Source organism: Eumetopias jubatus, unplaced genomic scaffold (assembly GCF_037043125.1).
Source record: "Eumetopias jubatus isolate StellerSeaLion01/CBP00866 unplaced genomic scaffold, mEumJub1_p1.0 scaffold_13, whole genome shotgun sequence".
NCBI classification, from domain to species: domain Eukaryota; kingdom Metazoa; phylum Chordata; class Mammalia; order Carnivora; family Otariidae; genus Eumetopias; species Eumetopias jubatus.
In genome coordinates, this window is record NW_028274819.1 from 15,469,446 (window position 1) to 15,611,736 (window position 142,291).

Sequence of the window (142,291 nt, forward strand, 5' to 3'; positions counted from 1 at the left end):
TCCTAAGGGTTGGCTCTCACCAGCTCGCTACTGGTTTTTCTCTCCGCATTCCGATTCCCTCCCAAAGTCCATGCTGTGTTGTCTCCTACATCTCCACTGAGCACTTAGGGGTAAAGAAAAACACAAGCTTAGGGGCGCCTGGGTGGCTCAGTCGTTAAGCATCTGCCTTCAGCTCAGGTCATGATCCCAGGGTCCTGGGATCGAGCCCCGCATCAGGCTCCCTGCTCGGCAGGAAGCCTGCTTCTCCCTCTCCAGCTCCTCCTGCTTATGTTCCCTCTCTCCCTGTGTCTCTCTCTGTCAAATAAAATCTTAAAAAAAAAACAAAAAACACAAGCTTAAAAACCGGATACAAGATCTGGAAGCTTATAGAAACCATAGACTGCCCATCCCCATAGATTCTACTCTTCAGCCACCTTTTAGTTGCCAGCCTGTTCTGGTGTGCCTGATACCAACATTTCTCTCACAGAGGGGAATGTAAATATAAATGGGATTTCTAGGGGCGCCTGGGTGGCTCAGTCATTAAGCATCTGCCTTCGGCTCAGGTCATGATCCCAGGGTCCTGGGATCGAGCCCCACATCGGGCTCCCTGCTCAGCGGGGAGCCTGCTTCTCCCTCTCCTACTCCCCCTGCTGTGTTCCTTCTCTCGCTGTGTCTCTCTCTGTCAAATAAATAAAATCTTTTTAAAATAGAAATAAATAAATGGGATTTCTATTTAGTTAGTCAACAAATGAAAAGTCTATCACATGCTAGGTAACAGAATTTACCCAATTTACCTCAACCTGGTACATTGTTTTCTACTAGAACACAGTATAACAGAAAGTTCTAAAGTGTCCTTTAATCTTCACAGTTCTTTCCAATTTTGTCTGTATCTAGAAACTGATAGTCCTGTATTACTGTTTTTTCACAAATTGAGACCTTAGTGTAATAAGTAACTCATTAACCCCAAGCCACAAGAACATACCTTTCCACATTTGCACGGAATTCCACCATCAAAAGACCAATTTATTGTTCAAATGACCCATGCCAGTCTGTATAAACCAAAAGTAGGTATTCCAGTAAATGAGGTTTTGTGGTTAAATGAAGTCACTTCTATAAAACATGCAAGATCAAATAATGTATAATAATATATCGGGGCCCCTGGCTGCTGGTTCAGTAGAGCATGCAACTTGACCTTGGTTGGGGTCATAAGTTTGAGCCCCATGCTGGATGAAGAGACATATGTATATGTATATGTAGACACACACACACACACACACACACACACACACACATGATCTTTGTCCCTGATTCCTAGCAGAGAGCTTCAAAAACCCTTGGAATTTCCTGGGTGATAGAATTCTGTCTCTGTTAGGCTAATCAGGTGACTAGTGGAGGACCATTCAGAATAGGGCCAGTTTCCAAGAGGACTAATCCTGTGACGGTGATTACAGGGTTGGAACTTTCGTCCAGCCCAACCTTCTGGGAGGACAGAGACTGGAGATTAAGTTCAATTACAGTCACACTGGGCAATGATTTAGTCAATCATACCTATATAATGAAGTCCCTGTAAAAACTACACCAAGGCTGAACAGAGGTTCCCAGTTGGAGAACACTTTGTTGTGCTGGAAGGGTGACATGCCCTAACTCCACAGAAGGGCAGGCAGGCAGCATGCATGCAAGCTCTGTGCTCCCTCCCAGACTTCAACCTATGTTTATAATAAAAGTGTAATCCTAAGTGTGGTGCTTTCCTGAGTCCTCTGAGTGGTTCTAAGAGAATTATCAAACTTGAGGTTGTGGGAACCCCCAATTTTATAGCCAGTCAAAAGCATGAGTGTCCTGGGGAACCTCACTCACTTAGAGCTGGCTTCTGAAGTAAGGGCAGTCCTGTGGGGGAAATGAGGCCTTAAACCCATAGAACCTGTGGCTCAGTTGTTAAGCGTCTGCCTTCGGCTCAGGTCATGATCCCAGGGTCCTGGGATGGAGCCCTACATCGGGCTCCCTGCTCCTCAGGAGGCCTGCTTCTCCCTCTCCCACTCCCCCTACTTGTGTTCCCTCTCTCGCTGTGTCTCTCTCTGTCAAATAAATAAAATCTTAAAAAAAAAAAATACCCAGGGCGCCTGGGTGGCTCAGTTGGTTAGGCGACTGCTTTTGGCTCAGGTCATGATCCTGGAGTCCCTGGATCGAGTTCCGCATCGGGCTCCCTGCTCAGCGGGGAGTCTGATTCTCCTTCTGACCCTCCCCACTCTCATGCTCTCTCTCTCTATCTCATTCTCTCTCTCAAATAAGTGAGTACATAAAATCTTTTAAAAAATTGTTACAAAACACAAAGGACATTGTATGTTAATAAAAGTTTTAAAAAAATAAAAAATAAAATTAAAAAAAATACCCATAGAATCTGATGCTAACTTGGGGGGGGTCATCAGAATTGATCAAAATGCACCTACTTGGGGGTGAGACTGAATATAAAATTTAGATAACGCACACAAAGCTTCAATCTACCCTACTAAAGCTGGGAATTCTGGAGACAGTTCACTTCTGTAGGTGGCCTCTTTAAGTTCCAAAACCTAGAGCTTTAAAATGAATTCAGGAATGGGGCCCCCGGGGTGGCTCACCCAGTCGGTTGAGCATCCGACTCTTGATTTCAGCTTGGGTCATGATCTCAGGGTCATGGGATTGTGCCCCGTGTCGGGCTCCCTGCTCAGTGCAAGTCTGAGGTTCTCTCTCCCTGTCCCTCTGCCCCTCCCCCTACTCATGCACATGTTCTCTCTCTAAATAAACAAATAAAATCCTTACAAAATAGTAAAATGCATTCAGGAAGGTCAACTTCTGAAGTTAACATCAAAATACCAAGTAAAGACATTGCCCACTGCACACCAGGTATAACTAAATATATTTGAAAATACGTGTTTATTTAAATGATTGTTCTTCCCAGCTTTCACTTGTCAAATGTCAGCCCTGATCATTTGGTTTTACTAAAACAACATTATCACCACAACCAAAAAATCTCAGTAAATCCAGAGGTGCTAAAGTCCCTGGCAAACAAGGATCAGGCCTGATTTTTCTTCAGAAGAAGTGACTGACCACTTTGAGTCTAGATATATGCAAACTTTCCTATAAAGAGCCAGATAATAGTTCAGGCTTTGTAGTCTACATATGGTCTCTCTTACATATTCTTTGAAATTTGTAGAATCCTTTAAAATGCCTGATTTAGCTATAATTTACCTACCCCTCGTCCAGATCCTTAACGCCTTCTCTGAGGCCAATCATAGAAAAATATGTCTCCTTCAAAAGCCAGTGGTTCTCAACCCTGGCTAAACATTAGAATAACCTAAAGAGCTTTTACTTTTTAATTTTTAAAAAAGATTTTATTTATTTATTTGAGAGAGAGAATGAGAGAGAGAGAGCTGGAGAGGCAGGAGGGTCAGAGGGAGAAGCCGACTCCCGGCTGAGCAGGGAGCCCGATGCGGGACTCGATCCTGGGACTCCAGGATCATGACCTGAGCCGAAGGCAGTCGCTTAACCGACTGCGCCACCCAGGCGCCCCAGAATAACCTAAAGAGCTTTTATTTGTTTTAAAGATTTTATTTAAGAGAAAGAGAGAGTAACAGAGAGAGCCCAAGCTGGGGGAGAGGCAGAGGTAGAGAATAGGCTCCCCACTAATCAGGGAGCCCGATGTGGGCTCAATTTGGGCCTTGATCCCAGGACCCTGGGGTCACCACCTGAGCCCAAGGCAAGACAGATGCTCAACCGACTGAGCCACCCAGGTGCCCCTAAAGAACTTTTAGAAAAATAATTGATAGGGGTGCCTGGCTGGCTTAGTCAGAGGAGAATGACTCTTGATCTCAGGATCCTGAGTTCCAGCCCCAGGATGGGTGTAGAGATTATTAAAAAAAATAATAATAAAATAGGGGCACCTGGCTGGTTCAGTCAGAAGAGCTTGCAACTCTTGATCTCAGAGTGGTGAGTTTTGGCCCCACTTTGGGTGTAGAGATTACTTAAATAAAATACTCAAAAATAATAAAAAATAATATAGAAGTTAAAAAAAAAAGGTTTTAGGGCACCTGGGTGGCTCAGTCGGTTAGGCGTCTGCCTCTGGCTCAGGTCATAACCCCAGGGTCCTGGGATCGAGCCCCACCTCGGGCTCCCTGCTCGGCGGGGAGTCCGCTTCTCCCTCTCCCTCTCCTCTTCCCCCTGCTCATGCTCTCTCTTGCTTACTCTCCCTCTCAAATAAATAAATAAAATCTTTTTTTTAAAGATTTTTTTAGGTTTACCTATTTATTTGAGAGAAGAGAGAGAGAGCACGAGCAGGGGTGGGGAGGGGAAGCAGAGGGAGAGGGAGAAGCTGGATCCCAGGACCCTGAGGTTTGGACCTAAGCTGAAGGCAGATGCTTAATCGACTAAGTCACCCAGGTGCCCTTAAATAAGTACACTTTTTAAAATAAATTTTTAAACAATAATAAATAAATAAAATTGATATTGGGATGCTTGGTTGGCTTGCAGCTCTTGATTTTGGGGTCCACAGTGGGCATAAAGCTTACTTTAAAATAAAAAAATTGATATGGGCTCTGTACTCCCACCCCTAATCCTGATTTAGATTTTTATACTGCTTTAGCACTTGCTCTCCAGATGGTTCTATGAACAGTCAGGGTTGAGAACCTTGGTTATAAATATTACAGTTATTTCTGTCACCTCCAGAAATGTAAGTTTCCCCCAAGGAAAAAAACCTTTCCCATTTCTGTGCACTCTGGTTTAGCTCATAATCTCAATTTAGTTCCAGCCAGTTATATAATAGCATCTAGATTTCTGTATAAACAAAAGACTCATTAAGAGTAATAATAGCTGGGCACCTGGGTGGCTCAGTCATTGAGCCTCTGCCTTCGGCTCAGGTCATGATCCCAGGGTCCTGGGATTGTGTCCCGCATTGGGCTCCCTGCTCAGCGGGTAGCCTGCTTCTCCCTCTCCAGCTCCCCCTGCTTGTGTTCCTTCTCTCGCTGTCTCTCTGTCAGCTGAATAAATAAAATCTTTAAGAAAATAAAAATAAATAAATAAATACCCATGGGAAAAAATAGTAATAATAGCTACCATATAATGATTGCTTATTTTGTTCCTGGTACAAGGCAAAGATCTTAAAACTATGATCTAATTTAAACTTCACAACAATCCTATGAATACTGTTCCTGGCACATTTTACAGTGCTGAAACAAGTTTACAGTTGTTAAGAAACTTGTACAAACCATCACATCTGGAAGGTGCTGAAGCTGAGTTTTGAACCCAGATATTTGGCTTCAGAACTCCTATGTACAACTACTATATTTCAATGCCTCTTCCCGTAAGAAATAAGTCAGAAAACTTCAAAACAGTAAATTCTCCCATGTCTAGCTGCTAATTTTTTAGAAATCTTGGGAGTCTAAACTCAGGACACTAATCCAGCTATTTCTCCCATAGACAAGAAAAGAACTCTTACTACTTATTTCAAGTCTGTATATATTCATGCACCATATTCATTCAAAAATTGAGTGCTTATGTTCCAGAAAGTGCATTTCATAAACAGGGAACAAAATGGGCAAGTCACTGTTTTCATGGCTTTTGCATCCCAAAACTGGCTGGTTCATTCATAAGAACATGCAACTTTTGATCTCGGGGTCATGAGTTTAAGCCCCACATTGAGTGTAGAGATTATTAAAAAAACATAAACTTAAGGGACCCCGAGGTGGCATAGTCAGTTAAGCGTCTGACTCTTGGTTTCTGCTTAGGTCCTGATCTCAGGGTGGAGATATTGAGCCCCAAGTCAGGACCTGCACTCAACACTGAGTCTCCTTGAGATCCTCCTTCCCTCTCTTCCCTTCCGTGTCCTCTCTCTATATAAAATAAATAAATAAATCTTTTTTTTTTTTTTTTTAAGATTCATTCATTTATTTGACAGAGAGATAGAGCCAGAGAGCACAAGTGAGGGGGTGAATGGCAGAGGGAGGAGAAGCAGGCTCCCCGCTGAACAGGGGGCCCGCTGCAGGACTAGATTCCAGGACTCTGGAATCATGACCAGAGCCTAAGGCAGACACTTAACCAACTGAGCCACCCAGGCGCCCCAAATAAATAAATCTTAAAACAACAACAACAATTTGGGGGCACCTGGTGGCTCAGTCCATAGAGGATACAACTTGTGATCTCTGGGTTGTAAGTTCTCTTGATCTCAGGGTTGTAAATTAAAGCCCCACTTGGGTGTAGAGATTACTTAAAAATAAAATCCTAATGGGGTGCCTGGGTGGCTCCTGTCATGATCCCGGGGTCCTCAAATCCCCGCCTCTGGCTCCCTGCTCATCAGGGAGTCTTTCTCCCTCTCCTTCCCACCGTGCTGTCTTCTCACTATCTTTGTCTCTCTCAAACAAATAAATAAAATCTTTAAAAAAAATAAAATCTTAAAAAACAATCTGAGGGATCATCGATACACTATGGATAATGATATACAAGGTTGTGGGGAGAATAAAATACACTTATGCTTGATTTTTTTTTAAGATTTTATTTATCTTGAGAGAAGAAAGTGAGCAGGAATGATGTGGGAAACAAAGGCAGAAGAAAAATTGTTAAATTTTCTTACTACCTACAGCCCATTGACAAGTCCTTGAAACAGGCAGAGTGACATTCCTCTAGGGACTCAACTGCCTCAAAGTTAATACTTTGCTAAGGGCAAAAGGCAATCCTAGCTTGACCGCCCCCCCATCCCCCCCATCCCCCCAGGATCCTGTAAGTCTACTTTAACGTATAAGAATTCCTTTGGAAACTCCTTTATCTCTAAACCCTCCAAGATACGTGTTGGCAATCATCCCCCAAGCATATGGCCCACCAATATATATCCGAGGGGTCTCATGACTACGGTTTTATTAGACGGTAATAAATGACCTTTTCCCAATAATAGCTAGCCCTCTCAAGGTCCTGGAAACCTTGCTTCCAAAATTCCTTAGAGACTTACACTATCCCTAACCCCCTCCCAACTTGAAAGAATATGATGGGCCACTCCTCATGACCCTATTGCAGCTCTTTCTGCCCACCGGTCCTGTCCCCGTCCTTTAATAAAATCACCTTTTTGCACCAAAGACATCTCAAGAATTCTCTCTTGGCTGTGGCTTCTAACCCTAATAACCTCTTTCCTACATCAGGAACAGGGGGAGGGGCAGACGGAGAGGGAGAAGCTGACTCCCTGCTGAGCAGGGAACCTGATGTGGGGCTGGATCCCCGGACTCTGGGATCATAACGTCAGTCCAAGGCAGACCCTTAATCAGGACTGAGCCACCCAGGCACCCCTACAACTGTAAAGCACTTAGTGCCTCACACATAGTAAGGGTTCAATAAATGTTAGGTTTTATTAGTATGTTCTAGTAAGAACTGAGCTGCTGGGGATATAAAAATAAATACCACTCAATTTCTTAACATCAGTTGAGAAGAGGGAAACATATAATGGATAGAACGGTAAGAATGTCAAGCACGGGGAAGGGGCTCAGCACTGAGATACAAGGTTGAGAGAGAATGCCTGCGCCGGGTCTTGAGGAATGGAGAGTTTTGTCATGTGATAACCGTATTCCAGCTAGTGTTCAACTGGTTGGCTCCAGAGGAGGGAAAAAGGGGACGGGGAGGGGAGAGAGCTAAAGGAAGATAAATCTTTATAAAGCAGGTTGAGGATATCAATGGGCTAGATTGGGTCAGCTCCTGTATCCCATCGCAGCAATTTAGGGCTTTTCCTCGTATGCAGTACAACGTCTAGTGATTTTTTGCAGCTGATAAGCAACCCAAAAGGGGACATAAGATTTGTGCTCTAAAACAAATTTACAAAGACATAAAAGACCTACTATTTTATTTAGTGTTCAACGTCATACCCAAAGCAAGCCACAATAATGAGGACAAAACTCTGGGAAAGGCCTGAAAAGCAGCACAGCTTCCCAAAGGCCAAAACAAAAACAAAGAAAATGAAAGAAAGAAAAACAACGAACTGCCACACGAGAATAGGGGCAAGATGGAGGACAAGGGGATAAAGAAAAGACTCCGCAAAAGACGCATGGGTGGAGTCCGACGTAATGTGAAGTCATACTAACTCAGGCCCTTCCGCGCTATTGGCCTGACTCTCACTCTTTTTCCTTTTCCATTGGCTACTGGCTCCTTCAGTGGATCAAAAGAGCCAATCGCCTACCACCATGGGTAAAGCCCGCCCTTCCTCCCTGTGGGGGAGTACCAGAATAGCGTAGAGGACACAAGGCGCTTGCGCGGGCGCGCGCTCCGCCGGTTAAAAGCAGATTCTCTCAGGAGGCGGTGTCGCGGTGCATGAATATTGATTACGCAGCGCCGCGCCGAGCGCCCGCCCCCCTCGGCTGGCCGACGCTCGCGGCTCGCGCTCGGGCTCGCGATGGGGAAGAAGTCCCGGGCGGTACCCGGCCGCAGGCCCATCCTGCAGCTCTCTCCGCCGGGGCCCCGAAGCAACACGCCGGGCAGGGATCCGGAGCCGGAACCCGACACGGAACCGGACTCGACGGTGGCGGCGCCCAACCAGCCAGCTCCGGCGGCGCCATCGACGACGACGACCACGGTGACTACTGCCGCCGCGGGCCCGGACGACTCGCCTTCAGAAGGTAAAGGTGCGCGAGGGGCCCCGACACTTAGGTGGGGGCGTCCGAAACTTGAGCTCGGGGCTTGCGGCCTACAGCAGGGCCGTGGGAGGAAGAGAAACCGGGGCGGGCGGGCTTCCTCCGCATCCGAGGCCTGCTGCGTGGGGCCCGAAGGGAGTACCGCTGTGGGCCCCAGGGCGGCGGAAGGGGCCGGCGGCGCCCTGCGCGCCCGCCCCACTGACCGAGGCGCCATCTCTGGTGCAGGGCTTGGCCTGGCATCCCGAGTTTCCTCGACGTGCACCTTCAGCTTTGCATAACTTACCGGATATTTGTGAAAGTAGGAGCTTCTCGTCCGAGGCCTCGTGACCGGGAACCTGGCCTTTAATACACGTCATGTGCTTTTCCCTTCGTTTTTGTTGAAACCGAGAGGGACCCTTTAGAAGTGAGCAACCCCATTTTATTATGCCAGCCAAAGCGAACGTAACCCCAAACTGGCAGATATCCCCAAAATTCCTGCAGAGGTGGAACTGGTGGGTTCCCAAGTACTTGTTTGTCCCCAGAATGGTACTTGGATTAAGAGTAACTGTTCAGCGTTGGTACGGGGGCCAGATGCCCGAGAAGCCGTGACCGTTTCAGGCGCTAAAAAATCACGTTGGGTAGTTCATGCGGGGGAAAAAAAAAATGCTGTAGCTGTGTTGTAAAGGCCCTACAGGAGCCCGGAGATTTAGAGTGAGAGTGTGTGTGTGTGTGTGTGTGTGTGTGTGTGTGTGTTTAAATTGTGTAATTATTTCAGATGTACTTTTACGTACCATAATCATATTCTTAATGTTAAAGCCACTAGTCACGTGTTTGTTTATTATCTCCCAATTTGGGTCAGTGATGGATTTACACACCCTGTTTTCAAATTGGTGAAATTTAGACTTGGAAGGTGAAATCGAAGATTGTTTTGTCACCTGTAGTGTTTTCTTTGGTCCACCGGCACATTAGTTTTCTTTGGTTCCTTTTTTAAATCCAGATGAACAGGAAGTGGTGGTGGAGGTTCCCAGAGTTCAGAATCCTCCCAAACCAGTCATGACCACCAGACCTACAGCCGTTAAAGCAACAGGTACAATTTTTTTTTCATGTTTTCTACAAGGCTTTTCTTTCATTAGGATCAAATTGGATTTGTATATAAAATATTTTGTTGAATGCTTCAATGTTGCTAACATATTTCTCCCATAAAAGGGAAATTTAAAATTTTTCAAAATAAAAATAAAATTTTTGTGTCTGAGGGCTTGCTGGTATATACACTTTAACCAAAGTAAAATTTGTTGTTGCTTTTTCTCTGTACCCAAGATACTTTGTACTACTTTTCTTTTAAAACTATTTTGTAGTTTTCTGGCTCCCTCACTAGCTTGGTGTTTTGTAGAGACATCAAGGATGTCTTTCTTTTTTTTTTTTTTTAAGATTTTATTTATTTATTTGAGAGAGAGAGAGAGAATGAGAGATAGAAAGCACGAGAGGGAAGAGGGTCAGAGGGAGAAGCAGACTCCCCGCTGAGCAGGAAGCCCGATGTGGGACTCGATCCCGGGACTCCAGGATCATGACCTGAGCCGAAGGCAGTTGCTTAACCAACTGAGCCACCCAGGCGCCCCAAGACATCAAGGATGTCTTTCATTCTGTGCATTTCTTTTCCAGCACAGTGCTTTGAATGGTATCTAGTGAATATTTGTGGAGCTGAAAATTGCTCTTATTAAATATTTTTTAAGCATTAAGGAATATTTGGATATGCAGTAAGTGCCAAGAATGTTAGTTTTTGGGTGCCTGGGTGGCTCAGATGGTTGGGCGTCTGCCTTCGGCTCAGCTCATGGTCCCCGGGGTCCTGGGATCGAGTCCCGCATCGGGCTCCCTGCTCCTTGGGAGCCTGCTTCTCCCTCTGCCTCTCTCTCTCTCTCTCTCTCTCTCTGTCTCTCATGAATAAATAAAAAAAAAATTTAAAAAAAATGTTAGTTTTCTTTATTCTTTATATAATCTTGAAATATCAAAATATGTTTTGTACTAAATATAACTAATATTAATTTTATTCTTTTCAGTTTGGAGTTCTCTCCATACTGAACAATACCCCTGAAATAATAGATGCTTGTTCTCTCCTCCCATTTGCCACTTCAAACAAAAGTTGTTAATGGGGCGCCTGGGTGGCTCAGTCGTTAAGGTCTGCCTTCGGCTCCAGTCATGATCCCAGGGTTCAGGGATCCAGCTCCGTTTCGGGCTCTCTGCTCTGCGGGAAGCCTGCTTCTCCCTCTCCCACTCCTCCGCTTGCGTTCCTGCTCTCGCTCTCTGTCAAATGAATAAAATCTTAAAAAAAAAAAAAAGTTGTTAAAATATGTTTTTATAATATAGTAGAGCAAATGTATCTATTTTTTTTTAAGAGTTTATTTATTTTGACAGAGAAAGACACAGCAAGAGAGGGAACACGAGCAGGGGGAGTGGGAGAGGGAGAAGCACGCTCTCCGCTGAGCAGGGAGCCCGATGCGGGGGCTTGATCCCAGGATCCTGGGATCATGACCTGAGCTGAAGGCAGATGCTTAACGACTGAGCCACCCAGGCGCCCCGCATATCTAATACTTTTATGCAGAAGAATATTATGGTAATCTGCATGTGAAATCTCTAAGGAAAAATTCAAGAGTAGCCTCTGAAATTAGATCAACAGACTACTATGATACTTTTTTTTTTTTAAGATTTTATTTATTTATTTGACAGAGTGAGAGAGGGAACACAAGCAGGGGCGAGTGGGAGAGGGAGAAGCAGGCTTCCCGTGGAGCAGGGAGCCTGATGCGGGGCTCGATCCCAGGACCCTGGGATCATGACCTGAGCTGAAGGCAGATGCTTAATGCTTAAGGACTGAGTCACCCAGGTGCCCCGACTACTATGATACTTCACCCTATTGATTGTCAATAGTTTCTATGACCAAAAGGATTAAAACTGTTCAAACGTTTCAGTTACTAGCAATAGGACACAGGTACTATTTGAAACTTACAAGTAAAGTATACACCCAAAAAATGATTTTCTACCTAATGTAGCTAGTTGATTTGCAAATGGTGCTTATTGAGGTTTGAACAGTCAGCATCTCTCAAAAAAAGACTGCTAAGGACTACGCCTCTGAAGAATGTCCTTGCTTCCTCTGGTTTATAAGTAGCAAAAACATATCAGGAGTGTTTAGGGTAGGTCCTATGAGGCTTTTGTTTATTTTTTTTAATTAAATAATTTTACATAATACGACTTTATTTTCAGGTTTTTTTTAACTTTTTTATTTTTATTTTTATTTTTTAAGATTTTATTTATTTATTTGGGAGGGAGAGAATGAGAGATAGAGAGCATGAGAGGGAAGAGGGTCAGAGGGAGAAGCAGACTCCCTGCCGAGCAGGGAGCCTGATGTATTTTCAGTTTCACTCTAAATTCATTCCTGTTCTTATCACTGATGATCTAAATTTTCATGTGAATAGAACTTATATGCATTTCATGACTTGCTTTTATCTTGCTTTTATTCCTTTAGCGTTGCTTTCTGTCGCCTTAGCATTATTCCATGCAATTCTGTAATCTGATTTATTTTTTTTAAGATTTTATTTATTTGACAGAGAGACACACAAGGAGAGAGGAAACACAAGCAGAGGGAGTGGGAGAGGGAGAGGGAGAAGCAGGCTTCCCATGGAGCAGGGAGCCCGATGTGGGGCTCGATCCCAGGTCCCTGGGATCATGACCTGAGCCGAAGGCAGACACTTAACGACTGAGCCACCCAGACGCCCCTATAATGATGTGATTAATCATAAATTAATATAGCATCAGGTACTGTGCTGTAACTTGCTTTATCAGTCCCTTGAGAGCATTTGAGTTGTTTACAGCTTTCATTTAAATAAAGCTGCCAGAAGCTTTGTGTGAAAAAAAAATTTTTTTTTTAAAGATCTTATTTGTCAGAAAGAGACAGAGCGCACAGTCAGGGAGAGCGACAGAGGCAGAGGGAGAAGAAGGCTTCCCGCTGAGCAGGGAGCGCGATGCGGGACTCGATCCCAGGACCCTGGGATCATGACCTGAGCTGAAGGCAGACACTTAACCGACTGAGCCACCCAGGCATCCCGAAAAAAAAATTTTTTTAAAAGATTTTATTTATTGGAAAGAGCAAGCATAAGCAAGGGGAGGGGCAAAGGGAGATGGAGAAGCTGACTCCCTGCTGAGCAGGGAGCCCGATGCGGGACTCAATCCCAGGACTCTGGGATCATGACCTGAGCTGAAGGCAGGTGCTTAATGACTGAGCCACCCAGGCGCACTGTGTGAAAAAAAATTTTTTGAATTCTTTTGAGGGGTATATTCTCAAAGATGGGATTATCTAGCTGAAAGAAACTTGGAAGAGTTCTGTGGGTCTTGGTATATGTAATCGATTATTCTTTTTTTTTTAAGATTTTTTAAATTTATTTGACAGAGACACAGTGAGAGAGGGAATACAAGCAGGGAGAGTGGGAGATGGAGAAGCAGGGAACCTGTTGTGGGGCCCAATCCCAGGACCCTGGGACCATGACCTGAGCTGAAGGCAGACGCTTAACGACTGAGCCAGCCAGGCGCCCCTAACCCGATTATTCTTAAATAATTTATGTTGTCTCTACAATTTTAAGTATTCCTGTTTCCCCAAAATACTGGGTTTAATCGTTTTCATTTATGTTGTTATTTAATAGTCATTATGTTATTAGCTTGTAAGAGGTTTGATGTGTGTACTGTGAAAAGCTCTGAAGTAAAAAAAAAAAAAAAAAAAGAATAGGTGGGCCTTGGCTAAACCTGTTGCCTGTGAGACTAACTTTGAGTCTAGGGAACTACCTACCCCTGCTTGGGGAATTTTGTAATCAAAATTCCGTGCAGCTCACCTGGTTGGAACCTTTTACCAAAGGATGTAGAATTAAGGCTAGTGATCTGGATGATTATATATATAATTGTCTGTAAGAAGTGTTTTTATTTAAAAATATAAATTTCCCATCCTCCCCACCACCACCCAAACACATCAGTGCTGAATACTAAAGTGCAGGTATTTTTCATGCAGAAAGGCCTCTTTTTGTATTACTACTCTTAGTAGGCTATTCACTCTTATTCAGAAAATCAGAAAAGTTAACTGCATGCCCCAAAACGATGAGAAATAAAATACTTGGTAACTGGAAAATGGAACACTGTCATATGTCCACTTAAAAATCTTCCTAATCAGAAAAGAATTAAAAACATTAGAAGTTAAAATCTTCCTAATCAGTTTTAAATATTTTAGAAATTGGTATTTAGTACAAGAACTTACCTATATAATGAAGATATCGAAGGCAAGATTTTTATGAGTAAAGCAGTGAGTGTGAACTCCTATAATAAATGAAGCAACTTATGTTCATTTTTAGGTGATCTCATGAATTCATTTATGGAATTAGGATAAACTATCATATTACTTGCTGATAAATCTGTTCATTTACCAAATATTTATTGAGAACATAGAATGTTGCCAGGTACTGGGAAATTTAGTCTTAGTGATAGCTGAAAAGTTTAGCTGGAATTTAACATTTATTGTATTTATTATAATGAAATGATCTATAAAAGTATATATGCTTGCTTAATTGTAACGTTAGAATGGTCACAGGTAGTACAAAAGGAAGTAGCATACATGGGAACTCACAGAGGCCATACCTGATGGCTTGAGTTTGAGGAAGACATTGATGATTAGTTGCTGGGTTTTTGTTGTTTTTTTTGATTCTAGCACTTTGAATTCCATTATGATTTGTTGCTTATTTGAGGGAAAAATTCAAAAAGATTTTTAGTTTAGTTTTTTTTTTTTTTTAAGACTTTATCTGACAGAGAGAGACACAGCGAGAGAGGGAACACAAGCAGGGGGAGCTGGAGAGGGAGAAGCAGGCTTCCTGTGGAGCAGGGAGCCTGATGCCGGGCTCGATCCCAGGACCCTGGGATCATGACCTGAGCCGAAGGCAGATGCTTAACAACTGAGCCACCCAGGTGCCCCAAAAAGATTTTTAGTTTTAAAAATCTTTGTTTCATCTCCTAAACCCTAATTGGCTTGCTTATTTGAGATGGACACAAAGCAACAAATTCTAAAATCAAGATTTACCATGTGCTCTTTTGACAGAGTATGAGATTGAATGTGTATTTTGAGAAGGCTATCAAGCAACTATGTGAATGATTTTATTAGCTCTAAGTGCATAATGTAATTTATACATCTCTGTGGTGGTTCAGTGATGATTTATTTTGAGGTGTTCTAATCTGTAAGTAAAGTAAATGTAAACTCTGAAGAACCGTGTCACATTTTTTCTTGAGTACTTCCTGGGGCATACTGGCGTTGTTGTTATTAACATTGTTTACCATTTTGTTTCTAGGAGGTCTGTGCTTGCTTGGTGCATATGCTGACAGTGATGATGATGAGAGTGATGTTTCAGAAAAACCAGCACAGTCTAAAGAAGCAAATGGAAACCAGTCAGCTGATATTGATAGTACATTGGCCAACTTCTTAGCGGTTAGTGGTGCTTTTGTTTGGGTTTTTAATTATTGGAGCCACTTTGGGACCTGGATCTCAAGTGGTTAGCCTACTTTTTTGTCAGTCTCAGTGTTTCCCCCTCTACCTTCTTTGCCCCTTCCATCTCTCTTCCTTAGTCCCTCCCCATCGCTCTCTTCTCTTTTTGTAAAGGTTGTAAGGAGGAGAAAAATGGAGAATTAAAGGGTTTGGGGAACTTTAATGTAATTGGAAGGTGAGAGTTTTGATTGGAGAAGCTGAGAACTGATTGTGTAGAATTTTTTTTCTTTTTAAGATTTTATTTGACAGAGCATGTGTGCACAAGCAGGGGGAAGGGCAGGCAGAGGGACCAGCAGGGAGCCTGATGTGGGGCTCGATGTGGGGCTCAATCCCAGGACCGTGGGATCATGACCTGAGCCAAATGCAGACACTTAACTTAGCCACCCCAGTGCCCCTAGAATTTTTTTATGGTTATTGTCATTTCTTCAGTTTTCTGGTTTTGAGATTATTAAAGCATTTGTTAATGTTTTCATTCTAAAGGAGATTGATGCTATAACAGCTCCTCAGCCTGCAGCTCCTGTAGGAGCTTCTGCTCCACCTCCAACTCCACCTCGACCAGAGCCAAAGGAATCAGCAACATCTGCCCTTTCTTCTGCTACTTCAAATGGAACAGACTCAACTCAGACCACAGGGTGGCAATATGATACTCAGTGTTCACTAGCAGGAGGTAAGTTTGATCCTTTGATTTTTAAAGAAATCTAAAGTGCAGTCTTTAAAGGTGTTCTAGGCATTGACATTCCCAAAGATGAAAACCCCTATCCTTTAGCCCCAGACTTGAGGATTCTGGCCTTTTAAGTACATGTTTAGAAGATGATAAGGAGGACTGTTTTCTCTGAGAATTAGTAGGATAATAGTTGTATCTTTTGAAAAATAATTGCAAAAAAAAATTGCCCTTTTAACTGGTTGCAGTTTATGCCAAGTGAATAACAAAAGCCATTATTTTAGAAATTCTTTTGGGCTTCAAGATACATTTTTGGACTATCAAACTGCTTTTTTAAGCCATGGTGCAAAGAGGAGTTGGACCCCCAGGAGACACTTGACAGTGTCTGAAGACGTTTTTTGGTTGTCACAGCAGGGGGTGGGAAATTGTTAGTGCATCTAGTGGGTAAAATCTGGGATGCTAAACACTACATAGGGCTGCCCCCAATATATCAAAGAATTATCTAGACCAAATGTTAACAGTGCTAAGGTTGAGGAACCTTGTTAGATTGTTATGGCTTTAGAGCTGACTTGGGATATGAGGTCAGAATTGTGGAGAAATTAGTGCTGCTTTTTTTCTTTTTTTTAAGTTTTTAATTCCAGTATAGCTAACATACAGTGTTCTGTTAGTTTCAGGTGTACAGTCTAGTGATTTAGCAGTTCTCTCCATTACTCTGTGCCCATCAGGATAAGTGCCCTCCTTCATCCCCATCACCTAGTTCACCCGTCCCCTACCCTCCTCCCCTCTGGTCACCAGCAGATTGTGCTCTGGAGTTAAAGAGTCTGTTTCTTGGTTTGTTTCTCTCCTTTTTCCCTTTGCTCATTTGTTTCTTAAATTCCACATGAGTAAAATCATACGGTATTTGTCTTTCTCTGACTTATTTGCTTAGCATTATACTCTCTAGCTCTGTCTATGTTGTTGGAAATGGCAAGATTTCATTCTTTTTTATGGCTGAATAATATTCCATAGTGTATGTATACCATCTTCTTTATCTTTTGATGGATACTTGGGCTGTTTCCGTAATTTGGCTATTATAAATAATGCTGCTATAAACATAGGGGTGCATATTATCCTTTCAAATTAGTGTTTTTGTATGCTTTGGATAATTACCCAGTAGTGTGATTACTAAATCATAGGGTAGTTCTATTTTTTAATTTTTTGAGGAGCCTCCATACTGTTTTCCACAGTGGCTACACCAGTTGCATTCCTACCAACAGTGTAAGAGGGTTCTTTTTTCTCCACATCCTCACCAGCACCTGTTTCTTGTGTTTTTTATTTTAGCCATTCTTACATGTGTGGGGTAATACCTTGTTGTAGTTTTGATTTGCATTTCCCTGATGATGAGTGATGTTGAGCATCTTTTTATGTGTTGGCCATCTGTATGTCATCTTTGGAGAAATGTCTGCTCATATGTCTTCTGCCCATCTTTTTTTTTTTTTAAGATTTTATTTATTAGAGAGAGAATGAGAGATAGCACGAGAGGGAAGAGGGTCAGAGGGAGAAGCAGACTCCCCGCCGAGCAGGGAGCCCGATGTGGGACTTGATCCCGGGACTCCAGGATCATGACCTGAGCCGAAGGCAGTCACTTAACCAACTGAGCCACCCAGGCGCCCTTTCTGCCCATTTTTAATTGGATTATTGGGGTTTTGGGTGTTGAGTTGTAGAAGTTTTTTTTAAATATATTTTGGGTACTAACCCTTTATCAAATATGTCATTTGCAAACATCTCCCCCCATTTAGTAGGTTGTTTTTAGTTCTGTTGATGAGAATTTTGTATTTTAAAATTTTATTTTCTTCTAGTTGGAATTGAGATGGGAGATTGGCAAGAAGTCTGGGATGAGAACACAGGATGCTATTATTATTGGAACACACAAACAAATGAAGTGACTTGGGAGTTACCCCAGTATCTTGCCACCCAGGTACAGGGATTGCAACATTATCAGCCCAGGTAAGAATAGACTTGAAAAAGAAACTACCTAAGAAGGAAGTTAGAATCTTATTTTTTGTTTTTAATATTTGCCTTCTGTTTTTTTTGCTAAGTATATATGTGAGTGTGTGTATATATATATATAGATTTTGTTTTGTTTTTAGTTCTGTAACAGGTGCTGAAGGTAATTTTGTGGTGAATACAGACGTGTATACTAAGGAGAAAAACATTTCTGTTTCCAGTAGTAAAAGTGGACCAGTCATAGCCAAGCGAGAAGTTAAAAAGGTCAGTTTTACAACTTCTCTCATTTGCTTATTTCAGATCTAAAGAACTTGACTGTTACTCTGGCACAGGTATAGATGCTTTCTGTTACTGTCTTTAACCAGATGTGAAATAGGATAAACGCTGATTGTGAAAGCTTTAATTTAATTTAATGTTTATGTTTAATATGTAGCATTTATAATAGTTATCCAGTTCGTTGGTTCTTTTGGATGCCACAGAGGCTCATTTGGGTCATTGTGAAGGATGGGGGAGCAGCAGGCAGGGCTTCAGATCTTCTTCTCCACTTCAGAATAGCTCTACTTTGGGACCCCCACGTAAGATTTTTTTTTTTTTTGGAAAAAAATAAGCTACCTTAAAAATTAAAAACTATTATTAGTAAAATGAGCATTTCTGTAGTCTCATTAGTAAGACAAAGTTGTATTCTATAGTGTGTGTGTGTTGAATTTTAATTTATCTTGAATTTTAAGTGATGGGTTTATTTTTTTTTAAGATTTATTTATTTATTTATTTGAGAGAGAGAGAATGAGAGATAGAGAGCACGAGAGGGAAGAGGGTCAGAGGGAGAAGCAGACTCCCCGCCGAGCAGGGAGCCCGATGTGGGACTCGATCCCGGGACTCCAGGATCATGACCTGAGCCAAAGGCAGTCGCTTAACCAACTGAGCCACCCAGGCGCCCCTAAGTGATGGGTTTAAATGGGGAGTATAGTAAAACGTACTTTCAGGAGGCGCTTGACTGACTCAAGTCAGTAGGTAGAGCATTCACCTCCTGATCCCAGGGTTGTGAGTTCAAGCTCCACGTTGGGTGTGGAGCCTACTTAAAAATACACACACATACACACATATAGAATTATTTGGTCTTTATAACTCTAGGAGGGAAGTAGAGCAACTATTACCCCAATTACTTTACAAAAGTATTTTGTAAAGAAGCACTTTAAGTTTAATCACACATTTCATTTTAGAATTATTTCACTTTCCTCTAAATCACCTTTTTAGCATACTACAGAAGAGTGGAGATTTATTCAGTCATATGTTGAGTTGACAAAATTCAGATCTTATTTAATTTTAATTCTAATTTTTTTTTTTTTTTTAAGATTTTATTTATTTGACAGAGAGAGAGAGACAGCCAGAGAGGGAACACAAGCAGGGGGAGTGGGAGAGGGAGAAGCAGGCTTCCCACTGAGCAGGGAGCCTGATGCGGGGCTTGATCCCAGGACCGTGGGATCATGGCCTGAGCCGAAGGCAGACGTTTAACGACTGAGCCACCCGGGTGCCCCGATCTTATTTAATTTTTAAATTCTGCTTCTGCTAACGTGCCTTTAGACTTTGAGAATAGGGGGGAGGATATGTGTGAATTCCACCCAGAACTAGGTTCTAGTTCAAATGCTGCTTTTCTAAAGTAACAATGTTTGCATTATGTTCACGTAAGAAAAATGATACAACCATTATGTACTAATCTGTTGGTAGTCAGTGATTAGGGGTGCCTGGGTGGCTCATTTGGTTAAGCGTCTGCCTTTGGCTCAGGTCACGATCCCAGGGTTCTGGGATTGAGTCCTGCATCAGGCTCCCTGCTGAGCAGGGAGTCCGCTTCTCCCTCTCCATCTACCCCTCCCCCCTGCTCATGCTCTGTCTTGCTCTCTCAAATAAATAAATAAAATCTTTTAAAAAAAGAATATCCAGTGATTGAAAAATATAGTCCTTTTTGGCATGAACAAATTGAATATATATTCAGGTGAGGGTTTTTTTTTTTTTAGTTAAAAGATTATTTTATTCTTTATAGGAAGTAAATGAAGGAATTCAGGCTCTCTCAAATAGTGAGGAGGAGAAGAAAGGGGTGGCAGCATCACTGCTTGCTCCTTTGTTGCCTGAAGGAATAAAAGAGGAAGAAGAGAGATGGAGAAGAAAAGTAATTTGTAAAGAAGCAGAGCCAGTTTCAGAAGTGAAAGAAACAAGTACAGCAGCAGAAGAAGCAGCAACTATAGTAAAACCACAGGAAATTACATTGGACAACATGGAAGACCCTTCTCAGGAGGATCTTTGCAGTGTTGTTCAATCTGGAGAAAGTGAAGAAGAAGAGGAACAAGATACCCTTGAGCTGGAACTTGTTTTGGAAAGAAAAAAAGTAAGGTCTTGAAGCTTTTGTTATATGCCTTTTCTCCCTTGCATACTATTAGACTCTGGGATCATTGTGCTCAGTTAACTGCCATTATTGGGATTTTGTTTTTCTTAATCTTTTGTCTAGATATGTTTAAGCTTATGCAATAAAAACTTGAACTGTGGAGTTACAGTTCTTTTGGTTTCTGATGGTGCTTTTGATAGTTGACAACTAATAAGGACTGATACTGCTCTGATTTAAAGATAGCTGAATACAGTGAATAACTTTTCTTTTATTTAGCTTCTTAACAAATGAGCATTGTAAATTCTTGGTGATAACTTGGTTTTTAACCCAACAGTTAAAGTACGGGTTGACTTCCACTGAGCACCTGTGGGATTGATCACATAGTTAAATGGGTCTTGTAAGATTAAGAGGAACTAATAATGTCATGTGCTTTCGTTTCAAAAAAGATGGTCCACAGGAAACTTTCCTGATTGAGAAATTGATGTTTACCTATTTTCTGCCCTGATTTTTCTTGGAACAGTTTCATCTACTGCTACTTTGAATATGAAACAAAATCTTAATGGGTGTTACAAATAACAGCAGTATCTTCTTGAAGGTTTCCCCATTTTGAAAAATTTGAAGCTATGGAGAGGGACAAGCTAATTTAGACTTTATCTGCTGTGTTCATATATTGGAAAATTTTTCTCTTGGTGGATCTCTAAGACTTATCCCCTTCAAATCAGTATTTGTTAACTACAATCATGAATAAGCATTTACTGGATACTGATAAAAAATACAAGCAAAATGCTTGGCTGTGATGGGGAAATGTATTAAGAAAAACTTCCTGTCCTCAAAGGTTTTTAATTCTCATAATATGTGGTTATCACTCTTGGTATTCACAAATGCTTAAATGTTGATAAACAGCTAAAGACACTCTAACTTTTTTGTCGTGTTCATCCTAGGCAGAGTTACGAGCCTTGGAGGAAGGAGATGGTAGTGTGTCAGGGTCTAGTCCATGTTCTGACATCAGCCAGCCAGCGTCTCAGGATGGAATGCGTAGACTTATGTCTAAAAGGGGGAAATGGAAGATGTTCGTTCGAGCTACAAGTCCAGAATCTACCAGTCGGAGTTCTAGCAAAACTGGACGGGAGACTCCAGAAAATGGAGAAACTGGTAATTCGTGTTTTACTTTAAACTTTCAGGGATGAAAGATAGAGAGTGGAACCTTTCCCTTTTTTGGTTCCCTCTTCAGCAAAAATGCTGGAAAGGAAGCTTCCTTTCATTTCTCTCCTTTTCCTACTTCACCTCTAATGGAGGAGTAAGAGTTAAGATTTGCCATCAATTGGGTTGTAGATTCACTACTGATTGGGGACTACCTCTCCCTCAAAAGCAGAAAAGCAAGATTGACTCCTCTTTTTTAAAAAATCCTGCTACAGTAGTCTTGATCTGTATTAAGCCCATGGGCTCTCCTTAGCTTATTGTTTACACTTGGTAAGCAAGGCAGGCAAGGACCACCTCTGTCAAGCCCAGCCTCATCTCTGCTCTCACTTTGTGTACAAGTTGCCCAGCCTCTGGTTAATTTAGATGGATAGGTCCTTTCATAAGGACCCAACTTATCTCTGTTCATGGTAACGTAGAAGAGACCCTGATGCATCTTTCCAGTCTATTAGAACTAATATCTTGGGATACCTGGGTGGCTCAGTTGGGTAGCATCTGCTTTCTGCTGAGATCATGATCCCAGGGTGCTGGGATCAAGCTCCAGATGGGGTTCCCTGCTCAGCGGGGAGTCTGCTTCTGCCTCTTCCTGGGTTGTACTTTCTCTCTCAAATAAATGAAATCTTTAAAAAAAAAAAAAAAAGGAACTAAGACCTTAATCTCTATTTGTCCCTAATTCTGTAGTGGAAAATTAGCAATAAGATTTGAGCACCAAACCTTAGTTGTGCATACCTAACAGAAGATATCTTTATAGCTATGGTTAAAAAAAAACAAATAAACAGAGAAATAAGTAAATGTAACATCCTTGTTTGAATTTTTTAATTTTTTTATTTATAGCTTTTATTTATTTTTAAAGATTTTATTTATTTATTCATGAGAGAGAGAGAGGCAGAGGGAGAAGCAGGCTCCCAAGGAGCAGGGGGGAGCCCGACATGGGACTCGATCCCAGGACTCTGGGATCATGACCTGAGCCGAAGGCAGATGCTTAACCATCTGAGCCACCCAGGCGCCCGAATTTTTTCTTTTCAATCAACAATATAGAAGAATATGAAGTAGAAATCTAGAAGTCCCCCTTCGTCTTTTCCCTATTCTCATTCCCTACCCCTGAAGTCTATTTTCTCTGTCCTTTATTTAACTATGTTTTTCTAGACCTTTTCCTCTATATTCATTTTCTAGTTGTGTATGTATGTGTAATGTATACATGTGCATATGTAATTTTTGCCATAGATGAGATTAACCATATGGTTGTTAGGTGACATGCTTTATTCACTTAAAGCGTTTAAAATTATTGTTTTAACTACTAAATGGTATATATATTTTCATTTAATTCTTCTCATCAGTGGGATTTAAGTTGTGTTCATGTTTAACTCTTTAAAATAATACTGCCTTGGGGCACCTGGGTGGCTCAGTCATTGAGCGTGTGCCTTCGGCTCAGGTCATGATCCCAGAGTCCTGAGATCGAGCCCCACATCGGGCTCCCTGCTCCGCGGGAAGCCTGCTTCTCCCTCTCCTGCTCCCCCTGCTTGTGTTCCCTCTCTCCCTGTGTCTCTCTCTGTCAAATAAATAAATAAAATCTTTAAAAAAGTAAAATAAAATAATACTGCCTTTCTGTTATCCAGTAATACCTATAAGCCATTCAAATGTGTATTCTTTTTTTTTTTAAGATTTTATTTATTTCAGAGAGAGCACAAGCAGAGAGTGGGTGGGCAGAGGGAGGGGGAGAAGCAGGCTCCCCACTGAGCAGGGAACCAGATGCAGGGCTTAATCCCAGGACCCTGGAGTCATGACCCGAGCCAAAGGCAGATGCCCAACCAATTGAGCCACCCAGGTGCCCCAATTCTAATGTATTCTTGCAATTGAACACTAAACATGATATGATCTACAGTTAATATGCATCAACATGATTTTAACAAACAGTAGTGTTGAATTTAAAAAGCTACAGAAATACTGTGCTTAGAAGATCTATCCATGATGAAACTAAAGGAAGGTACTTAAACCATTAGGGTAGAGATTATGTCTGGTGTAGATGTGAAAGCAGAGGCACTGTGAATTTCAGAAGTGCCAGCGATAGTCCTCCATAATGCTGGGTTGTAGTTACCTGAGTGCTTACTTCATTCTTTATATTTGTTATGATACTTAATAGTAAACACAAACATCCTGGTATATATATATCTTTTTGTAGATTTTAACGTCATTATAGTATAGATGCCTAGAGATACATTGCTAGGTCAAGGGGTATGTACATTTTATTTTATTATTTATTTATTTTGGGGGGGTATGTACAATTTAATTTGGTAGATCCTAATTGCCCTCTAAAATATTCTAGTCTTGGGGCGCTTGGGTGGCTCAGGTCATGATCCCAGAGTCCTGGGATCGAGCTCCGCATTGGGCTCCCTGCTAAATGGGAGGCCTGCTTCTCCCTCTCCCTCGCCCCCTGGTTGTGTTCCCTCTCTCGCTGTGTCTATCAAATAAATAAAAAATCCTTAAAAAAATAAAATAAAATATTTTAGTCTTAGGGGTGTCTGGGTGGTGGTTGGTTGGTCATCTGACTTCGGATCAGGTCATGATTTCAGGGCCCTGGGATCAAGCCCCGCATCGGGCTCCCTGCTCAATGGGGAGTCTGCTTCTCCTTCTACCTCTGCCCCTCCACCTGCTCATGCTCTCTCTTTCTCAAATAAATAAAAATTTTAAAAATATATATATATTCTAGTCTTAGAGCTCTAGTGGTGCTATAAATTGTTAAATTCTTGTACCTAGCACCAAATGTCAGATGTCTAATATACCAATTAATTACAAACTAATAAGTGAGAGAGAAGTTGGTTTCAATTTGAAAATGCAGAAGGAATATTAATGATTAAGAGCAAGGCCATTATATGATGAGATTAAGTATAAGATAAACTTTTAGGCTAATAAAAGCTATTGAAAGTGATATTAAAAAGTCACATTACTTCTTTAGATCAAGGCTTAACCAGAGTCAAGAAAAAACTTAAATTTGGTTATTTTTGTTAAAAAATGACTGATAACCTCATGACAGAATGATTTACATTGTATATGTGGATTAGTTTGGTAAGCAGGTGGTAAGCAGACATAACAGTTCATATCTGTACTCCATTTAAGTTGATGGTAAGCCTCTTCTCTTTTGAAGATTCCCACTAGCAGACATCACCAACCAGAAGAGTAGGTGGGTCCACTAAAGATTGTCCGCAGGTCTTAACCAGTTTAGAAATAAGGTTATCAGTTAGTTTAAAATTAATGTTCCTCTGATTTTGAAAGTCTTTTTTTTCAAAACCCAATTCATAAAGAACCCTTATATATTCTAGTTTGATATGTAGCCTTTTTTTTTTTTTAAGATTTTATTATTTGAGAAAGAGTGAGAGAGAGAGAGCATGAGAGGGGGAGAATGAGAGGGAGAAGTAGACTCCCCGCTGAACAGGGAGCCTGATGTGGGACTCAATCCTGGGACTCCAGGATCATGACCTGAGCCAAAGGTAGTCGCTCAACCAACTCAGCCACCCAGGCGCCCAATATATAGCCTTTATTATTATTTTTTTAAAGGTTTTATTTATTCATTTGAGACACAGAGCTGCAGGGAGAGAGACAGGGAGAGGAAGAAGCAGGCTCCCCGCTGAGCCAGGAGCCAGATGTGGGGCTCGATCCCAGGACCCTGGGATCAGGACCTGAGCAGAAGGCAGATGCTTAACCATGTGAGCCACCCAGGTGCCCCCCGATATGTAGCCTTTAAAAGTAATTCAGTTGGTTAAGCAACTGCTTTTGGCTCAGGTCATGATCCCGGAGTCCTGGGATCGAGTTCCGCATCGGGCTCCCGGCTCAGCGGGGAGCCTGCTTCTCCCTCTGACCTTCTCCCCTCTCATGCTGTTTCTCTCTCTCCCTCTCTCAAATAAATAAAATCTTAAAAAAAAAAAAAGTAATTAAAGCGATGGTGTTCTGGAATAGAAGATTAGAAAAAATAGATGAAGGAGAAAGGGAAAGCAGAGACTACAGGGTAATGTAAAACAGTTATTTATAGACATTTTAAGAAAGGTAATGATAAAGAATAAAGTTCTTTGGCTTTATAAAGATAGTAGATAGATAAGTCTTTATGGTTTTTTTAATAAGGAAAGCAGGCAAAGGGAAAAGAACTAATAACTTTTCACATATCTCTGCTACAGGGGTAAGAAAATATATATGGGGATGCTAGGTTATTATTGGTCCTTTAGTTTCACATGGTTTCTTTTGTAGTAATTGGTGCTGACACTTCAGAAAAAATAGATGAGAATTCAGACAAAGAGATGGAAGTAGAAGAATCTCCAGAGAAGCTAAAAGTACAAACAGCACCTAAAGAAGAAGAGCAGGATTTGAAAGTATGTATATTCTTTAATACGGGCTTTAAAGGGGGCAACCGTTCTTCAAGTACAGTGATCTTTACTTATCTCCATCTATAAACTATTTATGTATATAGTTAGGTGAAAAGGTCATATTTCAGGCTGAAACATTGAATTATGAGACTCGTTTCAGAGAAATTACCTAGAATTCTAAATGCTTTAATTGCTTTCTTAAAAGTTAAGCCTTCATTGGAAAGCAATAACAGCTTATCAAATGTAGTCCTAGTTTGGAAGTACTGAAGAGTCTAAAAATCACAAATTTAATTCCTCTGTGAACTACTTGTCCTAACACAAAAGTAAATTTGGTTCCAGTTTTATTTCAAGCCTAATATTGTAAGAATTGGACCATGTAAGTATGAGGCTCTTTAAGGATGGTCTGTTGGAAAAACTATTTAGCACATTTTTTTTGACCTGAAAGAGTTTACTCAGTCACTGACTAGTTTACAACCATGTGAAAGGGACTGGGAGAATTAATTTTGCTCAGTGTGTAGGTAGTAAAAGGAATTAGTAATGCATAAATGATAGTTTGGACACTATTGGGAGTTGTATCATTTAACATCTGTTTACACCTGTTGAATCCTGTGTTGTCTCAGAGTACATATGCATTTAATTTCTCTAGACTTGTCGTTATTTATCCCCTGTTATATGAATTAGTTTACTTAGAATCTTGTCTTCTCTACATAACTGTTTAGATGCAGCTGTTCAAGAAGGGCTGTTTCTAGGCAGACCCTTTTTTTTTTTTTTTAGCATATTTAAGAATAAATGAAAGATTTTAACATAATACAGAAAATATTGCTGATTCAATTTTATTTCTTCCTTGCATTACAGTTTCAGATTGGAGAACTGGCAAATACCCTGACAAGTAAATTTGAATTCCTAGGCATTAATAGACAGTCCATCTCCAACTTTCATGTGCTGCTCCTACAGACTGAGGTAATTTAGCCATTTTTGGTATAGTTGGTTTTTGAGTAAAATGCTGTATGTGTGAGGCATTTGTTTTACTTGGGTTTTGTTTTTTTTTTTTTTTGAGGCTTCATTTTGTTTATTTTTTGTTAACGTATAATGTATTAGTTTTATTTTTTAAAGATTTTATTTATTAGTGAGAGAGATCACGAGCAGGGAGGAGGGGCAGAGGGAGAAGCAGACTCCCTGCTGAGCATGGAGCCCGATGCGGGACTCGATTCCAGGACCCTGGACCCCGGGATCACGACCTGAGCCAAAGGCAGATACTTAACTGACTGAGCCACCCAGGCACCCTGTCTTATTTGTTTTGATGCTAAATTTAAATTTTTAACATTGGTGCATATTTGAACCACCAGCCCACGAAATAAAACTGTATTAGCTAAAACAAAATATAAATTATGAAGATAAATACTGAGATTCTGTGTGTGTTGATACCACCTTCAGTGGGCATATATTTTATTAAAAAAAAAATTTGGAGGGGGCACCTGGGTGGCTCAGTCAGTTAAGCATCTGACTCTTGATTTTGGCTCAGGTCATGAACTCAGGGTGGTGAGATTGAGACCCACATCAGGCTCAGCGTTCAGCATAAAGTCTGCTTGTCCCTCTCCCTTCTTCCACTTGTTGTCTCTCTCCTCCTCTCCCTGAAAGAAAGAAAGAGAGAGGAAGAGAGAAAGAAAGACAGGAAGAAAGAAAGAAAATCTTTCTTTTAAATGTAAGCTCTGTGCCCAACGTGGAGCTCAAACGCAAGGCCCTGTGATCAAGAGTTGCATGCCCCACGGGCTATGAATGGGCATATATTTTAATGTAGACCTGTTTTCTAACAAAATTCTATTGATAGTGATCAGATGAGGCCATGTAATGTTGAAAGACTTTGTAAGTGCTACAGGATTATAAATCTATTTAAGAAGTAAAGTTCTGAGGGCACCTGGGTGGCTTAGTTGGTTGGGCATCTGCCTTTGGCTCTGTGATCTCAGGGTCCTGGGATCGAGTCCTTCATTGGGCTCCCTGTTCCGCAGGAAGTCTGCTTCTTCCTCTGCACCTCTCCCTGCTTGTGCTCGCTTGCTCCCCCCTCACCCCCAAGTAAATGAATAGAATGTTTAAAAAAAAAAAGTTCTGAGTCCTATTTGTAACCTGCATAGTTTACAGCATGGCAGGTTACAATTGAGTAGGAATCTCCTGTAGGAAACTGACTTCCCTAAGGACCGAACCTTTGTTTTTGATGAAGAACATTACTGAACTGAATGAACTATCTACCAAGCGAAGGTAAAATTGCTAGGGAATTAATATAGTCCAAAAGGGAAAACAAAACTGCTGCTCATTTTCACAGGTACTGGAGAGTTGGCAGTATAAAGTACTGGAGTCCAGTCTAGTTTTTCAGAATTCTGCAGAGCAAACAAGATTTTTTATGAAATTAAAATGGGATTTCTTTTTTCTCTTTTCTTTCTTTTTTCGGGGGGGAGAGTCTACTCTCTTTTTGTGAGAATACCGTAATGGATACAGTAATACAGTATGGACCAGAAGATATGTTCCTTTTACTTCTCTTTCCTGACATAACAAGAAGTCTTTAACTTATTTCTCCATTTCTTGATTCTAGACTCGGATTGCAGACTGGAGGGAAGGGGCTCTTAATGGAAACTACCTTAAACGAAAGCTTCAGGATGCAGCAGAACAACTAAAACAGTATGAAATAAACGCCACTCCTAAAGGCTGGTCCTGCCACTGGGACAGGTACGCACTCTTCTCCCCTTTTCACCTTTCACCTTTGACATCTCAGACATGATTTGTGATCACCACCACCTGACGACATGACAGCCTGTCTGGAGACTGAGAGCAGCTGCGGTTAGCGGTGCTGGGCAGGCAAAGCACCGCAAGCACTTACAGAGTTTGGGCCAGCCACACGGAGAAACAAAAAGCAATGTTTAAAGTGTTCCATGTAACGGATTTTTTTCCAAGATGGACAAAGCTGGTTTTTACTCTCCAGAGTGTTGTTGCACGGAGTAGGGCGGGCTTGGGGGTTAAGCGCATGCGAGAGCTCTGTGCGCTTTACAGGACCTCTGGAAGCAACTACTCCTGATTAACCTCGGTGAAGTTAAGGAAAGCTTCGTGCCTGAAGATGTGAATGAAGAACAAGATTACTATCTTCTGCCAGCAGGTCAGATGAAAACATTTCTTTTTATATTTGGCTTTTCTTGATTTTTTTTTTCGTTATTTGAAATCTTTGCTCTTTTATTTTTCAGCTCCCAGAACCTCTCCCTCTCTTTAGCTTTCACTGTGTTTGATATCAAGAGTATGAAATGTGAATTCCACGGTCCAAGAGGGGAAGAGTCACCTTTCGCAAACTTCGTTGTTCTCTTCTTTGGAAGGGAAATTAGTGTTCTAGGAGATTGAGTCCCTCCGTTAATGAAACTTGAAACCCTGTTAAGCATTGGCAAAAAAAAAAAAAAAAGTGTGAGAGGTGTTTCCTAAGTCATCTGTTGGAATGAGAGGGCTAAGGGCTGTATTCACAGAGCTGCTGGCAGTGCAAATAGCTTTGAATTATCCTTGGTTCTTCATCCTCAATTGTCAAAGCTCTTTGTTGCCTTTGTGAATAGCAGTCCATTTAAGAAGAGGTTCGTCCCTGTGAGAGCAGACTGCTGTCCTGGGACAGGACCAAATGGAAGTGTCTTTGTAGGAGAATGGGTCTTAAAACCTGTGTTTTCTTTCTTGTAATTTAGGGATCATAGACGATATTTCTATGTAAACGAACAGTCGGGCGAGTCTCAGTGGGAGTTTCCAGATGGTGAGGAGGAGGAGGAAGAAAGCCAAGCACAAGAAAGTAGAGACGAGACTCTTCCTAAACAGACCTTGAAAGACAAAACTGGCACTGATTCAAATTCTACAGAGTCCTCTGAGAATTCCACAGGTGGGACAATTTACCCTGTACTAATTGGAGAGAAATAATTTTGGAGAAAAAAAGACTTGATATCCTAAAAGAAAATAATTCAAATCATAATATAAATTTCTAGTTAAAAAATAGTGGCTTGACATAAAATTGCAAGTTAATACTGAAGAAGACTTAAGGCAGTGACTGCTTGGAAATCAGCATACTATTAATATCAGACTTTGCTAAAACGTGAAATGATGAGCTAATATATTTTGATTTTAAAAGAGTGTCCCATAGGTGCTCCCATCTACTTGTTAGATGGGATGCTTCCCGATTCATGCATCATTTAATAAAGCCAATTAGATCTTAACAACAACAACATAAGGATTGTCCTGTAACCACTCTTATGCTACAGACAAAGCTGTGTATCCACTAACAAGAATGCAAATTAAAGTTAAGGAACTAGTAGCTGAATTGTCAATGTCTGTGTGGGGTGATAATAGGAGATTTTGTTCTGCCTTTCTACAGAAAACCTTGTTGATACTGCAGCCTCATTTTTCACCCCACTCGTCTTAAAGACGTATGGTTGCTACAAATTAAAATGTTTGGAAGAAATGGCATGAAACTATGACCATTATTTCAGAGAAGAGAATAATTGATGGGGTGGAAATTGCCAACAATACTCTAGTATAAAACAATCAGGATGGCTCTCAGCGTATTTAAAGTTTTCATAGAGGTCTTTAGTTGTATACATTTACAAAAAGGCTTTCATAGTTCCTCAGTTACTCTTGAGAATCTGAGAGCTTCTCTAAGAAGTGGTTTGATTTCCACATTATGGAAGATGCATTTTTCCCCCTCTAAATCCACCATTCTTGAAATAACAAAAATAAGTGAATAGTGAAGCATAGTCAAGACTATGATCAGCACCTGTTTTGATCTAAAAAAAACTGGTAGGTATTTGTTAAAACGATAGATAAAGCAAGAGCCTATGGTTTGTTTTTGTTTTTGTTTTTTTTAAAGATTTTATTTATTTGAGAGAGAGAGGAGAGATAGCACGAGAGGGAAGAGGGTCAGAGGGAGAAGCAGACTCCCTGCCGAGCAGGGAGCCTGATGCGGGACTCGATCCCGGGACTCCAGGATCATGACCTGAGCCGAAGGCAGTTGCTTAACCGACTGAGCCACCCAGGCGCCATAGGCTTTTTTTTTTTTTAAAGATTTTAGTTATCTATTCATGAGAGACAGAGGAGGAGAGAGAGAGAGAGAGAAGCAGAGGGAGAAGCAGGCTCCCAAGGAGCAGGGAGCCCGATGCGGGACTCGATCCCAGGACCCTGGGATCATGACCCGAGCCGAAGGCAGACGCTCAACCATCTGAGCCACCCAGGCGCCCCGCCATAGGCTTTTAAAAGAAAAAACCTTTGAAGATAAAGACATGGAATTTGTTGGTAATGTAGGAAGTGAGGAGCTGAATTTTTTTTTTGTCCTCTGCTTATCAAAAATGATACTTTGTATTCATTTGGCTCCCTGAACCAATCAAAAAGTTTTGATAATGTACCAAATGAAGGTGGTCATGTTGCCAAATGATTTGTTCATTTCTTAAATAGCCTAGGGATAATTATCAGATCACTGAATAAAAAACCATATTTGGCTGCAGTGATAATTTTGCACATAGTAAAAGGATGTTTTTATTCTATTTTATATTTCAGAAATATATTTTCTCAAGTTACAGGGTATTTTACTTGACATTTTCACGAAGAGATTTTCTTTTGATTTTTTTTTCCCCCCTCATCCTTTTGGTAGTAATGATAAATATATTTCATAAGTTGGTTTTATCATTTGTTTGCTTTTCAGTAGTTAGTGAACTGAAGAGGCTTGATGGTGGTTCTGGGAAGGAGGCTCCACCCTGGACCTGACCACTGTCTAATGTCCCTTGTATGTTACAGAGCTGAATATTCTAGAAATACCAACTCTTTAAGTGTTCTGTGAACACCTTAAAGTTATTTTTTCCGTTTGTTGATGACAAACACAGTTGGGTACCGTGTGGTAAAGGGTACCTGGCCACTGAGAGTTGTATGGTCTTGGGCAAGTCATTTCCCTCCTGGGTTTCATTACCTTTGAAATGAGAGAGTTGAACTAGATTCCTCAAAGGGAAGACTTGGAGACATTCCTGTCTGATTAAAACAAAACTAATTATGCTGTAGGAAAAAGCCACTGATAAACCTGCTTATATATTCTTTTTTTTTTTTTTAAGTGTATTTAATCTTTTTTTTTTTTAAGATTATTTATTTATTTATTTGACAGAGAGAGAGAGAGAGACAGCAAGAGAGGGAACACAAGCGGGGGGGTGTGGGAGAGGGAGAAGCAGACTCCCCGCCGAGCAGGGAGCCCGACGCGGGACTCGATCCCAGGACCCCGGGATCATGACCCTAGCCGAAGGCAGACGCTTAACGACTGAGCCACCCAGGCGCCCCTGCTTATATATTCTTAAGCCTCTTTAATGAGAGCCACTAAAACTTGATTTAAATAAAACCCAAATCTTGTACTAAGGTCTTTGGGATTTAAGAGTATTTCTGATCACTATTTTAAGCCTTTAAAGAAAGTTTATTTAATATATTCCATTTGTTATCTCAGCAATGGTTAATAACCATCTTTTAAAGACGAAAAGTTACTACATTGTGCGGAGCTGGGAAGTTTTCAAGTTCTGTTCATTTTTAATCCTTGTTCATTGTTCGAATTTAACATCATGTCTCTAAAGACAAGTGATATTTGAAGAACCTAATATGTCTGTCTTATTAGACTTTGTCACTTAGGTTAAATTTAGCTGCTTTTCAAAAGTCTGTGAAGCTATTTTTTGTATAGTAAGTTCTTGCTTTAAATTGCTAAACTGGCCTCTTGGTTCAAAAAAGTTTTCTCTTTGGAGGAATATAGGAAAACAGTAAAGGAAGCCTGCCTTCAAATAAAAACAAAAATGCATAGAAAAAATAGGTTCGTGAAGAGCTCAAAATTTGTGTCCCCACACTATTCTAAGCCTGTAGTTTTTTTTTTTTAAAGATTTTTATTTATTTATTTGAGAGAGAATGAAAGAGAGAGAGAGAGCATATGAGAGAGGGGAGGGTCAGAGGGAGAGGCAGACTCCCTGCCGAGCAGGGAGCCCGATGCGGGACTTGATCCCGGGACTCCAGGATCATGACCTGAGCCGAAGGCAGTGGCTTAACCGACTGAGCCACCCAGGCGCCCTAAGCCTGTAGTTTTCAAATTTATTAGCATATAATAAAAGCTGTGTTTACCTTTAATCTCTTGACTTCAGAATTAAATGTTGTCTTAAGTGGCAAAATAATACCACCAACGGGGTTATATTTAGAAACAAAGAGAAGCATAATAGGACATCCATGGATACTCAGAGATTTCTTAAGTTCTTTGTGTTTAAGCCAAAGGAGATAATTATCAGTATTAAGACACAGCTTTTGTGTTTTGAGCAAACTTAGTATGGAATTGAGATATTAACCAGAAATGCTTTTTTTTTTTTTTTTAAGTTTTCTTTCTTTCTTTTTTTAAAGATTTTATTTATTCATGAGAGACAGAGAGAGAGAGGCAGAGGGAGAAGCAGGCTCCCAAGGAGCAGGGAGCCTGGGACTCGATCCCAGGACTCTGGGATCATGACCTGAGCCAAAGGCAAATACTTAACCATCTGAGCCACCCTGGCGCCCCAGAAATGCTTCTTGTTTGCTGCTAAATTTATCAAGTCTAGTTTAGCTAGAATTCTGATTATCTTTGTTGGAAGTTGTAAACCACATTATTAACCTTGAACGTATATTTCCTTGAGTTGCTTTGCATAGCAGCACATCAGCATCATAAACATCTGTATTGCATTATGCTTCTAGATGAGATTATGTAAAATTCAACTTACTAATTTACCTACCAAATGTTGTTGAAAGTTTAGTAGAAGAAAGTTTGAGAAGTTATTAATTCTTGGTATTTATTACCTTAGTTCTGATGTAATCTTGATGTTCTATTATTATGTAATGAAGTAGACTGCTTGGTCATACCCAGACTTTATTCGTCTAAAAGTTAGTGTGTAAATTCATATTAGATATGACCAAATACAAAAGTTAAATGAGGCAGTTGAAGTCTTTTAGCTGGAAAACGGCATTCTTGTTTTCTGGTGAATATTTTTTCAGTGCTCTTTGCCTTTAATAAGCAATTTTTCAAAATAATTATAGTAACCATGTGAATGAATCCTCTTCTTAAAGTCTTTTACAGTAGTATATATCTGCTCCATAAAAACTAAAGCTATCCTAAAAGCCAAATGGTTTATGGTAGCTTTGGTTTTACCTTGTCGAGAACCAGTGTGGTGTCTTTTGAAGCAACCAAGGTAAACGGTTGTATCATTGTTGAGAGCCTTTTGTAATAGCACGCTTATTTAATCCACCACTTTTGACCATGAAATTTAATAGGTGGTTGCATTTGGATCTCTGCTCCATGAGAAGTGAGATTTATTCAACTGTAATTTCTAAAGGTCTTAGAGCCCTGGCATTTCACCAGGACTTCTTGGTAAAGTAGCACTAGACTAGGACTCAGACCTGGCCACCGAGAGCTGTATGGTCTTGGGCAAATCATTTCCCTCCTGGGTTTCATTGCCTTTGAAATGAGGGAGTTGAACTAGATGATTTCTCATGTCTCTTCTACTCCTAAATTCTGTGATTTTTAGGGAGAAAATTCCCTTCAGCATTCCTGGGATATATATCTAATAGTCCCATATATTGTGAAACTTCCCTTTTGACGATAAAGAGGGATGGGGAAGGCTACAAGTAAGTATACGCTCCTGTCTTCTCTAACCCTTGAAGCTTTTCCCAGGAGAGAAAGGACGGTAATCAACTGGGTTCTGCACAATTGGAGGAAAACTGATTCCGCAACCTTTTAGCTATAATTTCTTAACTCAGACTCCAGCATCAGTTCACATCCTCTGCATCTTCAAACACCTCTTCTGTGTGTGCCTTCATTATCATTGACCTTGAAGATTTGTTATTCTAAATTTCCCTTTTCCCATTACAGAAATAAAAAAATTACCTTCCTGATTTGTGTTGCTGTGATTTAGCAAATGTAATTTATACAAAGGTGCAGAGGAATGATAGAGTTGACAAGAGCACCTTGCAACTGGATTTTTAAAACGTAGTAACTCAAATTAATTAAAATAGGTAGAATTCGAAATAGGTGTGAATGAGTACTCTCTGGGTCCTCCCCAGTCAGTCATCTAGCTCACTAAAAAATAAAATAACTATGGAATCAGTATTGCAGATGCACATTATTCATTCCCCTCTTCTCTTTTGAAATAAAAAAGACCCACAGTGTTGCCTTCTAGTTGTGTGTTAAAACTGTGAATATTTGAAATAAAAAACTTCAGGTTCAAATGACCAAATTTCTCATTGAGTTGATGTGGTGTGCTTCATTTATTCATCCATAAATCTGGACCCAAAGAACAAGACTAGTATATAACATAGCTGGGGCAAGTGCTAACTGTGAGGTTCATAAATTCATCTTTCCATGGTAGTCATTTTTGAACTGAATTGCTTATTTCAATGACCTCAATGTAGAGTAGATGATGCCTGTGGGTCAGATTTTGTCTCACTAGTCACTTGAACATTGCTGTGAATGTAAGCCACAGAGTTTTTGTCTTGCCTTTTCTCTGACTCCTATTTGTTTTCATAGGTTCTCTTTGTAAAGAGTCCTTTTCTGGCCAAGTTTCTTCTTCATCGCTCATGCCACTTACTCCATTCTGGACCCTCCTTCAGTCAAATGTGCCTGTGCTTCAACCTCCATTACCTTTGGAAATGCCACCACCCCCACCTCCACCCCCAGAATCCCCTCCTCCCCCTCCCCCTCCCCCTCCTCCTGTAGAAGATGGTGAGATCCAGGAGGTAGAGATGGAGGATGAGGGAAGTGAGGAGCCTCCTGCCCCAGGAACAGAGGAGGATACTCCATTGAAACCCTTGACACAAACCACAGTTGTAACTAGCCAGGTGAGAAATACTGTTGGGGATTTTGAAGACTTTCTGGGGACTGGGGCATGATTTGACACTGTGTTTTATTTTAGAAGAGGATGTTTAATCAGGGCTTTCAGCCACTAACTAGATTCTCTGTGTTTCAGAGTTCAGTTGATTCTACCGTCTCTAGTTCTCCTTCCACTAAAGCGATAAAAAGAAAAGCTACAGAACTTAGTACTGCAGTAGTTCAGAGATCAGCTACCATTGGTAGTTCTCCGGTACTCTACAGCCAGTCAGCCCTAGCTACAGGTAAACACTGTGATTAAAATGTTTTCCTCAGTGTGTTACATCTTTGTTTTCAGAACTAGATTTCATAAAAGGCTTTTAGATGTCATGTAAAGGCTCTTCATTATTTTAAGTAGGTGCCACACCCAGTGTGGAGCCCAGTGTGGTTCTTCAGCTCGACAACCTTGAGATCAAGAGTCCAACACTTAACCACTGAGCTACCCAGGCGCCCCAAAAGCTTTTCATTTTAAAATACATGTTTCTTCCAGTTACTAAAAACTACTATGTATCCTTCCAAATTGTTTTCTGTGCACTTACATGATTTCAGTAATTTTAATGTTTAAGTACCTTAATGCTGGAGCGCCTGGCTAGCTTAGTAGAGCATACAGCTCTTGAACTCAGGATCATGAGTTTATTTATTTATTTATTTTTTAAGATTTTATTTATTTGTCAGAGAGAGAGCACAAGCAGGGGGAGCGGCAGGCAGAGAAGCAGGCTCCTCGCTGAGCAAGGAGCAGGATGCGGGACTCGATCCCAGGACCCTGGGATCATGACCTGAGCCGAAGGCAGATGCTTAACCAAATGATCCACCCACGTGTTCCAGGATCATGAATTTAAACCCCATGTTGGGTGTAGAGCTTACTTTAAAGAAATAGGGGAGAAAAAAAAAATACCTTATTGCTAAAGTATTCAGAAACGTTTTGCTCCCAGAAAATGTGTCTCTATCTATCTATCTGTCTGTCTGTCTGTCTATCTACACTTGAGGGTTTTATTTCTTAGATCCCGCGCAAACGAGAGAGAGCACAAGTGATGGGAGGGGCAGAGGGAGAAGCAGACACCCCGATGAGCAGGGAACCCAATGTGGGACTCCATCCCAGGACCCTGGGATCATGACCTCAGCCAAAGGATGCTTAACTGACTGAGCCACCCAGGCGCCCCTGTCTCTCTGTCTCTCTCCCTCTCTCTCTCCCTCTCTCTCTCTCTCTCTCTCTCTATCTATCTGTATATATATATATATTTTTTTTTTTTTAAGACTTTATTTTGACAGAGAAGAGACAGCGAGAGAGGGAACACAAGCAGGGGGGAGTGGGAGAGGAAGAAGCAGGCTTTCCGTGGAGCAGGGATCCTGATGTGGGGCTCGATCCCAGGACCCTGGGATCATGACCTGAGCCGAAGGCAGATGCCTAACGACTGAGCCACCCAGATGCCCCTATATATTTTTTTAAAGATTTATTTATTTAGAGTGGAGTGGGGAGTGAGAGAAATCCTCAGGCAGACTCCTTGCTGAGCGTGGAGCCCAGTGGAGGGCTCCATCTCACCATCCAGAGGTCATGACCTGAGTCAGACGTTTAACTGACTGAGCCACCCAGGTGCCCCGTGGCTGTATTTTTTGAGGAAAAGGTATACTGACATTTTGTAGGTGATCTAACCCCCATGTCTCTTTTCCGTCTTTTCCTTGTTTTTGCTTTGTCACAAGGTCCTTCTTTTTTTAAGGTTTTATTTATTTGACAGACACAGCAAGAGAGGGAACACAAGCAGGGGGAGTGGGAGAGGGAGAAGCAGGCTTCCCACCGAGCAGGGAGCCTGATGCGGGCTTGATCCCAGGACCCTGGGACTGTGACCTGAGCCGAAGGCAGATGCTTAACGACTGAGCCACCCAGGCGCCCCTTACAAGGTCCTTCTTAAAGTTTCATTTTATGTTTTCCATGTTAGGTCACCAAGCAGCAGGGATTGGACACCAGTCTGCAGGGATTGGACACCAGGCAATATCGGTTAGCCATCCAGCAACAGGAATGGGTCATCAAGCTAGAGGAATGAGCCTACAGTCAAATTACCTAGGACTGGCCTCAGCTCCTGCAATTATGAGCTATGCTGAATGTTCTGTCCCAATGACAGTGACTGCTCCCACATTGCAGCCAGTCCAGGCCCGAGGTGCTGTGCCTACCACTGCCATTATTGAACCACCACCACCACCTCCTCCTCCTCCTCCTCCACCACCACCACCAGTTCCCAAAATGGCACCACCTGAGAAGACCAAAAAAGGAAAGAAAGATAAGGTATAGTAAATCTGTCTAAGTTTCTATTTAAAAAATTTTTTTAGAGCGCCTGGGTGGTTCAGTCGGTTAAACATCTGTCTTTAGGTCACGATGTTAACCGACTGAGCCACCTAGGCGCCCCACAATTTTATTTTTTTTAATCCATTCTGGCAGTGTACGACTTTTAATTGGATAGTTTCATTTATATCAGTAAATTACTAAATTTATTATCAGTAATTACTAATAGGGATGGACTTACTGTTACCATTTTGTTACTTGTTTTATGTATATTTTAAAAGGCTTTTTTTGTTCTCATTTTTTCCCTTACTGCTGCCTTTTGTGTTGAATTTTTTCAGTGACACATTTTGATTCCCTTGTCACCTTCTATGCTTATTTCTTTCTGGTTACTGTGGGTATTGTATATAATGTGCTAAAGCTATAATAATCTGTTTTAAACTTTTACACACTCCATTGCAGACAAAAGCTATACAGCTGCACCCCACTCCATTATTGGTGTTATAAATTACATCTTTATATATTTTGTACCTATTAATATAGATTTATAATTATTTTTATGCTTTTGTCTTTTCAGTTTGTAGGAAGAGTAGAGTTACAAACCAAAATCATAATCGTACTGGTTTTTATATTTGTCCATGTATTTATCTTTATCAGAGAACTTACTTTATTTTATTTTTTTAAGATTTTTATTTATTTATTTATTTGAGAGAGAGAGAATGAGAGCACGAGAGGGAATAGGGTCAGAGGGAGAAGCAGACTCCCCGCCGAGCAGGGAGCCTGATGTGGGACTTGATCCTGGGACTCCAGGATCATGACCTGAGCCAAAGGCAGTCGCTCAACCAACTGAGCCACCCAGGCGCCCCAGAACTTTATATTTTTGTATGACAAGTTACTTTCTAGCATCTTTTCATTTCAACTTGAAGGACTCCACTCCCTTAAGTGTTTCTTATAAGGCAAGTCAGGCAGTAATGAACTCCGTCAGCTTTTGTTTATTTGGGAACATTTTAATTTTTTCCTCATTTCTGAAGGAAAATGTTGCCTGGTATAGCATTCTCAATTGGCTCTCTTATTTTTTCTTTTCTTTTAACTTTAACAACTTTAAATATATTATGCTATTGTCTTCTGGCCTACGCCATTTCTGCCAGAAATCCTCTGATAATCTTATTGAGGATCCCTTACATGACAAGTCACTTTTTTTTTCCTGCTTTGTAGATTCTCTTTGGCTTTTTTTTTTTTTTTTAAGATTTTATTTATTTGACAGAGAGAGACACAGAGAGGGAAGGGAACACAAGCAGGGGGAGTGGGAGAAGGAGAAGCAGGCTTCCCGCGGAGCAGGGAGCCCGATGCGGGGCTCAATCCCAGGACCCTGGGATCATGACCTGAGCCGAAGGCAGACGCTTAGCGACTGAGACACCCAGGCGCCCCCCTTTGGCTTTTGACAGGTTATGTCACAGTGTGGTCTTTTGATCCTACATGGAGTTTGTTAGGCCTCTTGGGTATGTATATCCATGTCTTCCTTAAATTTGGGAAGTTTTTGGCTATTATTTCTTTCTCTTTATTTTTAAAATTTTTTAAAAATATACATATATTTTTAAAGATTTTGTTTGTTTATTTGACAGAGAACACAGCAGGGAGGTGGAGAGGGAGAAGCAGTCTGCCCTGAGCAGGGAGCCTGATGCAGGGCTCGATCCCGGGACCCTGGGATCATGACCTGAGCTGAAGGCAGACGCTTAACGACTGACTTACCCAGGTGCGACCCCCCCCACCCTTTTTGAAGTAGTCTCCACACCCAGCTTGGAGCCCAGAGCAGGACTTGAACTCATGACCCTGAGATCAAGACCTGAGATGATATCAAGAGTTAGACACTTGAGTGACTGAGCCACCTAGGCACCCCATGGCCGTTCTTAAAATAAGCTCTGCTCTTTTCTTTCCATCCTCCTGGGACTCCCATAATGCATATATTGGGCCACTTAATGGTGTATTATAAGTCACTTACACCCTGTTCACTTTGCTTCATTCTTTTTCCTCTGTATACTCAATAATTTCAAATGACCTACCATGAATTTTACTGATCCTTTCTTCTGCCTATCAGTCTGCTCTTGAACTAATGAGTTTTTCAGTTCACATTTTTCAACTTCAGAATTTCTGTCTGGTTTGGATTTTTTTCTATCTCTTTGTTAATCTCATCTTGTTCATGTATAATTTTCCTGATTTTCTTTAGTTCTTTGCTGATATTTTCCTTGAGCACATTTAAGACAACTGTTTTAGGGGCTCCTGGGTGGCTCAGTCAGTTAAGCGTCTGCCATCAGCTCAGGTCATGCTCCCAGGGTTCTGGGATGGAGCCCCACACTGGGCTCCCTGCTCGGCGAAAAGCCTGCTTCTCCCTCTCCCACTCCCCCTGCTTGTGTTCCTGCTCTTGCTATCTCTGTCTAATAAATAAATAAAATCTTTTTTTTTTTCTTTTTAAAGACAACTGTTTTGAAGTCTTTAGGATGTCTTCAGCATGTGTTTATGGTTGGTTTCTAGAGATTTTTTTTTTGTCCTTTGAATGGGTGTGTTTCCCAGTTTCTTTGTGTATTTTGTTTTTTCTTTGTTGAAAATTAGGCATTTGAGAAAACAACTTTCTCTCCTGGTCTTTGCAGCCGGGCTGTATTTGTAGAAAGAGCTTCATTAATGAGCCCCGCATGAAGGCTCAGGATCTTTACTTTGGCTTTTTCTGGGCATTTGTATTCCTTGGATTTGTGCTTTTCTTTTTTTCCCATTCCCCTGTATACATTTAATTTTAATTTTCCTGAGTCTTACGCCTGTTTTTCTCCTAGGAGCCTTACATGCTGTATAGTATTCCTCTGCCCGTAATCTCTTGCTCCCAGTTATCCACATGACTGCAGTTTCCCTATGGTTTTCACATGCCACAGTGCCTTCCATTGCCTTTCATGGTTTCCAACCTGAGATCCAAAACATACTGCCATTCCTGCTTGAGCTCCAAGTTAGGCAGTATACAGAAACCAGTCCTTCAGGCAGCCACAGACAGGGTGGAACATGTCACCCTTTTCCTTCCCTCCTGAAGGAGGGAACTGAGAATTGGCTGTTTCACCCCAGCCACGTGGGAGAGGGTGGTGCAAGGGCAAGCAGACATGCCACAGAATTTCTTGCTGTTTTGAGTGGGGCTGCTATTTCTTACTACTTTTTTTCCCAAGATTTTATTTTTACATAATCTACACCGACTTTGGGGCTCAGACTTAGAACTCCGAGATCAAAAGTCTCATCCTCTATCTACTGAGCCACGCCCCAAGTGTGGCTTCTTGATTGAGTGTTCTCTTGGTTGCTGTAGCTCTTCAGCTCATTTCCAGAGTTCCCATAAAGTCATTTTAGTCAAGTCTGTATTCACAATAATGTTTCTGTGAGGAAACAGGGCCTGGAGCTTCATAGTCTGCCATCATTCTGACGTCATGTCACACTCATGGGCACTTTTGAATGTCTTGATCACCCACAAAAGCTTTTCTCCTCTGTGTTAGCACTTCATCTTTTGCCTCAACTGTAATCTTTTGGCCTGGGGGTCAGCAGGGCAAATTCATTTGCCTTACCGTGTTTCAAGGAATCTTCTTGAATGGATTATGCATTCACACCAAATAGACAGTGTTTCCAGGTTAAACCACTTGTCCAAGTTGATACCATGATTTCAGAAATTATCTGGAAATGAAGCGAATATCGTAGAAGTCAATAATAACAAGAAAAAAAAAACAAGATAATGTGTAAAGTAGACTAATGTGAAGCTGTATACCAAAGTATACACAGTTCTCTTGAGTTAAAATACTGTTTACCTTCTCCATTTCTTTACTTTGTCCACCAGTCCCAATACTTGTTCTTTACACAGTTAAATGTTAGGACAGCCAATTCGTGGGAATCATTTCTTTTCAAAGCCTTCCTTGACCTTTTCTTCCAACCTGCCAGAGATAATTCCTTCCTCCTCTTTTCATGCAGTAAGTAATTTTTTAGCTAGTCATGCTTTTATGGTCTTATAGTTTGGAAAATCCAGAATTCTAACTTGGTAATATACCATTTTTACATACTTGATGTTAAAACAAATGATGGCCTATCTCTGTGTTGTATACAGGCCATTTCAAAAGAATATAAAATAGGGGTGCCTGAGTGGTTCAGTCACTTGTGTCTGACTCTGTTTCAGCTCAGGTCATGATCTCAGTGTCATGAGATCGAGCCCTACATGGGGCTTCGTGCTCTGCTTGGGATTCTTCCTCCTCTCCCTCTCCCCCTCCCCCCATGCATGTGCTCTTTCTCTCTCTCTAAAATAAATATAGGGGTGCCTAGGTGGCTCAGTCAGTTAAGCATCTGCCTTCGGCTCAGGTCATGATCCCAGGGTCCTGGGATCAAGCCCCGCATTGGGCTCCCTACTCCTCGGGAAGCTTGCTTCTCCCTCTCCCACTCCCTCTGCTTGTGTTCCTGCTCTCGCTGTGTCTCTGTCAAATAAACGAATAGAATCTTTTAAAAAATTGTTTAAAAAAATAATAAATAAAATCTTTAAAAAAAAATAGGGGCACCTGGGTGGCTCAGTTGGTTAAGCGTCCAACTCTTAATCTCAGCTCAGGTCTTGCTCAGGGTTATGAGTTCAAGCCCCACATTGGGCTCCATGCCCAGCATGGAGCCTACTTAAAAAAGAAGGGGGGCCTGGGTGGCTTAGTTGGTTAAGCCTCCGACTCTTGATTTCGGCTCAGGTCATGATCTCAGGGTCATGAGTTCAAGCCCTGCCTTGGGCTCTGCCCTCAGCGTGGAGTCTGCTTGTCCCTCTCCCTCTGCTCCTTCCCCCACACCACACACTATCTCTAAAATAAATAAATAAAATCTTTTAAAAAAATAAAAATAAAAATAAAAAGATTTTATTTATTTGACAGAGAGAGACAGAGAGGGAACACAAGCAGGGGAAGTGGGAGAGGGAGAAGCAGGCTTCCCGCGGAGTAGGGAGCCCGATGCAGGGCTTGATCCCAGGACCCTGGGATCATGACCTGAGCCGAAGGCAGATGCTTAACTGACTGAGCCACCCAGGCGCCCCGATAAAATCTTTTTTTAAAAAAAATATAAAATAGTATACTTAATGCCTCATGTTCAGGAATACTTGAAATACGTGTTTTCAGTCTTTTTGCTGAAGAGTTTTGTGTGCAGCTTACTAGAAAATAAACTAGAAAATAAGTCCTAACCATTCAGTTTTTATTCATCTGACTGCAGTGTTCCCCTATGAAAACGTGCATAACAGCCAGTGCAACTCTATATCCATGGTTTTGAATGTGATTGGCAATAAATAACTTCTAAAGCATAACTAATTTTCCCATGACTGATAGGAATCAAATGTGATAAGATTTTTTTCACAAATCCCGATAGAAGTCAAAATGAAACCACAGTGACTACCCAGACCTTTTTTTTTTTTAATGACATTTGCCAATGTTCAGTGTAAGGTTATACCTCAGTGAGCCCTCTGTGCACGTGTGACCATTATTACTTCATGTTACTTTTTATTCAGTTGGTTCCATGCTAAGCCAGAATGGTCTGTTTTAGAGCTTGCTGGAAGGCTGTGTATGCAGTGTGTGAGGCTGTACCACAGGTGAAATGACAGACTAGGTCGTGGGAAGGTGTGTGGAGCTAAAGGTGTAAGCACAACAGAAGGGCCCTTGTTTCCCCAGAAAGTTAAGAACTCTGAATTAAGTCAAAGTAGGGTATCGAGTTAGGGAGATAAGTAAGTAACAGAAGAAAGACTAAAAATATGAAACTTGTTTTCTCAGATTTTTGAAGGCTTAAGAATGTCTCACGTGCAGGCAGGAAGAACAGGTTGGGCCCCTGTACCCAGTCCACCGTGAGCACAGCTGCAGTTAATCACACCTGACCACTCGCGTGCCTGCTTGTCGTGCTTATGGTGTGTGGCGTGGTCAGGTCTTCAAACACAGTTCTGCTCTTCAAAATACAGGGATGAAATATTTTTAACGCATACAATTTGTCAGGCGTTCTCCTTAGAAGCTTGGGATAGTGAGTCAGACAAATCCTGTTTTTGTGGAGATTCCCTTCTGGAGAGCTGGACAAGAAGGGGGAATGGGGAGACAAATAGGCAAGTATGTTGCATGTTTGGTGCTTTAAAAAAAAAAATGAGACAAAACAAGCAGTGTTAGAGGACAAAAAGTGGTCTTTGGGAGGTGGTGCTGTTTCAGATAGGTTGGTCTAGCAAAGAGGCTAGAGTGCCTTTGGACAGAGGCCTGAGGGTAATAACAGAGCAAACCATGTTGGACATACATAATTCTACTTTTCTAAGTATCACCAGCATTTTTTTTTTTACTATGAAAGTACATATTATAGATAATTTAGAAAATGAAGAGGAGCCAAAAGAACAAAAATAAAATCTCCTCTTAGAACTAATTTTACTAATATTTTGATGTCTATCTCCTTGCGTTTTTTTATATTTTGTTGCCATTGACTATGTTGCTCTTTACAGAAAAGCTGGCCATTTATTTCTCAGCTCTATTTTTCACTTGATGTGAACACGGCATCTATTTAAAATTTGCCAAAGGCAACACTGTAATTCTGAGCTGAGCTAAGGGCAACAGTTTTGAATTCCATAGAATAATGAGGCAAAAGGAAATTTTTCTGACCCGATTTAATAAAAATATGTTTAAAGTTTTAGATTTTTTTTTTCTCTTTTACAGTTTTTAGATTTTCAGCCACGCATTAGGTGTATAGTTGGTAGAAATTTTTGGCAGGAACTTATATTTATTTTCTGTGTTTCTGTCCCTTTGATTTTAAAGTCCCCTTATTCCTTAGACCTAAGAAGGGATCTCGATCTTACGTGGCTTTCATTTCCATATTTTATGTATTATCTTCTTTCTGACCTTTAACCTTTGCTCTAGACAAAGAAAAGTAAAACCAAAATGCCATCTCTGGTAAAGAAGTGGCAGAGTATCCAGCGTGAGTTAGATGAAGAGGAGAACTCTAGTTCCAGTGAAGAGGACCGGGAATCAACCGCACAGAAGCGAATCGAAGAGTGGAAGCAGCAGCAGCTGGTCAGGTACAGAGACCACAGATGAGTGGGTTGTGCTGGTGGCTTCAGACCACTCGTCATAGTCTTTGTTTTTGTTTTTGTTTTTTTAAAGATTTTATTTATTTTATTTGAGAGAGAATGAGAGAGAGAGCACATGAGAGGGGGGAGGGTCAGAGGGAGAAGCAGACTCCCTGCTGAGCAGGGAGCCCGATGTGGGACTCGATCCTGGAACTCCAGGATCATGACCTGAGCCGAAGGCAGTCGCTTAACCAACTGAGCCACCTAGGCAGGCACCCTCGTCATAGTCTTTGAATCACAATCCTTAAATGTTTGGTATTTTTTTTACAAACCTATCTAAAGGTTTATAACTCACAGTAATGTTTATTTTCCTGTAAAAATTATGATTTATCCTTTTTCAAAATTAGTAATACCAGAGTTTTAACACTTTATCCTACGAATTATTTCTCTTAAGCAAAGGAGTGTCTTTAACTCTGAGCATACCAGGAAAAACAGATGTCCCTTTTACCATGTAGATCCAATAGACCCTTTTATAACTTTTTAAAAAATTATTTTACAGTAATTTACAGAAGTTAAAAGGAGGGCAGCTGGCTCAGTCCGTGGAGAATGGGACTCTTGATCTTGGGGTTGTGAGTTCACGTTGCGTTGCGGAGCTTACTTAAAAAGGGAGGGGGAGAAAACTCCATTAGAGATTCTGCTAAGAATTTAAACATAGCTAACTCAAATATTTTTCTTTATTTTCCTGGTTTTGAAGGTATATAGAGTAAACTCTGAGCAACATACTCACAAGTAGTGCTACTGTATTTCACATCTGTCTCAGATAGGTTCTAGCTTATCATTACTTCTGGTTCTCACACTTGCAACATCAATGAAAACATTTGGGAGAGGATCACCATCTTTTGTTTCAAAATTCAAAACATTTTTATTTTTAGATATATAAATACCAGTTGGAATGGTCATTGTAAGGAATTTTTTTGTTTCTAAAATGTCCATTTCTCCAGTTACTACATACATACCTGCTTTTAGCGTTTGTCTACCTCAGAACCCTATGAAATAAATTGTAGCATACAGCATCGTAAAACCTGGAAGATTCCTATCATGTGTCATTTTAGGGAAATGAGATAGTCCTCGTTCTCATTACAAAATAATTGGGTGATGATGTTCCTTTTTTTTATTTTTTAAAATTTTATTTAGATAGAGACACAGAGAGAGAGGGAACACAAGCAGGGGGACTGGGAGAGGGAGAAGCAGGCTTTTCACGGAGCAGGGAGCCCGATGTGGGGCTTAATCCCAGGACCCTAGGATCATGACCTGAGCCGAAGGCAGACGCCCAGTGACAGAGCCACCCAGGCACCCCTAAAGGCTTTTTTTTTTTTTTTAAAGATTTATTTATTAGAGAAGAGCACAAGCAGGGGAGCGGGAGGAAGAGGGAGAAGCAGGCTTCCCGCTGAGCAAGGAGCCCAATGCAAGGCTCGATCCCAGGACCTGGGATCATGACCCGGGCTGAAGGCAGCCACTTAACCAACTGAGCCACCCAGGCGCCCTGATGTTGTTCCTTTTTAATTCTTAGAAATACACTCTTCCAGGGCGCCTGGGTGGGTCCGTCGTTAAGTGTCTGCCTTCGGCTCGGGTCATGATCCCAGGGTCCTGGAATCGAGCCCCGCATCGGGCTCCCTGCTCAGCGGGAAGCCTGCTTCTCTCTTTCCCTCTCCCCCTGCTTGTGTTCCTTCTCTCACTGTCTCTATCTCTGTCAAATAAATAAGTAAAATAGGGGGACGGACTAGAGCAGCATCAGTCTCGCTGCACATGGGAACCACTAAAGGATCTTTAAAAGATGCTTGGACTCCGTCCTCCCCCAATTCTGATTTAATGGTTTTAGGTTATGGCCTGGGCATTAGAATTTTTAAAGCTGTCATGTGCAGTGAAGCCTGAGAAGCACTGGACTGGAGAACCACAGACTTGAGCCTGACAGTTTGGGAAATGTGTTGCAGTGCTTTGTCAGGGGGGCTAATTAGCTTTGGTATTAAGAAGAAAGAGGTGAGGGGCGCCTGGGTGACTCAGTTGTTAAGCGTCTGCCTTCGGCTCAGGTCATGATCCCAGGGTCCTGAGATCGAGCCCCGCATCGGGCTCCCTGCTCAGCGGGAAGCCTGCTTCTCCCTCTCCCACTCCCCCTGCTTGTGTTCCCTCTCTCCCTGTATTTCTGTCAAATAAATAAATAAAATCTTTAATTAAAAAAAATACATACTCTTCACTCATCAATCTCAAATTTGAGAAAATTCTTCTAGGATATGGTCCTCTTAATACCCATAGTCTGAAATTTTACTTACCCAATAAGTTTTACCATCATAATTAGAATGTACAATGCCACTGTTTGTCTGTTTGCATTTATCTTTTGGCTTGTCTAATATTTGTGGGGTGGGGGCACCTGGCTGGCTCAGTTGCTATAGCATGCAACTCTTGATGTTGGAGTTGTGAGTTCAAGCCATAGAGCTTACTTAAAAAATAGTAATAATAATATTGGAATGGGAGGGGACTATGAAGATGTTGTCTCCAGACTTTTTAACTACCTTGAAAGGTTGTATACTCTTTATTTGGGGCAGCACAATAAGAAAACGGAGGGGTGGGGCGCCTGGGTGGCTCAGTCGTTAAGCGTCTGCCTTCAGCTCAGGTCATGATCCCAGGGTCCTGGGATCGAGCCCCACATCGGGCTCCCTGCTCCACAGGAAGCCTGCTTCTCCCTCTCCCACTCCCCCTGCTTGTGTTCCCTCTCTTGCTGTCTCTCTCTGTCAAATAAATAAATAAATAAATAAATAACTGAGGGGTACTATTAGTGACAGTTTATTGCACTTTTGCCTCATCCTTGTAGGTGATTCCATTATTTGGTTTTCTTATTATTTTTTGTCTTTTTTAGTATTGCTGGGAATTGAGTAATGATTGATTCCTATAATGAAATAGCAAACCATTTCAAGATGATAGGTGGGGAATCACAAAGATTCTGTAATTAGATTATTTTAGATTTATAAAAGGGTCCAATGCATCCATTCTAGTTATTGTAAGATAGAATCTGAGCTTAATCTATCTTGAAAATAATTGAGGGGCACCTGGGTGGCTCAGCTGGTTAAGCCACTGCCTCCTGATCAGGTCATGATCCTGGAGTCCTGGGATCGAGTCCTACATCGGGCTCCCTGCTCAGCAGGGAGTCTGCTTCTCCCTCTGACCCTCTTCCCTCTCGTGCTCTCTCTCTCTCATTCTCTCTCTCCCAAATAAATAAAATCTTTAAAAAAATGATAATTGAATAAGCCATGAGGTATCAGTCCTTACAAATAGAACTGTTCAAAAGAGAATTTCAAAAATCAAAGCTTCCTGACAGTAAGTTGAGGGTTAAAATATATCTTTCCTAAAGAATTAGAACTCTTCGGGACCAAGATAAACTTTCACAAGACTTGTCGTATTCCTGGAACACCTGGGTGGTTCAGTGGGTTAAGCGTCTGCCTTCGGCTCAGGTCATGATCTCAGGGTCCTGGGATGGAGCCCTGTGTCGCGTTGGGCTCTCTGATCAGCGGGGAGCTTTCTTCTCCCTCTCCGTCTGCTGCTCTCCCTGCTGTGCTCTCTGTCACTATTTGTCTCTCTCAAATAAATAAATTAAAAAAAAAAAAGAATTGTATTCCTTCAGTGTGGCTTTAATGGTTACAGGAGATAGATAAAAGAAAATATGCATTTACGTGTTCATACAACTGTAGAGAGAGCATGTGTGTCTTTGATGCGTCAGAATTAAATTTGATGAGTATATTGGTAGTTGAGAAACTTTGAAGTACATTCATGAACAAAGATCAGAGTTTCAGGGTCAGGTACTGGTTTTTGTGAACCGTTTCCTCCTTTTTCTTCCCAGTGAAGTAATCTGTATGTTGTTTTCACAGTGGCATGGCAGAGAGGAATGCTAATTTTGAAGCACTTCCTGAGGATTGGCGAGCAAGACTGAAGAGGAGGAAAATGGCTCCAAACACATAGTTTTGTGGGGGGTTGGGGGGTTTTTTATTACTGATTTTTTTCTTCTTTGCATTCAGTTCAGAGTCTTCACCAGTTTTACTGTTGTCAATAAACTATAAATGTTATGAGGGAGAGCATATGAATTTCCTGGGCAAAAGCATACACGTACAGAGTTTTCACATTTGTGAAATGTAATTTTTCTGTTTTGCTGAAGGATGAGGTTGACCGAATGCTTTTACATGGCTGCCTTTATTCTCACACTGGCAAACTCAACGTATCAGGTACATTAACCTCATTGATCTGGAACGTGTGATTCAGGAGTATGATACCTCGGCAGAGGACTCACTGACAAAAAGTGAAGGATTTTCTGTCTCATAGAGGCTCACCTAGTTCCTAGTGCTGCTCTCATTAACTTCTACTCCAGAACAAGTGCAATTAAGAAGGCAGCTCTGTATTGTTTCGCTTAACTGGGACTATCGGAATCTCTGACCTCTTCAGCCTGCCATCCCTCAAGTGCTGAGGTATAGTGAGGCGTTTCCCTTGTGCTGACAGACAGCCACACACTCTGGAGAGCTCTTTCTCACACCTTCTAGAACCGGTAGCTCAGTCATTTCACACACTAGTGGCGGATTCAAATTTCCGTACAGGCAGCGGCAGGTGATCCTATCTTTAAGTTTGAGGATTTCCCTTCATCTATGTGGCAGGAAATACAACAAGAGCCACTGTATGTATTAATGTGTCTCCATTGTCTTAACCTTGTTCCAAAATTCAGCTCCCTTTTATGTGAATGTACTCTCCATAAAATTCCAGTATTTAAAAAGCAGTTTACTGTTCTGTACTTTCTATTGTATCACAATCAGGTAAAAGTCACTTTAAACTGAAGAAATGGCAAATTGTGTTTTAAAGCTGTTTGTATTTCTCCAGTTTCTGGCCTTGTAAATTTGTATATATGCTCTAATAAAGCTTTTTTTATACTTCTGATTGGTTATCCTTTTACTCTTCTAAGGCTGTTATTTCATGATTGTGTCATCAAGACTTGTTTTAAGGCCAGTCTTGTTTTTTCTTACCATATACAGCATAAGGCATGTGTAAACATTGAAGAACAGCTCTCAGGAAAAAGAAGAGCAGCAGTGGGGGTGAGTGTGGGGGTGGGGACAGGGTGAGAAAACAGGTTTCCAGCACCAGAAGGTTCTATGACTTAAATTTTGGAGCTTGTACTCTATAATATTAGCTAATGTTTGACCTAAAATCCTGGAAATGATGTAATGTGGTTTTGAAGATAGCTTTTTTCTCTGATTATAAAGGTAATCTCTACCTTGGTTCCATTCATAGAAAGCTAACCAAAGATAACAATAGTTTGAATTTTATTTAATCTATTTATATGCATGTAATTGAGAAGTTTTACCTACTCTCGCTGTCATGTATACCAATGTGTTCAATTTTATTTACCCATTATACAGGTTGGGGTGACATTTTGTATGCAAACTTTTTCTTGTAATTTGCATAGAGGAAATTTGTAGAAATACCAACTAGCAATTAAAGCTTTTGCTTTAACTGTCTAGCCGTTTTCTAGACTTGTAGGAATTGCAGAGCACCAGTACCTTTGTCACTGTCTGTCTTCTCTCCTTTTTTTATTAGCAGAGTGAACGAGAGAGAACACTGAGGGAGGGAGATGCAGTGGGAGAGGGAGAAGCAGACTCCTGGCTGAGCAGGATGTGGGGCTCCATCCCAGGACCCTGGGATAATGACTGAGCCACCCTTTGTTACCATCTTAACAGAATGGAGCGCTTTGGAGTCTGACAATTTGATGGTCAAAAAGTGTGGTTTCAGTTTTCTTGTAATTTTTCCAACCGCTATGGGGTGGTGAGATACAAGGTCAGAGAGGGGAAACAGCTCCCTTTGAGCAATACCTGACAGTTAACCTAAAGCTAAGGAATGGCAAAGAAGTTTGGAATTTTAAGATTTATTTTTTTTTTAAAGATTTTATCTGTCAGTGAGCACAAGCAGGGGGAGTGACAGGTAGAGGGAGAAGCAGGCACCCAGCGTGGAAGGAACCCTACTTGGGACTCAATCCCAGGACTCTGGGATCATGACCTGAGCCAAAGGCTGAGCCACCCAGGCGTCCCAACATTTATTTTAGTGAGACCACAAAAGGGAGGGAGAGAAAATTCTAAGCACACTCCTCTGGGAGCCCGAGCCAAGGCAGGGCTTGAGATCACGACCTGAGCCCAAGCCAAGAATCGGATGCTTAAGGAAGTTAGGAATATTTTTGAGGACCACTAACTGGCATTGTATTCACCAATCCAGTTTCGGTGCCCCAGAAGCGGGGCTGCAACATCGGACGAAAGGAGCAATGCGTCTGAAAAACCGGAGGCGGGCCGCGCCCGGGAACATTTCCCAGGGTCCCACCCGTGCCCGAGAGGCGGGGCCTCGTTCCCCGGAAGCGTCCTGCCTCCCTGCCCTCCCGTTTCCGCCTCGCGGTTGCTAGGCTACCGGAGCCCCCGCAGAAAGCGGTGGCAGGCGAGCGCAGGGAGCGTGTTCTCTGCCGGCTGCGAGGCTCGGCTGCTGTCCCTGCAGTGCGGTGGCCTCCAGCCTCGCTTAGGCTCTCTGCCGCCGCAGGCGCCGCGCACACCCCTGCTGCCCCAGACGGGCCGGGGAGCGGACGGGAATCGCACCCTTCCCTCTGCCCTGCTAGGAAATCTCTACGCCCCCTCTCCGACTCTTCAGGGTAACTACCTCTCATCACCTTCCCCGGCACCAGGAAGCCCTGAACCCCTGAATTCCATTTTCAGGGTCCACTCTCCGGGCCCCTGACCTTTCTTATCTACTCCGAGGCAACTCCGTTGGATCCCTCCATCGCCATTTCTTTCACTTTTTTGTTGCGTCCTGGTGGTGGGCATCTCCCTCCGAGAGGGAAGCATGGGAGCCCCAAGGGTCCAGGTGCCTCGGGAGGCCCAGACTGGAAGACAAGCCGCCCTCCCTCATTCCTCAGGTGTGCCTCTGGGCCTCAGAGTAGGAACCAGCAGCCAAGTGCTTGCATGTTTGAGAGGCTGGATTGGCGGGGAAGAGGGAGCGTGAGAGCCGTGCAAGTGGAGGAGGGTGGGGTGAAATCGGCAGTGTTTTTCAGTTGTCCTGTTCTGGTTTTTTAGCTTCTGTGTAATCAGCTGCCCTTTTGGAAACTGGGCAGGGGTTGTGGCTGGATGCCGGTGTCACTGACTTGTCTTCAGCATACCATGCGGAAGTAACATGTTCCCAGCATTGGAAACAGAACTAAAGCAGGAGGTCGGTACATTCCCCTCTCCAGGAACTCCACAGAAATCCAATACTACTAGATCAGAAGGTATATTCCGGTGGCACCTTTTTCTGGCAGGAGATCTTGATCCCCAAGATAGAATAATTTGCATGAATGTCTTTCACTTGGTTTGTTTACAGAAGTGCTCAGGAACTCAAGAACTGTTGTCCTTTGCAACAATTCTTGTGTGCCTTTTGTTGAGAGGTCAGTATTATTTGAAAGGACTTTCCTAATCGATAGGGCTTTTCCTTTCACAGACTCTTCCTGATCCCTATGAAGACTTTATGTACCATCATCTTCAATACTATGGCTACTTTAAAGGTAATAGCACATTCTTACCTAGCATCACCTTTCCTGCCTTCATGGAGTAAATGGTTAGATTAACTGGAGAGTTACACTTGGATAAATTAATGACAGATTTTTCTAGCACCATGAGGGAAAGATGAAGGGAAGTGAAAAGTACTTCCTTTCCCCATTGACCTGCTATGTCACCTCTTTTGAGTGCCTGTGTATACAGGGTCTGTCTATCCTTGTACCAATATTTCTTAATTACACTATATGGCATTAAAATAGTCTTGATAATCTGGGAAGACATGTCCTCCATTGTGTTCTTCAGAAGTGTCTTGGCTATTCTTGCTTTTTCCATGTAATTTTAGAATTAGCTTGTGATGTTTAAAAAATTGGGATTGCATTGTATCTATAGATCAAATGTCACAAGAAATGAGAGTTTTCCAATACTGGGTTCTGCAATCTCTTTTTTATTTTTATTTTTATTTTGGGGGAGTGTTCTGCAACCTAGGAATATACTCTGTTTCTTCATTCTCATAGATCTTGCTTAATGTCTCCCAATAAAGATTTATAATTTTTTCATGGAACTTCATATTGTCATGTTACCATAAATGGTATCTCTTTATACTTTGATTTTCTAACTTTGTCCTGGTATTTAGAAATAAAATTAAGTTTCAATATTGATTTTTTATCAACCTTATTAAATTTTCTTACTAACTATTTCATTTTTAAAGTCATTCCTAATTTGTTGAAAACTGAATTTCCAGTTTGCCAGATTCAACAGAGCCTTTAAGACAAAGCAGCTTTGGGCGCCTTTCTCTTTCCACCCTACCATGCTGCTTCTCAAGTCTCTCCTCACTGTAAATGGGGAAAATGAGGCTTAACTCATGGAAATTGGAATATGAAAGCTCTTTGGAAAATGGGATATATTCATTGTAAAGGCCTGTGGTGGTGATGGGTGGTTAACAGAAGTACTGGCAATTTGGGTAGTACTAGTGGTTTTGGTATTGACCTAGATGTTACAGGAGATGAACCGGCCTTCCAGCACCTTTCATTACATTGCATATTTGTAGCTCAGAGAGGCAGTTTACCAAACTCAGCCACGCACCAGCATGTTTGGAAGAATAATCCTCGCTACCTGCTGAGTGGCTCTTTTGGGGAAAAAGAGGATGTGATACCAGATCCGCTGCAAAAGGAGAAGCTACTCTGTGAGTAATGATCAGTGTGTGTGAACCCCAGAAACCTCACTGCCTTGAGCCACTCCTTGGGGTATTCAGGAGAACATGGCCTAACACGGCAAAAGCCAGAGGAACAGCCTTGGCCAGTTTCTGACATCATTCAAAAAGCTTATATCTAGATCCACTTTGGATTATAGGTTTAAATTAAAATACTATACATTCTGGATTACTTTTCTTCAAATTCTTGGAAAATTTGTTAAGACTCTGTGGTTAAGACTAACACATTGATTTTTACACAGTTTTGGCAGGTATATTGTTAAGGCACTTTATGTAAGAGTGGTGGAAATTAATTTTAGCTAGCTTAAGCAAAAATAATTTTGTGAAATTTATTTATTTATTTAAAGACAGAGAGAGAGGAGGAGCAGAGGGAGAGGGACAGGCAGACTCCCTGCTGGGATTGGAGTTCGAAGCAGGGCTCGATTCCACAATTCTGAGATCATGATTTGAGCTGAAACAGAGTTGGACGCTCAACCAACTCAGCCATCCAGGCAACCCCCCCCAAAAAATAATTTTTCACAAGGATTTCACAGGTTCCTTCTGGAATCTCAGGTCAGGAGTACAGATGAATTTTTCCCTCACTACATAACCAACCAAACATCAATTCACTTTTCCCCATATCCTCCCTGATCCCAGTTCAAGCTACCATCATTTCTATTTTTTTTTAATAATGGTACTTAAGAAGTATTTTTTTAAAGATTTTATTTATTTATTTGAGAGAGAGAATGAGAGAGAGAGAGCATGAGAGGGGGGAGGGTCAGAGGGAGAAGCAGACTCCCCGCTGAGCAGGGAGCCCGATGCGGGACTCCATCCCGGGACTCCAGGATCATGACCTGAGCTGAAGGCAGTCGCTTAACCAACTGAGCCACCCAGGCGCCCCTCATTTTTCACTATTGAAAGAGCCTTAATAATTGGTCTTCTGAATTCTTCTCTTGTTTCATGCTAACCCCTCTCAATCCATTTTTCACACAGCATTATTCTTTTTTATATGCAAATCTGATTGTGTCCTTTTTCTAGTTAAAACCTTTGAATAACACAAAACCCAAAAGCCATAAAATACCGTTAATAAAGCAAAATAACAAACTTAAAAAAAAAGATTATGACAAATATCTCAAAGGATTAATTTCTTTAACATAGTAACTCTTAAAAATCAATATGTAAAAGATGGCCAAATACAAAAATGAGCAAAAGACATGAGCAAGCCTTTCATAAAAACAAACACAGTCAGGGTGCCTGGGTGGCTCAGTTGGTTCAGTGTCTGACTCTTGGTTTCGGCCCACGTCATGATCTCATGGGTCATGGGATTGAGCCCTGAGACAGGCTCCATGCTGGATGGGGAGTCAGCTTGGGATTCTCTCCCTCTGCCCCTTCTGCATGTGCATGTGCATGAGTGGGAGCTCGCTCTCTAAAATAAATAAGTATTTAAAAAAAGACAAGTCAATAAGCCTATGAAAAGATGTTCAATTTCACCTTTAATTAAAGATACAAATCAAAATGTCAAGGTACCATTTTTTAAATTAATGGGATTTGGGCAAAAAAAACTTTTTAATTACACCTAGTACATATAGGTCAGGGTATGGGGGAAACACTCTCCTAACTGCTGTTAGGGCTGTGAATAGGTAGACTATTTTAGGAAGGCAATTTGGTGATATTTGGGAAATTTAATACAGTGCATAACCCTTGGTGCAATAATTCCATTTTCAGATAGATGTTTGCTCACACCCCAGTGCCCTGAAGACTCTTCCATTCTGTGTCCCACAGCTCCTGGCAGGGAATAGAAAGGCAGGGGTTGAGCAAAGGAAACTCATCTGAGTGGGATGGCTTATGAATGCCCCCTTCCATTTCCTCGTGCCCCATTTACTGATGCTCAAGATAGTAAGAAGCAATTGCCAGCCTCAATATCATAAACACCAGGAAATTCAAAATCTGCTGGTAGAGGTAACACAATGTGAATGAATTTTAGCATGTAATTGATGATAGGACTTCTTTTATTCCTGTTTTGATCATTGGCGTGAAGAAGACATGTTTTCATCATCTTTGTAGCAAAGCATTTTTTTTTAAAGATTTTTTTTTATTTTAGAGAGAGAACATGAGCAGGAGGAGGGGCAGAGGGAGAGGGAGAGAGAAAATCTCAAGCAGACTGCATGCCCAGCATGGAGCCTGATGTGGGGCTCGATCCCAGGACCCTGAGATCATGACCTGAGCTGAAACCAGGAGTCCAACGCTCAACTGACTGAGCCACCCAGGCGCCCCAGCAAAGCATTTTTTTAAAAAGATTTATTTATTTATTTTAGAGAGAGAGAGAGAGAGAGAGAGAGAGCAGGAGCACAAGGGGCAGTGGGAGAGAGAGAATCTCATACAGACTCCCCACTGATCATGGAGCCTGATCCCACAACCCTGAGATCATGACCTGAGCCAAAATCCAGAGTCAGTGGCCTAATTGACTGAGACACCCAGATGCCCCACCAGTTTGCCTTCTTGCCAGAAGGTTCTGAGAGTACCTGTTTACTTACACCTGTGCCAGGATGAATGTGAAAACACATAAATGTTTTTCCTGTCAGGTACAAAATTAGTATCTCCTTGTCATACTGGTTTCTAGTTCTTTATGAGTGAGATTGAGCAGCTTTACCATCTTTTCAAATGTTTATTGTCCCCTCCCGCCATTAATCTAGGGAAAAGATTAAGAGTTAAAAAAAAATAGGGCCCTGAAATTAAAAAAAAAAAAAAAAGTTTCTTTAAAGAAAAGACAGGTGTCTGGGTGGCTCAGTTGGTTGAGCCTCCGACTCTTGATTTTGGCTCAAGTCATGATCTCAGGGTCATGAGATCAAGCCCCGCCTTGGGCTCTGCCCTCAGTATGGAGTCAGCTTGTCCCTCTCCCTCTGCTCCTCCCCCCCCAGCACACACTCTCTCTCTCTCTCTATAATAAATAAATAAATGAAATCTTAAAAGAAAAACAAAGAAGGAAAGAGGGCGCCTGGGTGGCTCAGTCCGTTAAGCATCTGCCTTTGGCTCAGATCATGATCCCAGGGTCCTGCTTAGTAGGGAGTCTGCTTCTCCCTCTCCCTCTGCCCACCCCACCCCCCGCTCTCTCTCTCACTCTCTACCTTTCTCTTTCTCTCAAATAAATAAACAAAATCTTAAAAAAAAAAAAAAAGAAGGAAAGAAGGAAAAATGGGGCCCTAACTGGGGTTGGGGGGGCGGTGAAAGGGACAGGGAAAGAGAGCAGAGAAAAGAAAGTCACAGATCCCCAGGACAAACCAAGCCTTCTCCTTCCTCTTTCCAGGGCCCACCTGTCTATGTTCAACGGTGCACAGACAGTTAGAGGCTGTGAGCAGAGGTATTCGGCGTCCTTCCGGACCTGAAAACTCAAACTGCTTTCCAGGAGGTGTCTTCACTCACTGCTCTCCCTGCCAGACGTGGCGCGCTCACCACACCCAGGGGCCTTCCGCCTTTCCTTTCTTTCTTTCTTTTTTTCTTTTTTTTTTTTGCCTTTCCTTTCTTTTCCTTCTTCCTCTCATTTCCCTTCTTGTTCTCTGCCCTGCAAGCCTCTTTTCCTCCCTTTTTTCTCATTCTGTTTCCCAAGAGCTCATCTCTTTCTCCTGCCCTACTCACTCCTCTGCCCTCCCCTTGGTCCCCTCATTAGTGTCTCTGTCCTCCCAGTCACGGTTTTTTGATCTTGAAAGTTGATTTGCAGATTGTTTCACTGTAGTTAATAAAGCCTTAGTTACTTTTCTCTAAAATGCTAATGGGTGAAATGAAAGTTTCCTCTTTTGCCTCTCTCTAAGCAAAACTATGACATAATTTGATGTAAAAGACAGTTTCCTTCAAGCTTTACATTTAGGGGCGCCTGGGTGGCTCAGTTGGTTAAGCGACTGCCTTCGGCTCAGGTCATGATCCTGGAGTCCCAGGATCGAGTCCCACATCGGGCTTCCTGCTCGTCAGGGAGTCTGCTTCTCCCTCTGACCCTCTTCCCTTCGTGCTTTCTATCTCTCATTCTCTCTCTCTCAAATAAATAAATAAAATCTTTAAAAAAAAAAAAAAAGCTTTACATTTAACTAATAGATTACACAGAATCTTAATGTAACTTTTTGTAATTTTTTTTAAAGATTTTATTTATTTATTTGACAGAGATAGAGGCACAGTGAGAGAGGGAACACAAGCAGGGGGAGTGGGAGAGGGAGAAGCAGGCCTCCTGCTGAGCAGGGAGCCTGATGTGGGGCTCAGTCCCAGGATCCTGGGATCATGACCTGAGCCGAAGGCAGACGCTTAACGACTGAGCCACCCAGGTGCCCCAACTTTTCGTAATTTTGATGCTATTGTCCTGGACTGAATCTTCTTTTTGAAGGAGACATGTGTCTAGGATCGTGCCCCTGTGCTCATATTCTAATACAGTGCTTCAAGTTAGTCATCACATCGAGCTGCAAAGTCCCCAAGGAGGAAAAGAAAGCTGTTCACTCATTCCCTTTCCCTCTGCAGATTCCCTCATGCTTGGTTCACCACTTCTTAAGAGCAGACAACTTCTTCATGATGAATTTGGTGAAGTAAACCCATGTCTTCGAGAACCCCGAGATCTCTTTGCTGCCTTCTCCAGCAGTGGGCCCCTGCAGGCTCCCAGGTGGCCAATAGAATGTGAGGTCATCAAGGAAAACCTTCATCATATTGGTAATGTGACTTATGTGTCGTGGTTCTGCTGTTCTGACAGAGACTGTCTTTTTTTTTTAAGATGTTATTTATTTAGTTGACAGAGAGAGCACAAGCAGGGGGAGCAGCAGGGAGTGGGAGAGGGAGAAGCAGGCTTCCCGCTGAGCAGGGAGCCCGATGCGGGGCTCGATCCCAGGACCCTGGGACCATGACCTGAGCCGAAGGCGTCTGACACTTAATGACTGAGCCACTGAGGTGCCACCCAGGTGCCCCCTGACAGACATTGTTATGAGAACTTTTGAAGTCCAGCGTACTGGAGTACAAAGGAGGACAACGTATATTAGCTCATCCCGAACTGATTAAGCCCTGAGAAACTGATACATACTGGTCAAGGTAAAAAGTTACAGTACTGTGTAAACTCAAATGCTTCTGAGGTTATTGGAATGCGAGGATATCTTTCTAGGGGCCATAATATATCAATACTTAAATCTGTTTTCTAGTATTCCTGTCTCAGTATTAATATGCGTGGTTGAGTTTTATGAGTTGTATTTTTACCAGCCTTGGTATAATTGATGAACACTATATGTACCAGAACATAGTGTTTAATGTTTTTAATTGTATTTTGAGTTTGTTGGAGTTTTTTTATTGGAATCGTGGAGACTATTTTTGTGAGATTGCTGGTTTTATCTTTGAGCTATTGGTGGTGCAGATACAATCTTTAGCATTTATTACATGAGGCATTTCAGAAGTGGGTTCCATTGAAAAATGGGGACTTTTCTAATGGCTGGAATGCTTGTGTCTATCAGGCATTGTGTCTCTGTTTTAGACTGCTAGATAAACAACTGGATGTTTCTTACTTTCACACTTCGCTCTTAGAATATTCATTCAGTATATATTTACTAAGCCTCTGCCATATGGTAAGTACAGTACTTGGTTCAGATATAATGATGAACAAGATGGAGACACCCAGAATTCACATACTGGTAGGGATACTGATATAACAAGGCAATTGCATAGAGTTTGGTCCCTCTGCGAACACTTAACCCGAGCCTGGAAGTTTAGGGAGGGTTTCCAAGAGGAGTTGACATGTAAGCTGAGGTCTGATGATAAGTTACAAGTGATCCATCTGAGAGGGTCAAAGAAAGTATTCCAGTTAGAGGATGTGGAAAAAGAGCATGGCATGTCTGGGCAATCAGGGAGCATGGAGCATGAAAGACAAGAGCTAAAGCTGAAAATATAGGGATGTGCTCAATGCCTTAACTGGGCACAGAACTGCTCTTCAGGTGATTGGAAATGTGGGGGAGGGGTGGCATTTTGAGTTGGCACAATAGCTGAGAAGTCCTAAGAGCGTTTGTCCCTGCCCTGTACAATTTTTAGATAAAAGTCCAAGTTGATAGGCAAAGAAAATTCCCGTGAGGATTTTGGACTCAGTTCCAAGAGAGGAAAAAAAGTGGGAAACTGGAATTTAAAACCAGTAGTAATGGTAAAGCACAAGATTTTTTTTTTTTTTAAGTAAGCTCTATGCCCAACGTGGGGCTTGAACTCACCACCCCAAGATGAAGAGTTGCATTCTCTACTGATGGAGCCAGCCAGTCACCCCAGCGCTAGATCTTTTAAAAAGTATTTTTTTTTAATTTCAAGGAAATTTAATAACAAGCACCTTATTGTTTCGACCAAATTGACAGCCTCATCACTTCCTATCACCTTAAAGATAAGAAATTAGCATTGTTTTATTACTGAGCTGTGCCTTTATTATTTTTTCTTTCTTTTTTTTTAAGTTCAACCAATCAGAAGATAATATTAGAAGCAGTAAAGAAAATTTTAAGGACAGATGTTGGAGTAATTCCAATGAGGTTCTAGGCCCAGATCCACCACCTACTAGCTGTATGACCTTGAGCTAGTTATTTTTTTTAAATTCAAGTTTATTTAAACTGAAAAAACAGGGGTGCTTCTGTGGCTCAATCAGCTGAGTGTCCGACTCTTGATTTTGGCTCAGATCATGATCTGGATTGTGGGGTTGATCCCCACATGAGGCTCTGTGCTCAGCAGGGAATCTGTTTGAGATTCTCTTTCTCCCTCTGCCCCTCCCCCCCAAAATAATAAATAAATCTTTAAACTAAAAAGATAAAAACAATTTACCCATTTCTCCCACCCACCTCTGGCAACTACCAATGAGCTTGTTTTTTTGGCCTTGTTGTTTGTTTTTTAATCCAGCGTGTAAGAGAGATCATACAGTATTTGTCTTTCTCTGTCTGATTTATTTCACTTATCATAATGTCCTCAAGGCCTGTCCATGTTGTTACAAATGACAAGATTTCATTCTTTTTTATGGATGAATAATATTTCATTGTATATTTATACCACAATTTCCTTATCCATTCATTCATTGATGAACACTTAGGTTATTTCTATATCTTTGCTATTGTAAATAATGCTGCAATGGGAGTACACTTATCTTTTTGAGTTAGTATTTTCATTTTCTTCGGATCAATACCCACAAGTAGAATTGGTGGTCATATGGTAGTTCAATTTTTAATTTTTTTAAGGAACCTCCATACTATTTTTCCATAGTGACTGCACTAATTTACATTTCCACCAACAGAAGGGTTCCCTTTTCTCCACATCCTCGCTAACACTTGTTATTTCTAGTCTTTTTTTGGGGGGGGTAATTTTTTTTATAGATTTTTTTTCATTTAGTTTCTTTTATTGATCTCAGGGTTGTGAGTTGGAGCTCTGTGTTGGGCTCCATGCTGGGCATGGAGCCTACATAAAAAAAAAAAAATCAGGGGCACCTGGGTGGCTCAGTTGGTTAAGCATCTGCCTTCAGCTCAGGTCATGATCCCAGAGTCCCGGGATTGAGTCCCACGTTGGGCTCCCCTCTCAGCAAGGAGCCCTCTTCTCCCTCTGCCTCTACCTGCCACTCCCCCTGCTTGTGCTCTCTCTCTCTGACAAATAAATAAAGAAAATCTTTTTTAAAAAAATGAAAAAAAAGGGTGCCTGGGTGGCTCAGTTGGTTAAGCGACTGCCTTCGGCTCAGGTCATGATCCTGGAGTCCCGGGATAGAGTCTCACCTTGGGCTCCCTGCTTAGTGGGGAGTCTGCTTCTCCCTCTGACCCTCCCCCTTCTCATGTACTCTCTCTCATTCTCTCTCTCAAATAAATAAATAAATAAAATATTTTTAAAAAAAGAAAAAAAATAAATTCCAAAAAAATCAGGGAGCATGAAGTCTCCAGCTTTGTTCTTCTCTCAAGATTTCTTTGGCTATTCAGAGTCTTTATGGCTCCATAGAAATTTTAGGATTATTTGTTCTATTTCTGTGAAAAATGATATTGGACATTTAAAAAATATTAATTCTTCCAATCCTATGAGCATGGAATATCTTTTCACTTATTTGTGTCCTCTTTAATTTCTTTCATTAATGTCTTATAGTTTTCAATATACAAGTCTTTCACCTCCTTGGTTAAATTATTCCTAGGTATTTATTCTTTTGATACAATTGTAAATGAGATTGTTTTCTTAATTTCTTTCTGATAGTTCATGACTAGTGTATAAACATGCAACATATATTTGTGTATTGATTTTGTATCCTGCAACTTTACTGAGTTTATTTATTCTAACAGTTTTTTGATCAAGTCTTTAGTGTTTTTTACATATAGTCATCTGCAAATAGTAACAGTTTGACAGTGTTACTTTTTTTTTTTAAGTGGTTCTTTTTGTTTTGTTTTAAGATTTGATTTATTTATTTGACAGAGAGAGACACAGCGAGAGAGGGAACACAAGCAAGGGGAGTGGAAGAAGGAGAAGCAGGCTTCCTGTGGAGAAGGGAGCCTGACGCAGGGATCGTGACCTGAGCCAAAGGCAGACACTCAATGACTGAGCCACCCAGGCGCACCCAACTGTGTTACTTTTTCCTTTCCAATTTGGATGCCTTTTATTTCTTTTTCTTGCCTAATTGCTCTAGCAAGGACTTACAATACTATGTTGAATAAAAGTGGCAAGAGTTGATGCATCTTTGCCTTGTTCCTGATCTTAGAAGAAAGGCTTTCAGCTTTTACATTTTATTTTTGAGATTTTATTTATTTATTTGTCAGAGAAAGAGAAAGATGCAGGACTCAATCCCAGGACCCTGGGATCATGACCTGACCTGAAGGCAGATGCTTAACTGACTGAGCCACCCAGGCATCCCACAGCTTTTCACATTTGAGTATGATTTTAGCTGTGGTCTTATCATATATGGCCTTTATTATGTTGAGGTTCCTTCTGTACTCGCTGTGTTGAATTTTTATCATAAATGGATGTTGAATTTTCCCAAATGCTTTTTTTTGCATCTATTAAAATGATTATATGATTTCTACCCTTCGTTTTGTGAATGTGGTATATCACATTAACTAATTTGCAGAGGTTGAGCCATCTTTGCATCCCTGGAATAAATCCCACTTGATCAGGTATATGATCCTTTTAATGTACTGTTGAATTTCCCTTGTGTCTTTCTGTGCCCCTGGTGTTCATCAATGGCTACTATACTTAAAATGATACTGAGAAGTTGCCCAAGTCCCATATAAGAAATCTTTTAGGGGCGCCCGGTGGCTCAGTTGGTTGAGTGACTGCCTTCAGCTCAGGTCATGATCCTGGAGTCCTGGGATCGAGTCCCGCATCGGGCTCCCTGCTCAGCAGGGAGTCTGCTTCTCCCTCTGACCCTCCCCCCTCTCATGCTCTCTCTCTCTCTCTCATTCTCTCTCTTTCAAATAAAAAAAATAAATTAAAAAAAATCTTTTAGAATTGAGTGTTAATGCAAAAGTTTTGTTTCCCCTGAAATAATTGATATACTTTTTCCTCTATGGTAATAAAAAAAGTACATAGCTAAACATATTTTCCTGACTTTAAAAAGAAGCTTGGCACACCTGGCTGGCTTAGTCAGTGGAGTATGCGACTCTTGATCTTGGGGTTGTGAGTTCAAGGCCCATGATGGGTATAGCAATTACTTAAAAATACAATCTTAAAAAAAATAAAAAATAAAAAATAAAAATAAATAAAAAGAAGCTCAGGGCTAAATTTTGAAGAGTTGTTATAGCAACTATATTGACCTTTCTGGATTATTTTTAAGTCTTCTATTTAAAGTTTATACTTCTGTTATATATGCTTTTTGTTAAAAATCTGATAGTCTTTATGGAAAGAAGGAAGACATAATTAATTTACAAACAAATTGGAAACTTAGAGTGGGAATTTGATGTGATTCAACCAAACTAGTCACTTGAATAATAATTATTATAATTGTATATTACTTTTGGATAAAGAACCTTTTATATTATTTCTTATTTTATGCTTGTTTAATGTTTTCTTTCAGAGTGGGTTCCACCTCAACCAGAATATTTCTATCAACCTACAGGAAATGAAAAGTTACCAGAAATTGTAGGAGAAGAAAAAGGCACAGTTGTCTATCAATTAGATTCAGGTATCGTTATTATACTGAACAGTTGGTGATTAATCATGATAAAATTATAATAAACATATTTTCTATAATAACAGTGTTTTTTAAAAAAATCTGTAGTTTAGTGATAAATAAACTGTCTTTCTAGACCAACCTGAATAGGAACCCTGATATTCATGGCCAATCAGCTTTAAAATTTCAGTTGTTTTTTTTTAAATGATGGTACTTTGTCTTAATAGTTCTAAGCCCATTTTAGAGCTTCTTCTGTGTCATTCTCCTTCCTAAAAATCCGATATTGTATATTCGGGGAACTTGCTCTTCTTTTCTCCATCTCTGTATGTACTTTAGTGAGTACTTTGTAGTATGTGCAATGACTATCATTTACTATGTGGTTTAATTGATTTCCATTAATTTGTAAGCTTCCTACAGGTAGAATACATGTCTTTTTAAAAAATTTGTAGAACCCTGTACCCAACAACAATAGCAAAATACACATTCTTTTCAAAGGCACATGGTACATTCCCCAGGATACACTATATGCTAGGTTGTAAAGCAAGTCTTAATACATTTAAAAAGATTGAAGTCATACAAAATATATTCTTTGACCATGACAAAATTGAATTAGAAATCAACAACAGGGGGCGCCTAGGTGGCTCAGTCAGTTCAATATCCTACTCTTGGTCTCAGCTCAGGTCTTGATCTCAGGATCATGGGTTTGAGCCCCACGTTGGGTTCCATGCTGGGGATGGAGCCTACTTAAAATTAAAAATTAAAAAAAAAAAATCTGCAGCAGAATGAAATCTGGGAAATATACAAATATTTGGAAATTGAACAGCACATTTCTAAGTAACCCATGGGTTAAAGAAATCATAAGAAGAGTTAAAAAATGTTTTAAACTGAGTGAAAATAAAACAACATATCAAAATTTAAAGGATGCAGCTAAGCACTGCAAGATAAATGTATGGCTTTGAATGCCTATATTTGAAAGGAAGAAAGATCTCGAATCAATTACCTGAGCTTTCACATTAATAAATTAGAAAAATAAGCACAAACTAAGTCCAAAGTAACCAGAGGGAAGGACATAAAAAAGATAAGAATGGAAATCAGTGAAATAGAAAACAGGAAAATAATCTGGAAAATCAAACCAAAAGTTGGTTCTTTGGAAATAGCAACAAAATTGACAAAACTTTAGCTAGCCCAACCATGAAAAAAGAAGAGGAGATACAAATTATCAAAATCAGGATTGAGAGGGGACAGAAACAGCAAATCTACAAAAATCAAAAGAATTACAAGGTACAACTTAATGCCAACAAATTAAACAACATAGATGGACGGGAAAAGCTGTTAGGAAAACACAAATTACCACAACTGACTCAGGGAGAAAGTTTAAAAGTCTGAATAGACTAAAACAAAGACATTGAATTAGTAATTAAAAATCTTCCTGCAAAAGGGTGCCTGGGTGGCTCAGTCAGCTAGTGTCCAACTGTGGTTTCTGTGCAGGTCATGTTCTCATGGATCATATGATTATGCCCCACCTGAGGCTCCACACTCAGTGGGGCATTTGCTTGAGCTTCTCTCCCTCTGCCCCTTCCCCCACTTGTGCTTGGATTTTTCTCTCTCTCTCTCTCTTTCTCTAAAATAAATAAATAAATTAAAAAAAAAATCTTCCTGCAAAGAAATTACTTGCCCAGATGGGGATAGGGTTTGTTTGAATTGTATCAAACATTTAAAGATGAAATAGTACTAATCCTTCATAAACTCTGAAAATAGTAGCAGGAGGAAACATTTCCAGCTGTTTACAAAGCCAGTATTCAAAAGCTGACAAAGACATCACAGGAAAACTGTATTCCTTACGAATATAAATACAAAAGTCCTCAACCAAATACTAGCAAAGAGGGGCGCCTGGGTGGCTCAGATGGTTAGGTGTCTGCCTTCTGCTCAGGTCATGGTCTGTGGGTCTTGGGATGGAGCCCCGTGTCAGGCTCCCTGCTCAGTGGGGAGTCAGCTTCTCCCTCTCCCTCTGCCTCTCCCCCTACTTGTGCTTGCTCTCTCTCTTTCTGTATCTCTCTGTCTCAAATGAATAAATAAAATCTTTTTAAAAACCCCAAATACTACCAAATGTTACTGTGGGCTATGAATTGGATCATCTTTAATGTTGCCTGAGAGACTCAAAGGAATGTCAAAATTCCTATATTAATTGTATCTGGTTGCTGGTCTATACTTTGTGGTTCTGTGAAGAGAATGGACCATGTGGGTCCCCAGCTTTTTTTTTTTTTTAAGATTTTAATTAATTAATTAATTAATTTGAGAGAGAGAAACAGCATGAGAGGGGTGAGGGTCAAAGGGAGAAGCAGGCTCCCTGCTGAGCTGGGAGCCCGATGCGGGACTCGATCCTGGGACTCTGGGATCATGACCTGAACTGAAGGCAGTCGCTTAACCAACTGAGCCACCCAGGCGCCCATGTGGATCCCCAGCTTTTAATTGGATTATGTGTACTCTTTCTTTTTGTAAAAAAGATTTTATTTATTTATTTGAGAGAGAGAGAGCATGAGCAGGGGGAGGGAGAGGGACAAGCGGACTCCCCGCAGAGCAGGGAGCCAGACCTGGGGCTCCATCCCAGGACCCCAGGATCATGACCTGAGCCGAAGTCAGACACTTAACTGACTGAGCCACCCAGGCGCCCCGATTATGTGTATACTTGGGACCTCTTCTGCTCTGTGCTTGCTTTCTTCTATTATGTGCTTCCTTATATGTTTGCTTTCTCTTTTGCTCTCCTTTATTATGTTTGTTACCTGAGTCTCGACAGTGACAGACTTGCCTATCAAAGCAAAAGTCATCATAAATGAAGATATTTGCTAATGAACTGACTAATAAAATAAGCCCCCATGCATATTACTCTTTCATGCTGGCATCTACCCTGCCCCATGGTCAGCATCTTTGTTGATATTAGTCGCTTGCTGATTGGTGGATATTATTAATATCTGACAATATAATGCAAGTACAGTAAAAATTAGTTGCAAAGTGAAATTATCCTTACAAGACATGCAGGATTTTATGAAGTTGATGAATGTTGAAGAATTGGCTTGAATCACTTGCAAAGCCACTGACAAATGAGAATCTAGAAATTTTATTTTCAGTTAACAAAGAGAAAATCAACAAAAGATGACAAAACAGGTTCTTCTAGACACAATGATAAGAATATTGTGGTACAAAGTCCTTGGGAAAACTATGAAGCCCTAAAATAGTTTTGCAAAAGTAACTGTAAAAAATCAAAGATGTCATATAGGAGTCTCATTGAATTTGCCTGGCTGGCTCATCAGTGGAGCATGTGATTCTTGATCTTGGGGTTATAATTTCAAGCCTCATGTTGGGAGTAGAGATTACTTAAAATAAAATCTTTAAGAACAAATTACAGGGGCATCTGGTGGCTCAGTTGGTAGAGCGTCTGACTCTTGGTTTCCGCTCAGGTTGTGATCTCAGGGTCCTGGGGTTGAGCCCGCATGTGGGGCTCTGCACTCAGCAGGGAGTCTGCTTAAAGATTCTCTCTCTGCCCCTCCTGCAGGGCTCTCTCTCTTCCCCCTCCCCAAATAAATATATTTTTTTAAGTTGCAACCCCACCAATAGGATAGATAGAGGTGATTATAATCTAATTTTTATTAAATAAAATACATTTTATATTTTTTTGTTTTAGCATCACTTTAAAGATAAAATTTCAATCATAACCTTTTCTTTTCTCTAATTACTATTTTTGTTCCATTCACCCATATTCACCCATGCCAATTCTTCTCAAACTTCTAATTTTTTTATATTTAAATCTGGAAGGATATACCAAAAAATTATATGGAGTATACTTTATTCTCTCTTTTTTGTTTTCTCCTTTACCCTTTTTTAAAATTAATAAATACGTGCTTTTTTTTTTTAGAATTTAGATTGTAAATGTTTTCAGATGCTCTATATGTAAATCATTTGTCCACATGCTTTAAAATTAGGGCTTAAGTGGGTACAAACAGTATCTGAGATGCCAAAGGCACAGCCATGCAGCAAAAGGAAGTGCTCTACACCACCTTAAAGGTCTTCAAAGAAATCCGATGTTTAAATTAAAAAATCTCGGGGCGCCTGGGTGGCTCAGTCGTTAAGCGTCTGCCTTCGGCTCGGGTCATGATCCCAGTGGGATCGAGTCCCGCATCAGGCTCCCTGCTCGGCGGGAAGCCTGCTTCCCCCTCTCCCACTCCCCCTGCTTGTGTTCCCTCTCTCACTGTGTCTCTGTCAAATAAATAAATAAAATCTTTAAAAAAAATAATAAATAAAATTTAAAAATCTCAGCAAGGACAGTTGAAAATCTGAATATTCATTATTGTTAACCTAGAATGGCATCGAACACACAGAGGAGCTCAATAAATATTGGCTGGATGAATGGATTCTAAGTGGAACCCGCCCTAAATATGTCTGTCTCATCCGCAGTGCCCACTGAAGGTTCCTATTTCACCAGTTCCAGAGTGGGAGGTAAGCGAGGGATTATCAGGGAGCTTGCTGTCACGCTGCAGGGACCCGAGGATAATACTCTCCTGTTTGAGTCAAGGTTTGAGAGCGGGAATCTGCAAAAAGCTGTCAGAGTGTGAGTAACGGGAATTCCCGAAGAGGCGGTAACTGGAGGGACTGACCCATGTCTTCAGGAGTCATGTTAGGAGTCAGGAGTGCTTTTGAAAAAGAGAGAAGTGGTGAGAAATGGTCATGAGGATGAAGAAGAATGGAATAATTGGGACTTATTTTCCCCCAGAGCAAAATTTATCTACACTGGTTTTTTTTTGCTTGTGAATGATTTTAGTGCTCATTTAAAATTTGTATTAATAGGGGCACCTGGCTGGCTCAATCAGTAGAGCACGTGGCTCTTGATCTTGGGGTCGTGAGTTCAAGCCCCACCTTGCAGGTAGCAATTACTTAAATAAATAAAACCCTTTAGGGACGCCTGGGTGGCTCAGTCGGTTCCGTGTCTGCCTTTGGCTCAGGTCATGATCTCAGGGTCCTGGGATCGAGTCCCACATCAGGCTCCCTGCTCAGTGGGAAGCCTGCTTCTCCTTTTGCCTGCTGCTCCCCCTGCTTGTGCTCTCTTTCTCTCTCTGACAAATAAATAAAAATCTTTAAAAAATCAAAACCCTTTAAAAATTTTTTTGTATTAATAAAAATGCATAACATTAAAAAAATGAAGTCTTATAATCATACCTCCCCAGATACAGCAACTGTTAACAGTTCAGTATATGTGCGATAATTTTCCCCCTCTTTTTTCTGTGTATGTATAATATACAAAATTTATTTATTTATTTATTTATTTATTATTTTTTAAAAAGATTTTATTTATTTATTTGACAGAGAGAGAACAAGCAGGTAGAGCAGCAGAGGGAGAGGGAGAAGCAGGCTCCCTGCCAGGCAGAGAGCTGGACGCGGGGCTTGATCCCAGGACCCTGGGATCATGAACTGAGCCGAAGGCAGACGCTTAACCAACTGAGCCACCCAGGTGCCCCAGAAATTTTTTATTTTTATAGGATAACAGTATACATACTGTTTTACAAATTGCTTTTTGCCACTTAATAAATTTTAGATGTTTTCCTATGGAAGTACCACAGATTTATCTCCTTATTTTTAATAATTCATATTATTCTTTTTCTTTCTTTCTTTTTAAAGATTTTATTTAGGGACAACTGGGTGGCTCAGTCATTTTTTTTTTAAGATTTTTATTTATTTATTTGACAGAGAGAGACAGCGAGAGAGGCAACACAAGCAGGGGGAGTGGGAGAGGGAGAAGCAGGCTCCCCACCAAGCAGGGAGCCCGACATGGGGTTCGATCCCAGGACCCTAGGATCATGACCTGAGCCGAAGGCAGACACTTAACCAACTGAGCCACCCAGGCGCCCTGGTGGCTCAGTCATTTTATTTGACAGAGAGAGAGAGAGAGCACAAGCAGGGGGAGTGGCAAGCAGAGGGAGAGGGAGAATCAGGCTCTTGGCTGAGCAAGGAGCCTGACACAGGGCTCGATCCCAGGACCCCGGGATTACGACCCGAACCCAAGGCAGATGCTTAACCAACTGAGCCACCCAGGCGCCCCCCAAATAAACTTTCTTTACCCAAATTTCTGCCAGCCTAATAGTATGAGTTGGGGAACTATGTAAATTAGAAAATTAAGGCTTGAAGTAGCAGACTTTCCTGTTGTAATAAGATCTGTTTTTGCCAGGGGGAAACAACACTTTTTTAGATTTCTTTTTTGCGGGGTGGGGGGTGTGAGGTGACAGAGATACTCTTCTATTTTCTCCATTACAGAGATACCTATGAGTATGAACTCACCTTGCGAACTGACCTCTACACAAACAAACACACTCAGTGGTTTTATTTTCGTGTTCAGAACACTAGAAAAGATGCCACCTACCGCTTCACCATCGTCAACTTGCTCAAACCCAAGAGTCTTTACACTATAGGGATGAAGCCACTCATGTACTCCCAGTTGGATGCCAGCACCCACAACATTGGCTGGAGGAGAGAAGGGAATGAAATCAGGTACTATAAGAACAACAGGGATGATGGACAGCAGCTCTTTTACTGTCTCACATGGACCATTCAGTTTCCACACGACCAGGACACTTGCTTCTTTGCACACTTCTACCCATATACGTACACTGACTTGCAATGCTACCTGCTGTCAGTGGCGAACAACCCCGTCCAGTCTCAGTTCTGCAAACTCCGAACTTTATGCAGGAGCCTAGCAGGAAATACTGTATACCTGCTCACCATCACCAACCCAGCCCGGACCCCGCAGGAGGCAGCTGCCAAGAAAGCCGTGGTCTTGAGCGCCCGCGTCCACCCCGGAGAAAGTAATGGCTCGTGGATCATGAAGGGCTTTTTGGACTTCATCCTTAGCAACTCTCCAGATGCCCAGCTCCTCAGAGATATCTTCGTCTTCAAAGTGGTTCCTATGTTAAATCCAGATGGAGTGATCGTGGGGAATTACCGGTGTTCACTGGCGGGACGGGACTTGAACAGGCATTATAAAACCATTCTGAAGGAGTCTTTCCCTTGCATCTGGTACACCAGGAACATGATCAAAAGGTGAGCCCCTTTATCTGCTGATCTTCCTCCGAATGCTGTGCGCACTGTCTGATGGGTGCAAGGGCTCTGCTTATGTGGGACTTGGGCGTGGCTTTGGAGACTATCTTTACCCTCATTTTTGCAGTCACGTGGGTGTGATCAGTTCCAAACTTTTAAGTCCTGTTTTTTTTTTTTTAAAGATTTTATTTATTTATTAGAGAGAGAGAACACGAGCAGGGGAATAATACTACAGAGGGAGAAGCAGACTCCCTGCTGAGCAGGGAGCCCGACGCAGGGCTCGATCCCAAGACCCTGGGATCATGACCTGAGCCGAAGGCAGATGCTTAACCGACTGAGCCACCCAGGTGTCCCAAGTCCTGTTTTATCTTTGGGTTGAACCTGAACAGGCAACATTTCAGCTAGAGGCATTTCACTTATTAGTGAAACAATGGAATAGAGAGTTCAGAAGTCAGAGAAGTTCCTAGGCCTTCGTCATGAGGCCTGTGTAGTAATAATAACAGTACCTAACAATTAGGTAGTGTTTGTGTAGAGGGGACAGGTAGTACTCTCAGTGCTTTCCACATGGGGCCCATGTAGTCTTCATATTAACCCTCTGGCGTTGGCACAATCAGTATCTCCAGTCTGTAAATGGTGAGGAAATTAAGGCCCCCAAAGGTCAAGCAACTTGCCCAAGGTCATAGAGCTAAAAAGCGACAGAGTAGATATTTGAAAACAGGCTCTCAGGTTCCAGAGTCTGAGTTCTTTATTACCTCTTATATTGCCTCTCGTAAGGAAAGAATAGTAAATAAATCAGTTAATATTTTCCAAGCTTCTGTGAAAGCAGTTGAAGTCTATGGTGTAATGGCAACCACTTTACCAGAAATGGGGCCACAGCACAGAAGAATATGTGGACGCACACACTTCGTAACCGTATCTGTGTGAGGGGGTGGGAGTCATGTGGGGCTGGCAGGCAAAATGGCTAAGAGCATGTGCGTGGGAGTCAGACAGGCCTGACTTTGAGACCTGGTGTTGCTACGGGCCGGTTCTGTGACCTTGAAGTGATTGTACCTCTCTGTGCTTCAGTTTTCCCATCTGTAGAGTGGGGCTAAGCTCGCCTGCTTCAGGTGGTTAGCTGTGAGGAAAATGGGAGGATCCACATCATCTGTTTAGCACAGTGCCCTGCACGATGTGAGTGTGTGGCATTACTGCCCTCCTCTTCATCCTGTCATCATCATCATGGAGAAGGTGACAATGTTTGGAAGACTGAGTAGATGCCTGGGTGAGGAGGAAACAGAGGAGCTGAGCCTTACAGGAACTGGCCCTGGAAAGTCAGGGACCCAGGCTTTCTTTCTCAGTTTCAACCCAACACTTACAGCCTCTCTACTTCCGTCCTTCTTTCCCCAGGGCTGCCTCCGGGTGGGCTTTCTTTCCACAGATTTCCTCCGCTTCCTTGTCAGCTTACACAAGGTGTACCCACAATCCCCTTCCACATCCGCACATTTTCATCTCAAGTCCCTGCGACTGGCAGGGGCGAGGAGTGCTGGTAGCGTGTTTACAGCAGTGGCTAAGGATGGGCATCGGGTCCTTTGAAGGGGTTGACCTTTTCTTTAGAGGGACGGTAGCAACAGACATACTTAAGGAAGAGACTATAAAAGATTATTGTCAATCATTTGGATGTCCACTGAGTCCTTTGTTTGCCCCCCTCAATAGGCTTCTGGAAGAAAGGGAGGTTCTCTTGTATTGTGATTTCCATGGCCACAGCCGCAAAAATAATATCTTCTTGTATGGCTGTAATAGCAACGATCGCAAGTACTGGCTTCACGAGCGCGTCTTTCCTTTAATGTTAAGCAAAAATGCACCAGACAAGGTAAGCACATAAGGTAATTTCTCATCCATTGACTAAGGAAGAAAAGAACTCACTGCATCCTATATGCCACTTTGCATCTCTTTTCATTCTTAGGTAAATCCCAGCAACCTGGACCTCCAGAATTTACTCTGGTTTTGTTTTTGTTTTTACAGTATAATGATTCAGCAGTTCTATACATTATTCAGTGCTCATCGTGATAAGTGTACCCTTACTCCCCTTTATCTATCTCACCCATCCCCCCCCCGGTAACCACCAGTTTGTTCTCTGTGCTTAAGACTCTACTTTTCTTGTTTGTCTCTTTTTTCTTTGTTTTGTTTCTTAAATTCCACGTATGAGTGAAATCATATGGTACTTGCCTTTCTCTGTCTATTTCACATAGCATTATACCTTCTAGATCCATCCATGTTGTTGCAAATGGCAAGATCTCATTCATTTTTATGGCTGAGTCTTATTCCATTGTAGATCTGTACCACAGCTTTATCCATTCATCTGTTAATGGACACTTGGGTTGCTTCCATGTCTTGGCTATTATAAGTAATGCTACAATAACCATATAGGTGCACATATCTTTTTGAATGAGTGTTTTTGTTTTCATTGGGTAAATACCCAGTAGTGGAATTACTGGATCATATGGTAATTCTATTTTTAATTTTTTGAGGAACCTCCATACTGCTTTCCACAGTGGCTGGACCAATTTACATTCCCACCAACACTGCAAGAGGGTTCCTTTTTCTCCACATCCTCCCTAACACTTGTTATTTCTTGTGTTTGATTCTAGCCATTCTGGTGGGTGTAAGGTGATATCTCATTGTGGTTTTGATTTGTATTTCCCTGATGATGAGTGATGTTGAGGATCTTTTTTTTTCTTTACATTAAGCCTTCGTTCTTTATTTACATCCTTTTTTTTAATTCTTTAAATTTTTATTGTTATGTTAATCACTGTCCATTACATCATTAGTTTTTGATGTAGTGTTCCATGATTCATTGTTCGTGCATAACACACAGTGCTCCGTGCAGAACGTGCCCTCTTTAATACCCATCACCAGGCTAACCCATCCCCCCACCCCCCTCCCCTCTAGAACCCTCAGTTTGTTTCTCAGAGTCCATCGTCTCTCATGGTTCGTCTCCCCCTCCGATCCCCCCCCTTCATTCTTCCCCTCCTGCTATCTTCTTCTTTTTTTTTTCTTAACATATAGAGGATCTCTTTATATGTCTTTTGGCCATTTGTATGTCTTCTTTGGAAAGGGACTTCAAGAATTTAGAAAGGTGTGGCTTTAAGAATTACTCTGTGTAGGGGCGCCTGGGTGGCTCAATCAGTTAAGCGTCCAACTCTTGATTTTGGCTCAGGTCATGATCTCAGGGTCATGAGATCAGGCCTTGCATTGAGCTCCATACTCAGAAGGGAGTCTGCTTGAGATTCTCTCCCTCTCCCTCTGCTCCTACCCCCACTTGTGCCCTCTCTCACTCTCTGTAAAATAAATAAATCTTAAAAAAAAAATTACTGGGGTGCCTGGTTGGCTCAGTCAGTTAAGTGTGTGCCTTCAGCTCAAGTCATGATCCCAGGGTCCTGGGATCGAGCCCCGCGTCAGGCTTCCTGCTCAGCGGGAAGCCTGCTTCTCCCTCTCCCACTCGCCCTGTATGTGTTCCTTCTCTCGCTGTGTCTCTCTCTGTCAAATAAAAAAATAATTACTCTGTATATCCACAGAGAAACAGATAAATAAAACATGGTATATACACACAATGGAATGTTATTGGGCAAAAAAAAAAAAAGTATGAATATGCTAAGACATGGGTAAACCATGAAAGCATGCTATGCAAAAGAAGCCAGACCCAGAAGGCCACATTTTGTGTGATTCCATCTTTTTTTAAATTTTATTTATGTCTTAGAGAGAGAGTACATGCCCACAAGTGGGAGGAGGGGCAGAGGGACAGGGAGAGGGAGAAGCAGACTCCCTGCTGAGCGGGGCGCCCGATGTGGGGCTCGATCCGGGACCCTGGGATCATGACCTGAGGCAAAGGCAGACGCTTAACCGACTGAGCCACCCAGGCGCCCCTATATGATTCCATTGTATGAAATCTTCAGAAGAGGCAAATCTGTAGAGACAGAACGTTGTTTAGTGATTGCCTGGGGCAGGGAGGAGGAGGGTGGCATGACTGCTTTTAGGTGCTGGGTTTCTTTTTGGAGGTAATGAAAATGTTCGAAACTTAGATTATGGTGATGGCCGCTCAACTCTGTAAATATACTGAAATCATTGAATTGTGTACTTTAAATAAATGAGTTTTATGATATGTGAATTATATCTCAATAAAGATGATTTTTTTAGAGGGGGCTGGGCAGAGGGAGAGAGAGAATCTTAAGCAGGCTCCATTCCCAGCGTGGAGCCCATCACGGGCTAGATCTCATGACTCTGAGATCATGACCTGAGCCGAAATCAAGAGTCAGGTGCTCAACCGACTGAGCCACCGAGGTGCCCTTCAATAAAGATGATTTTTAAAAATTGCCTGGCTGCTTTGTTTGGGCACAGGTTCAAACTCTTAGTAGATAATCTTTTTTTTTTTTAAGATTTATTTATTTATTTATTTATTTGAGAGAGAGAATGAGAGATAGAGAGCATGAGAGGGAAGAGGGTCAGAGGGAGAAGCAGACTCCCCGCTGAGTAGGGAGCCCGATGTGGGACTCGATCCCGGGACTCCAGGATCATGACCTGAGCCGAAGGCAGTCGCTTAACCAACTGAGCCACCCAGGCGCCCCTAAAAACATTTTTAAGTGACATCCAGGGGTTCTTGGATGGCTCAGTCAGTTGAGCACCTGCCTTCAGCTCAGGTCATGGTTCTGGAGTCTCAAGATCAAGCCCTGAGTTGGGCTCTCTGCTCAGCGGGGAGTCTGCTTCTCCATCTCCCTCTGCCCCTCCCGCAGCTTGTGTTCTCTCTCTCTCTCTCTCTCCCCCCCCCTCTTAAATAAATAAATAAATAAGTAAATAAATAAATAAATAAATAAAATCTTTTTTGTTTAAGATTTTATTTATTTATTTGACAGAGAGAGACACAGTAAAGAGGGAACACAAGCAGGGGAGTGGGAGAGGGAGAAGCAGGCTTCCCACCGAGCAGGGAGCCCAATGTGGGGTTTGAACCCAGGACCCTGGGATCATGACCTGAGCCGAAGGCAGACACTTAACGACTGAGCCACCCAGGTGCTCTATAAATAAAATCTTTTAAAAAAATGATATCCAGGGTCACCTGAGTGGCTCAGTCGTTAAGCGTCTGCCTTCAGCTCAGGTCATGATCCCAGGGTCCTGGGATCGAGCCCCACATTGGGCTCCCGGCTCGGCGGGAAGCCTGCTTCTCCCTCTCCCACTCCCCCTGCTTTTGTGCCCTCTCTCGCTGTATCTCTCTCTGTCAAATAAAGAAATAAAAAATCTTAAAAAAAATGATATCCAGAACTCAGTATCTAAAACAGTTAAAAGCAGAGCTACACTAATTGAAGACAGATAGAGGGCTTGGGCTTGGAACCTTGCCCATTCTGCCTCCTTCAGTCCTTGTGGCAGGAATGCCTGAGGCTCCTCAATAGAACCCCTGGATTCCAGGGTGCACAACTTAAAAACTGCTAAGTGGTGAGATACCTTCCAACTGTAATGCATTTTCAGCAGGATATGGTAGGTTTGGATGGGTGCCAAGTGTATGTTACAAACCCCAAGTAAGGAAAGAGGGTTGGGGTGGTCATGAAAGACAATGGAGGATATTGAACTCCAAGCCAAGAACATTAAGTAAGAGGGAGTGAGAATTCCAGGCAGAGATTACAGGGGTGAGGCATACCTGAATCACAGATAGAGGATAAACCCAACTGGATCCAAGGGCTCAAGTTGGGGAGGGGTAGAAATAAACCTTAGAAAAGTGTCTTGAATGCAAAGTAAGCCAGCATTCACAACCAGGAGTTCAAGGCACCCTCGTCCTGCAAAATGTCCCCAGGAAGGGTGGAAAAGGGAAGAAAAGGTCACAGGCAGTAAGAAACAGAATCTACTCTCTCCCCTTTGGAGACTCACAGTCGACAGTAACATAAATGCTCTGAGAGATCCTGCATAGGAAGTCTGTGTAATTTTATTAGTCCTTCCTTCTTCTGACCAACATGACCACAGAACTCATTTTCTCCTCTGTAATACCTGTTAACATCCTGTAAAATTACTATTTTATGGAACATATGTTGGGAAATAATATATAGACCCCCCAGCAAACCATTCTTGTATTGTAGTAATGAATCTTAGGCATCTTAACGTTTGCCAGTTTATGTTTAACAGAGGATTTGGGTTTCTCTTTAGTTCTCTTTTCATAGCTGTAACTTTAAGGTGCAAAAGTGCAAGGAAGGAACGGGCCGAGTTGTGATGTGGCGCATGGGGATCCTCAACAGCTACACCATGGAGTCTACCTTTGGGGGGTCCACCCTGGGTAAGCTCTTGTTTGTGTATCATAGGTCAGCATGGCAAGGGGAGGCCAAGCAAAGCACGGAGGACATGAAATCCCTTTGAAGGCTGGAGAGATGATTGACCTAGAGGATATTCCTAACTGTGCCTTCTGCTGAATTTGACCAAGCTCAATTTCAGGGTGAAATGTTATACTTTACAGGGCAATATAGCATGGCTGTTGCTCAAGACCTGGAATCAGGCAGATCTGGGTTTGACTTTCAGCTCCATTTCCAAGTGGTGTGATCCTGGCTAAGTTACTTAACTCTGCGAACCTCATTTTTTTTTTTAAACCGACAATAACAGTAGTACCCGCCTTGTAGGTCCCACCTAATGAGATAATGCACATAAAGCCCTTGGCATAGCACCTACCATAGAGTAAAACTTCAGTAACTATAGCCATATGACTGCAGACTTATTCATTGCCAAAGATTCTTCTAAACCAAACCAGAACTAGAGGGAGAAAGACCCTGTCCAGAAGCACAATATTCTAGAATCAGAGGTGGTGGTGGTAAGGAATTCTTCATAAATTAGATTGCATTTGCTCATTAGGATTTAATAATAAATGTTTATGGATTTGTTTTCCAGGCCATAAAAGAGATACTCACTTTACCACTGAGGATCTAAAGTCTCTAGGTTACCATGTTTGTGACACCCTTCTGGATTTCTGTGATCCTGACCGAACCAAGGTAAGAGTGGGCTTTCAGGAACAGTGTGATGCTACTGGGATCAGTTTCACATGGGGTCAGGGTCAGCCCAGTGAGATTATAGGTGGTCTTTATTTTCCTCTTAATATTGTTCAGAAGTTTTTATTATCAATAAAGTAAGAAAGCCCCCAGGCTGCACGCTCTCCGCAAATGGCAAGACCTCATAACTTGCCAAGAAGGTAGAAGCCTTCATGCTGACTCTCTGTCAGCACACTTCTCCCTCACTTTGCTTTTCAGAAAAGCAGGAGTCCTCTCTCTTTTCCAAAACGAACCCCTTTGCGCACCTGCCAGCCCCCGACTCCATGGCCTCCCTAAGGTCTGGCCTCATTCATTCCCTCCTCCTTTTCTGTGTCCTCAGTTTTTTCGTCCTCTTACTTCTCAACTGCACGTGCTCTTAGCTGCCCCCGTCCTGACTCGTACACGGGTCTCCTTCGGCCTTGTTTCTTCAGCAGAGTCAGGAGGATAGTTCTATTTCCCTTCATCGCTTAGCTTCTCAAAAGGGAGTCTGTGCTCATGGGCTCAATCTCGCTCCTCTCTCATGCCCCCTCTCAGATGGCCCTGGGGATACTGATACAGACTGCTCTGGATGCAACTGCTTAATAAAACATATTTAAAGGAGAATGCGACCACAACGTGGCCTGTTAAATCACATCTGCCGTGGGCCAAAATCTGAACAACCCCACTCTAACATTTCCTTCCTTGCTATTCAAAAAAACAAAATAAATCAGACCTTTGCATTATTTAAGAAGTTTATTATTGCCTTTAGCCAGAGAAAAGTGCCTAAAGCAGTGTTCAGTGATATTCTGCCCTACAGACTCTTACTACAGCTCATGTAATTTATATGTTAATACGTCCTTACTAGCAGAGGTGACAGCCCACTCATCTTTATGTCCCCAGCAATAAATAAATTGCCTTTCGGTATATACTTAGTAAATATTTGATAAATAAATAAGTAAATAAATGAATAATAAAAAATGTTCTTTTTTTTTTCACTTCCATAGTTCATGCAGTGTTTAGCAGAGCTTAAAGAGCTCTTACAACAGGAGATCCATAAGAAATTCAATGAACTTGGACAAGATATGGATTTAGAAGGAAGTTGGAGTGACATCTCTTTGTCTGACATTGAATCCAGGTAACAAACTTCATTTCAAAGAAAAACCAGAGAAGTTCTATTTTATTATTATTATTTTTGTTTGCTCTTGTTGTTTCATTGGTTTTGAACCTCAGGTGCAAAATATTGAATAAATCATGGCACACTTAAATATATTTCATTTCTTCAACAACTGTGTATTGAGTGCCTGTTCTTTGACAGCCTCATTTCTAAGTTACGGAGTTGGGCAGGCAGTATGTGTAGGGCCTTTAGGCAATTGTAAAGCCTTTGTCTTTTACTCCAAGGGAGGTGGAAAGCCTTTGGAAGGTTTTAAGGAGAGAAGTGTCATGTTCTGACTTGGGTTTTAGTTTCAGTAGGAATAGCCTGGCTGCTATGTGGAAAATAGATTGTAGAGAGGGAAGGTGTGTAAACAGGAACATTCATTAGGAGGCTCTTGCAATAATACAGGTAAATACAGACGGTGGTCTAGACCTGAGTAGTTGTAGTGGTTGGGAGTGTATGAATTGGTTGGATTCTAGATATATTCTGAAGTCTCAAACATTAGGACTTTCTTGTGGATTGGATATGGAGCCTGAGAGAAAGAGAATGAGTCCATAATTGGTTGAATGGAGTTGGCTTTTACTGAGATGGGGAAGATCAAGGGGATGGAGAAGTTTAGGGGAATGATGAAGATCCAGAGGCTAGTGTTAGGCACATTCATTCTGAGATGTCTATTAGACATCTAAATGGAGATAGTGGATGGGCAGTTGAATATATGAGTCTGGAGTTCAGTGGAGAGGTCAAATAGGGTCATCATTGGATAGATGATGTTTAAACCTAGAGACTAGGGATACCTGGGTGTCTCAGTCATTTAAGCATCTGACTCTTGGTTTTGGCTCAGGTCATGATCTCAGGGTTGTGAGATCAAGCCCCACATTGGGCTCCATGCTCAGCATGGAGTTGGCTTGAGATTCTCTCCCTCTCCCTCTGCCCCTTTCTCCACTCACATGCATGCACTCTCTCTCTCAAATAAATAAATAAAATCTTTTAAAAAAATAAATAAAAAGATAAATAAACCTTAAGACTAGATGAGATCCCAAGGGAGCAAGTGCAGCTAGAGTAAAGAGAAGGTCCAACTCTAAGCTGGGTACCACAGCTCTAAGAGGTCACAGAGGTAAGGAGGAGCCAGGAAATGAGGTAAAAAGTCCAGGCTATAGGATCTAGCCACCTGATAACCTTATAACCTCCACCCTCACCCTCTCACACACCGCTATGGCTACACTGGTCTCCTCTTCTTCAGATTTGCCAGGCCCTCTTCTACCTCAGGGCCTTTGCACTAACAGTCCCAGCTGCTGAGAATGCTCTTCCCCTAGATATCTACATGGCTCATCCCTCACCTCCTTCAAGTCTTTGTTTAAATGTCAACGTTTTCAATATGGCCTACCCTTGTTACTCTACTACTACCACTTGTTCCCCAGCCTTGGCCTCCCTGCCATTCAGTCCCTGTCCCTCTGAGGTGCTCTCCTTTTTCCCAAAGCATTTCATCACCTCTGTCCTTCTATGTCATTTACATCTTTATTGTGTTTATTATCTATTGTCTGTTTCCCCCTACAAAGATATGGGTTCCACAAGGTCAGAGATCTTTATTTTGTTCACCTCTGTATCTCATGCACCTAGAACAGTTCCCAGCCTATAGGGAGAGCTCAGTACATATTTGTTGAATTAACTTAGTGGGTAGGATCTCAGCCCCACACTCGTAATCTCCACAAGTATTTTAGGAAGCCCGCAGGTGGGTGGGTGTCTCTACAGGTGTGCGAGAACACCTTCTACTCCAGCTTACTGGCCAAGGTGCCTCAAGCCTGCCCCAGCTGCCCTCAGTCAGGTTTCTGGGCTGGACATGGCAGTCCTCGGCCAGAGGTGGCACTGTAGACCGCGGTGGACAGGGCGAAGGGGCTGGTCTCCCTCCTACTCTAAGTGGCACATCGGTATCTGCGCCCTGAAGCCATTCTGCAGTTCTGAGTCTCCCAAATGTCTCCTTAAGAACCTTAAATCAGAGCATCAGGCCAGGCAGTGTGCCCATTTACCATTTTGCCTCCTCCACTCTCCCAGAATTCTCTGCCTAGCTCTCCAGGACCACTGCAGGAACCATGCTTCACTTTCAGCCTCAACAACAAAATGCCCCTGAATGTCAACCCATTAGGATAGCGCCCAGGGGAAGTCACCTCAGAAACAGGGAGACTGAATTCTAGTATCTAGGGGTACCCTGACACCGTGAGGTAAGAATTACCGAAACCAGCTTGCCAGCATCTGCATTAGGAAGCCGGCTGTCACAAGCCTCCATGGGGCTCCACCTGTCCACTCCCACCGTGACGCAGAAAAGCAGACTGTGAGTGTCCAAGCTGAGTTTGAGTGTGCCCTGTGTGTGCACCTACATGGTCTCCAACATTTTCTGGGGCATACTGCATCTAATGCTTTTATCCTGTTTATTAAAGTCTTCCGTTATCTCCGAAAGGGACTTCAGAGACTCTTATCCAATGGCCTCAAAAGCTACTCTTCAGACTAGAAAAGCCTTTTGAGAACAGGGAATTGGGAATTAGATCAGAGAAGAGAGGGCTTTCTTCCTGCTGTCTTACTGTGGGGTTCCTCATTGTGCGCCAAAGGAAGGGAGGTGGAGTTCACAACAGGATGAAAGGCGTAAGCAAAAGAATGGTTTGAAATGCCATCTTTTCCCAGGAGATCTGAGTTTTGTGCCTGAGACATTTGTTTATATATGGAGGCCATGTGGCCATGTGGTGGAGCACAGCTCCCAGTTCTAGCCCCCACACTCCAGGAAAGGGGAAAATACAATGTAACACTTGAATGATGGATGTGATGGAAGCAGCAAGGGTGGATTATCTGAGCCCTTGTTCAGCCCTAGTTCATCCTAGCCCTTGCAGGAGGGCTGCCCGTTTGTGGGGGAAGACTTTAGATCAGTCTGGGCACGCATCCACAACTTTTGAAGCAGGAATTGGGATAATGAAAGTAGTATTCCTGGTCTCCGACCTACAGAATACTTGTTATCAAATATGTTTATGTGTATATTCAACGCAGTTTTAAAGAGTACCTGGTAGGATCCTTGCTGTCTGAACTGGTACTGGCCAGACAGGAATGAATGAAACAAACCCTGCTTTCAAACAAATCACAGTCCCCTGGTCTTGTCCAGGGCTGCACACTAAGAATCTTCCAGCCTGTCACGGTCGCTGCCAAGGGCAGCTTGGCCCACATGGCCAGTATTTATTTTGCCACATGGATTGCAAACTCCGTGGGGTCAGGGGCTCTGCCACATTCATCTCTGTGCTTGATGCACTGCCTAGCGTGCAGTACATGTTCAGGATGAATGAATGAATGTGCTTGTCAAGAATTCTTAGTCATTGGGGCGCCTGGGTGGCTCAGTTGGTTAAGCTACTGCCTTCGGCTCAGGTCATGATCCTGGAGTGCTGAGATCGAGTCCCACATCGGGCTCCCTGCTCAGCAGGGAGTCTGCTTCTCCCTCTGACCCTCCCCTCTCTCATGCGTGCTCTCTCTCTCAAATAAGTAAATAAATAAAATCTTAAAAAAAAAAAAAAGAATTCTTGGTCATCGAAATGCAGGCATTGGGGGCAAGTAGCAGCCTGAATATCCTAATCCCATGCTGCTGGTCTGGTAAATGTTCCCCTTCCTAGACATTAATAACAGCTGTTTCCCTTTCTTCTTTCCTTCTGGAAACAGCACCAGTGGTTCTGACAGTTCCCTCTCAGATGGTCTCCCTCTTCACCTACTGAACATAGCACATGAGGTAAGATGGGATAGCCTCACCCCCAGGAAGTAGCAGCCTTAAGGAAAGTGTGACCCTCCTGGATAATTTGGTGGAACGTTCCAGCTAAAATCTGTAGAAAAGGGGCGCCTGGGTGGCTCAGTCGGTTAAGCATCTGCCTTCGCCTCAGGTCATGATCCTGGGGTCCTGGATGGAGCCCCGCATCAGGCTCCCTGCTCAGTGAGGAGCCTGCTTCTCCCTCTGTCTCTGTCTGCCACTCCCCCTGCTTGTGCTCTCTCTCTCTCTGTCAAATGAATAAATACAATCTTTATTTTTTTTACTTTTTTAAAGATTTTATTTATTTGAGAGAGAGCAAGCATGAGAGGGGAGAGGGGCAGAGAGAGAGAGAGGGAGAAGCAGATTCCCCTCAGCAGGGAGCCCGACGCGGAGCTCGATCCCAGGACCCTGGGATCGTGACCTGAGCTGAAGGCAGACGCTTAACCTCTGAGCCACCCAGGTGCCCCAGTAAATACAATCTTTAAAAAAAAGTGAAAACCATCTTAAGAGATAGAGGTTGTTAAAAATGACCCATACTTATTTATTTATTTAAGACTTTATTTTTATACTTATGTCTCTACACCCAACATGGGGCTCGAAATCACGACCCCAAGATCAAGAATTGCATGCTCCAGGGCGCCTGGGTGGCTCAGTTGGTTAAGCGACTGCCTGCGGCTCAGGTCATGATCCTGGAGTCCCGGGATCGAGTCCCACATCGGGCTCCCTGCTCAGCGGGGGGTCTGCTTCTCCCTCTGACCCTCTTCCCTCTCATGCTCTCTGTCTCTCATTCTCTCTCTCTCAAATAAATAAATAAAATCTTTAAAAAAAAAAAGAATTGCATGCTCCACCGACTGAGCCATCCAGGCACCCTGACCCATACGTTTTTAAAAAGTGTTTCTTTATTCATGTAGTCATAGTTTTTTGTATTTCCATATATTAAGTGTTTTTTTTGCCTCATCTTGTTCACAGACTTTTTCATATGTAGATGATATAAAAGCTTTAGGAACAACAAAATATTTGTTATAATTCATTATGCACATGATTTCCTAGTTGCATTAAGAAATATCTCCATCATAAGTTGAGCTTAAGGCTGTGCCAGGTGGAGCCAGCCAAATGAGATTGGACCATATAAGTTTTTCAGCTGGATTTACATTGGTATAAGCTTCACCACACCATAGGTCCCTGGATAATTAGTCCTGAACTTCATTTGCTTAATTATTTTTTTTAAAGATCTTATTTATTTATTTGAGACAGAGAGAATGAGAGAGAGAGAGAGCACATGAGAAGGGGGAGGGTCAGAGGGAGAAGTAGACTCCCTGCCAAGCAGGGAGCCCGATGCGGGACTCGATCCAGGGACTCCAGGATCATGACCTGAGCCGAAGGCAGTCGCCCAACCAACTGAGCCACCCAGGCGCCCTCATTTGCTTAATTATTAAAACCACCTTGTGGTAATAGCCAAACTGAATCTTCTAAATTTTTTAAAAAATTGTCTTTTTTTTTTTAGAAAGAGAGAGGGTGAGCAGGTTGCAGGGGTTAGGGGAGTGCCAGAGGGAGCGGGAGAGAGAGAATCTTTTTTTTTTTTTTTTAAGATTTTATTTATTTATTTGAGAGAGAGAGAGAGAGAGAGAAACAGCATGAGAGGGGAGAAGGTCAGAGGGAGAAGCAGGCTCCCCGCTGAGCCGGGAGCCCGATGTGGGACTCAATCCCGGGACTCCGGGATCATGACCTGAGCCGAAGGCAGTCGCTTAACCAACTGAGCCACCCAGGCGCCCGAGAGAGAATCTTAAGCAGGCTCCTCCACACCACAGCACAGAGCCTAATGAGGGGCTCAGTCCCACAACCCTGAGATCATGACTAGAGCCAAAGGAGTCAGACGCTTAACTGACTGAGCCGCCTGGGTGCCCCAGCCAAACTGCATCTTTTAACCACACACCTGATGATCAGTATTATCTGTACCTGACATTATTGCCACGACTTACCTGGTTTTATATTTTGAAACACAGATACTTGGTTATTGGTGTAGTTGCCCCTTTGGCAGTATACCTATAGTAGTGGGATTTGGGGATGTTAAATGGGGAGTAGATTCTGCTATGGAGGTACCTGAACTGTTTATTCCCCAAACCAGCAGGAGGTCAGCACCATGGGGCCCATGTACTGGGTTAGCCATTGTGGCTTGAGTGTCCTATGGAAAAGGGCTCCATGTGGGTGGGTGTACCTCTGGAATCCCCAATGATGACTTTCTCTGTGCTTTCTGGAATAGGTGAATCAAAAGAAGAAGATGTATAAGAAGAAAAAAAAGAAGCCACTTCAGACGAGGAAACAGCGAAATGAACAGTATCAGAAAAATAATTTGATGAGGGAGTTAAAGTTAACGGAAGATGTCCCGGTAAGAAGGCTCTGGTCAAAGAGCATTCCATGGACGGAGCAGGACAAGGGGATAAAGTTTACTCTAAACCAGAAAGGGAATGGGGAATGGGGTAGAAGGAAGCTATTTTGAGTTCTTAGCTCTTCCGTGAGTCCTCTGGACATCTCTGAGCAGATCTCAGCCTTGGCCCACCAATTCTATTCTACACTCTGGCATGGGTTTTGATCATGGTGGTTACTGGAGAAGTGGTGGCTGGAGCCAGTCCAGGTTTGCTGGGTAGCTCAGGTGTCCGGCCTTGTCCAGTATAGGGATGCTGGGCTCCTTCCCAGTCTCCTCCCAGCTGCCATCCCCACTCCATGCCCCCTGCTTCCTAATGATGAAAATGCTTTCAGACGTAGAGATTTTACTGTTGAGCGAATTGGGTCAATTATGAGTAGAGTAATTGCAATGGATCAATTGAAAAATATTCTCTTTGCACTCAATCCTTCCAGGAAAGGGCAGGGTTTGCTTCTACTCTGCAAAAACAGCCTACCTTTTTCAGAAATTCAGAGAATGCCAGTTCTTCCACGATGCGAAATGACAAACCAAGGTTGAATGAGGTAGTAGTTTTGCTTGCCTTTTTTTTTTTTTTTTAACTCATTCATAGAAAATTTATCAGAACTTTTTTTGGGTAATATATTTAAAGTGTGCAACGTGGTATTTGATATATTTACACACAGTGAGAGGGTTCCCAGCACTGAGTTAATTAACACATTTACCACCTCAGGTAGTTACTTTTTTTTCTTTAATAACTGAAAGTTTATACCCTTTTGCCATCTTCTCCTTATTTCCCCACTCCCCAGCAACCACCATTCTGCTCTCTGTATCTACGAATTTGATCTTTTATTTTAGGTTCCACATTTAAGTGATACCATGCAGTATTTGTCTTTCTCTCTCTGCCTCCTTTCACTCAACATGATGCCCTCCGGGTTCATCCATGTTGTCACAAATGGCAAGATTTCCTTCTTTTTAAGACTGAATAACATTATTTGCAGATATTTTCTCTCATTCCATAGGTTTTCTTCTGATGTTTTTTAAGTAATCTCTACCCCCACCATGGGGCTTGAGCTCACAGAGTCATATGCTCTACCAACTGAGCCAGCCAGGTACCCCTGCCTTCTGACTTTGTTAATGATTTCCTTTGCCGTGCAGAAGCTTTTTAGTTTGATCTAGTCCCACTTATTTATTTTTGCTTTTGGTGTCAAATCCAAAAAATCATTGCCAAGACCAGTGTCAAGGAGCTTATCCCCTATGTTTTATTTTCAGAGTTTTATGGTTTCAGGTCTTAAGTTTAAGTTGTTGATCCATTTTGAGTTGACTTTAGTGTGTGGTACAAGATGGGGTATGGTTTCATTCCTTTGCATGTGGATATCTAGTTTTTCTAATACCATTTATTGAAGAGACGATCTTTTCCCCATTGTATATGTTGACTCTTTTGTAAAAAATTAATGGATCATATATGCATGAGTTTATTTCTGAGCTCTCTATCCTGTTCCATCTTTGACTCTTTGTTGCAGATTCTCTGATTTTTCCAATTAATATGTCTCTTCCATAGGCTGAAGAATACAATAGGCTTCTATCTGTGTCACCCTCCTCTTGGTGCCACCAGGAGCAGGGGAACCTTAAAATTACTGGGGACATTGACACTATTTTGGATTAGACACTACTGAAGTCTGACAACCATTGATTTGTGATTTTACACCTAGAACATAAGAACAGGGGCTGCATCATCTGTCCATCCCTCCATTCAACACAACACAGAGTACTAACCACTATACGATCACGGCACATCCCTCCATTCAACAAATTGAACTATGCAACCACTACAGGCTACACCCTCTACTGCGTGCTGGGAATGCAACATTGAACAAAACACTATCTCTGCCTTAGGGACCTTAGAGTCTACTGGGGATTTTAACAAGGAAGCAGGAAATTACATCACAGAGTAGGATGAAGTAGGAACACAGAGGAAATGTGCCCATTTTTTAGTACTTTGGAATTGTGTGGCTATAAAATCTTTGTTTGGTTGGGTTTTTTAAGATTTATTTATTTTAGATTAAGAGAGAGAGAGAGGCAAGGGGAGGTGCAGAAGGAGAGGGAGAGAGAGAATCTCAAACAAACTCCCTGCTGAGCGCAGAGCTTGATGTGGGGCTTGATCTCACAACCCTGAGGTCGTGACCTGAGCTGAAATCAAGAGTTGGACGCTCAATCGACTGAGCCACCCAGGTGCCCCTTTGGTTTTTTTATGTATAAAAATAAGTTTTGGTGGGGCACCTGGCTGGCTCAGTCAGAAGAGCATGCCACTCTTGATCTTGGGGTCATGAGTTCAAGCCCCACATTGGGTGTAGAGATTACTAAAAATAAAAATAAAGTTAAAAAAAATTTAAAAATAAGTTTTGTATCTTAAAAATAAGTATCTTAAAAATAAATATCTTAAGATAACTCTTAGTGGATAGGGTGCGTAATAGGCCCTTCTCATGCAGAATGCTACCCTGTGGTTAGCAGTGATATAATGCGGTACCACTGTGTTACACTGAAGAACCCCCACAGAGCACGGCCCACAGTGAGCGTCATTTGGGGTCTAGTGTGATGACTGCAAGAGCACAGCTTTCAAGTCCGTCTTGAGTTCAAATTCCAGCCTCACTATCATTTTTCATGAGTTACTTAACCACTCTGGGACTTAGTTTCTGGGTAATAATACATGCATCATAAACATTGTTGAGAAAATTAGATGTGAAACTGTGTAAAGTGCCTGGCATATGGTAGGCACTCCATGAATATTAGTTTCCGTCTTTTCTTCAAGTTATTATTTATTTGTGGCTTGCCTCTTTCCGTGTTACAGTACCGTAATGACTTAACATGCAGGAATAAAAAACCCTCAGCGTCTATTCTGTGTAATCACACTTGTGCAAGTGGGAACTTTAGTGAGAATGTGTTCGTTTATCTCCATCACAGCTACGTGGGAGAGACAAGGGCACCTCCCTGGACCCATCAAAAATGGCCTCCTTGATCCTGACGAAGAATAAAGAGAGAATGCAGGTATTTCACCTACGATGTATACATGTATGCCAGCAACTAATTTGATTTGGCTTTCAAGGGTATGACGTGATCTGGAGGGGTAGTGATCCACAGTCCACAGTTTCACCTTCTAGGATTTGCTCCGCTCAGGAGCATGTCTAAGCCACCTGACTACCAAGGGACACAGCCCCACAAGGTGCCGCAGGATGGGAGGAATCCCACCTTGAGCTAAAAGCTTACCCTGGAGAATTTAGTTTCATTTTAGCAGGCATTTGTTAGGCAGCTGTTATTTTGTAAGTCTGTGGCAGCAGCTGAGGTAACAGTGATAGTGAATAATGCAGCGGTTCTCAGCCCTCGGAGATGTTAACAACAAACCGGGGTGCCGCCATCAGTCGTGAGGTACCTCACGTCCAGAGGTCCCAGAGACTGTTCAATACCAAGGTTTGTGAATGTTGTGAATGGTTTGCTTTTTTAAAGGAGTTAGAATGAGTTAGTATTTATCCCTCTAATAACATCTCTCTTGCTCATTTGCATTTGCATTTTCTTTCCTGAGAAGGAGGAAAAAGAGGTGGAGAAACAGCTAGTCAGCTGTCGTGTCAGCCCTGGGGAGTCTATGGAAGGGTGCTGCTCACATGCGCCTAGGGCGAACAAAGATTAAGAACCACTGGACTAACATGGGTATACTAGAGAGAATGGATGGTTCTCCCAAGGGGAGGTCCCTGCTGTTTTCCCAAGGCTGTTGTTCGGGACTTCTCAGATCGGTGCTCCCATTTACCCATCCGTATCTTAGGGAGACCCTACAAGATGCGGGGCCCCTTGAGGACTGTAAGACATGATCCCTCCCTTAAGCAGCAGTCCTCTAGGAGGGGTGGCAAGATAGAGTCCACTCACCATGACACTGCAGAGCTTGGAGAGCAGTGGGAAGACAGGTGTAGGTAAATTCAAATCAAAGAGGATTTCTGTCCTGACAGGCAGGTGAGCCACGAGCTGCCCCCTCTCCTCGGAGGTATTCACTGCAGGACATCCCCAGTTTGCTCAAGCCACATGCCACAGTTGGAACCTCTTAGGCTGCAACATGTAACCAGGGATTCAGTTAAACCCAATGTAGCAGGTGAATGCCATCCAGGCTTTTACCTTTGCCTCCATTTTCTTCCTCTTCTTCTTCTTCTTTTTTTTTTTTTAATATTTTATTTATTTGTTTAAGAGAGAGAGAGCATGAGCAGGGGGAGGGTCAGAGAGAGAAGCAGACTCTCGCTGAGCAGGGAACCTGACATGGGGCTCGATCCCAGGATCCCGGAACCATGACCTGAGCTGAAGGCAGACGAAGGCAGACGCTTAACCAACTGAGCTACCCAGGCACCCCCACCTCCATTTTCGGGCGGAACATTTCTCTAGCAGAGACATAGGCATTTAACTCACAGGCATAGATAAGCAGAGTCACAAACAGTGGGGCAGTCTCCAATCTTGTAGATTAAGTTCTCTTTGTGTAAGGTCTCTAGAGAGTTTATGAAATGCAGTGTTTGAACTCAGGGCCATTAAGGACCTTTCTTCAGCTCTCTGAAGGCCTAGGGCAAATGCTTGATTCACCTCTGCCCTGGAACCACATCAACTACTTTGTACTTTGGTATTTGGGGGGAAATGCAAATACTTCTAACTCCTTGTAAAACCAACCCCAACCCTAACTATAACTTTAGAAATTGCAACCTAAAATGATTCAACTTTTATATCTTGTTTGCACAGACAGAGAAGCCAGGATTCATAGTGTCATGCTCTCCAAAGAGAAGCACAAATCCCAGCCAAGAGCCGGTTCCAGATATGAAGCCAAACTGGTCCAGGAACAGATATCCTGCCACAAGGAGAGGCCGCGCCACCATGACGGTGTACCCATTCTTGCACATATACACATACCCGTAGGCTGCCGTGTTTTGGGTCAGACACATTCTGTAATGAGGGGAGTTGTATGATTGGGAGCTACGTTCACTTGCGGTGTACTGTGTTGTGTGTTCATCGTGCACTGACCTTACACTGTGTGCTCACATTGCGTGCAAGCCCTCACGATACATACCTCATGAATTAGATTACTTTTTTTCACAAAGTAAAATTTTATTATGATGTATAGAAAAGCTTCCTTTGTCAGAAATTGAAGTGTGTGCTCCTGAACCTAGAGCCCAGATATACATTTTAACCAGTAGACATTCTCTCTAAAATTATGTGCAAATCAATTTTAAGAGTTCAAATTCTATTTTAAACATATTCTGGGAGTGTGCTTTGTTCAAAAAAAGTCTTCTGTCAAAGCTTTCTAGCAATGAATGGTCAATGATTTCTCAGGTTTGCTCATGCTAAGGTGTTACCACATAGAGAAAACAATTCATGTATTAGCCGGAGTTTAGTATGACATATATTATGTTCAACACGGTTACGTACATTTTTTAACCCACTGATTAAAATTCTTTCTCTCTAGCCAGTTGTTTCCTTTGATCGGTTAACTGCATCACCTTACGTGAACAGGTGTTTTGTATTTTTAGCTTTCTCTCGAGCAGCAACTGCAGCCTGCCATGTCCACATGCTGGGGTCATGTTGAAGAAGGGTCACTTGAGTTCATGCCAGGCCTCCTGTTTTCACTTTCCCCTCTTCCTATCACATCGAACTGAAAGTTTCCCGGTGTATTTTTCACTATCACTTGTAAACTCCGTCAGCCACCACCATGACCTGGATGACTAATGATTAGAACCACATGGCAACACAAATTTTAGTACAAGTCCAGCATCTGTGCTTTTTTTTTTTAATATTTTATTTATTTATTTGACACAGAGAGAGAGATCACAAGCGGGGGTGAGGGGGAAGGGCAGAGGGAGAGGGAGAAGCAGGCTCCTGGCCGAGCGGGGAGCCTGATGCAGGGCTTGATCCCAGTACCCTGGGATCATGACCGGAGCAGAAGGCAGACACTTAACCAGCTGAGCCACCCAGGTGTCCCTTTTTTTTTTTTAATAGACTTTATTTTGAGAACAGTTTCAGATTTATAGAGAAATTGAGGACACAGTACAGAGAATTCCCAAATACTGCCCACCCCACATCCTGCCTCACACACTGCATGAGTCTTTTTAAAGGTGATGATACCTGCCTGAGCTCTTTTTTGTTTGTTTGGTTTGGTTTCTAATAGGGAATACTTCATGAACTTCCGTGTCTTCCTTCTGCAGGGGCCATGCTAAATCTTCTCAGTATCTGTAACTACTTTAGTGTATGTGCTGCCAAAGCGAGCCTCTGCCCTTCCCCTATTCCATACCTTACTCACACCCTAAAACCTAAACTCACACCAGAAAACTCAGCATTTTAAGTATCTAGAAAGCACACAGCCAAAACCCCACTTTTTGTCCCAAAGAGGATATCTTTCAAAGACAAATCCCTAAACAGTTACTGTTTCAAAGGTTTACCGCTGAGGGCAAACCTTTGAAAGTTGTTCGGAAATACTTGTTTTTGCTTCAAATAATTTTGGATAAAGTTTATAAAAAGTACCCCAGTATGATGATATTTTTGGAATAAAAAATCAGAATATGCAGGGGCACCTGGGTGGCTCAGTCGGTTAAGCCTCCAACTCTTGATTTCAGCTCAAGTCGTGATCTCAGGGTCGTGGGATTGAGCCCTGTTTCGGGTTCTGCGCTCAGCTCGGAGTCTGCTTGTCCCTCTCCCTCTGCTTCTCCCCCCATCTCACGTGCACTCTCTATCTCTAAAATTTAAAAATTAAATCTTAAAACATAAATAAGTTAATCTTTAAAAAAATCAATATGTGATCAGATTCTTCCCCCAAATTTACGAGATTTTTCATAAAACATGCCCTTTTATATTCAACACTGAGGATTTATGGTCTGAGATGATTGGTAAGAGTTGGCGACAATGTATAGAAAAGAATCATAAAATGGTTATTGTACTTCACCCATTAAACTCTTTGGAGTGATGGATTGATAAAATTTTGCCTGCTTAAGCAATCAAGATCTGTGGGGTTATGATCATAGGCAGAGGGGGAGGGAGAGAATCTCAAGCAGACTCCACGCTCAGCACAGAGCCCAACACGGGACTTGATCTCAGGACCCTGGGATCATGACCTGAGCTGAAATCAAGAGTCAGACGCTTAACTCACTGTCACCCAGGTGCCCCTTTAAGTACTTTTTGAAAGTAAAAAACTTCCTGAGATGGGGGCAGGGGGGAAGCTTCCTGAGATGTAGTTTGGATGCTCAGATATTGAAGGGGCAAAAGGGAGAGAATCCACGCAGTCCAGGCACAGCCTCCACATCTGGTAGTCGCCCAAACGTGGTGTGGCTCAAGTTGAGCCCTGCTCAGCTCACAGACCTGCAAAGGAGCAGCTGTATGTTTTCCTTAGAAGAGAGGCAAGCTTTCCTGCTCCGGGGATTAGGGAGAAGTGCCCCACCCCGCATTTACAAGCTACAGCGTCTAGCAGTCAGAGTGCCTGTCATTTCTCATTGTGCTTTTTTTTAAAAAAATATTTTATTTATTTGTTTGACAGCACAAGCAGGGGGAGTGGCAGGCAGAGGGAGGGAGGGAGAGAGAGAGAGAGAGAGAGAGAGAGAGAGAGAGAGAGAAGCAGGCTCCCTGCGGAGCAGAGAGCCTGATGCGGGGCTCGATCCCAGGACCTGAAAGCAGATGCTTAACGGACTGAGCCACTCAGGTGCCCCTCATTGTGCTATTGGTAGGAGGCTGAGAGGGGTGCCTCTAGCTGGAAACTTTAAAATGACAAACTAAGGGCGCCTGGGTGGCTCAGTGGTTGAGCGACTGCCTTCGGCTCAGGTCATGATCCTGGAGTCCCGGGATCGAGTCCCACGGCGAGCTCCCTGCTCAGCGGGGAGTCTGCTTCTCCCTCTGAGCCTCCCTCCCCTTATGTGCTTTCTCTCTCTCAAATAAATAAATAAAATCTTTAAAAAAATAGTTTAAAAATTTTTTTTAAAAATGACAAACTAAGATAATTGATTCTGTGTAGACATAACAAATCTCCTGCTGCAGGACAAACAACCCAAAGCATCTTGATCACTAAGAGTGAATCGTGAGAATGGAATCAGGGAAAAGGGGAAAAAAGCATTTTAGTCAGGTCAGAGGCCAAGATCAACTTGACATTCAACAGTTGTCGACAAAGGTTAGGGTCGGGGGCAGTGCCTGGCTGGCTCAGTCGGTAGACCATGCGACTCTTGACCTCAGGGTCCTGAGTTTGAGCCCCACATTGGGCATAGAGATTACTTAAAATGTATACATATTTTTAAAGGGAAAAGGGAAAAATAATGAATTTTTTTTTTTAAGATTTTATTTATTTGACAGAGAGACACAGCGAGAGAGGGAACACAAGCAGGGCGAGCGTGAGAGGGAGAAGCAGGCTTCCCGTCAAGCAGGGAGCCCGATGCGGGGCTCGATCCCAGGACCCCGGGATCATGACCTGAGCAGAAGGCAGACGCTCAACCACTGAGACACCCAGGTGCCCCGAAACAATGTATTTCATACTCTGTTTTCTTTATAAATCAAATGCATGGTCACTGATAGCATTTTTTAAGATTCAAGATGGATTTCAGGTGAACATATTTTCTTTAGCAGTCTTACTTTTGGGACCGTGTGGTCACAACTGCTGTCCTCAGTGGAGAGCACCTCCACTGTCTTTGGAGAAGTGACAACACCTCTTGAAAGTGGCAGAAACACGTCCAAACAGGTAAGGTGAGTTTCTGATGGAACATTAGATATAGGAACTCTGTATGGACATAGTCTCCTTGAAAAAAAAAATAGGTTTTTTGTTTTTTGGGTTTTTTTTTTTTTTTGGTGATTAAAAAGGTGCAAGGAGGGTGCCTGGGTGGCTCAGTTGGTTAAGCGACTGCCTTCGGCTCAGGTCATGATCCTGGAGTCCCTGGATCGAGTCCCACATTGGGCTCCCTGCTCAGCAGGGAGTCTGCTTCTCCCTCTGACCCTCTTCTCTCTCGTGCTCTCTATCTCTCATTCTCTCTCTCTCAAATAAAAAAATCTTTAAAAAAAATAAAAAAATAAAAAGGTGCAAGGATTTTGGAGATCTCCTAGTACCTGGCCACTCCGATTGTACCAGTGATCTCCGGTTTAGTTATGTTGTCAGCAATGCTGATCCCAGCTTTCAGCAAAAATGCCACACAAAAGGCTCTACTTTACAGAAACAGAACTGCTACTTCTGGTTTTCCAGGCTGTTCTCAGACTAGTTCTGCTTTCATTACCTAGAATAGCAGAGATGTTTCCAGAGCTCAGAGACTTGGCACCTTCTGCACAGGATGCCTTTGACACGACAAGCTTACTCTGTCCTTTAAACTACAAAGGCAAACTGTAAGGCATGGCTAGGTTTAGCTGAGCTACATTCCATCAGGGACCTTTCTATTTCTTAGTGGAATATTCCTGGGGAAGATAAGCCCGCCTCTGTTAATGCTTGCTGAGGCCCAGCATCTTTGTCCCCTTTTCCTCACCCTGATGCTGCCTGATCAAATAAAAGGAAGCTCTGAATTAATTTTCCCCTTTAAGTGGGTTCCAACTTAACTTTGTGCAGCTCATGGTCTTCAAGAAACAAGCTTCCTTGTGAAACTGGGTTGAGAAAAGCATTGTTTTAATTAGTACATCTTACAGACAAAGCTCTGGTGACAAAGCATACACCACATGTCCAGAGCAATGCTTGCTTTAATACGAGTCAAAAGAAAGGAAGATCCCCAAGAATATAGAAAAGAAAGAATGCTACCAGGAAATTCGGACTCCCTGGGATCCTTCTTCCCTAAGATATGCACTCTTCCCACCGATTCATCCATCAAAAAGAATGCACCAAGCAGTGACCAACACGTGGGAACACCATTCCTGCCCCTGTGCTTCAAACCCAGGTAGGAAACCAAGACTCGTTCTGCGCTACAACAAACCAGTCGGGAAGACATTCTGCTATCTTCAGAACGTGGTGGTGGGTTAAAGAAAGCCACCAACTTAAATTTAAAGCCCCTTGGTCTGAACCCTACCCAGGCTGGGGCGGGGGGAGGAGGTGTGGACCTGTTTCCTGCCCTTGAAGTGAAGCGACTGTCCTGGGAAAATAATCTCCAAGGTCTCTTCATTTTTACAAAATCGCATTTATCTTAACACTTCTCACAGCTGTTGATCAGACACTATTGTGCCCGAGACAGCCTCCCTCTTCAGGCAGGGCCAGGGTGGTCTTCTCTCTCAGCCTCTGCTCCTTGGGGAAACAAAGGTTCTTTGGTTGCTCGAAGTCCAGCCCCTTCCATCTTGCCCCCAGCCAGATTTGGTCCAAGCCATCTCTCCTCCCAGTCCCCTGAACTGGCTACTCCTAGACCGTGGGATTCAGTGACCAGCAATTACTTCAATAAACCCCTTCGCAGCCCAGACCACATCCCAGTGACTCTTTCTCCCTCTTGGCTTCACTTCCTCCCCCATTCAGCCCAGACTGCAGGGCACATATGTCAACCATTCTCTTGCCAGCACCCCGGAGTCCTTGCTCTCTGTCCTTCTGCCACATCCACCTGGTAGTTCCCCAATGTTGGATCAGTCTAGCCATCCCAACCATCTGTCTTCTCTACTCCTACACCCAGGCTGTCAAGATGGCTGCAAGAAAACATGCCCTCAAGTGAACTGGGGCCACTGCTCATGGATCCCCTCCAGCCTCTGAAATTAACTTCCTGCTTCTGAAACTGAAGTTCCCTCAGCTTCCTCCTTGCAGGGCTATTTTACACCCCCTCCTTTTCCTCAAGGGCTCTGCCCCTCCCTGTTACCATTACCCTGCCAGCTAACAACCTTGCTAGGATGTGATGGTGAAGAAGGTGCTGGTGGGGCACTGATGGAGGGGGGGGCGGGTAGGAAGAGAGATTCAACCAAGTTCTGAACTATCTTTAGTAGGTTTGTTTATGTGCTGGTATTAGCAAAATGATTCTGAAACTCTTTTAGATGTATTATATGACTGAGCAAATGAATACAGGAGTTGATGTTAAGAGTCGGGGCTCTCGGGGTGCCTGGGTGGCTCAGTCGTTAAGTGTCTGCCTTCGGCTCGGGTCATGATCCCAGGGTCCTGGGATCGAGCCCCGCATCGGGCTCCCTGCTCCGCGGGAAGCCTGCTTCTCCCTCTCCCACGCCCCCTGCTTGTGTTCCCTCTCTCGCTGTGTCTCTCTCTGTCAAATAAATAAAATCTTTAAAAAAAAAAAGAGTGGGGGTTCTCAAGGAAGAAACACACAATTTCATGGAGGGAAACAAGAAAAACTGTGACAATGGATTGGAATTGGAGACATCAGTGCGGACTCACGATTTCTAGAATATGTATAGGTGAGTACATTCATATGTGTATATATACATGTATGCATGTATATTCAGCTCTGTCTGCTAAAAGGGCCTAAAATCACATTCCACTACATTAGCAATAAGCACATTTTGCCCTGAGATCTTGTTCTCTAATACCACTCCCACCTAAAAGGAATCACGTTTTTTTTTTTAAGATTATTTATTTGAGAGAGAGAGAGCAAGAGAGAGGTGGGGAAGGGCAGAGAGAGGGAGAAAGAGTCTTAAGCAGATTCCGTGCTGAGCAGAGAACCCAACGCAGGGCTTGATCCCATGACCCTGAGATCACGACGTGAGCTGAAACCAAGAATCGGACACTTAACTGAGTGAGCCACCCAGGCGCCCTGGAATCAGGGTTTTTTTAGAGAAATGGCTGATTCCAGGGCCGGGGCATTGTAGATATGAGATGAGGAGCCTGGAACATTGTGTTAATGCCAAAAAGTAAAAAAGTACTTAAAAAAAAAAAAAGTAGGAGGCATGTCACAGGATAAAGGAGCCAGCTTTGAAGGGGCTGCCCGGAGCCAAATCTGGGATATTAGGCACCAAAATGATTAAGGCATTAATAAATTATACCCCATTGAAAAAAATCAGAATCAATGAGTTCATGTCCTGAAAGAGGAGAGAAAGGAGGGCTCTGGCTCAAGTGGAATGACACTGAGAGCCGAACAGGGGGTATAGGAGGGAGTTTTGTAGCCATCACAGTGAAATGGACAAGAATCATCCATGGAGGCTAAATTTAGGAGGAAACATGATGAGGAGCAGGATGAGGTTTTCCTTCTTCTTCTTTTTTTTTTTTTTTTAAGATTTTATTTATTTATTTGAGAAAGGGAGAGAGAGAGCATGAGAGGGGGAGTGAGAGACGGAGAAGCAGGCTTCCCACCGAGCAGGGAGCCCGACAGGGGACTCGATCCCAGAACTAAAGGATCATGACCTGAGCCGAAGGCAGTTGCTTAACCAACTGAGCCACCCAGGTGCCCAGGATGAGGTTTTATTATTTATTTATTTATTTATTTATTTATTTATTTATTTATTTTCAGGATAAGGTTTTAAAGTGTCCACTCAGGGGGCGCCTAGGTGACTCAATTGGTTAAATGTCTAACTTCAGCTCAGGTCATGGTCTCAGGGTCCTGGGATCGAGCCCTGCATCATGTCAAGCTCCCCACTCAGCAGGGGGTCTGCTTCTCCCTCTGCCCCTCCCCCCACCCCCATGCTCTCTCGCCCTCTCTCTCTTAGATAGATAGATAAATGAAATCTAAAGTGTCCACTCAAATTGCTTGTTAGTTGAAAGGGAAAAGATACTATGAAATGAGGAAATTGGATGCACTTTGACAGAGCGACCACTGAGGGGCAGAGAGACATCAAGTGCCTTCTGATGTGATGCTTGAGAAAGATGTGTCACTTATGTAGTATTCCGGTCAGAAATGCATACACTGAATCTGATCAGGAAGAAACATAAGGCAAAGCCAAAATAAGGAACATTCTACCAGAAATTAGGATATGGACTCTGGCATCAGAATTCCTGGGCTCAATCAAAAGGAATGAGATCTTGCCATTTGCAACGACGTGGATGGAACTGGAAGGTGTTATGCTGAGTGAAATAAGTCAATCAGAGAAAGACATGTATCATATGACCTCACTGATATGAGGAATTCTTAATCTCAGGAAACAAACTGAGGGTTGCTGGAGGAGGGCGGGAGGGATGGGGTGGCTGGGTGATAGACATTGGGGAGGGTATGTGCTATGGTGAGCGCTGTGAATTGTGCAAGACTGTTGAATCACAGATCTGTACCTCTGAAACAAATAATGCAATATATGTTAAGAAAAAAAAAGAAGAAGATAGCAGGAGGGGAAGAATGAAGGGGGGAAATCGGAGGGGGAGACGAACCATGAGAGACGATGGACTCTGAGAAACAAACTGAGGGTTCTAGAGGGGAGGGGGGTGGGGGGATGGGTTAGCCTGGTGATGGGTATTAAAGAGGGCACGTTCTGCGTGGAGCACTGGGTGTTATGCAAAAACAATGAATCATGGAACACTACATCAAAAACTAATGATGTAATATATGGTGCTTAACATAACAATAACAATATAAATAAATAAATAAATAAAAATAAAAACGTATACACTCAAAAAAAAGATTCCTGGGCTCAAACGCTAGCTCCACTAGCTCTGTGACCGTGGGCAAGTTACCCTCACAGCCTCCATCTCCTCATCTGTAATCAGGATCACTAGCAGAACCCACCTCTCAGGGGAGTTGGGAGGACGGGCTGGGAAAATGCACACAACGCAGAGTGCCCTACATACGGAACGCGCTGGGGAATGGTTAGCACCACCCTGGCTTCCTTCCCTTTGTTCTCAGAGAAAAAAAGTGCCCAGCTAGGGTTTAAGGCTAATTTTCAATTCCATCTCCCCCTGTTATCTTCTCAAACTTTTTGCATTGCTTTATCCCTTCTTCCATTTGTCTCCCTCTTTACCAGCAACTTCCCTGTAGCCTAAAAACATACCAAGCCTCTACTATCTTTCAAGAAAACACAAAATCTTCGACCATTCTTTACCATCTCCACTGCCTCCCACCCAAAGCTCTCCCCTCCCTTCATAAAAACCACCATTGATTAGAGGCCTGCTATGCACCAGGAACTTTACCCTACATGGCAGATAGCCATGATATGCATTTCACAGATGAGAAAATTTGGGCTGAGAGAGGATTTGAACCTAGATCTGCCTCATACTAGAACCGTCCAGTTAGGTGGCCATGGAGCACTTGAAATGGGACTAGTTCAAACTGAGATGTGCGGTAGATGTAAATACATACCATATTTCAAAGACTTTGTACAAGAAAAAAACACTGTAAAAGATTTCATTGACATTTTTATATTGATTATATGTTGAAATAATTTGGGGGTATTTCAGGTGAAAAAAATATATTAATAAAGTTAACTTTTGGGGCTCCTGGGTGGCTCAGTCAGTTAAGCATCTGCCTTCGGCTCAGGTCATGATATTAGGGTCCTGGAATCGAGCCCCATGTTGGGCTCCCTGCTCAGCGGGGAGTCTGCTTCTCCCGGCACCATCAGGAATCTGGGCCTTACTGTCTTCCAGCTCTGCCACCTTTGGTGCCAACTTGGTCCAACTTTGTTGGCTGCATAGCAGCAGCAGATCCAGGCAAAGCACCACATTTAACAATGCCCAGTGCTAGAGAACATTCTTTTTCTTCTTTTTAATAACCTCTTTCGTTTGGAACAATTTTTGTTCTACAGAAAAGTCACAGGGGCACCTGGCTGGCTCAGTCGGTGGAGCAGGCAACTCTGGATCTCGGGGTTGTGAGTTTGAGCCCCATGTTGGGTGTAGAGATTACTTAAAAATAAATCCTTCTTTTAAAAAAAAGATTTGATTTATTTATTTGAGAGAAAGAGTAAGAGATCACGAGCAGGAGGGAGGGGTAGAGAAAGAAGCAGACTCCCCGCTGAGCAGAGAGCCCGATGAAGGACTCGATCCTGGGACCCTGAGATCATGACCTGAGCTGAAGGCAGCCGCTTAACCGACTGAGCCACCCAGGTGCCCTTAAAATTAAACTCTTAAAAAAAAAAAGGTCACAAAGATAACAGAGTTCCTATATACCCCTCACTCTTCAGTTTCCCCTAATATCATCATCTCCCATTACTGTGGCCCATTTGTCAAAATCAGGAAAACATCAGTACATTACTATTAACTAAACTCCAGACTTTGTTTAGACTTCACCGCTTTTTCCTTTAAAGTCCTTTTTGTTGGGATGCCTGGGTGGCTCAGCCGTTAAGCGTCTGCCTTTGGCTCAGGTCATGATCCCAGGGTCCTGGGATCAAGCCCCCCCCCCCCCCCCCCCCCCCCCCCCCCCGCATCGCATCGGGCTCCCTGCTGAGCAGGAAGTCTGCTTCTCCCTCTCCCACTCCCCCTGCTTGTGTTCCCTCTCTCGCTCTCTCTCTGTTAAATAAATAAAATCTTGAAAAAAAACCAAAATAAAACAGAAGAGATGAATACTTAACATGATAAAACATAACTATTTTCAATTCAAAAACTAGCATCATGTTCACTGGGAAGCACGAGAAGTATTCTCATTAAAGTCAGAAACACAAGATGTCCACTGTTACCATTATTACTTAATATCGTTCTGGAGTTAATATCCAATTTAATTAAACAAATAAGCTAAAGAAATATGTATTTATTCCTAGAAAAGGGGGTAATAGTAAAATTAATATTTGCAGATGATATAATTTAATACCTGGAAAACCCATGAGAATCAACTGAAAAACAATTACAAACAAAAAGAATTCAGCAATTCAGCTATATACAATGTTTATATACCAAAAAATTACTCTCCTATATATAAGCAGCCAATTAGGAAATACAATGGAGGGGCGCCTGGGTGGCTCAGTCATTAAGCGTCTGCCTTCGGCTCAGGTCATGATCCCAGGGTCCTGGGATCGAGCCCCACATCAGGCTCCCTGCTCAGCGGGAAGCCTGCTTCTCCCTCTCCCACTCCCCCTGCTTGTGTTTCCTCTCTCGCTGTGTCTCTCTCTGTCAAATAAATAAATAAAATCTTTAAAAAAAAAAAAGGAAATACAATGGCGTAAAAGACCCCATTTACAATAGCCATCTAAAACAATGTGACACTTAGGAGGCCTGGGTGGCTCAGTCGGTTGAGCATCTGATTCTTAGGTCAAGGTTTCCAGGTCAGGTTGTGGGATCAAACCCCAGGTCTGGCTCCGTGCTCAGCATGGAGTGTGCTTGAGAGATTCTCTCTCTCTCCCTCCCCCTCCCTCCCCAGTGCTCGTGGGCACACGCTCTTTCTCTCTCAAATAAATAAATAAAATCCAAAAAAATATGACAACCAGAATGTGAAATCAGAAATGTGAAATGTCCAAAAGAAGAAAAAAGTTAAATGCCAGGAATACAAAAGTGTTGACATATGGAAATATTCTTGTATGTAAGACTAAATGTCATGAATATGTCAATTCTCTTTAACTTCAAATGCCAATTTCATGTGAATTTAAATTTCAAGCAAAAATACTAATTAAAAAATTTGTTAGGGCAAGCTTATTTTGAAGTTCAAGTGAAAAAACTGAAAAAGCTGGAAAATTCTGGAAGCAAAGAATAATGAGAGACTGGCCCTACCATATATTAAACCATAGCCTCCAATATTTAAAGTAGTTTGGTATTAGGTTATAAATAGATAGATAAATGAATCAGAAAGTCCAACAATAAGAAACAAAGAAGTGCAATGAAGAGAAAAGAGTTACAACCATAAGAAGGGAAGGAAGGAAGGAAGGAAGGAAGGAAGGAAGGAAGGAAGGAAGGAAGGATGGAAGGAAGGACGGAAGGAAGGAAGGAAGGAGGGAGGGAGGGAGGGAAGGAGGGGAGGGGAGGGAAAGAAAGTCCAGCAATAGAACACAGTGCATTAAAAATTGTATATAATTGGGCGCCTGGGTGGCTCCGTTGGTTAAGCCACTGCCTTCGGCTCAGGTCATGATCCTGGAGTCCTGGGATCGAGTCCCACATCGGGCTTCCTGTTCAGCAGGGAGTCTGCTTCTCCCTCTGACCCTCTTCCCTCTCGTGCTTTCTATCTCTCATTCTCTCTCTCTCTCAAATAAATAAATAAAATCTTTAAAAAAATTGTATATAATTAAGGGCGACTTCAAATCAGTAAGGAAGAATTCTTCATTAAGAGTTTTTGGTAGCAGGGCGCCTGGGTGGCTCAGTCCTTAAGCGTCTGCCTTCAGCTCAGGTCATGATCCCAGGGTCCTGGGATCGAGCCCCGCATCGGGCTCCCTGCTCAGCGGGAAGCCTGCTTCTCCCTCTCCCACTCCCCCTGCCTGTGTTCCTTCTCTCGCTGTGTCTCTCTGTCAAATAAATAAATAAAATCTTTAAAAAAAAAAAAAAGTTTTCGGTAGGGATGCCTGGGTGGCTCAGTTGGCTGAGTGTCCAACTCTTGATCTCAGCTCAGGTCTTGATCTCAGGATCATGAGTTCAAGCCCCATACTGGGCTCCACACTGGGCATGGAGCCTACTTAAAATAAATTTTTAAAAAAAATCGAGTTTTGGGAACATGTATATAGCTATTTGGGGAGAAAAATCAATATATACCAAAGTAAATTGCAGGTGAATCCAAAGTTTAGATATATAAAGTAAACCCATATAATACTTGGATAAACTATTAAAGAATTTAAAATAGATAGAGAAGTCTATAAATATATGAGGGCTCTAAAAAGGATGTTTAAAACAAAATATGCTTAATATTCAAATTGTGCATTCTTGTGTGTGTGTATGATTGTGTTCTTGTCATTGTTAAAATTAGGTACGCTGACACCAGGGCATTTCAATCTCAGCACTATAGACATCTGGGTCAAATAATTCTTTGTTGGGGTGCCTGAGGGCTCCGTCGGTCAAGTGTCTGACTCTTGATCTCAGCTCAGGTCTTGATCTCAGGGTTATAAGTTCAAGTCCCACGTTGGGCTCCATGCTGGGCGTGGAGCCTACTTCAGAAAAATTTTTTTCAGGGGCGCCTGGGTGGCTCAGTCATTGGGCATCTGCCTTCAGCTCAGATCATGATCCCGGGGTCCTGGGATCAAGCCCTGCATTGGGCTCCCTGCTCCATGGGAGGCCTGCTTCTCCCTCTCCCACTCCCCCTGCTTGTGTTTTCTCCCTTGCTGTGTCTCTCTCTGTCAAGTAAATAAATAAAATTAAAAAAAATTGTTTTTCAATAATAATTCTTTGTTGTAGTAAAAGGGGCTTTGCAGACATATTAAATTACTGATCTTGAGACAAAAAGATTATCCTGGGTTACTCGAATGAGTCCTAAAACTCCAGGGTCCTCATAAAAAGGAGGCAGGAAGATCAGTCAGAAGAAGAGCTGTGATGAAGAAGAGGTCAGATCGATGGAGGAAGGGGCCATGAGCCAAGGAATACAGGCAGCCTCTAGAAGCTGGAAAAGGCAAAGAAACAGATTCTCCCCTGGATCCTCTAGAAGCAATACAGCCTTGGCAACAGCCTGATTTTAGCCCTGTAAGACTTATTTCAGACTTCTGACCTCCAGAACTGGAAGATAATAAATTTGTGTCATTTCAAGCCACTAAGTTTGTGAGAATATAATAGCAATAAGAAACTAATACAGCACCAGTACATTACATAATAACTCTCAAAGCAGCATTGTGGTAAGAAATACGATACTGTTTCCTCTGCCCGGGGGTCATTTGCCCTTTCTGCCGCTCAACCTGCCCCCGGGGCCCAACAAGGTGTCACCACTTTTTCAGCCTCTCTCACAACTCCATGTGCCTTTCCTTTGATTTCAGCACCTCAATTTCCCTCCCTCTCAACCCTTCCCCCAGCCGCCCCCACTCATGTGCACTCGCTCTTTCTCTCTCAAATAAATAAATAAACTCCAAAAAAGGGTGACACTTAACCAGAATGTGGGGGGAGGGAGAGAGAGATTCTCTCAAGCACACTCCGTGCTGAGCGCAGAGCCAGACCCCGGGCTTGATCCCATGACCTGGAAACCATGACCTGAGCCAAAACCAAGAATTGGATGCTCAACCAACTGAGCCACCCAGACCTCCCAAGTGTCACATTGTTTTAGACGGCTATTATAAATAGGGTCTTTTACTCCACTGTATTTCCTAATTGGCTGCTTATATATATGAAAGATTTTAATTTGGGGGTATATAAACATTGTACATAGCTGAAGACAGACACTTAACCAACTGAGCAACCCAGGCGCCTCTAAAGATTTTATTGTTAAGTAATCTCTACTCCCAACATGGCACTCACACACACAACCCCGAGATCAAGAGTCGCATGCTCCACTTACTGAGCCGGCCAGGCGCCCCTTGACTTATTCCTCTCACCACTTGAATATGGATCACCAACTACAACTCCCCATGTTGAACTCCATCAGGGAACATCACTGATCCAGATCATAGTCTCTGTGAGTTGCAGAGTACACAGCTCGGGCAGCTGGTATAACAAACCTATACGTTTTGCGCTTTGCTTATCTATGATACTGGCTTCAGTTCCCTTTCTGCAGATTCTCCCAAAACTTTATGGGTAGCTTCTGCTTTGCACCATTGGAGAATACGGTAGAGCAGCCTGCATTCCCCACCCACCCATCCTTGCAAGAGGCTCTACCTCTCAGTGCCCACAAGCATCGGTGGGGCAGACAATGGATATTTTCTTGGCACCACCAATGCACAAAATCAAGAAAAAAGAGTGCTCTTGGTAGATGGTCTCTATTGGTAATTAATTATTGTCTGGTTAGACACTATTGTCAGTTATCAAATGTACTGATGTCTAAATAATTTCTGGATTCAGTTAGAAGCAACTTGTAAGTTTCTTGTAATTCTAAAAGCTACAATTTAATATATATATGCATATATATTTTTTAAAGATTTTATTTATTTATTTGAGAGAAAGAGTAAGCACAAGCAGAGGGGAGGGGCAGAGGGAGAAGCAGACTCCCTGCTGGGCAGGGAGCCCAATGCGGGGCTCCATCTTAGGACCCTGAGATCATCACCTGAGCCGAAGGCAGACACTTAACCGACTGAGCCACCCAGGCACCCCTACAATTTAATATACTTTTGTGAGCCAAGCTGGGTAGGCATATTATTTCATTCAATCCTCACAACTGTGTGGAGTAGACATTACTATCCTTATTTGTCTAAGAAGGTTCAAAGGGGTCCTGTGACTGCCTACCATCACATAGTTAATAACTAGTAGAAATGGAATTTAGACCAGGTCTATTAGCCTTCAAAGACCATGCTCCTTCTGGCTTTATAAACTGCCCCCCAGTACCACCTAGCACCATGCTGAATACAGGATAATAATAATTAAAACTGGGGTGCCTGGGTGGCTCATTCGTTAAGCGTCTGCCTTCGGCTTGGGTCATGGTCCCAGGGTCCTGGGATCGGGCCCCGCATCGGGCTCCCTGCTCCGCAGGAGGCCTGCTTCTCCCTCTCCCACTCCCCCTGCTTGTGTTCCCTCTCCCGCTGTGTCTCTGTCAATAAATAAAATCTTTAAAAATAGTAATAATAATTAAAACTATTTCAGGGGCTCCTGGGTGGCTCAGTTGGTTGAGTGAACAACTCCTGATTTTGGCTCCAGTCATGATCTCACGGTCCTGAGAGGGAGCTCCAAGTCAGGCTCTGCTCAGTGCAGGGTCTGCTGAAGATTCTCAACTTCCCTTTACCCCTCACCCCTTGCTCAGGCTTTCTCTCTCTCTCTCAAAATAAAAAACCCAAACTATTTCAATGTACAGTTTTTTAAAAATCTTAAACTATACATAATTCCACTTGCCAATCAATAATAACCCTGAGGGGGCGCCTGGGTGACTCAGTCAGCTAAGTGTCTGACTCTTGATTTTGGCTCACCTCATTAGCTCCGGCGGTGAGATTGAGCCCTGCGCCTGGCTCCCCACTGACGCCAGAGTCGGCTTGAGATTCTCTCCCTCTCCCTCTCCCCACCGCCCCTCAAAGAAAGAAAGAAAGAATCCTGAGAGCTAGGTAGTACTGTTATCCTTAGATACAAAAGCTGAGTAACAGAAGATAAAATGTTTCCTGAATCATTTAGATACAAAGAAGAGCCAGGAACCAAACGCAAGTCTTCTCTAGGTACTTCATTCTCTGAGCCATGCTCCGCCTCCCCTAAGTGTTTGCTACAGAACATGTGAACTGGAGGCTGAAGGGTTAAGGACAGTGCCCTTTTCCTTTTGCCTTTTTTAAAAAGATTTTATTTATTTATTTGAGAGAGGGAATGAGATAGAGCATGAGAGGGGGGAGGGTCAGAGGGAGAAGCAGACTCCCCGCTGAGCAGGGAGCCCGATGCGGGACTCGATGCCGGGACTCAAGGATCATGACCTGGGCCGAAGGCAGTCGCTTAACCAACTGAGCCACCCAGGCGCCCTCCTTTTGCCTTTAATAGCCTGCAGCCTCCAGGGTACTGAAGTATTTGTTCATTTATGCAATATTTACTGAGCACCTGGTATGTGCCAGGCGCTGAATAGACAACAGTAAACAAAGCTGTCCCAGTTCCTGAACTCACAGAGCTTGCATTCTGGTGGAAGACACAAATAATTTCAGACAATAAGTGCTACCGGACGATATGGTAGGAAATATGGGGCAGGTAAATTTAAATAGAGGTCAGAGAAGCCATTTCTGAGAAGGTGACATTCATTCAATGAATGAAGAGCAACCCCCTAATGAGTTCATTGTTCGGTATCAGACTTAACTAGTTTTTTATTGGCCATTAGGTTGTTTATGGTTCCGAAAACCCTAGTACCTTATGTTGCAAATGCCCAAAGGGCAAATGGTAGAGGCAAAGCATAACGAAGAACTCTCTTCAATTCTTTTATTCCTCTGACCTTGCCTTTGCTGTCAGGGTCACAACCCCCCATTGCCACGCCCATTCTTCTCCCTCGGACGCTCCCGGCCTGCGCAAGCGCAAGAGAAACTGCCATTCCTAGTGGAGGGCGCGGATCCCACTATAGAACGCATGCGCCCCTGGCCCGTAAGCCCCGCCCCGACACTTGCGCTGGCTCGCGAGCGCCTGCCGTTTCTCGGGGCGGGGCGGTGGGCGGGGACTGGGCGAGGAGGCGCGCGCCGGTGCGTGCGTGCGCGCGCGCCGCGGGCGGGCCAGTGAAGCCGGCGGCGCTGGCACGTGATCCGGGAGCGGCTTGGTCGCTCGGTGGCTCGGTCTGTCTGTCCGTCCGCGGGTGCCATCATGGCGGACGCGGCCAGTCAGGTGCTCCTGGGCTCCGGCCTCACCATCCTGTCCCAGCCGCTCATGTACGTGAAGGTGCTCATCCAGGTATGAGTCGTCGCCATCCCTTTCCCCGCCCGGCGCCTTGTTCAGTCGCCGCTGCCTTCGGCGCTTGGCGATCGGCTCCAGCCTTCCCGGGCCTTCAGTCCCCTGAGATGCTGCTCCTTTCCTGCTGCCCCTTCCTTCCCCTTAGGGACAGCTTCCACTGTCCGCGGCTCTTATTCCACTGCCCGTGGGCCTTGCCCAGGGCTCGCCCCCCTGCCAAGCGGGGAGGCCCGATCCTTCCCCGTAGCCAACTGCCGTCCTGCCCTTCCCGTTCTGGTGGCTCCTCTGAACTTTGTTTTTTCTTCCCGGAGGTTGATTCTGGCCAGTTGCCACCACGAGCTTCCCAACCCTCCCCTCCTGCCCCTCTGCAATCAGCATTCACCTCCTCCGCCGCCCCAAACGCAGGACAGAAAATGTGTTAAAAGACAAATTTGAAATTCGAAGGGACCAACACTTTATTAGCTTTTTTTCTTTAATTTTTATTTGCAGCGGTTACTGCTGCTATTCTGTTCCGAGATTTTAGCACCAGATACCCAGGTAAACACAAGGAGCTCATTCAGAAGTGATAATGAAGTGGTTGCTGATTCAAATTTCGGAAGGATTCACTCACTGAGCGCTCTCCCAGCAGCGGCCCATGTGGCTCATGACCCTGAAAATCACATATGTCTGAGCTGGAAATAGTTCAGATGAAAGAGTTCAAGCATTTACCGTTAGTTTCTCATCTACTGTGAAATAATCCTTAAATGGTATTTTATATTCACAGGCAAGTAAGCCAGGTTTTAACTGATGATACACTATTCGATAGTATTTTCAGTTGCCTTTCTAGAATTCCCTGTGATGGGCATGTCATTCATTTTTTTTAAAACCTTTGTTGAGAGTTGACATGATTACGTTATGCATAGTACCAAAGAAGGAGCAGTTGTCAGAACCCCTGTCCTCTCCTGTCCCACCTTTCTGTCCAAAATAGACAGGGGCGCCTGCGTGGCTCAGTCGTTAAGCGTCTGCCCTGGGCTCGGGTCGTGGACCCGGGGTCCCGGGATCGAGCCCCGCATCAGGCTCCCTGCTCGGCGGGAAGCCTGCTTCTCCCTCTCCCACACCCTCTGCTTGTGTTCCCTCTCTCGCTGTGTCTCTCCCTGTCAAATAAATAAATAAAATCTTTAAAAAAAAATATGCAAGATACTAGGGAGAGCCACAGTTCTTATTGAGTTGATGCTTCTCCAGAATGCGTGTTGCTTGGTTGACCTATTGGATTCAGATTCCATATGTAAAAGGCTACTATAAAAGAAGTTATTTTAGGGCGCCTGGGTGGCTCAGTTGGTTAAGCGACTGCCTTCGGCTCAGGTCATGATCCCGGAGTCCCGGGATCGAGTCCCACGTCGGGCTTCCTGCTCGGCGAGGAGCCTGCTTCTCCCTCTGACCCTCTCCCCTCTCATGTGCTCTCTCTCATTCTCGCTCTCTCAAATAAATCTTTAAAAAAAAAAAGAAATTATTTTAACTAAGAACAAAGACTTTGAAATGTGCTGTGACATCTAAAACAGAATTGGCGCATTTGTAGCTAGATTGTCTAGAGGTGACGTTTCACAGTAAATCTGATAGGAGCCCATTACTCAGAACTTCTTCAGGAGGCAAGGGTTTTCTAGTGACATTTAGAGCTCTTGCCTCAAAAATTCAAATATCCTTAACCCTGTTGCCAAGTGTCTTAAGGATTTTTGTGTAATTTCAAAATACTCAGTTTTAAAAATAGTGGTATGGTAACATTTTCAAGGAGCTCAGTCAGGAGTTATTTAATTGAACAGGTTAAGAATCATGGCAGTAGAGGCGCCTGGGTGGCTCAGTCGTTGGGCGTCTGCCTTCGGCTCAGGTCATGATCCCAGGGTCCTGGGATCGAGCCCCGCATCGGGCTCCCTCCTCCGTGGGAGGCCTGCTTCTCCCTCTCCCACTCCCCCTGTTCCCTCTCTCGCTGTGTCTGTCTCTGTCAAATAAATAAATAAAATCTTTAAAAATAAAAAATAAAAAAAAAAAGAATCATGGCAATAGAGGGTCAAAACCAAGTTCTATGGCATTCATTCTCTCAAGTTTCCCTTTAGTACTAAAAATGCTGAATATATTGTAAAAATAAAATGATAATCATTAACTCTAAAGTGGCCTTCATTAGATTGTTAATGACAATCTGCTTGTTTAACATGGATTTAGCTTATAATTATTTCCCACATGAACTACCCAGCTCTCTCTGCATTTGCCTTTTGAGTGTTTCATCTTCCTAGCCAAATACAAAGTTGATGGTGGCTTAGTCTTCTGTTTTGTCCAAATACAAAAAATGCGTTTGGGGCACCAGGCTGGCTCAGTGGGTATAAGCGTCTTTTGATCTCCCAGTTGTGAGTTCAAGCCCCACATTGGGCGTGGAGATTACTTAAAAAAAAAAACACAATGTGTTAGAGGGGCACCTGGGTGGCTCAGTCAGTTGGGCGTCCCAGCTCTTGGTTTGGCTCAGTTTGTGATCTCAGGGTCGTGAGATTGAGCCCTGCGTGTCGGGCTCCGCACTCAGCGCCAAATCTGCTTGAGATTCTCCCTCTGCCCCTGCCTCCCACCCCCCCCACCCCAGTGCATACACTCTCTCTCTTTAAGATAAACAAATCTTTTTTTTTTTTTAGGGACACCTGGGTGGCTCAGGCAGTTGAGTATCTGCCTTCGGGCTCAGGTCATGATCCCGGGGTTCTGGGATCGAGTCCCACATCGGGCTCCTTGCTCAGCGGGGAGCCTGCTTCTCCCTCTGCCTGCTGTTCTCCCTGCTTGTGCTCTATCAAATAAATAAATAAAATCTTTTTTAAAAATCTTTTTTTTAAGGGCGCCTGGGTGGCTCAGTTGGTTAAGCAACTGCCTTCGGCTCAGGTCATGATCCTGGAGTCCCGGGATCGAGTCCCACATCGGGCTCCCTGCTCGGTGGGGAGTCTCCTCCCTCTGACCCTCTTCCCTCTCGTGCTCTCTATCTCTCATTCTCTCTCTCTCAAATAAATAAATAAAATCTTTTAAAAAAATCTTTTTTTAAAAAGTCTTAGATTTTCTTTAGAAAATATTTGTGATACTCCTTAGTAAACTGTAACTTTCCTAACAAAAGTTGCCTTATTTTATTTTCAGTTTTATGTTAGTCTATCTCAGCTACATATTTTACTTCGTAGAGTTTGAACCAAAAGAAAGCTTGGAGTTTATTGAAACTAGTCTTATCAGTTGACACAATAAGAAACTGACAAGGATGATACTTCATCATTGCCTTGGAAAATATACACTGCATTTTCACTGGGGTTAAAAATTATAACCTTGCAACCAAGACATTTGGGGGAATATTGCTTAGTATTAATATATTCTTTTGTTTTTAAAGGTGGGATATGAGCCTCTTCCTCCAACAATAGGACGAAATATTTTTGGGCGGCAAGTATGTCAGCTTCCTGGTCTCTTTTGTTATGGTAAGTGTTTTTGATTTATTTGGAATTTGGAGGACATTGAGGACGATGCTAGGTAGGCAGGAGTTATGGAAAGAAAAGATCTAGAAAGCCTGTTGACATGAAATTTCTGTGTTAACCATTTCTTCCAGCTGGAATTTAAATCTCTGACTTGTGTTCTCAGCTCAGCACATTGCGAGCATCGATGGGAAGCGTGGGTTGTTCACAGGCTTAACTCCAAGACTGTGTTCAGGTGTCCTTGGAACTGTGGTCCATGGTAAAGTTTTACAGGTAAGAATATCAAGTTATCTTCCCAAAGATTTAGATTACCTTTTATGCACAGTTTGTTCTACTGACCAAGAGCAATTTCAAAGATATATTTATGACCATGTCCTTTCTTCCTCTTGAAAACACTTACTTCAAATACCCATTCTTAATTCTTCCCTGGGATGCAAGGGGAATTTATATAAAATGAGGTGATAGATTTTGATCTGTAAGCCTTCTTCCTCTGAACCAGTCATTCTGAGCAGAAACACTTGATCTCCTGTATAGCTCATTTTATTTCTTTAAAGGGGGAAAGAAGCTGATTGAAACACATATTTCTTTCTGGAGTTATTTTCCTCTTATTTCTAACATCACCCCTAGTAAAATGTTTTTGTTACAAACTTATTTTTTTGTGTATTTATTTTTTAAAATATTTAATTTATTTATTTTTAAAGTAAGCTCCACTTCTAGCGTGGGGCTTGAACTCCCAACCCTGAGATCACAAGTCACATGCTGTACAGACTGCACCAGCCAGGCACCCCAGAAACTTATTTTTTGAAAAAACTTAACAAGATGAACATAAAAGTCAGGATAGTGGTTATTTGTGGGGAGAGAGTGGGGAAAAGGGATCATGCATGGGGCTTGGGGGTAATGGAAATAATTTTCCTTGACCTGGATCATGACTATATGGATATTTGCCTTTTATTTATTTATTCCATTGTACATTTGTATTTTGTGCCCTGCTTCTGCAAATGTGTTATGTTACATAAATTTGGGGGCAGGGAGAACACCTTTTTTTTTTTTTTTTTTAAGATGATTTATTTATTTATTTATTTGACAGAGACACAGCGAGAGAGGAAACACAAGCAGGGGGAGTGGGTGAGGGAGAAACAGGCTTCCCGCAGAGCAGGGAGCCTGATGTGGGGCTTGATCCCAGGACCCTGGGATCATGACCTGAGCCGAAGGCAAACGCTTAACCACTGAGCCACCCAGGCGCCCCAAAAAACACCTTTTTTTTTAACCTTACCAAAGTGCACATCAGTTGCAGGCTAGTGGTTACTTTTGGGAAGTGGGGGAAGAGATGAGAGGTGGAACTTTGGCTATCTATTTCTGTGGCATTTTAAGAAGGCCAGAGATCTGAAGCAAAAAGGGCATATGTTAACAAGTTTAACCTTGGTGATGGATATGTAGGTGAATTATTAATTTTTCTTATGTTTGTAGTGTTTCATAAAATGTTTGTTAAAACATCAAGGTTACTCCTTTTGTTTTGCCAGCTTCTTTTCATCTCAAATGCCAAAGCTAATGATTCTGATGGTACTGGTTTCTCAGTTGTACCAGTTACCATTTAGGTCAAACAGAATGGCCCTTTATTGTATTTATAAAGGTGTTATGAATATAAATTCTGTACCATTTAGAATAGTCCATGGGAAGGTATTTAGCATGAGTGTAGTGAAGAATATAAAACTAAGGGATTTCTAGTTAATTATTTTTTGTCTCCTACTGGCACCAAGGTATGTTATCCTCTGTGCTCTTCATGCTCAAAAAATGTCACAGTGTATGCTAAACAAATCTATATAATATTATCAACCTATATAATACATCAGATGTGTTAAATTCCAAATGGTTACTAACTGCTTTTTTAAATAGTACTTGGCACAGGGAGCCTGGGTGGCTCAGTCGTTAAGCGTCTGCCCTCGGCTCAGGTCATGATCTCAGGGTCCTGGGATCGAGCCCCACGTGGACTCCCTGCTCCACGGGAAGCCTGCTTTTCCCCCTCCCACTCCCCCTACTAGTGTTCCCTCTCTCGCTCTGTCTCTCTGTCAAATAAATAAATCCTTATTGAAAAAACAACAAAAAAAACATTAACCCAGTTCTTATGTTTTATCATCTGATGAGCATGTCTTGATTTTGTTAAACAGCTTCATGATCTAATAGGCTTAGATTTTTTTTTTAAGTTTTTATTTGAATTCCAGTTAGTTAACATACAGTGTAATATTTTCAGGTGTACAATATAGTGATTCAACACTTCCATACATCACCTGGTGCTCATCAGGACGGGTGCCCTTCCTTAATCCCCATCACCTATTTCACCCATCCCTCCACCCACCTCCTCTCTAGTAACCATCAGTTTGTGCTCTCTAGTTAAGGGTCTGTTTCTTGGTTTGCCTCCCTTTCTCCTTTTTCCCCCTGTGATTGTTTGTTTTGTTTCTTAAATTCCACATATGAGTGCTATTGGCTTAGATTTTAAATTCTCCTCAGCCTTCCTTGATTTTTGAGTTGGAGAGGTTCTTCGGTAGGTTCCTCACATGGAAGCTCTTTCACCCTTCAGTCATTTTGTTATTCTTTACACTCATTCTTTTTTTCTTTTTTTTAAGTAAGCTCTGTGCCCAGTGTGGGGCTTGAACTCACAAGCCCCATGATACTGAGGTCAAGAGTTACATGCTGTACCCACTTTACACTTCTTCCTCTTGTTATGCCTGTGGGCCAAGTGTGGAAACATGCAGGTGGCCCATGGGTCAGAGTAATGGAGTCTTAATGGGCCCATGTTTTTGGTGGATTGATGACTGGTCTTTTGTCCCCAGCCACACCCTCCCCTAGGCTCAGTAAAGTGTTGCCCTTACTTAAGTGAGCTTTACGTATGGAAAGACAGCTGTCACCTAGTCATCAGGCTTTGTGTGTAGACTTAGAGCAAAAGTGAAAGTACTGCTAGAGAACCAAGTTCCTTTACATACAGGAAAAGTAAGATAAAGTCGAGTTAAGCAGGTACCCTGAATGTGTGTTTCACAGGTAACATGGCAGGCAATTGGTATTACACTTAGTATCAAAAGCAGCTTTATGCATCAGAAAGAAAGACCAGTTCAGGGTTGTTGAAATTGTTAGCCTTTTATTTATTTATTTATTTTTAAAGATTTTATTTATTTATTTGACAGAGAGAGACACAGCAAGAGAGGGAACACAAGCAGGGGGAGTGGGAGAGAGAGAAGCAGGCTTCCCGCCGAGCAGGGAGCCCGACGCGGGGCTCGATCCCAGGACTCTGGGATCATGACCTGAGCCGAAGGCAGACACCTAACGACTGAGCCACCCAGGCACCCCTTGTTAGCCTTTTATAAGAAAGAGTTTTGTGTATCTGAACAAGAATGAAATTGAATTCTGTTCAGAATAATGTAGAAAGGACAAGTAGAAAATTTTATTAACGGGGTAAAAAAAGCAAAGTCTAGAAATGAGCAAGAATTTTTAAATACACCTGAAATTGAAACTATTAGAATTACTGTAACTAAAGACCTGGAATTTGACCCAAAAACATCATTTTGCTTAGTCTTGAAATTTGTTCTCTTTCTTCTGATTTTCTTTTAAGTCTTTTTACAAAAGAAAGTGGTGTCTATTTTTTTAATCTGGTATGTCTAGTGGCTCTGTTGTCTGATTCTTTTATTTCACCTAGCCCGTCTTCTATTTCTGAAATATCCCACAAATAATATTTCATCTTCCAATAAAGTCTGAACTCTGGCAGTATTTAGTACTTTAGAGGAGAACAAAATCTTCTCTCTTGCTTGTTTTAGAAACAGATACAAATGGAAAAGTGAGACGATTTTAGCTATTCAGACTTGGCACCAATTTCTGTTCTTTTGTGCAGTGAAGAAAAGAGCCTTGCCCTACTTTTTTTTTTTTTAAGTGAGGTAAAATCAGTACATTTTAAGTTTCAGGTGTACATTATAATTTGACATCTGTATTCATTACAAGGTGATTTTCTGGTTATCATCCATCACCGTACATTTGACTCCCTTTCCCCACTTCACCCATCTTCCATCCCCTTCCCTTCTGTTAACCTATTCTTCCTGTCTGTGAGTTTGGTTGGTTGGTTTGTTTAGAGTCCACATGTGAGTGAAATCACAGCTTTTGTCTTTCTCTTTCTATTTCACTTAACTTGATACCCTCAAGATCCACCCGTGTTGTCACAAATGGCAAGATTTTTTTTTTAATGGCTGAGCCATATTCCTTTGTGCATATACACCATAATTTCCTTATCCATTCATCCATCGATGGCCACTTAGGTTGTTTCTGTATCTTAGCTATTGTGAATAATGCTGCTGCAAATACCAGGATGCATATATTTTATCAAATTAGTATTCATAGTCTTCAGATATGGAATAGCTGGATTTTATGGTAGTTCTTTAAATTCTTTTTGTTTGTTTGTTTTATTCAGTAATCTCTAGGCGTGGGGCGCCTGGGTGGCTCAGGTGGTTAAGTGTCTGCCTTTGGCTCAGGTTATGATCCCGGGGTCCTGGAATCAAGCCCCGTGTCAGACTCCTTTCTCAGTGGAGAGCCTCATTCTCCCTCTCCCACTCCCTCTGCCTGTTGCTTCCCTTGCTTGTGCTCTCTCTCTCTCTCTGTCAAATAAATAAATAAAATCTTTAAAAAAAAAAAAATAATCTCTCTGTACAACATGGGGCTTAAACTCACAACCCCGAGATCAAGAGTCCCATGCTCTAACAACTGAGCCAGCCAGGCGCCCCTATGAAAGTTCTATTCTTAACTTTTTTAGGAACCTCCACACTGTTTTCCACAGTAGCTCTACTAGTTTACATTTCCAACAACAGTATTGGCTCATTTTTCTGCACATCCTCTCTAACACTTGTTATTTCTTGTCTTTTTGGTGGTAGCCAATCTAACTGGTGTGAGGTGATACCTCGTTGTGGTTTTGGTTTGCATTTCCCGATGAAGAGTGATATTGAACATCTTTTCATTTGCCTGTTGGCCATCTGTATATCTTCTGTGGAAAAATGTGTATTCAGATTCTCTGCCCATTTTTTAATCAGGTTGTTTGGCATTAGTCCTGCTCTTTCTTTTCTTTCTTTTTTTTTTTAAGATTTTATTTATTTATTTGACAGAGAGACACAGTGAGAGAGGGAACACAAGCAGGGGGAGTTGGAGAGGGAGAAGCAGGCTTCCCGCTGAGCAGGGAGCCCGATACAGGGCTCGATCCCAGGACCCTGGGATCATGACGTGAGCTGAAGGCAGACGCTTAAGGATGGAGCCACCCAGGCGCCTGGTTCTGCTTTTTCATGAAAAAGCCATGAGGCTTTTTCCATAGCTTTTGTGCTAGGTTATGTTTTTACCAGCTTATTTCTGCTAAATGTGTATGTGTAGTAAATAATGCCCTTGGATTTTTAGTTTTGGTTTGTTTTTCTATTCTTTTAGATAAGAGTTTTCATGAGCATTTGCTTATTCCTCCAACTGGCCAGTATGTTAAACTTAGCAATAAGATCATCATAGAGACACTTTTTTCCAATTGATTAATTAGAAATAGAAATTACTGGAGATATGCAGCCAAAAAAAAAAAAACAACTTTTATTTTCATTTTATGTCCTCTCTCTCACACTATGACAGCCCTAATCATCCTTTCTTTTCTTTTTTCTTCTTTGTAGCATTACCAGGAATGTGACAAGGTTGAGGTATGTTGGAGCTGATTTGTATGCGTGGGCGCATTTCCCTTGCAAGTTGTTATTGCTCTTTGGTTGTCTTTCGGAGAAGGGACCAGCAGTCAGTTCCCCTTTCATCTCAGTGAGTGTTGGCATACAGGGTGGCCACCGGTTTGAACAGTTCTATTTAAAACCATCAAGATAGGGGTGCCTGCCTGGCTCAGTCAGTGGAGGGTACAACTCTTGATCTTGGGGTTATAGGTTCGAGACCCATGTTACATGTAGAGATTACTTTAAAAAAATAAGACCTTTAAAAAAATAACAGTATCAAAAAATAAAACTATCAAGATACCTGTCTTCTTTCATTTTGATTTCCAGGATTTAGGCCCCGGAAATGTACAGAAAGAAGTCACACCTTCCTTTGACCAAGTTATCAAAGAGGTAAGAGACTGATTATGTCCTATGCTGTTTCCCTAAATCACAGTGTATGCAGTGTGGCAGTTTGTGGAATCAGGATCATCAGGCCTGTGTGTTCAGTGTTTATTCCAAATGAAACTAGACCTTCAGTTTAATTTGGGCTTTTCTACATGTATACCATAAAAAAAGAGAAAAAAGCATTGCTTGCTATTTGGGTTAGATGTATTTCAAGGAAACTAATTTTGTCCACTCATTTCATCTTTAAAATTGAAGAGGTTTCTACTGAAAGTCTTCTAATAGAGGTGTAAACCTCTGACACAGGTGTGTTGAAGTAGTGGCCAGGCCCTTCGTGTGTTAGATATTATCTATCTGGAGATGCTTTTACAACATTATTTTGACTCGGGATTGTTCCTCATACCCATTTCCCATTCCCTTCTTCTGCCATTGCAGCTTGTTTCGTGCCTGACTTAATATTTATGGCTTTCAAAACTACTCTCTTATTTCTTAGTCTTTACATTGTTTAATTGTCTTTAGTAAGATCACAGTCTTTAGTAAATGCTGCCTTCTAAAATATATATTCCAAAAGAAGCAGGTCTGGATGTCAGATGAATCAACTTTGTTTTCTGTAAATTTTCTACTTTATTTTAAAAGTAGAGGTACACGTATTAATAATTTTTTTTTTTAGTAGTTTTTGTGTTTTCTTAACTTGAGTTAACCCATCCTCTCCCACGGGCTCTTCTCACGACTATCATTGGCGTAGGGGCGAGGGATGTCTTAACTAGATGACTGAAGATAATGTTTAAATGCATAAATGAATAACAGGCCTGCTCTATTCACTACCTACCTCCCCAGTGTTGTAATTTAATTTTCTCTGCTACTTCTTTACAGAGCCCTGGGCAAGAAAGATAAATTAGGATAAATAGCAGCTCTGAGATACTGCACAGTCACAGGGTGGTGGTGGAAAAACTAATCAGAGTTGTTATGTTGGCACAGATTAAACAGAGCCTGACATTTGAATAACATAGATGTCAGAGATCTCTGAAATCGCTCACAGGGAGAACGCAGCTTAAAAATCTAAATACCAGGCCTCATAGTTTTATTACCACTTGGTTACTGTTTGCTAGTGACCCTCTTCGTCTTCTTTGGTTTTGTTTTTTTTCAATCTGTAAAATTGAGAAGATAACAGAAATCTGCTTTGCATATCAATTTTGAGAAGTAACCATAACAGAACATTGAAATCCATGAGGAAAAGGTATGCGAGGATTGACAGTATATTATATTGTATCACAGTCAGGGCAGGAGTGCAGTGTCACCCATGTTATTTCTCACAGGAATCTGAGTGTCGTTTATTTAGATTTCAGACGTGTGTGTTGATTGTTTCTAGACAACTCGAGAGATGATGGCCCGTTCTGCTGCTACCCTCATCACACATCCCTTCCACGGTAGGTTTACCATTGGTAACTGAAATCTGATTTGTGACCTTACTTTCATAGCATGATCTCTCCTGACTGCTTAGATAGGTTGATATGGGAGTTCACTAAAGTGCCTTGCGTACGTTGTTTTTTGTTTACTTGCTTGTTTTGGCATTTATCCGGTTTATCCAGAGAGCAAAGTGTCTTTAGATGGAAAAACTTTTTTTCTTTTTCAGGGCTATCAAAATTTATCTCGACGTAGTTTTAAAAATCTTTTCTCTATGTTCTGCAGTGATCACTCTGAGATCTATGGTACAATTCATTGGCAGAGAATCCAAGTACTGGTAAGTGTTTTTGTTTTCCAGTATTCAAAGAGATCTGTTGAAGTGCTTTACATTTTTATGGTGCCTTAGAGTTTACAGAACAAATTGATAGATCATTTGTTCTGCACAAAAATGAACAAAAACTGGTAAAATAGAAGAAAATGGCCCAGGCAGGTTTAGGAACCTACCCAGGATCTCAGAGTAATTTGCAGAGCCACTGAAGCCAAAACTCACCCTGACTCCATGTGACTACACCCTTAGGTCATGATATCTCCACTCCTGTCTCCAAATGCAGCTGTCTTTGCAGAGTGAGGGTGGCAGAAAAGGGATGGGACATAAAAAGTGATAATTGAACATTTTCTTTAATAGCTCCAAAATAATCTTCATGTATTTTTGCCTTTCCATCTTCTGTACCTAGTGGACTTTATGACTCCATAGTAACCATCTATCGCGAAGAAGGCATCCTAGGATTTTTTGCGTAAGTAGATTGTTGATTTACGTGTGCAATTATTTGTGGGAGTAGAAAGCTTTAATGAAAATCAGGACACGACTCTTTGTTTAGTCCTTGGAGAAGATGTACTGTCTGGGTTTACTTCACGGGAAGTTCTGTTAAAGCCCCTCTGACTTCGAGAATTCTTTTGTCAAGATCCCAAACTTTTGCTTCTAGACATCTAAAACATTGGATATTAAGGGTTTTTTTGTTGTTGTTGTTTGGGGGTTTTTTTGTTTTGTTTTCAGTTCTGTTAAAATTTTGTTAAATTCATTCCAAGTTTCTACCTTTATAGTAAGTTCCTAATGATATACAGTTGATAAACTGGGGAAACTTAATTTTTGAAAAATGAGAAAATTATCTTCTTTATCCTGAGAGTAATACATTTTTGCAAGGCTGTATTCATTCCCTTGGGTTTCCTTTGGAAGAACTTAGACTACCAGTCTCGTTCTTCTGTTGACAACAGAAACTAGAGATGGTCCTCTTTCATTTTCAGAGTGTTTCCATTAACTGTTTTTATTTGGGCATCATAGCCTCAAATAAAAGGGGGCCCCTGGCTCACTCAGTTGGTAGACCATGTAGCTCTTGATCTCAGGGTCTTGAGTTTAAGCCCCACGTTGGGCATGGAGCCTACTTTAAAAAAAAAAAGAATAAAAATAAATAAGTAAATCTTCTAGGAGATAGGATAGCTCTTATATTCTTATTCTAGAGATTAGAAAAAGTTGGTGCTCTGGGGAGTTCATTTGCTGCCGTCAGACAGCTGATAAGTGATGGGAGTGGCATTTGAACCCTGGTCTTCAGTCTGTGGGGTGAGGTTCATCCTGCTGCCTCACCTAGGCCACCTAGGCCACCTAGGCCCTGGTATTTTTTGATGTCCCTCACCTATCTGTTTATGCCATTCCCATTTTGTAATTTTGTGGTCAATTTCGGCCCTGTCAAATTTGAATATCAAGTAGCTTAGCCAAAACTGTATTTAAGTCTCTTCTCCAAAACAGGCACATTTTTGTCCCCCCGCTCATAGTTCTTAACGGTAAGGTGAGCCATTGCGTGTAGCTTTGAGGGGATATAGCTGGCCTGCATTTGAAAAATAGGAATGAAAGTCATTAGAGGTTAACCTCAAGTACAGTTATGTTAACTAGAATGAACTAGTTAATGCTAGATTCTGGCATTCAGTGTCTTTTCAGTTCTCTCAAAGACTGAAATCTCTCTTTGAGAAGTGTTTGTATTGAGTGGGTTATCTTTTTACTGATCACAATTCTTGGTTCTTATTTTTGTTTTTTCTTCATGTAGGGGTCTTATTCCTCGCCTCCTAGGTGACATCATTTCTTTATGGCTCTGTAACTCACTGGCCTACCTCGTCAATACCTATGCACTGGACAGTGGGGTAGGTGTGATCTTGATAAGATGTGCTGGTGCTGACTTTATTGTATTCACTGGGCAGCTTGGTTAGCTTTATTTTTTTATTTTTTATTTTTTTTAAAGATTTTATTTATTTATTTGACAGAGAGAGACACAGCGAGAGAGGGAACACAAGCAGGGGGCGTGGGAGAGGGAGAAGCAGGCTTCCCGCTGAGCAAGGAGCCCGATGCGGGGCTCGATCCCAGGACCCTGGGATCACGACCCGAGCCGAAGGCAGACGCTTAACGACTGAGCCACCCAGGCGCCCCAGCTTGGTTAGCTTTAAAGTAAGGTGGTGGGGCACTTGGCTGGCTCAGACAGTAGAGCATGTGACTCTTAATCTCAGGGTCGCAAGTTCAAACCCCAGGTTTGGCATGGAACCTACTTAAAAAAAAAAGATAAGGTGGCACTTTGCCAGACTCATCGTTATGTGACTAAACATTGTCAGTCAAGTTTTCAAAGGCTAATGGGATGACCTAGTCTAGACTATGTACCATAGAAAGATGTACCTAAAAAGTCCCTAGGGTATAGCTAAGTAAGCCGAAGAAATCTAGCCCTGTCTCGGAGCTGCAAAGAGATCACCTCTGTACTGATCCATGATTTTTGAGGACACTGCAAAGCAGGATGGTTTTATAGTGTATCAAGGCTCTTTCCTCTAATCTGAAATGTTAAAGGGACTCCTGGTTTGGGCTTTTTAGAAACCTCAGCCTGGGAGGTTTTGAGAATTAGCCCTTCCTGGAAGCTGCGGGCCTCTCTGTACAGAGGCAGCCCCATAGCATGGTGGGAGATAGAACACACAGAGGGAGGACTAAACCCACAAATACATTGCGCTTCTAGAGTACGGAGACTGGTCTCTGCAGCATCTGGGACACAGCTGGGCGCATACAGAGGTAGTGACTTGTCCCTCGGATACACCACAGATGTCGTTTCCAGGGATTGGATTTCTAGGACATGGCAAAAGGTTACCAGTCTCCCTGCCTTTTTTTTTTTTTTTTTTTGCTCCTCAGCCATCATAGTCTCATGCGAGTTTTCTCTTCACGTTGAACGAAGTTGATCCTTTTGTCCACTGCCTTTTTATGCTCATAATCAGTATTTTATGTTTTCATCTTCAAATTAATTTTGCGGCTGTCAGAGAAACTAAAAATTTAGAATAGATTGATATGGTTGGGGACAATTCGCTCTTAACATCATCTTCATTTTCTTACTCATTCTAATACAGGCTTTCTTCCTGTTTTAGGTTTCCACCATGAGTGAAATGAAGAGTTATTCCCAAGCTGTCACAGGAGTGAGTGTTTTTAAATCCTCTTAACCTAGGGATAGTTGTGTTTTGTTTTCTTTTAAATTTCACCTGGGTCATGTGTTATCGCTGCTTTAAGACAACGAGATGTCTCAAAGGAGAGTCTCTTAAGTTCGTTAATGTTTGTCAGAGATGAGAATAACCCAGAGTCCCTGCATCACAGGAACGGCACTAACAATCCCACATGGTTTGGTCTGTTTGGCTTGCTGCGGGGGTGGGCATTTCTCACCATCGCCTGGCCTCCAAGTCTCAGGCCTGCTTCCCACTGCACCCTGCTGATCCTGCCCCGGAGAGCTTCACCCTCTTGAGTCGTGTGAAGTCTTCCAGTAGTTGACTTCTGAAGTAGCTTCCATCATCTTTGGAAGGACACTCACATTTTCTTACTGTCTCCAGGGGTGTTTCGAAATGCTTCATTGTATTTAATTGTGTTTACTTTTTCTGTTAAATAATGTGCTTCAGTTTACACAAAAGAGGACTCAATCACAGTAAGAGAAGCCTTCTGGCCTTTTGTTAAATTGTTGGATGTAGTGGGATGTTAGGAAGAAGCATCTCCTCCTATTCAGGCTCAAAAATGTGTGATTTCGTCTTTCCTGGGATGCTGAGAAAGCAAAACCAGCGTTGGAGTATTGACCGCAGTGGCACTAGGACTTGAAGGGAGAGGAAAGAAGAGACTAAAGATGCGGAATGACCTAATAACTTAGCTGTCTCTTACCACTTTACAGTTTTTTGCCAGTATGTTGACCTATCCCTTTGTGCTTGTCTCTAATCTCATGGCTGTCAACAACTGTGGGTAAGTACCTTGCATTTCTTATCCTGGTAGTTGGCTGCCTGAACGCCTGACAGGCAGAGCAGTCCAGGGAGAAATTTGGGGTAGAAAAGTACAGTTGATGCCATTACTGGATTTCCTGAATTTTTTCTCTGTCTGCTCCATGCACAAGCAGTGGCGTCAATTTATATTATAAGCAGCCCCTTCATGTCCTCTTTTAGAATAGAGAAGGGCATAAAAATATTTCTCAAGTACTTACAGATAATGTACAGTTGCCTGTAGTTTAGGCGGGATTGTGATCAAATTACTTTTATTTCCACATCCTTCCTTTATTTTAAATCTTTATCCTCCTTCTTATGAAAGTTACAAAGGGTATGTCAGGGATCGAATGATAGTCTGTACCTGTTTTTCCTAGGGTCCACATGGAGAAAGTAAGTTTAAAGAAAGAAAAATAGGAAATTTGGTCCCTAGAAAGGTTCTTTTTTTTCTTTTTTTCACGGGAAGCTTCTTAACCTTTCACTGTATTGGTTGGGAGGGTGGGTGGTGGTATGGCGGTAGACACCACTGATTTCCAGCTTCTAGATGCCAAGTGCCTGCACCACATTGGGCAGAAATTTTGCCTCCTGCTTTAATTCAGGACTATTCCAGTACAGTCCCTGACACAGTGTGCCGTGAGACCTGTCATGGTTTTCAAACAAGAGGTCAAGCAGAGAGTCGTGTGGAGTTTTGAACATAGTTGTCATATTTCATATCATGTCGCATTCTGTTTGTTTTGTGATTGGTAGGGCGGTGGCCACATTTTAGTCCAGAGAATACTTGAAGGATGAGTTGAACATATTACTGTTCCTTACAAATGTTTAGGGAGGAAGTGATTATGGGTTATACGTGAGTAAAGCATGTGGTAGCCACGGTTTAGATGCATTGTCCTATTTAGGTTCTTTTGAACACCGCTTAGTTTTTAGTTTTTAAAGATTTTATTTTTTTATTTATTTGACAGAGAGAGACACAGAGAGAGCACAAGCAGGGGGAGCAGCAGAGGGAGAAGGAAAAGCAGGCTCCCTGATGAGCAGGGAGCCCAATGCAGGGCTCAATCCCAGGACCTTGGGATCATGACTTGAGCTGGAGGCAGACGTCTAACCAACTGAGCCACCCTGCCCCCACCGACTTAGTTTTTAAATCCCCTTTCTCTGCACTTTAATCATATAATTGCTACCTTCTAGAATTATATTCATCCTCAAATTAAAAACCCGGATGTTTTTGAAAATTCATAACTGGTTGAAGTTTCTGTTTACTTGTTGTTTCACAGCCTAAATGTGAAGGGCACCTAGCTGGCTCAGTAGGGGAGCATGTAACTCTTGATCTCAGAGTTGTGAGTTCGAGCCCCACATTGGGTGTAGAGATTACCTAAAAATAAAAATTCTTGGGGCGCCTGGGTGGCTCAGTCGTTAAGCGTCTGCCTTCGGCTTAGGTCATGGTCCCAGGGTCCTGGGATCGAGCCCCACATCGGGCTCCCTGCTCTGTGGGAAGCCTGTTCTCCCTCTCCCACTCCCCCTGCTTGTGTTCCCTCTCTTGCTGTGTCTCTGTCAAATAAATAAGCAAAATCTTTAAAAAAAATAGAAATTCTTTAAAAAAAAAACCTAAATATGAGGGAGGGAAATCCTTTTTGGATGCTTTTTCTTTTCCCTGCCCCAGTATAATTTGTTCCATTAAAACTAAAATTGCCTCTTGGGGAATTTTCTAGGTAGGAGAATATTTTGACAAAGATTTATCGAACTCTGAGAGAATGCTTTGGAAATGTTCATTTGAATAGCTCTCCCCCCCCCCCCCCCCCCGTTTTCAGGCTTGCTGGTGGATGCCCTCCTTACTCCCCAGTATATACTTCTTGGATAGATTGCTGGTGCATGCTACAAAAAGAGGTACTTCTGTCTCATTCTCTCTCTCTCCATTCTTCCCTCCCTCCTCACCCCTCTCTCTCTCGTACTTTGTTTTGTTTTTGTTTGTCTTCTTAAATAATGTCTCTGGAATCCCAGGTTAATTTTTGTAGGTTACCCTTTAGTTACCAGTTAATGTACCCTTTACACTGCTCTGTATGTCACCCCAGCATAGCATTAAGGTGTGTTGCTTAGAAGTATCAGGAGGGGTAATGAGTTAAGAATCCCTAGATGTGACCTAGAAGCCATTTGAGTGGTCACATTCAAATTATAAATAGGGTCTGGGTAGACAGTTATCCTGGTTTTTAAAACGATGACCTCAATTTCAGATTATTTTTTTCTAATGTCACCTCTTTTTGTAACTTCTCAGGATCTCCTTATATATTCATGTGTTTTCCTCCAGTATAGTAGAGAGGAAACTGAGAAACAAGGGGTTGTTTATGACATTGTCACAGTGATGATGATGGAGCTGGTCTCTTACTTCTAGAGTCTTTTTAGAGAATGATTTCATCCAGACTCCCAATTTCTTCTTTCTTACTGCTGTGAGGTGTGTCATCTACAACCAAAAATTCTCAGCCAGTCTAGGCAAAGCTTTATTAGGAACCAAAATAATGGGTGGCTCTGTGCTAAATTTAACACAGGATCGCTTTAAATGGCCATCAGTTTAAAGCTGTTTTTAAGTAGCAAGCACTTTTTCAAGGATTGTAGAAGATAGTGTATGAGGAACCTCTTTGCCGCATTAAATTATAGCACTAGTAATGCGTGTGAGAAGGGCCTCTGTTCACAGAGCTCGGGCTCCCCCAGCCTGAACTCCAAATGAAAAGGCCTAAGTGTTACTATAGTTGCCTTTGCTCAGCATGCAGGCCAGGCAAGCCCCTATGTGGAGCCAAGCTGCAACACCTGAATCATTTCCATACAGACCTAACAGTGAACATTTTGGGTTTCATTCTGAGTCTTACACTCTCTGTTGGGCAATCTCCTGTTGTGGTCCCCATTTAAAAGGAAAGATGGCCCTTCTTTCCCTACTTTCTAACTAACCCTCTGCTGTACAAAGAAAGTAGATAGAAATTGTATTAGGGTATCAGATACCTTACCTAGGGAGCTGTCAGTCCTCTAAGTGCTTAGGACAACAAGTCTTGATGGGGTATTTACTATACATCAGGCATCGTGCTGAGAGCCTCCTATATATCAGCTCCTGTAATCTTCAAAATAACCATATGAGGATAGGTACCATTCTTTATCATCCCACTGCACATCTGAAGAAATTGGGACTTTGAACCGTTAAATAACACTAATTATATAATCCAGGACTACACAGCCTGTATTTGTGAGAGTGGGATCTATGTGCAGTCTATTCCATTAAGCTTACAACATTATTACTCTAATTGTAAGATTTTATAAGTACTTCTTGGAGATCTGACCATTCCATTAAAAAGTAAATAAAAGCTAGCCCTTAGTGAGTGGTGGGACCGTCTCAGCACTCTATATGTATTGACTCATATGATAACCTAGCTAGCAAGTGGCAGAGCCAGAATCTGAACTGGGAGTTCTGTCTAAATAAGAGATCCTTGCCTTATCCACGTGGCAACATTGTAGTGAATTCCCAGAAAGCTCGGCTGGGGTCAGAGTGCACACTGCTGCTCCGTGGTGAGAGCCCCAGTCTTGTCCTGGCCCTTTTTAGTTACAGCTCCAGAAAAGTGTCCAGGTGCATCTCTCTGCTGATTTGGACTGGCTGATCTCATGTTCACACTAGACTTTATTTGTTTTTATTTTATTTTTTTTTCCAGGGAAATATGAGCCGAGGAAATAGCTTGTTTTTCCGGAAGGTCCCCTTTGGGAAGACTTATTGTTGTGACCTGAGAATGTTAATTTGAAGATGTGGGGCAGGGACAGTGACATTTCTATAGTCCCAGATGCACAGAATTATGGGAGAGAATGTTGATTTCTATACAGTGTGGCGCGCTTTTTTAATAATCATTTAATCTTGGGAAAATGGAGGTGTTTGGTGTCTGCCTTTTTTGTTCTTTTTATCAGCACTACATAATTTACCACTGATGTTCCCCCTTTAGTTATCCTGAAATGGGACATTTTTGCTCCAGACTCATTCTTTAAACAGGGAAGAAAAAAAAGTTGCATTTTCCCAAAAGATATAGGCAGGTTGTTACGTGATTTGAGTCTTAATTTTAAGGCTTTGTAAAATGTAGAGTACATTCTCAAGAAGAAAGAAAGAATTCTGTAAAACTTAAGAAATGTAATAGTGTAAACTATACGGGAGGTTATGAATTACCTTTTCTTTAGTAGACCCTAAAACGTCAGCATCCACCAGAATCTGCCTCCCATTATATGCTTCTAACCATGTTTGATTAATCCTGTCTCTCATTCCTGAAAAAGATAGTCCATTGCTAATGACCCTGGAAAATGTCTACACAGGGTATGTACTCCTTCATCCTTACTGCAAAGTAGTAAATTATTGCCAACAACAAAAAAGGGGAGGGGGGCTTACAGAGAACAAGCAAGATTTGGAAAGGAAGCATATTGGCTTCTTTTTCCCCCAAAAAGAAATTCTTATATAAAGTATGAGAAGCGAATACTGCAGCAGTAGCCACTTGTCTAAAAGCTAAGTGTTTGCCAGTCCCTAAATTATATCATTATACAGTTCTATGCGTATATAATATTTCTGTACAGATTATCATCTTATAATCTTTTGTTCAGTTTTTAATTTTGTTTCTTTGTTGTTGCAGAAGATGAGTAGTTTGCTTTTCTTTCCTAGTGACGCCCTTGGAAAGTGTACTTAAAACTTCATACCTGGTAATGCACACTTAGGTCCGCAGGGCGCTTAGGATATTGACCACTTCGCATGTCATACCCTCAGTTAGTCATGTTAGCATTCATAGGAGGAAAAAACCATTTTAGAAGGAAATCATTGCAGCTCAAGCATAAAGCTCCTATTTCCTCAGGCCTTTTAAAAGCAGTTCAGATGCTCGAAGATGAGAAAGCATATGGTTTCACTTAAATAATCCACTGGCCTTTTGCCAATGAGTAAGCACTTAATTTGCTACTGCTCAGATTTCTCTATCAAAAGAGCAGCACCCATCATATTAGAGTGAGCATGCAGGGGTCTCCTCCCTCCCGCAGGGTTTGGGACTACGGCCTGAAGCTCATGAGCATGAAATGTCTTTGATGTCTCTTACTTTGTCTCAAAAAGTAATGTAAATTTTATATTCTATTCAATATTATCTGCATTTGTTTTCATATAAAAATGTTTTGCATTACCCACTCCCCCCCCAAAAAAAATCTTCAGTAAAGATGATCTAGGAAAATGTGCCATGTTTATTATCCTGTGGCTTCTGTGCTCATCCATGCCTGCCTATTCCTACTGGAGAAGCTTATGACTGTTAAGAACCAGTCTGCCGCCAGAGGGCGCCAAGGCTTCGGTTTTTGCCTATGCAAGTTGGGCCGTGAAGAATTTTAGGAAGGCCTGGAATTTTTCTAAGTGTTGTCTAGTCAGTCAGTCTTACTTCCTCCAAGCTATAGATCCAATAAGGGTAGCTACACCAGTGGTCCTCCATAAAATTATATAGGCTGTTAACATAATCAGATATCTAAAGTTTATTCAAGGGTTAAATGGATGTAGGTATTCTTAAGATCCACCTGCAAGAAATAATGAATTGACTCCTGTGTAAATAAGGATCATCTAGTAAACTGCACCTGTGAAAATGGGCAAATGGTTTGCCTTGGGAGTGCTGAGCTGAGTTGCCAGGACATAGTCCCCCAGGGAGTGTGATGGTCATTGAAGCCTTGATTGAAGAAAAGAATCTGGGGGTTTCCTGCAACGTCTGGAGTGGCTGTAAAAGTAGGGCATACAAGCAGCCTTAGGGTGAAAGAAACTTTAAACATACCCCTGCGTGGGGCTCCTGGGTGGCTCATTCGGTTAAGCATCCAACTCTTGATCTCGGGTCTTGATCTCAGGATCAGGAGTTCGAGGCCCAGGCTGGGCTCCACTTGGCATGGAGCGTGCTTAAAAAACAAAAATCATAGCTCTACATTCCAGATTCTTACTGAACCTAAACACAACCTCAGCTTTACTATAATTTTCTACTCTAAAAATACCCTCCTTTCCCTCTCTGCATTGAGATTCTCCCTGTACAGTGAGATTCCATCTTAGTAGCCATCTCTTTGTGAAGTCTCTCAGTCCTCCAGACCAGATGAGGTCCGCCTTCAAACTCCCCTCCTCCACAGCTTGTAATTACAGTACAGACTAGTCTGACAAAATGGAAACTGCGTCTGTCACTCACTGCTAAGTTCAAGGCTTACACAGCAGTGGCATTATTTCTCTCTGATCTGAAAATCTGGGGGGGGGGGGAAATCATTTAGCCCTTTAAAGCAGGCCCACCAAAACGTCAGCCTTGCTGGGCTTTAGAGAAAAACTAGACTGTCACATTGCAGTCTGTGCAGCTGGTCACTTTAAGGTGCTGTGGCAGGTTAAGGGAGCGAGAGAAAAAAACATTGGGAAGGAATGAAAGTAATGACTATCAAGCCTGTCGTGTAAGTTTTAATTCTCAGAATCTTTGGTAGAGGAGGTATCCCCGCTTCAGAAAGAAAGTGAAAATGTAGGAACAAGGAAAATTAGTAATGCATTCAAAATTACATAGATAATTCCGAGCTGGATTCACACCTGAGCCTTTCGAATCCGAAATATGTTTTCTGCTTCACGGAGGCTATGAAATGCTGAGAAAAAAGTAGCCACTGAACCAGATGATGAGTAATTCAGGCACATAAGCAAAAAGGCCCTGCATTTTGGTCAAAGCAGTGAAACCAAAAAACATGCCGCCCACAGAGTAGAGTAGAATGGTCGGAAATCAGGGCAGACCTAGTTCTTGCCTCTGCAGAACGACAAACAGGTGAAACAGCCGAAAGTAGGAATGATCGCCAGTGCTTTTCCCCAACCGTTCTGATAGTTGCAGATGGAAAGCTGAGTTATTATTACACGGTGAGGATTCCTAGGAGGACCATTAGTCCATGTGTGTGGACTCCCTACTACACTGGGGGGATAACATTTCTTGAAAGTGATTGATGTGTCAGCTCCTCTGATGGATTCTTCTAGAACATCCTTGCATATTGAATGGGTTCATTCAGGCTGCCTCCCTTAGTGCCATAGTGATTTATATCTTCGGAGGTTTTTGTTTTTCAGATATAGACAAAGACATGTGTTTTATCTCCTTTGCAGAGATTTTTAGGCTTACCTGAGGATGTCACATGTGACTTCTCATTTTATTTTTTCTCCATTGATCCTTCATCTTATTGTCTCTTCAGACAAGTGATCCAGAATCTTGCATTCTGGTTTTTGTCCTAGAGGGAAAGTTGTGAATGAAAGATTCTTTTGTCGCCAACCAAAAACTACCCTCTTTCAGAAAAATATCTTTGATGGTAACAGCGATTAATTTTCTAAGGCAACTGAGAGTGTTTTCCTTCCAGCCACCTCTGTGCATGTGAATCCCATTCCTCATCTGTTTGCTGCCTAAAGCGATGTCTGGAGGAGGCCCCCTTAGCAATGCTTGTGTTCAGTCTCCCCAGCAGGCCCTGCTAGTCTGCCATGATTGCATGGCCAGGTGACAGAATCTTGAAAAGCCCATTTTTCCTTAGTCTCATAAGTGGATTCACCTGCAGTCCAGGCCCCCAAATGTCCTGTCTGGGACCAATTAAGCAGATTTTGCATTAAAACCACAATTGTTCTGGAACAAACTTACTGCAACCCTGAAAAAGAATGTTTTCAGTTAGGTGCAGATCTGTACCATACACCAAAATGTGGGCAAACAGTGCTTCAGAGAGTGGCAAGGGAGAGAGGGAGAGAAACAAATCCGACTCAGAGGTGCTATTCAAGATTAACCACCTTCCTGCGGGGGAGATGGGGGAGAGCAGGTCGTGGAACAAGGCCTGCCCCTCCCAAGGTCCGCAACAGGACAATGGGTGAGAAAGTCTTCGAGCAGCACCAGCTCCTACCTTGCTAAGGCAGCCGGAAGAACAGACTCTCCCCTGCTAATGCTGCATTTTTATGGAAAAGCTATTCGGTATTGCAGTTTATTTCCAGAGTAGCATTAGGAGCCAGAGGTTAGATAAGGACAAGAGAGAAAGTACCTACTTGCTTTCCATCCAGTCTGGGGCCCTGCCCTTTTGGTGTTAAAAGACTGGAGAGAATGTGCTTTGGCTGGAAATGAGTAAGGAGGGTGAAAACGGGAAGAACAGAGCCGCACCTCACTTCAACCGGCTCACCTCCCACTGGAACGCAGTATCATTCATGCCTTCTCCCCCACCCCTGCCACCCCACAGCGGCCCACATTTAGAGTTTGTAAATGCAGCGCTCAGTTATCAAGTGCGCAACGTGCGCACAGTCCTGTGCCAGGGGCTTGGGGACTGAAGGCATGTAATCAATCCCATCCCGGGGCGCTGGCTGGGCAGCGGGGGAGGGGTGCAGCATGGCAAGGCCGTCAAAGCTAGGAATGTTGGGAGGATTAAATGGAACCATGTGTGGAACAGCAAAGCTGAAAGGGCCCTCCCCGAGTCTCCAAGCTCCCTGTGGTGGCTTGTACAAAGCAGGGCAAGCCAGCAGAAGCTGAAACCGAGCACCGCAGGATCCACTGGAGGGCACACTCGCATCCCGTTCGGGGGAACTCAGGGAAGGCGTCATGAAAGAGTGGCATTTCAGTTGGTCTTTTAAGGACAGTGAGGATCCTGGGAGCAATTTCCAGCTCTGTCACTTTGCAGCCCTGTCACTTAGCAGCCACATGAACTTGGGCAAGTTGCTTGATCGTTTGAAGCCTCGAGCTCCTATCTCAAAAACAAGAATACTGCTTTTCTTACTGGAGTGTTTCATTTAGCGCAGCGCCTGATGGAGTACATTTGGAATCGGGAGCTGTTATTACTTAAGAATTAGAAGCGGGGAATACTCGAGTACAGACAGTAGGGGCAAGGTCACGGAGTCCGCAGCAGAGGCTGAGTCGAGGGCAAGGGGAATTGCATCTCCCAACAGTCGTGACCTCACCTCAGAGCTGTACTCCTGCCATGTGATAAACCCCCAGAGCGGGAACTAACACGTAGTGTGCCGTAAGCATTTGTGGCCTGAACGGACGTCCTTCAGGATCCTCAGACTGATGACGTCTCAGCCCCTCTCCCCAAGCCTGCCTCGATGGAACTTGCATTCTCAAACCTGACTAAGCCCACCACTGGCCCGGTTTCCCAGACTAAAAACCCCGGAGATGACCTTGAGTTCTCTCTATCCCTCCCTCTACTTCTGAGAAGTCACAGTTGGATTCCCAGAAATGCCTCTTGACTTTGTCATCCCAGCGCCCGGGTGCCTGTCTCTGCTCGGCAGCCGCCTTCTATCTTGTCTTCCCGCCGCCCGCGCAACACAGGGGCCTGAGATAAAGCTGGAGTGCCAGGGCCCGCCCGGGTTGTGGCCGACCCTACTGCTTTTCTCTGCCTACACAGGCTTCCAGCAAGGGATCAAAGGCGCTTGGTGACCCAGTTGCTTAAGATTTCTTGCCATTTCATCCTTAAATCCTTACACCCTGTGCCCAAGCCTGTCCCAGTGCCCCGCCTACGACCCCCTCTGCGCTGCACACTTGTACCTACTAGCAGCTGCTCTGTGTTCTCTTCTCTGAAGCTTCGTGCAGGCGGAGCCAAGCTCGGAGACAGAGACAGAGATGTATTTATAAGTACAAAGTGGGTGTAAACTTCTGCAGTTGCCAACGTTTTAAACAAACCCAATTCCACCTCCCTTCCGTTCGAACGTTGAAATTCCTGTCCACCACCTCCTCTTCCATCTCCTCCCAAAGCCTGTGAGTTCCTGTCCTCTTGATAAGCCTGGAAACCTTGGTGGCTACACGATGTGACCGGGAAAGAAGTGAGGGAAATACAAACAGCATCTGTAGGCAACTGCGCAGAGTAAAAAGTATTGAGATGACATAAACGTACCTACTACCTAATAGGATGTTCTTCTGATGGCCTATCTCATGTCCTGCCCCTATCTATATCCATTAACGCACACCCATCAAACACCCACATCAGCAAAATGTTACCCCCATTTTACTGAGAAAAGTGAAGCTCAGAAGGGCTAAGTCACTTACCCCAAACTAGTAAGTGACAAAGCCAGGATTCAGACCTGGGTCTGCGAGTCTGAGGAACTTCTAATAGTATGCCACGCGCATGTATTGAGTCTTGCTATTTTTTTCTGCATTAAAATAGGGGGACAGACTTAAACGAGAAGTTAAACACAAAACTCCATGCAGGGAACCCGTGACTTTATAATAGTGAAAGGGTCAATGTCGCATGTTACGCTGGCATACTGAGAAACCCAACAAACTGGCTTAATGAATAAAAGGAATTGATTGGCCCAAGTAACAGAAATGGCCAGTAATTAATCCAGTGGTTGGAACAAGGGCATCGGGATTCCCACTGTTCTCATGCCTTCTGTCCATGGGCCTCTGCCTGGTTTCCCTCTCAGACGGGCTCACTCAGTGTAGCAGCAAGAGGCCAAAGGGCAGCTCTACTCATGTGACTTCTTAGAGCTTGTAATTCCAGAGAACAAATTATCTCCTAAGGAGGCTCCAGTAGAAATCCCCTGGAGGAGCCTGGCGGGAAACACAGGGCTTTTGGTAAACCATTCGGCGCGTCTGGAGCACTCCGCCCGCTCTCCTGGCCACACCTGAGTCACAGGCCCAGCCTGAAGGGCTCGGGATCCGGGCTCCACCCCCCTGGAACCATATACTTTGAGCTGGAGGGGCATGGCTCATCAACGGAAGGTTCTGCAGTCCAGTCAAAAGAAGGAGTTTGAATAGAAGGGGAAAGAAAACAACACGATCCACCAAGAACATGTAACTCCTGAAGACCCGTGAACCTGAGATGAGCACGGGGCTTGACGCGAAGCCTATGTGCCGGTATGTCCATAGATTATCTCTGTCACCCCATTGAGCAGATTCTACCCCCATTTTTTTTTAAAAAGTGTGAAAAATTGAAGCTCAGATTGAAACAACTTGCTAGGAAGGGGCAGAGCTAGAATTCAGACCCGGCTCTGTTTGACTCCAAACCCTGCGGGCTTTCCACAGCGGGACACTGCCAAGCTGGGAGGAACCAGTCGCAAGACTGATAGAGGAACACTGGGGAGCCATGGCCCTGAGGGCAGCATGACACCAGGCTGGGAGGCCGCGGGCAGCTACCAGCCGAGCTGCTGAGAAATGCTTCACGTGCATCAGCACAGTGTCCTCTCAGCGGGAAGAGGGAGCTACCAGGGAGCCGCCCCCAGTCCTTACTTCAGACCGAGGCAATGTCCTGTTGGTATCACAGGGGCCACAGGAGAAAGTTGGATCAAGAAGGAAGAGCCATGGGGGGGGGGGGGCACACAGGGCATGGAATGAATGGGTGAATGAATACATAGTCCTAGAAAAGAAGTCCTAGAAAAAAAATTGGGGAAAAGTTATGATCCCATGTTTAGAGGCCTACATGGGAATGTGGCCAGAAAGGGATAGAAAGCTCTAAAAATGGGAAATGAGGACAGCCCATTTCCAGAAACCCTTGCACAGTGCAAGGCCGTGAGCTGAAGAAAGTGTGGCACTGTAGAAAGGCCTCTTGACACTCGAAGAGGCAGGGTGTAGACGTAGAAGGAAGAGAAGGAAGTCCTGGATAAACTGAGACTTGGAAAAGGTGCAGACAGTAAAAGACACCTTTGGTTATGTGCAGAGCGTGAGGAATAAAGAGAGGATTCATTATATAGGGTTCCGCGTGGGGGTGGGGGTGGGGGTGTCAGGTTAGCAGTCAGAAAACAAAATACTCAGCCCCGATTTGCTTCATTCTCCCGCAAGGAAGAGCATTTCTAAACTGGGTCGAGTAAAGCAAAACATGATTTAGAGGATATTGAAACTCCAAATAGAAGATAGTAAGGGAAAACCTAAGCACCTAGCCATTTATAATGAGGTGCAAATCCGAAAGCGTCGAAAACCTTTGCAGAGAGGATCCCGGAACGCTTGCCGAGGTAGGTGAGAGAGCTGGGGAGAGAGACAAAGGGGCCACAAGAGCCTGAAGGCTGCAGATGTCCTGACACTGAGAAAAGTGGAAAAGGTAGATTCTGGAAACTCGAGGTGGGTGTATTTGAGGTGAATTCCTCCCCAAAATTTATTCTAGTATGTATTAGACTGGGTTTGAGAACCCCTAGAAAAAGAATCAGAATCTTCACTAAGAGCAAGATAAGGTAGATGATAATACCAACAGTAATTTATTATTTATTTGGATGGCCACCAGGAAAATTCCCTGGACATGGTGTGCCTCGTTTCCAGTTAGACATCGGAATGTTTCCCAGTTGAGGAGATTACCAGGGAAACCGTGATCTCAGAGATCACCCAGTCAGGTGGATTTATAACCCATTCACCACTGTGCCCCTCTCCCTCCAGTTGGTGACTCACTGGATGCACATCTGGGGAGAAGTCTTAAAGTTCCATGCTCCTGACTCTGCGTTCGGTCAGCTCAGTAGTTTCCCGTGCCTGCCACACTCACCATGTTTGCAGATGGCACTGCTACTGGGAGGGAAGGTTAACATTGGATGTCAGAATCTAGCTTCTAAAATATCTTGAAACAGGGCTGAGAGCAGCAGGATGAGTGAACAAGCAGTGGAAAGACTTGCATTTATTTTATCTATTTATTTTAGCTTAAAACAGTGCACATTCATTGTCTTACAGTTCTGTAGGCCAGAAGTCTGGAAACAGGTCTTACAGGGTTAAAGTCCAGATGTTGGCAAGGCTGCATTTCTTCTGGAGGCCCTAGGGGAGGATTCTGCCATGCCAGGTTCAAGCCGTGTTCCTTGGCCTGTGACTTCATTCATCCTCAGAGCCAGCCGCGTAGCATTTTCCAGTCTCGGAAAGACCTGCGTTTAGACTTGATTTGATTTCTTTAATGAGCTGCACAAGCACAGGATGGAGGAAGTTTGTCTTGACACTGGTGCCCGTGGAAAAGGCTGGGGGCTTTCCACGGATGTCCGTTGGAATTGAAACCAGTAGGAATAGAGCCGCTACCAGAAAAGATAGTAGTTCTCCCCATCCCTTCTTATTTTAAGTGCAAAAGGGTGAGACTGAAAAGTATGTATGTCTCCCTATAACCATTCCTCTCCCCAGGAGGAGTCAGCCTGATGTAGATCCTCCAAGAGGTATTCTATGCACATAAAAGCAAATGGGTACTTTTTTATGTAAATGATAGCATACTGTACACCTTTTTTTTTTTACTTAACAGTAAATCTTAGAGATTATTTTATGTCCCTTATATGAAATAATTCCTCATTCTTTTACAAAGGGTGTATAGTATTCTATTGTATATGTGTGTGTGTGTATATATATATATAGTCTAATATATATATACCTCAGATGTGTATATATATACACATATATATATCAATTTATTCGATGGGTCATCTGTTGCTGCACATCTAGATTATTTCCAATATTCTGCTATTACAAACAATGCTACAGTGAATAGCAGCATGTCATTTCAGACATATGGGCATGTATCTGAGAAGCAGCTTTTCAAGAAGTGGAATCACTGAGTCAAAGGGCATGTACATTTTTGGTAGGCATTGTCCAGTTACCCAGTTGTTCCAGTTGACCATCCCACTAGCAATGTATGAGTTTTTCCATCTCGTCACTAATAGAGTGTGTTATAAACCTTAGCGCTCTTTGACAACTTGAGAGGTAAAAAAATGATGGCATCACATTATGATTTTCTTATTCTAATAGTTATTTGTATTTTCTTTTTTATTAACTGTTTATATCTTGTACCCATTTTTTACTGAGTTGTTTTTTTCTCAGAACTCTTTATATATTAAAGAAATTTGCTCTTTGTGATATGAACTACAAATATGTTTTCCATTTTGTAGTTTGTCTTTTGATTTTTTTTTTTTTTTTAAGTACGCTTCACACCTAGTGTGGAGCCCATCGTGGGGCTTGAACTCAACCCTGAAATCAAGACCTGAGCTGAGATCAAGTGTTGGACGAATTGAGCCACCCAGGTGCCCCTCTTTTGATTTTGTTTCTGGCAGTTTTGCTGTGTAAATATGTTTCTCTCTTAAGCTGTAGGAAATGTATCCATCAATTTTTTTTTATGACTTCTGGATTTTATGTCATACTTCAAAGTTCTTCTTCACTCTGAAATTTTAAAAAAATTATCACTTGATTTCTTTCAGTACTTTTTTAATTTAATTTTTACGTTTAAATATGGAATCCACTTGTTATTTGTTTTGGTATAAGACATGATGTATGGATCCAACTTACTATTTTTCCAAATGGCTACACATTGTTCCCATACAATTTATTGAATCATATATTTCTTCTCTGATTTAAAATCCCACTTTTAGGGGCACCTGACTGGCTCAGTAGGTGGAGCCTGTGACTCTTGGGGTTATGGGTTTGAGCCCCAGGTTGGGTGTAGAGATTACTAAAAAAATAAACAAACTTAAAATGGGGCACCGGGTGACTCAGTTGTTAAGCATCTGCCTTCGGCTCAGGTCATGGTCCCGGGGTCCTGGGATCGAGCCCCGCATCGGGCTCCCTGCTCAGCAGGAAGCCTGCTTCTCCCTCTCCCACTCCCCCTGCTTGTGTTCCTTCTCTCGCTTTGTCTCTCTCTGTCAAATAAATAAATAAAATCTTTAAAAAAAAAAACTTAAAATCCCACTTTTGTAGTATTCTAATTCCAGTATGTATTTGGATCTAATAGTGGATTCTACATTCCATGCCACTGATCTACTTCTTTTGATACATTTGAAAGAAATTACAGTGTGTTGATATTTTAAATTACATTTCAAATGAAAGCAATAAGTTTGTTAGAAAAAGTTTGGGAAATAAAAAAAATTCTACAGAGAAAATGTCGTCCCTGAACCTACCAAAAATAACTAAATATTTTGGTGTTTATTCATCCAGGCTTTTCCTATGTAATTGTATTTTTTTACCCAACTGAGATGATACTATGTAAGTCTAATTTTCCATCCCCCAAATCTAGTGTGATGTGATCTCACTGCCCTAAGTGAAACCAATGATCATCTTACCCAGAATCCACTCCTTTTTTGCCATCTTCCCAGATACCCATGCAAGAGGTGGACTCTTCCAGCTCCTTCCCAACCCCCTCATTCTAGTCACCAAGCCCTCTTCTTTTCCTTTCATAGACTCACAGGCCCTAGTCTGTGAAATCCTCTCAATATACAGTTGAAGAAGACCAAGAGAGGGGAAAATATCCTGTAAAAGTTAAGAGTGCTTTTAGCCGCAAGGAACAGAGGATTCAGCTCAAAATGGTTCAACCAAGAAGGGGATTTATCATCTCCCATAATGAGAGGTCCATAGGAGGGTAAATCCAGAATGTGTTAACTCAGTGGCTCAGTGATATCATCGAGGACCATGATCCTTGACATCTGTCCATTCTGTCATCCCCAGTGTATTAGCTTTTGTCCTCATGCTTTTCCCCACGTGGTTGCCAGATGGTGGCAGTAGCTCCAAGTATCATCTTCTCATACCATATTACAGATGGCCTGGAAGGGCACCTGGGTGGCTCAGTTGGTTAAGCGACTGCCTTCGGCTCGGGCCATGATCCTGGAGTCCCGGGATCGAGTCCCATGTCGGGCTCCCTGCTCAACGGAGAGTCTGTTTCTCCCTCTGACCCTCCCCCCTCTCATGTGCGCTCTCTCTCTCTCTCTTTCTCGCTCTCTCAAATAAATAAAAATTAAAAAAAAAAAAAAAAAGATGGCCTGGAAGAGGGCATGCCCCTTTCTAATCCCACATTGCCCAAAGCAGGAGCTGAGGGTAGTTGGGAAAGGTGGGAGAGCATTTTGGGTTGTCACAATGATTAAGGGATACTATTGGCATCTAGTGGGCAGTGGCCAGGGATAGTAGATGTCCTATGATGTTTAGGACAGTTAAGCAAAACGTTAGCTCTCATTCCTTACAACATTAATGTAGGTAAAAAAAACAACCTGGTTTTCCATACAGAACAAGCTTTTTTGCATGGTTTTAGTGCACACTGAATTTTCCAAGAATGCAACTTTCCTGCAAATTGGGGAAGGATTGTAATTTGTTTTGTTTACAATTTCACCAAGAGTTGTTCATGTTAGACATCATAATGGTGTTGGGGCCCTGGACAGCACACCCTTGTATCAGCATGTGTTTGTGGTTCTTGCACTTGTGGTGATTCTGTGGAAGATTCTATACTTCTAGAGGTATAAACATCCATCTATATTTGGTATTTATTCTAGTGTGGCAATGTGCAAGTATTTACATATTGAAAAACATTATTTTAATAAAATTACTTTCCTTTTTTTCTTCTTTATGTCACGCTTGGAGCATTATATTGATTTTTTGAAAATATGTGTCAGTAGACTTCATTCTCTATGAGTTTCATTTCAGTGTAGGAAAGGAGACATTCCAAAATACTTATAATAAAAGAAATTAGGTCAGACAGGATTGAGACCCACGGGCTAGGAGAATAAAGTCTAGACAGCTTATCCTGGCACTTAAAATCCTTCACGATCAAATTCAAAACCCATTTTTTGGACCTGTTTCCCAGCAGCATCCCTGGATTTCACACTTCAGCCACACCAAGATTATTCATTTTTCAAACACACCAAGCAGTGTAATAGCACATATTGAGCGCTTACAGTATGCCAGGCTCTGTGCTGAATACTTTACATTGAGTAGGTCTTTCAGTGCTGTCGACAAGCCAGCAAGGCAGAGATGACTTTTCTTGTCCCCATTTCACAGGTGGGGAACCTGAGGTGGAGCTGGGATTCAAACCTAAGCAGTGTGATGCCAGTCACCGCACTTTACCGGGACTGTATTGCCTCTGAGGGGGATGGCCCTGCTCCCTGTCTTTTCTCCCAGGATGCCTTTCCCATCTCTTGCTACCTGTCAAGGTCTAGGGCAGCCTTTAGGACTTCTATCAGTGTCGCTTTGTTCAGTAACTCTTGGGTCAGGGCCAGCTTCACGGGAGGCAACTTTTGCAGCTCCACGAGCCCCGCCCTTCAAAGGTCTCAATGCCTGGTTGAATGCTCTATGGTTACCATTTAAATCCTTAATTTTTGAACAAAAGGCCCAGCATTTTCATCTTGCACCAGACCTTGCAAATCTGGTAGCTGGTCCCGACCAGGGTTGCTGGCCACCACATCTTCACATATGGCCTTTCCATGTGGCCTGGGCTTTCTCACACCAAGAGAGTTTCAAGAGAGTGAGCACCAGGCAGAAGCGGTATCTCCCTTTACGACCCAACCCAAGTCCTCCTCTTAAGAGGGGAGTGGCAAGGTCAAGGTATAAAAAGAGCATGGGGGATGGGAGATACTGTCATAGCTGTCTTTGGAAAATGCCATTGGCCACAACTGCTAAGAGCAGGTCACCTCCCCATCCCAGGCCTCAACCTCCCTGTGTGTAGAAGGGGGCTGGGGGCCCAGTCCCCCTCTGGGAAAAGGCCAAGGCAGAGTTGGGAACCTGATCCTTATAGGCACCCCAGCTTTCCCAGTCTGGGGTCACTTATCAAGCACTGAGAGGACCTGGAACCCTGGGGGATGGGACTAGAACCCCCACCCAGGAGCTCTAAATGTCTGTCCCGCCCCCCCCGCCCCGAGGGCTGAAATCTCTGAGGAAGGCAGAGACTCCACACACCCTGACATCTGTTTCTCCTGCCAGCATCTCTGCTGGGCTAACAATTCCTCGTCTTTCATTTCTCCCTGGGGCATGTTGTTGTCTTTCTCATTAACCTCCCCTCAACTCCCAGCAAGGTCCCTAGACTCTGAGCTCTGCTAATTCCCTTGTAATCCACTGGCAAGCCAGGAAGCTAATTAAATTGTGAGCTTGTGCGGGTACTCTGTCTGCCAGTCTTTGACAGTCTCTCTCCCGTCAGTCTCCTGCCTTGCTTTTCCTTTCTGGCTAGCCCTGCATAGTTTAGATTCATCGGCACACTTGTCCTCTTGCAGGTCTCCCTGATGGCTCTTCTTCTGTCTCCTGTCTTTCAGCTAGAGTAATCTTTAAAATACAGCTCTGAGTTCTGTCCCCTCTGCTGCAGGATAATCTGAGCTCCTTAGCTGGGCATTTAAGCACATGCACCTTACCTGCCATAACTTCCAATCACAAACCCTTCCTTCCGGAGTTGAATCATGGAAGGTCTCCTCCCCAAGCCCTGACACCTTTGCTCATATTATTACCTTTGATGGGATCCCACCCCGTACTCTTCCATCTCACTGTCAAATCCTTGCCATTATTTAAAAATAGCCTTCTCTGTGGGGCACCTGTCTGACTCAGTCAGTAGAGCATCAAGACTTACTCAAAAAAAAAAAAAAAAAAAAAAATTTTTTTTAAAGAGCTAAATTAAAAAAGAAAAAAAATAGTCCCTTCTGTGACATCTTCCTTCCACCAGCCCCCCCACACACACTGCTGGTGGAATTCCTCCCTCCCTGAGTTCTCATAACAGTTACCAGCTCAGCTCCTGAGGCTGATCTCTTTCCACCTATTATGCTTCTATCCACATCCAGCCACTTCTACTAAATGCTTAGCTCCTTGAGGGCAGAGTCTCTAGGTCTTTTTCATCTCAGCGTCTTCCTGAGCGCGTACCTAAGACCGTGCCTTAAAACCCTTCATTGGTGTTTACTGGCCCAAGATGGCAACTGGGGCTGGAAGAGGGAAGAGAAAAGGGAGGGCAAAAGAGAGGGCCTCTGAGCTGAGTCAGTCCCTTTCAAGCACTTTCTCTCCCAATAGCTTCTGTTCACATCTCATTGACCATGCCCGACGGCAGGAGAAACTGGGTACATGGTTTCCCTTCAAACTCAAGAGCACATCCCTTGTTTTACAGATGAAAATATAAGATCTAGAGAGGATCAGAGAATAGGGGAGGCTGCTGAACATGGTTAAGGATCAGGCTTCAGAGCTAAACACACCTGGGTTTGAATCCTGCCTCTCCCTACATAGAACCTCTTCATTCCTCGTTTGTAAAATTGGGTTAATGGTATCTACTTCGGGGGATGTTAAGAAAATTAAATAAGGTTAACGGATGTGAAAAAGCACTTACCGTGGTTTAAGACACAGTTATTGTCCATTGTCTTAGTTTGGGTTCCCCCAAAAGCAGCACACTTCAAGACAAAGATTTGGGTGCGAGTAGTTTATTTAAAAGTTAACCCCAGGGCTCCTGGGTGACTCAGTCGTTAAGCACCTGCCTTTGGCTCAGGTCATGATCCCAGGGTCCTGGGATCGAGCCCCGCATCAGGCTCCCTGCTCTGCGGGAAGCCTGCTTCTCCCTCTCCCGCTCCCCCTGCTTGTGTTCCCTCTCTCGCTGTCTCTCTCTCTGTCAAATAAATAAATAAAATCTTAAAAAAGGGCGGGGGTTGTGGCCGACACAGTTTAGCATTCTGCCTTCCTCAGCCCTCTGGCCACATCCCTGCGTGACTCATCCCACCCTCACCCTGCTTCATGACTTCCCATAGGCCCATGACCCAAGCTTTTGAAACTGGTGAAGGAGACAGTCATGATCTAACTGGGGCTAGACAAGTACTTCACCCTAGGCCCCAAATACCCCCAGTGCCCAGTCTGAAATGCCTCCATTCATTTCCTTACATTGAGGCACATATTCCTCATCCTTCACCTAACACCCTGAAGGAAATTTAACGAGCCCATCATCATTATCGACGCCTTCATGAGGACTAACCTGCGTCAGACTGACTGGGGTCACATAACTTTTGAGA

The 142,291-nt window shown here is 42.7% G+C and overlaps 3 protein-coding genes and 1 non-coding gene across 10 annotated transcripts; 3 read left to right on the forward strand and 1 right to left on the reverse strand.

Moving 5' to 3' along the window:
* Positions 1–8,324: 8,324 nt before the first annotated feature.
* FNBP4 (formin binding protein 4) lies at positions 8,325–49,909 on the forward strand. 6 transcript variants are annotated; one of them, XR_015766678.1, is made up of 17 exons: positions 8,325–8,600; positions 9,586–9,675; positions 14,954–15,090; positions 15,628–15,814; positions 17,647–17,794; positions 17,938–18,058; positions 19,833–20,174; positions 21,113–21,323; positions 25,605–25,726; positions 26,576–26,680; positions 28,305–28,438; positions 29,425–29,612; positions 35,277–35,587; positions 35,716–35,860; positions 37,550–37,893; positions 39,510–39,640; positions 44,793–44,878. XR_015766678.1 is itself a non-coding variant. In XM_028111179.2 (17 exons), exons 1-17 carry the CDS (start codon positions 8,372–8,374, stop codon positions 48,947–48,949), a joined length of 3,063 nt encoding a protein of 1,020 aa, XP_027966980.2. In that variant the 5' UTR covers positions 8,326–8,371; the 3' UTR covers positions 48,950–49,909. The 6 variants fall into 6 exon arrangements, 5 of the variants coding, with proteins under 5 accessions (XP_027966982.2, XP_087874126.1, XP_087874127.1 ...); XM_028111179.2 differs by lacking the exon at positions 39,510–39,640 and adding an exon at positions 48,859–49,909 and having other exon boundaries at positions 8,326–8,600; positions 44,793–44,950; XM_028111180.2 differs by lacking the exon at positions 39,510–39,640 and adding an exon at positions 48,859–49,909 and having other exon boundaries at positions 8,327–8,594; positions 44,793–44,950.
* Positions 49,910–51,421: 1,512 nt separating this feature from the next.
* Positions 51,422–90,715, forward strand: AGBL2 (AGBL carboxypeptidase 2). The gene is made up of 18 exons (XM_028111213.2): positions 51,422–51,920; positions 52,078–52,210; positions 52,478–52,541; positions 53,582–53,716; positions 57,027–57,080; positions 58,220–58,405; positions 63,729–63,836; positions 68,274–68,427; positions 70,125–70,907; positions 72,597–72,753; positions 77,067–77,193; positions 77,796–77,896; positions 78,916–79,046; positions 82,752–82,818; positions 85,094–85,219; positions 85,690–85,797; positions 88,193–88,276; positions 89,996–90,715. The coding sequence occupies exons 2-18, from the start codon at positions 52,175–52,177 to the stop codon at positions 90,167–90,169; spliced, it is 2,595 nt and encodes an 864-aa protein (XP_027967014.1). The 5' UTR covers positions 51,422–51,920; positions 52,078–52,174; the 3' UTR covers positions 90,170–90,715.
* A 692-nt stretch (positions 90,716–91,407) lies between these two features.
* Positions 91,408–91,512, reverse strand: LOC114215449 (U6 spliceosomal RNA). Its single transcript, XR_003610568.1, has one exon. It is a non-coding gene; the product is annotated as a U6 spliceosomal RNA (small nuclear RNA).
* Positions 91,513–107,216: 15,704 nt separating this feature from the next.
* MTCH2 (mitochondrial carrier 2) lies at positions 107,217–126,544 on the forward strand. 2 transcript variants are annotated; one of them, XM_028111233.2, is made up of 13 exons: positions 107,217–107,402; positions 110,776–110,860; positions 111,021–111,127; positions 116,524–116,550; positions 116,896–116,958; positions 118,319–118,376; positions 118,639–118,690; positions 119,088–119,147; positions 120,450–120,543; positions 121,795–121,842; positions 122,577–122,644; positions 124,461–124,536; positions 126,339–126,544. In XM_028111233.2, the coding sequence occupies exons 1-13, from the start codon at positions 107,316–107,318 to the stop codon at positions 126,423–126,425; spliced, it is 912 nt and encodes a 303-aa protein (XP_027967034.1). In that variant the 5' UTR covers positions 107,217–107,315; the 3' UTR covers positions 126,426–126,544. The 2 variants fall into 2 exon arrangements, with proteins under 2 accessions (XP_027967034.1, XP_027967035.1); XM_028111234.2 differs by lacking the exon at positions 116,524–116,550.
* The last annotated feature ends 15,747 nt before the right edge of the window (positions 126,545–142,291 follow it).

What these genes read in the sequence shown, in the direction of transcription:
- AGBL2 (XM_028111213.2), top strand. Translation starts at nt 52,175, where the DNA reads ATGTTCCCAGCATTGGAAACAGAACTAAAGCAGGAG. An exon ending in GTGATCCTGACCGAACCAAG is followed by an intron (nt 77,897 to 78,915) that starts GTAAGAGTGGGC and finishes TCACTTCCATAG; the next exon opens with TTCATGCAGTGTTTAGCAGA. An exon ending in AGAATAAAGAGAGAATGCAG is followed by an intron (nt 88,277 to 89,995) that starts GTATTTCACCTA and finishes TTGTTTGCACAG; the next exon opens with ACAGAGAAGCCAGGATTCAT.
- FNBP4 (XM_028111179.2), top strand. Translation starts at nt 8,372, where the DNA reads ATGGGGAAGAAGTCCCGGGCGGTACCCGGCCGCAGGCCCATCCTGCAG. An exon ending in TGCTGCTCCTACAGACTGAG is followed by an intron (nt 26,681 to 28,304) that starts GTAATTTAGCCA and finishes TCTTGATTCTAG; the next exon opens with ACTCGGATTGCAGACTGGAG. An exon ending in GTCCTCTGAGAATTCCACAG is followed by an intron (nt 29,613 to 35,276) that starts GTGGGACAATTT and finishes TTGTTTTCATAG; the next exon opens with GTTCTCTTTGTAAAGAGTCC.
- MTCH2 (XM_028111233.2), top strand. Translation starts at nt 107,316, where the DNA reads ATGGCGGACGCGGCCAGTCAGGTGCTCCTGGGCTCCGGCCTCACCATC. An exon ending in ACGTGAAGGTGCTCATCCAG is followed by an intron (nt 107,403 to 110,775) that starts GTATGAGTCGTC and finishes TTGTTTTTAAAG; the next exon opens with GTGGGATATGAGCCTCTTCC. An exon ending in CCTATGCACTGGACAGTGGG is followed by an intron (nt 120,544 to 121,794) that starts GTAGGTGTGATC and finishes TTCCTGTTTTAG; the next exon opens with GTTTCCACCATGAGTGAAAT.